We start from the raw sequence: 144,179 nt of genomic DNA on the forward strand, positions 1-144,179 counted from the left end.
ATGAGTAAAAGCAGAAACTTGTTTAATTTTAGTAATGATGAGTACTTGAACTTAATTACATAATAATACCTGAAAAATGGATCTCAAACACCGAGCAATGGAAAGTCCGCTAGAGAGAGAGGGAGTGAGAACTTCGAGGTAGCAAAATAAAATCTAAAAAGTAAAAAAAATAATTAAAAGAAGTCCGAAATCGTGAAAGGAAAGCATAGTGAATGGAGGTTTGTACTTTTCTGCCTCAGAGTCTACTCAGCAATACGCATCGGATTACGGATATCGACAACTGATTCTTTTGTACAAATCCCTACGTTTTTTCTTTCTTTCGTATAATTAAGAGTTAATTACTGAAATAGTATAATTACTGAAATGGTCCCTTGACTATAGAAAAATTATTAATTTAGTCCTTAATTATTTTTTTGACTAATTAAGTCCCTCAACTTTAAAAATTTTAACCAATTTAGTTCTCCGTTTGTTTGACCGTTAGTCAATCGTTAACTTGAGACCAAATTGGTCATTTGCTATAGTCAAGGGACCATTTTGGTAATTAATTTTAAGGGTGGGCAAATCGGATCAGTTTTCTCCAACCGAACTGTACCAAACTAGTTAGATTCGATAATATACCGAACAACCGAACAGTAATAGATTCTTGTATATCGAACGGTTCGGTAAAAACTCGAACTGAACTGAATTGTTCGGTAAAAATCGAACCGAACTGAATACCGTTTGAACTTTGGATTGCTATTTTGAACGGCAGAGCAAGCAGCAAGAGACTTGGATTTACTTTTTATTAATTTATTTATTTATTTATGTATTTTATTATTATTATTATTATTATTATTATTATTATTATTATTATTATTATTATTATTATTATTATTATTATTATTATTATTATTATTATTATTATTATTATTATATTTAAAAAAAATCAAACGGTATTCGGTTAAGTTCAATTTTTTACCGAACAATTGGATCGGTTTTTATCGTACCGTTCGGTATACAAAAATCTAATACCGTTCGGTTGTTCGGTATAATTACCAAACCAAATTAGTTCAGTTCGGTTTGGCACGGTTCGGTTCGAGAAAACTAAACCGAATTGCCCACCCTCAAAAATCTGATTTTCAATATCAAAAACTACAAAAGTGTCATCGGAGATGAAATTCTCATTGTCCCCTAAAGTTAATTACCAAAATGGTCCCTTGACTATAGCGAAATTACCAATTTGGTCCCAAGTTAACGGTTGACTAACGGTCAAACAAACGGAGGACCAAATTGGTTAAGATTTTTAAAGTAGAGGGACTTAATTGGTTAAAAAAATAGTCAAGGACCAAATTGGTAATTTTGCTATAGTCAAGGGACCATTTCGGTAATTAACTCTATAATTAATTAATCAATTTCTTAAAAAAAATTAATCAATTAAAATATCTTTACTTTTTAACCCAATTAATGCAATGATAATATTTTAAAAAAATTCTACTACATATACTTTCAAATCTTACTCCTTCAATTTTATGTTTTGATGTAACGGGCTCTGATAAGCTATTTTTTTTTTTTATTTTTATGTGGGTTCCAATATATGTGTCTATATCAAGGTTTTGTGTGTGGAGTAAAAAACTAAAAATTGAGAGTACACATAGCATTTTCCTATGTTAAAAGATGTAAATTCAATTATCTTTAAGGGCTTGAGGCTTGTTTAGTTTACAAAATGAGAGATTGATAAGATTATGGTGATAGTGAAACTATAAGAATGTAAGATTATTTTATGGGGTTGATGGGTAAATATGCATAAAGAATTGAACCGTATAGTCGGTTTTGTCAAGAAGTCACCCAATCGGTCCGTCATAGACATCAACTCGACGGGAATAAATCACTTGTAATCAAACATACCGCTCGTACCGATGGGTCTCGTGACAAAAGAATATGGTCTCGGATCACCCTTGGAATCGCCCCAACGTAAAGCCACCCGGCCGGTTTACCGTAGGTTGACCGGTCGACCTACACTGTGACGTAGCCTAAAGAGCCACTAATGTAATTTATACGACAAGTTATAGGGGCCAACATGCGCCTGCAGAGCGGCGGCTGACAACCTGCATAAATAACGGCTTTGCCTCCTCGATTAGTCAACCTACGCATAGCTGCAGAGCAACCGTCTGACCAAGCCAACGAGAAGACGACACGTCAAGCCACTTGCAGCAGGTGCATTAAATGCGTAGACCGACTTAGTATAAATAGGGAGGGTCTCCCCCTCATTTCTCATATTCATCTCATTACAATATCTACTCTCTACTACGTGTAATCTTCACTCTATAATATCAACTTGCTCATAAATTGCACTCTGCAATTACAGTCTGCACTATTTTAGCAACCTACACATTAGTTATGCAAAAACGCACCAATAGTGTTAGGAAATGCACAACAATGAAATGCACCAATTCACCACAAAACACACAATATATAACATAGAGATCAAATGCGGAGGAGGTGTCCAGGTGAAACATGCGAGTGAATGGTAGCCATTGATCTTGTCGCCATTTTTTTTTATCAATTCTAAAAAAAAAAATAGAAATCAAAGAATTTCATGAGTCCCAATCAACCGAGCCACCAGGTTTGAGAATAAGGTGGGATCCCTGGATCTAGTCAACCGTGCCGATTGAACACTGATTAAAAATAAACGCGGTGATATTTTGGTAATTTTGTGTATTGTTGAAACTTAAGGTGCATATTTTATGTGCTTAAGGTGCGTCATTTTGACACTTAAGGTGCATTATTGTTGAAACTTAAAGTGCGTCATTCTAAAGCTTAAGGTGCGTCTTTTCAAAACTTTAAGGTGCAATGTTTTAACACTTAGAGGGCGTTTGGTTCATAGAATGTTAGATTACCTTAAGGAATGTTAGATTGCTGGGAATGTTAGATTATCGGGAATGTTAGATTCCTGTGTTTGGTTTAAAACTAAGATATGTAAATAAGACAACGGTAATAAGATAAATTGATTAAAACGTCTAAAGCCCAACATTAGTAATAAGACAAGGGAATGTGAGATTACCTAAGAAATTGGAGGGTATTTCACATTCCTTTCCCATAGCTAAAAACTTAATGCAGAGGTTATCAGACATTCCCTGGGAAAGTTACAAACCTGAACCAAACATGAAAATCTTATATTACCAAGCAAATATAATCTTGGTTATCTTATATAACCTGAACCAAACGCCCCCTTAAGGTGCACCATTTTAACATTTAAGATGCATCAGTTATACACTTGAGCTGCATAAGTTCTCTACTTACGTTGCAGTATTTTAACACTTAAAGTGCTTGATTTTGTCATATAAGATGCGTCTTTGTAACACTTAAGATGCGTCATTTCTACACTTAGCTTCTGCCTTTTAAGACACACGTTTTCTTTTTCATTAATTTGAGTCGTTTTATCAATGACTCAAATCTCACTGCATATTTCACCTGCCACAGCACCATCATTAGCCCTCCCAACCAGGGGCGAACCCAGCAAGGGGGCAGTGCCCCCCCCCCCCCTCACCCCACCCCACCCCACCCCACCGCCATCACATATATAACCCTTGTATGTATATATGTATATATAGTACAAGTTTTAGTATATGTATACTAAAATAGATAAAAGCTTAAAAAAAAAAATGACTAGACCAAGTGGCAAGACATGCCTCTTGTCTTTGTATAAGTGGCCAGGGTTTGAATTCTCAATGTGTGTGCAGGAACAAAGTGTTTATGTTATATTTTTTATCACTTTTAAATACTTCGTATTAATTAATTGTGAGATTTACACATACATATATATAACTTTCTTGGTTTGATGTGTTTTATTTTTCGTTCACATCCAACAATATTTATTCTATACTTTATTTTTTTTATCAAACTTATCTCTTTTTTTATTATTATCAAACTATCTCTTTTGTTTTAATGCGTTTCGCCCCCACTGAACAAGTTTTCTGGGTCCGCCACGGCTCCCAACCAATGCCGCCATGGCTGCAGTTGAAGTTCTGTTCCAATACAGAGTTGTGAGGGCTTATCATGATGATGATGCAGAAACTGGGGGTTTCTCAGCTGCTTTGGAGGGGTTGTTCATTGCATATCTGTACGCTCTTCTCCTCGTACTCGACACCATTGTCGCCTACTTTTTCTTCACAACTTGTTAGGTGGACAAATATGGAAGGAAGATTGCCCAAGATCAATCCTTAGCTTGCTGTTGCACGAGTATAAAGATTGTTGAAGACCTTCCCTGATTTTTTTTAAATTTATTTATAAATTTATTGGTGAAAAGAATCCAAATATTTATACTTTTGAACTAAGAAAATTTCACTTTTTTTATCTCCTAACTATTATACATGAATCACATTTGGTTCTTGGCTATTAAAATTTTCTAATTAGGTACATGATATGTAATTTTTATTAAATTTAGTCATGCTGTCCAATTTCCAAATCAAATATTGTTAAGTACCACTTCCAAAAAAAAAGAGTATTGCATTTGCTTTTTCCCAGCACTTCCTGTAATAATTGGCCAAATAAAAATAATTAAACGACAAAGATCAAATGTAATACAAATTACGCAAACGCAATCATACACATCATTAAATTTTTTTAATCAAGAATCAATTTTGGATCATGTTATAATAGTTCAGGAATTAAAAGTGAAATTTATTCCTTTTGAACTTTTATGAGTTACAATTTCACTTTTGTAGAATTTTCTTTGGACGAGATATAAAATTTCAAATTTAATAGGAAACTATCAGTAAAAGCTTTAAATACAATTTTTTGGCTTGAGTTCTTTTTGCTAATACGCTTTTTAGGCTTTTATATCATAAACTTCCTACACTGTAATTGGATTATGGATAGGAGCTGCTAAATGGTAAGAGGCATTGCAGTTTCCCTTGACTTCAAGATCGATCAGTCATTTTGTCTTTTTGATTGATTTTGTACTTGCTATATACTGGTCATAATTGATACAAACTACAAAGTTAACATGTTTGAAAATCACTCCGAATAACCAGACATAAAAACGAACTGTCTAGATAACATATGAGTTGCCCAATTCATTGATTGTTTGGAAAACGATAAACTTACATGAATTCAACAAGTTTTTGATGTCATTAAGAACAAGATGACACGAAGAGGCTCCCGTGATATCGTTAAGACTTTGGACCACAAGTAGCAAGTCTGTTTCAACCTGTACTTTATCAAAGTTGTTTTGCTTCAATCAACTCAAAGCCTCGTGGATCGCTACTATCTCAACTTCTTTGCGCAAGAAGACCCCTACTGTTTCAACCTGTACTTTATCAAAGTTCACTACAAGAAAAATGCATATAGACAACACTAGAAAGACAACAGTTTTTAAGAAAAGTGTTGTCTTTTGTATAAAAGACAACAGTTTGGTCCAAAACCGTTGTCTTTGATGCAGCACTTTTGTCAAAGACAACGATTTTTACTTAACCGTTGTTATAAGTGTGTTGTCTTTGTGCATTTTGTGAAAAGACAACACCACAACAACAACGGTTTTTTAAAACCGTTGTCTATGTGCGTTTTTTTTTTTTTTAAAAAGACAACGATTTTTTTAACCGTTGTCGTTGGTGTGTTGTCTTTAAGCGCACTAGAATACACAACACTAGAAAGACAACGGTTATTTAAAACCGTTGTCTTTGTGCGTTCTTTTTTTTTTTTAAAGACAACGGTTTTATTTAACCGTTATCGTTGGTGTGTTGTCTTTAAGCGCACTAGAATACACAACACTACAAAGACAACGGTTTTTTAAAACCGTTGTCTTTGCGGATTATTATTTTATAAAAGACAACGGTTTTATTTAACCGTTATCATTTATGTGTTGTCTTTAATAGCACTTGAATACACGACACTACAATGACAACGGTTTTATATAACCGTTGTCGTTGCGCGTTCTTTATTTGTTTAAGACAACGGTTTTATTTAACCGTTGTTATTGGTATGTTGTCTTTAAGCGTATTTGAATACACAACACTACAAAGACAACGGAATAACCGTTGTCTTTGCGCATCATTATTTTATAAAAGACACAATTGTATAAAATGAAAACAAGGATGTTAACAACAAGAGTTGAACCTATGACCTCAAACATAACAAATAAGGTTTAACCAACTAAGCAACACAAACTTTTATGTACTAAAGTGCAACATCTGATATATAACTGGGTTGCTTCTGTGTAAACCAAGACAACAATTTTATAAAGTAAGTTAAAGATGCCTCTAGGAAGAATTAAACACAAGACTTTAAACATAATTTAACATAACAAACAAAGCTAAACCCACCAAGCTACACCAACCCTTATTTATTCAAGTGCAACATTTAAGATATAACGAGTTTGGTTCTGTGTTGTCTCTGAGAACCAAGACAATGATTGTATAAAATATAGGTTAAAATGCCACCAAGAAAGATAAAACCCAAGACCTCTAACATATCAAACAAAGCTAAACCCACGAAGGCACACTTACTTTTGATTATTAAAGTGTTACACCCTATCTTTTACCTATAATTTGGACCTTCATTGTTTTTGTTACGAGATGAAAATAGATGTTTAGAAGATCTAGAACAAAAATAAAAATGTAATTAAATTTGTTTGTCCAAATATAATGATATACTACTACATAAATGATATACTACGTCATTTAATAGAAGACGGTTTTTTAAATAACCGACTTATGTTATATGTTGTTATACTACGACACATAATAGATAACGGTTTTCTAAATAACCGTCTTCTATTATATACTATGTCACTTAATACACATCGGTTTTTATATAACCGCCTTCTGTTATTATTTACGACGTTATATTAAATAACGTCACTATATATTTTGGTACAGACAATAATTTTTTTTTTTTGTAATATTTGCTGACGAAATATAATTTTTTGGTCAGTAAAGATATAGAATCAATGACGTTTTATAATAAACGTCCCTAAATGTTTTATTTTAAAATTTAATTTTAACATAAAACGTCAGAAAAATAAAAATATTTTACAGGAAAGATTTTTATCATTTGGCACTATTAAAAAGTAATATCTTCATAAAATAAAAAATATATCCCTAAGATGGCGCCATACCCAAATTTTGGCCTCAAAATTTTCACTAAGTGGCGCCTTCTCCCTAAACCTCCTCCCTCCTTAGTCCTTACGACTTATTCCTTCATCGGAGATTCAAGCTTATAGCCGGCAAGCATCACCTCAAACAGACGACGTTCTTCCTTTCTTCAGCCAAATTTATAGATCTGCTGGCAGCCTCTCTTCAAATCTGAGACCTTAGCCATTTCCGCCCGCCACCAATAGATCTGAAACCACAGCCGACGCCGACGCCCTTCCTCCGCCGTAGCTGCCATCCGACGCCACCGCTGCCTTTCCTCCACCGACGATGCCTCACTCGCGACCGCTACGTACCGACGCCAAACGCCACAACCATCCCCGAAGCCGCCATCCTTCACAACTGGTAAGTTTATTTATTTATTTTATATTTAATTTATTTCAATTTTTTGTTGATTTATTTCAAATATTATTGTTATTGTGATATTTTAAGAAATTTATTTTGAATTTTTGGATATATGTTTTGTACTGCATCAGTGCGTGCGCCTATGTGTTTGTATTTGAGTTTTTGGAGAAGGGATTGTCATTAGATACAAGGCCATATATTCTGTGTGTATCCTTGAATGCATGTTTTATTTATGTATGTGTATATGGTGGTGGTTTTGTTTTGTAATCTTAACTGTAGAAGTAAATTGTATTTGTTGCATACTTGTAGTGGCTACTTGTGGTTTCCAATAGATTTTTTTTAGTAAAATTTGTTAAATGCTGCAGATATATGATTGTTTTTCATATTTAATACTTTTTAGGTGGAAAACAATCCATATGACCCAAAGTTCACTCTTTAGAAGCAGAATTTTCAACCTTTCTTTAAGCAATGCCCATGTCTGATACACTTGCTTAATTCTAACCAAGTGTTCACCTCTGCTTTCAGTCTTTCCACAGCAGGCATAGAAAGGCATATATCTCTTTGAGAATGTGTAAGTATTCAGTGGTAGAGTGCCAAACTTTTTCGACAGAGGTTATGGTAACAGTGTGCAATCTTTACTAGCTGTTATCAAACTCAGACCTTTGATAACTGTGCATTCCTCCGGACATCCACATTCCTGCTTTCATATTTTGTATTTCATATTAGTTCAAAAGAGTGCATATGAACTTTTAAATGAAAATTATGATCAAATGAATGACCTTGTGATCTTACTAATAAATTGCATGCCTTTTCTTTGCTCGTAACTTTGAATAGATAGAACAGAGTTACATCAACAGCACAGTTCACATTTTTTCAGAGAATTGACGGGAACAATTCTGTTGAGAAGAGCTTTATTTCTTCAAAACTAATCACATTCATTAATGTTGTGTGCTTAGCTTTCTTGTGGAACTGCAGAAAGAACTGCTTCTCTCATATTGATGCCATAACAATTCAATCTCTCCTTTTGTGTTACAGCGTTAATGTGTTTGAAGGGGAAAGGGAAGAGCGGATGATGATGACAGGAATGCACACTGTTGTTGACATCTGTTGTGTGGGCTGCTGCAGTTGGCTTGGCTGGAAATATGTGAGTTTCTCATTCGTCACGTGACACACTTGAATCACCTATTGTTACACATGCTTCTGACATGGTTTCTCCAATAGTTTGTGGTGATAAGTTTGTGTTAATAACTCTAGTAATCTGCTGAGGACAAAAGCCAGAAATACAAGGAAGGGAAATTCATCCTGGAAAGGTATGTATTGCACTGATCGATACCTTTGGAATTCTCCTTTCCTTGTGCTTATATACCATACCAGATCAAGCTCTTTCTCCCACAATATGCTAGTTTCAATGCTCAATGGAACTCAATGCCCATTCTTTTCCTTAATCACCTAAGAGATATTTCAGGCTCAACTGGATCAGAAAACTTCAAATAAGAACTTCAATGAAGTGTTATACATGTTCATCACTAGTCCAAACTATTTATACGTTAGCAACTTAAAGAATGTCAAATGATTGTAATGTTTTATTTCCACTCGATATTTCATATTTAGGTAATTGTGCCCATGAAATCATCATGGTGAGTTCTGAATGGTGTGGGATAAATGCTTTTTTTTTTTTTAAAGGCAGTGTGCCAGAGTGGTCCAACTGAATATTTCATTAGTATTGATAACTAACATGCATAACCAGGAGAATTCCCTTAGCACACTGCTTTAGAAATGTGAAATGTGATAGTTGGATAAATCATTTTCTTTTGTTTTCTACTCAGTGTGGTCCAGCTGAATCTTTTATTAGTAGTGGTAACTAACATGCATAACCAAGAGGCATCCCTTAATAAAAATGTGATAGTTTATGATGGTGAAAAATTATCTTGATTATTACCATATGGATGGACACCGTAATTCAAGCTAAGCAGATGAATTTTATACACACATTGTTGAGAGTGTGACCATTGTTCAGAGAAGATTTACTATTATGTTTTAATGTGGCATTGCATATAGTCTATCTTCTTCTTATAAAAAAAAACAATAGACTATCCTTTCTAAGACTTCTACAAATTAGAAAATATGAAGTACTATTAAACACAACAATTATTGGCCTGTTTACATCTCAATTAATATACTTTGTTTTAGCATAAACATTGTTTACAACATTTCTAAAAATTTTTGTTATAGTACTGTTAATTGGATTTACCTTTTTATGGTTCCATACACTCACTCATTTGATCACAATGTTGCTTTTTGTTAGCTGAGAGATGTTTAACAAATGGCAAGCACAAAGATGGTGGGCAGATTGTCACTACCATATATGGGTGTAACATCTTGGAAGTTCAATGCTCGTTCGTGCAAATTCGAAGGAGTTGGGATAGCGTAACCGCGGCCAAGTTGGTCTGAGAGCAATGTTAAGTGTGACTGCAATGTTGGGAATATCACTGTGTGTCGTCACATTGTTGGAATGTAAGCCTTCTTGATCTTAATTCTTTGTGTAAACTAAGTTTCATGTTTATGACCATTGAGCTTGCATGTGCGATATAGTTTTAATATGGGAAGAATTACATAACTACATTGCACTAGTAGTAATGATTTTCATGTTTCAAATCAAACAATCACCTAACTTAAAATGGTTTCTTGGGGTGATGGGTGATTATATGATCTTACTGTTGAATTGTGTGCCCTACCTCAACTAAAAGCTTTAAATTGTTAGAGAATTGAGATATTTTTTGCTTTATTTATTATATTTGTTACTGAAGTTCATAAATTTCCAGGAGAGAGAGGGACAACTCTGAAGCTGAAAGAGCTCAGCATATTAAGCAACTTCATGAACTTCAGGAACATATTCAAGAGAAAGAACATCAGTTTATGGAATTGCAGGAACAGGTCAATTCATATGTACCATAATTTCTGAAAATACTTTCACTGCTTTGTAGTATGGTAACATGGAGAAACTGCATTATGGAATGCATTTGATACTTTTATAATTTAAAATATTTAAGTACTTGTGCAACATTAGCTGCTGATTAGAATTTTGCAGTCTGACAAATTGAATATTCTTCAATCTTCAGAACAGAATTGCAAAGGAAACCATTCTTTACAAAGACGAATAGATGAGGGAGGCCCATGCTTGGATGACTCGTCCTCAGGAGATCGATGCCTTGCAACAAGTTGAACAACGTGAACAAGCTGAACAATATAATCAGCTTTGGCTTGGTTGTTAGAGACAGGTTGCTTAGCATTTTTTTTTAAGTTTTATTTTGAATGACTTAGATTTTTAATGCATCAATAGGGAGTAGGTATGATTTGATCATTAGAATGTTGTGATCATTTAGATTTGGTTTGTGGAATTGTTTTTTTGTAGTATTATGACTTGGATGATATATGATTCAATTTGAATTGGTCATGGAAGTATTTAGACTTGTTAATTAGTTCTTTTGTATTTTGAACCATAGCTTGTGCAAAATTATGTAACTACACTTGGCTATGGTGAATGGATAAATTGATTTTTTATACGATTAAAATTTAAGCAGGTTAAAAATGGTTAAAAACCGTTGAGACAACACCGGTTTCAACAACATTGAATAGACAACGAGTCAAAAACCGTTGTCTTTGAAACAAACGACAACAGTTTAAAACCGTTGTCTATGTTCGTGACTTTTAACAACACCGGTTTCAACAACACTTAATAGACAACGATTAAAAAACCGTTGTCGTTTATAGAAAAGACAACGGTTAAAAACCGTTGTCTATGTGCGTGACTTTTAACAACACCGGTTTCAACACCACTTAATAGACAACGGTTAAAAAACCGTTGTCGTTTCGAGAAAAGACAACGGTTTAAAACCGTTGTCTATGTGAGTGACTTTTAACAACACCGGTTTCAACAACACTTAATAGACAACAGTTAAAAAACCGTTGTCGTTTCTAGAAAAGACAACAGTTTAAAACCGTTGTCTATGTGCGTGACTTACAACAACACCAGCTTCAACAACACTTAATAGACAACGGTTAAAAAACCGTTGTTGTTTCTAGAAAAGACAACGGTTAAAAACCGTTGTCTATGTGCGGGACTTACAACAACACCGGCTTCAACAACAGAAATTTTACCCCTACGACAACGGTTATTAACCGTTGTCTATGTGCATTTTTCTTGTAGTGGTTGTTTTGCTTCAATCAACTCAAAGCCTCGTGGATCGCTACTATCTCAACTTCTTTGCGCAAGAAGACCCCTATCTGTTAATGCCGTAGTTTCCGGGATTCAAGTGACGTGATCTTCAACAGCAAGCAAACGTTAAACTTCAAGCCAGTCAACTCTGCAAAGCTTCAAAATACAAAATCTTCAAAGCGGCTTCAAATCTTCAAATGCCTTCAAGGAGCTCTCAATTCTTCAAGTCTTCAAGTTGTTCTCAATGTATTTAAGGTGTGATTTAAAGAATGAAATTGAGTCTCTATAATGCAGTTTGTAACTAAAATTCCTCAACAAACTCAACTAATTTTTATTTAATTAAATTAATTAATTATCTACTAAAATGAACCTTAGCCAAATCAAATCTAGGTTCATTATTCTATCATCTAATTCAAATTCAAATTAAATTATAATTATCTAATTCAAATATAATAAAAATATATTATATTTAAATTATAATTATAATTATAATTCAATTATGAAATGGGTTTGGACCAATTAATTAATTAATTCAATAGCCCAAATCAAATTTACTTAGACTAATTAAATTAATTTAATTATCATAACCCAATTAATTAAATTGAACTAATAATCAACTCCAAAATTGGGCTCAATAATAATTTAATCGATCCACTTGTCGACTTCAAATTTTCTATGCCTACAATCACCATTTGATAATAATTTGTATCTTTAAGTAAATTTGATTTCATCTTTTTGAATCTTTTTCCATAATACTTGATATTATTGAGTTTTCATTAGTACTAATTCAGATAATACAATTGTAATACTCTTGAATTTCTTGAGAGCATAGATTCATCTTGATAATACGTTCATTGGTCCAAACAACTCTTGGTAATACTCCACTGGAACCGAAGTTAATTAGTAGTAATTCCGTGATTGAAAACAAGAAGCACCAGTGGTCTAGTGGTAGAATAGTACCCTGCCACGGTACAGACCCGGGTTCGATTCCCGGCTGGTGCAACTCATTGGAGCAATGATGATAGGTTAAGCTGTTGTGGTGATTGGGTCGCCACGGTTTGTCTGATATTACACGGAAGATAATCAGCGCCTCTGAGTTCCTTCCCTTTTTTTGGTAATTTGGTGGACTATTTCCACATAATTAGAAGAATCTCCCCAATACGTTTGACATTTTTTTTATGTTCAAATTATTTTATAGTAAATATTTAATATTTAATATTTAATGTATTGTGGATGTATAAATATTATGTAATTAACCATATTTTGTCACGTTGTTAAAAAGATAAATTTGATCTTATTAAATCTTTGAATATTTAATTGAAATAAATTTGTCATTATTTTTAAGAATATGTATAACCATCAATCTTTAATTTTGTTGTAGAGATAAAGTACAAATAAGTTACTCAATTATTTGGGAAATAATAATTAAGCCATCGAATTCAAATAACCTTCAATTACAGAGCAAATAAGTCACTGAATCCGGAAAAAAAAATTAACATTTTAAACAGGTTAAATCTAAATTTTTGCTGACTAGATTGCTAAATGTTTATTATTATTATTATTATTATTATTATTATTATTATCCACTTGGATAATATTATATTTTAAAACAATTATAATCAAAATAGTTTTGTCTTATTGAGATTTAATTAATTTATTTATTACGGAGTATTATTTTTTCACTGGATTTTCTGTTAAAAAATATTAATAAATAAATAAATTAGATCTAGACAAGACAAAAGTAATTTGATTATAATTATTTTAAAATATATTACTATGTAGGTGGATTATAATTTTTTTAAATGTAAATAAAATAAACATTTGGCAATTCAATTAGCAAAAATCTGGAGTTAACATGTTAAAAATATTAATTGATCTTTTTTTTTCGAGTTTAATGACTTATTTGGGGGTTATTTGAGTTCGATGACTTAATTGTTGTTTCACAAATAGTTCAGTGGTTTATTTGTACTTTATCCCTTTGTTTTATGATACTTATTTCAAATCCTATCACAACCGAGAATGAGTGTGAAAGGGAGTTTATAACAATTACTGTCTTTGTATCTCACAATTACTCTCTTTGTATCTCATAATTATTGTTCAATAAACCGTGGACAGATTGTGTATCTCACAACCGAGAATGAGTGTGAACATTATTAGATTTGTCTCCACTTATTATAAGGTTAATGGAAAATTTTAAAAAGAAATGGCTTTTCAATCTTAAATATTCTAATAAATTAATAAGTATATTTGTGTTTGATAAATGAGGACTCATAAAATTAAGAGTTTTTTTTTTTTTCTCAAAATGGTCCCTTGACTATTGCTCATTCTCAATTCTGAATTTCGACTTTCAATTTCACCAAAGGTGGTCCCAATTCAGCCCTCCGTTAAGAATTCTGTCTACTCAGTGTTAAAATGGAGGACATTTTCATCCGTTTACCTATTATACGCCTAATATATATTGAGGAATAGTCGAGGGACCATTTTGGGAATAGTCGAGGAACCATTTTGGAAAAAACTCATTTATTTATTTTATTTTTGTTTATTTTTATTTTTTAAGACTCTATCAAATAAGAATTTCTATATATATTTTTCTTACAAATATAAATAGTTAAAATCCCACAATCCAACCTCAAAATTTTAAACTTTCTCAACAAAATTTTTCCCTTATTTAAACATACAAACTTTTCCTCTATTCCTATCAAATTTTACAATAAGTTTCGCAACTTTCACAAATACTCATATACTTTTTCATTTGAGTAAATACCCAAAATGGTCCCTCGACTATAGCTAAATTCACAAATTGGTCCTCGACTTTCAATTTCAACCAATTAAGTCCTTAACTTTGTAATTTTGACACGATTTGGTCCTCCATCTATTTGACTGTTTGTTGACCGTGATCGACGATCTCCAGAAGAACCTTCAGCTCTCGTCGGAGCACATGGAGGCCTCCAGGATGACGTTGCACTGGTTCAGAAACACGTCATCTTCTCCGCTCTGGTACGAACTCAACTACATTGAATCCAAAGGGAGAACGAAGAAAGGCGATCGGATTTGGTAGATTGCTTTCGGCAGTGGATTCAAATGTAACAGTGCGGTCTGGAAATGCAACCAGAACCTTAAAAAATCGACGATGGACCATGAAATTACATATATATGCTCAAAAATCACAGTCAATAAACAGTCAAATAGGCAGAGGACTAAATTGTGTTAAAATTACAAAGTTAAGGACTTAATTGGTTGAAATTGAAAGTCGAGGACCAATTTGTGAATTTAGCTATAGTCGAGAAACCATTTTGGGTATTTACTCTTTTCATTTTTATCTCTTTATGTTTATATATATATATATATATATATATATATATATATATATATATATATATATATATATATATATAAGAAAGTTCAAGTGCGGCGGGGTCTTCCCGTGCGGCGGTGCGGTGAAATTTCAGAATACACCAATAGTGTTAACAACATGCACCAATAGTGTAAGGGAAACACACCACAATGAAATGCAAAAAAAAAAAAAAAAAAAAAAAAAAAAAAAAAAAAAAAAAAAACACAACAGACCAAAAAAAAAAAATACATCATATAACTCACTACCCGCAATGATGTATTTCCGAACAATGTATGGTGTTTTTAATCACACCTAATGGTGTATTTTTTGTAATGCGTACCTAATTTGTGTGTGTTTTTGTAGTGTATTTTTCTAACGTTGATAGTGTATATTTGATGAACTATTGGTGACGTCGCACCGTAAGACACCGCTGCACTTAACCTTCATATATATATATATATATATATATATATATAGGGATGCACTCAGGTGCAAATAAGTGCTCAGGAGGGAAATGCGAACGAATCAGCGCGCGACACGTGTCCAGATCTAATAACTTAAAAAAAAATGCGGTGGCATTTTCGTAAATAATTGAACATCGAAGTGCAAGTAAAATCACTTACAAGTGCACCTACTTTCACCTATAAGTGCATGTAATTTTGCCTTGTTAGCATTCACTTTCCGCAAACATTCATGCACCTGGGTGTGCTTATAACTATATGTGCAACTATTTATAACTATAGGTGCAACTACTTATAACTATAGGTGCACCTACTTTCACCTATAAGTGCATGTAATTTTCCCTTGTTAACATTCATTGATCTGAGTTCAGCGGGTAGTAATACCCCTGAAAACCACTCGCAAACATTCATACACCTAGGTGCAACTACTTATAACTATTTGTGCAACTACTTATAACTATTTGTGCAACTAAGTATTGATGCTCAGTGTAAATTTTTACTTGCACCTATAATACATTTTACATGCACTTGTAATACATTTTAGGAATAAGGTCCAAATTGACCCCTAAACGAAACGTGAAAGTGTAATTTGGTCCCTGAACGTAAAAGAAGTGCAATTACCCCCCTCAACATCTCAAATGTGTGCAATTTGACCTGATAGCAAGTTAACATTCCGTCCAACCGGTTATATGATGATGTGTATGCTGACTTGGCATTTTTTTTTTTAATTTCCTTTTCTTCCATTCACCGTGTATTAAGGCAAAGCTTCAATAGAAATTCCCTAACCAGCATCAAAAATTCCATTCATCGTGTACCTGCATCAGAAATTCCATTCACTGTGTACATGCATCAGAAATTCCCAAACCACGCCTGTGAAAGCTATTAACTTGTTCGTTGTTAATATAACTATGTAAAATTGAATATTTTTTCATGAAATTTATCCTGCTTGTAAATTTGAGAGAAGATATCGATGGTGGAATATTACAAATGCTAGAGTTAGTTGTTTTGTAAAGAAGAAGACAAAAGAAGGAAATAAAAAAAAATGCCAAGTCATCTTTCCAAAAAAAATGCCAAGTCATCATCCACGTCACACATGCAACCTGCTAGATGGGATGTTAACCTGCTATCAGATCAAATTGCACATATTTAAGGTGTTGAGAGGGGTAATTGCACTTTTTTTTACGTTCAGGGACCTAATTGCACTTTCACGTTTCGTCCAGGGGCCAATTTGGACCTTATTCCTACATTTTACTTGCACTTCGATGTTCAATTATTTACGAAAATGCCACCGCATTTTTTAAAAAAATCAGTGTTTCTCATCCATTAGATCTGGACACGTAGACGAACAGAATTCATTCCTATTTCGCGCCTGGGCGAAGCATTCGCACCTGAGTGTGATTATATATATATATATATATATATATATATATATATATATATATATATATATATATATATATATATATATATATATATATATATATATATTGGTAGGATATATCCCGACCGACATGATATGGGTTCTTCTTGTAGTTTGCGCAGGATCTTTAGACCGGGCGTCGTTAAGACAAGGCGGTCGGATCCGACCTCTAGAATTCCCGACCGCTGTTATTACCCGGTCATCGTGCCTTTACTTTACGAAGAGACAGAGATGTTGGATAGAGGCACGTGACAATGTTATGCGTTGACAGAGAAGGTTCACCGGGTGAAGACGCGTGGACGTTACGTGGGTTAAATGCCGGTAGGCCAGAGGTTCGTCTCCGGCCAAAGGCTATAAATATCCACGGCGGCTACAGTGAGGGGGACTTTTTGGATGATTGATAGGCTATTTACAGAGCTGCCCGACCGCAGTCAGTCGGTCCTCGGAAGAGTCATTTAAATTGTATTAGGTCATCTTCTTACTAATAAAATACCCTTTATTACTATTACTTGTTCTCATTCAGTACTTGGACCGCTAACACGTGAGTATTAGTACTATCATTTTGGTGCCGTCTATGGGGACCAGTACGAAATGTCATTGTAGACGCGTATCTGACCTCTATCATCATGTATCCGTTCATCATGTATCCGCTCAGAATGAGCAATAATCGATAGACCATTTTGAAAAAAACTTTAAAATTAAATTCACAAATAGGTTATTAGCCATAATGCAACTATAGAGAATATGGAATATGCACCTATATGCCCTCCCAAGTCTCCATGATGGTTTGATTTATTTGTTTGCAAAGGATGCAACAAAGATAGAATTCACCAATCAAATCTGATAAAGAATACATAAATGAAGCTTTGCACATAGACAATTTAAAGTATATTGTAGTAATGCTGAAAATCCAATATAAGATAAAATATTTTGCAGGTACACAAAAAATAATGTTAAATCTTCCAAGTCTTTGCTTAATTTGAATATAAATATTTTATTGTTTCTTCAATAAATAATAAATCATGATGAGCGACTGAGATCAATCATTACTTTTTTGTATGAGTACTCTATTCTCATTTGATTCCACATACACAGAACATAAACATTTCATCATTTGAGGATACTATCTAGTGAGATTATTAAGGATATTATCCAGTGAGATTATTTCTCTTTAATCCAATATTTCTGCCACAGGTCATAGTTATGCATTCTTTAAATATTTATTTTATGAAAAATTTGATATTCTTGCATTGATATACGTCAGAATACCGAATGATATTTTGATAAATTCTAAAGCACTAATTTAAAAATACACATTGGGCATTCGACTATTCGCACAATGCGAACTAGTTTCTTCATAAGTATCAAGTCATATATCTCTGATTAGGTTTATATTTTTTCATTAAAAGTATTACATTTCTATCTAAACTCGACACGTCTCACAAAAAAATCAGTAAGGCAACCTCAAAGGAGATTCACTTATAAAAAATAAAAAATTTCTACCATGTCATAAAATTATTGGATAAGGGTCGAATAAACCCCTCAACTATATACCAAAGTTCAATTAGAAACTCGAACTAAAAAAAAAAAAAAAAAACTTAAACTTGTTAGGGTCGAATTATGAACTACTGCCGGCAAATTATACCGTGGACTGCGGTCCACAATGTATTGTGGTCCAGACATCAAATATGTACTGCAGTTTCATTTCAACACAACTACAATATCATTTTGATATAACTACAGTTTCACTGGCCAATATACACTCAAATATGTGAAATTGTTATTCAATTTCATTTTGTATACACTGCAGTTTCATTTCAACACAACTACAATTTCATTTCAATTCAATTGCAGTTTCATTTGATAATATAATAAAAATAATACGTGAGACAGTGTCAGTTTAAGTACACTATAGTGTCTGTCGTTTTGAACTATGGTCCACAAAACTTTGTGGACCGCAGTCCACAATATAATTGCTGCTTGGCTGCCATGGCGGGCTTCTCCATCCAGGATGGAGAAGCCCGCCAAGGTTCTTCGTCGATGTCAATCAAGCTGCCATGGATGATTGCCATGCCAGCTTGCCAAGCTGCCATGGGTATTTATATGTATTTATTTATTTAAATTTTGTATAAAATAAATATTATTATTTTAATAAATAAATAAATATGTTAATTATGTAAATTTAACAAGTTTAAAGATCTAATTAGAAGTTTTTTAGTTTGAGGGTCTAATTATGCTTTGGTATATAATTAAAGGGTCTATTTCAATCCTTATCCTAATATATAATTATCTATTTATCTTTGTATTTACAAAAAATATCATTGCCATATTGGTTGTATGTTTGTAAATTTGGTGGGGTCGCAGCCAAAACCAGGCAGGAGCTAAGCTTAGGCTTAGCCAAACTAATTAATGAGAGATGAAAGCAATGACTTCACCTCACCTGTAAATGAATGCCTTAATTAGTTAATCCCAGTACGCAGATAGCTAAGGATATAAATTTGTAACACAAGGTCATGAGTTCAAACCCCAATCTTCTTAATAATAATTTACCGACTAAAATCACAACACAAAGTTTATCTAATACGCACCCACAATTTGCTGACTAAGATCACAACATCAAAGTTTATCTAATACACACCAGGCCACAGAGATAGTGAGTGAAGATCTCCCTCGTCGTCCAAAAAAAAAAAAAAAAAAAAAAAAAAATGCCTCAATCAAACTCTCACAACTCTTTCCATATGCTTTAATTTGCTCTATTGACTAATCTGTTCCTTCCCCAACAACAACTCCTCTTGAAGTTGAAGGTGAGATCAATCTGTTCCATGGAAACACCATCCAACATTCTCAGGAGATCAATCTTTACTTTTCTGCAGAAGTACCACTACTTCACCACCATTGCCACATTCTTAGCTTTCCCATTTGCAGCCTCAACTCTGTTGCTGCAATCTTTGCTCCCCTCCCAAATCCCAATAATCCATTCTCTTCTTCCTTCTTCTTCAATACTTTTCTCCATCCTCCATACAAAGCTTTCTCACACCATAGCCATATCTGTTCTTGCATTCCCTTCCACCCTTTCCTCCTTTCTCTTCTGCAAAGCCTCTGTGATTCATGCGCTGATGATGAGCACCAATCAAGAATGCCCATGGCCATCTTTTTCTTGTCTTTTCAAACTTCACATCCCTTTGATTCATACCCAAATCTGCAACTCCTTATTCACCCTCTCTTCCCTATTCATTGCCTTCAATCTGGCAGATTATGGATTGGGCCTTTCTTCCCTGTTTTTTTCCGCCATTGGAGCTCTGGTTTTCTCCTTAATCTGCAACCTGGCATTGATTCTATCAGCAACCCAGAAAAGGGGAGGCTTTACTGCACTTCTTAAGGCTTGTGTTCTGATCAAGACAAGGATTGCCACAGCACTATCATTAGCCCTCCCAATCAACGCCACCATGGCTGCAGTTGAAGCTCTGTTCCAATACAGAGTTGTGAGGGCTTATCATGATGATGGGGTTTTCTCAGCTGCTTTGGAGGGGTTGTTCATTGCATATCTGTACGCTCTTCTCATCGTACTCGACACCATTGTTGCCTACTTTTTCTTCACAACTTGTGAGGAACACAAAGATGGAAGGAAGAAGATTGCCCAAGATCAATCCTTAGCTTGCAGCTGCAGGAGTATAAAGATTGTTGAAGGCCTTCCCTGGTGAAAAGAATCAATTATTTATACTTTCAAACTGAGAAAATTTCACTTTTGGAGGCATGATTATGTAATTTTTATTACATTTGGTCCTGCCGTTCAATTTTCTGACCAAAAAGAGCATTGCATTTGCTTCTTCCGGAAGGAGTACTTCCAGCAATAGTTGATCGGTAGATTAGACGATAGGACTAAGTGTAATACAAGTTACATAGTCATGTATAATGGTTCAGGGACCAAAAGTGAAATTTACTTCTTTCAAGCTTTTACAAGTTACAATTTCACTTTTGTATAGTTTTCTTTGGACCAGATATATAATTCCAAATTTGATATGAAACTATCAACTTACAAGCTTTAAATTCAATTGTTTGGCTTCAGTTTCTTTTGCTAATAAGCTTTTATGCCACAAACTTCCAACACTTAATTGGATTATGGATAGGAGTTGCTAAATGGTTAGAGGCACTGCAGTTTCCCTTGACTTCTAGATCAGTTATTTTGTCCTTTTGATTGATTTTGTATTTGCTAAATACTGGTCATAATTGGTACAAACTACAAAGTTAGGGCGGCCATTCATTTCTTGGTATTGTAATTAGCATAGAATCAACGTTTTTCTTTAAAAAAAAAAAAATTCAAATACACCCCTACACATTGTAAAATAAAAGAGCAACTAGGTCCATGACCTTTAAAAATGTACATGAACTTATTAAAATCAATTACATAAGTCCTATTTATCGTTGGTTACGGATAAAATTTCAATGACTTGACATACAGACCACCGTTGATCGACACACACCACCATTGATTATCTTGGTTTAAAAAAAAAAAAAAAAAAAAAAAGGCGACCTTCAGGCTACAAGCATCGCCTTCTTCTTCAATGACAATGACGATTACCGATTTAATAGTCAAACCCTAACTGAAACTTAATTACCGGATATTACCGGTAAATAATCAATTACTGAGTCAAATGCATCAAAAAAACAAATTTATTTAATTACACATTTTTTAAGTTCGACAATCTAATTACTCTTTCATATAATGTTTAGGGGCCTATTGACTCTTGTTTTTTTTTTTTTTTGAAGGGTTGGTTAGATTGGAATATAAGATAGCATTTACCAAACCTTAGCCTAAAACTGATGTCAATACAATGCAGTGCAGGCACGTAGGAACATATATTACTGCAAAAGAGAGTTTTAGCCGTTCAAGTAAAGTAAACCCCACCAAAACCCGGCCGGATTCATTCTTACATCACAGACAAGACTTTCAGTTCCATTGGATAAAGCAACTACCATACTACTCTAGAGCCAGAAAGTGAAACCAAAGTTGACAACTTAACCAACAAAATATTGTATTAATACTTGACATGATCACAAAAATATATGTTCAGAAAAAGAATTAGCATATAGTAAAAGAAAGAGACATCTAATCTGCCAGCCTATGCTTTGATACATCAGTGTTACACTAACACATCCTATCTCCCTACTACCCTACTCTACCCTCTGCTAATTTCTGTACAACAAATTTCGTGGTCAATTCCCACCAAATTCTTTCATGGACAGGAACCTCTCCTATGTTACAATGAATTAATCAAAATATTGAATCTAGATACAGTGCTATGTTTTATACAAGATTCATGGATACCTTCAGGTCTTCCACTTTACAGTTTTGATGGAAATACCTCAGGTGTCGAGTGCAGAAACCTGTCCGACCATGGCATATGGAAGGTGATTCATCAAATCAATAACAAAATTTACACTCTGAAAAGCACGCACTCTCTTTAGTTTTATTTTGAGAAGCTCTCTTGGTCGAAGCACTTGACATGACTTCCAGGAGTCGTTGCGTGATGGTTTGACTTGTCTGCAACCGGCTACTATCCAAAAATTGCACCGGCATGTGATTCTGCTTCCCCAGTTGAGCCATTAACAGCACTTCAGGTTTACAAGCCTTAGAAATGCACTTCATACCTTGACTTCCACAAAGCCAAAGTCCTTACCTAAGTACTGGAGGTTTTGTGCAATGAGTGCCACAAGGCAATGAAGACAGATTGTCTGATACCATAAATTCCTCGGGCAGGAAGACATTAAACAATTCTCATCCTTTAGGACCTTTCTTTGTAAGGTTAATTCCTTTAGCATTCTCCATTTCAGCCTCCTTCTGAGCTTTCTTCTTTTCTAATTCAGCCTGTTTCAAGTTCTCCTCATGGGCTTTTTTAAACAACCTCACAAAGTTTAAGAGAGTTGCAGTAACTGCATAAATCATCAAACACCAATCAAATTAGAATCAGCACTCTGTCTCTTTGATGTCATAATTGACACAAAAGTGGCAAAATCACGAAACTGTACTGACTGATACATACAATACATAGACCACAATCAATAGAATGAGAAAAGAGGAATCAAGAAAGCATCATTTAAAACTAGACATTTTGGGTACTAATGATATCATAGGTTCAGGGTGAATTGATTTCCACTCCTTGTTTTTTGGTTAGCAACTTCATTTCTCTTCCACTAGAGCTATGAACCACTTGATAAAGCTATACTGTTATGAAATAGTACTCTGTAAACAAGGAAGAAAATGTTTGAACTTTGAAGTCCTAGTTTTAATATACTATAAGAGTAGAGGACAGTACAAACATTTATGATGTGATTCTAATCTTCACTTGTACTTGGACAACTTCCATAAGATCAAAAGTATATATAAAAAAAATTCATGAATCCTGGTTACCAGAATATGAAGATAAAGAATTACTTCATGGAAAGAGCCTCCTCTATTGTCACATGCTAAATAATATTCTTATTAATAACCATCACCTATATGTTATGGCATCAGCACTATCTATGAGACTATGACCATTGACTACATAAACAAATATGCATAAAAATGTTAGCACATTTTCAACAATGTTTGAGAATAATTATGCAGGCTCTCCAACACTATTTTCAATTTAGTTCATGACTATTTTTGGGCTATTTTCTCCATCACTTATCATCAATTTCAGACAATATTGTAAAAAGAAGAGTGAAAAAGAAAGATGATCCGGGTTTGACCAGGCTACTATGAGTTGTTGATTGAACTAGTCCTGTCCGTTTGGAAACCTGGAAAATGATTTCCAAGAAATGGCTCGTTTTCCAGAAAATATTTTAATTTTTTGGTGTTTGGCTGAAGGTCAGAAAACTAGTTTTCTGTTTAGCTAAAAGTTAAACTTTTGTATTTTTCCTGTTTGGTTCATTTTCTAGAAAAATGAACATATTATTTGTTATAATAAGTGGGGTGGTGGTGGTGGTGATGGTGGTGGTGGTGGTATTGGTGGTGGTGGTGATGGTGATCATGATGGGGATGGTTGTGTGATGGTGGTGGTGGTGGTGGTGGTGTTGGTGTTAGTGGTGGTGATGGTTGGGTAGTGGTGTTGGTGTGGTGGTGATTGTGGTGGGTGTGGTAGTGGTGTGTTGGTAGTGGTGGGAATAATAATAATCTGAAAATTAGAAAAGAGATGAGAGAGAAGATAAACATGGAAAATAAAGAATCCGGAAAATGTCTTTAAACTAAAAATCTAGGAAGACATTTTCTGCCAAATTGAATCTTTTTTCCGTGGACCAGAATCAATATTTTCCTGCAACTCTATTTTCCTTGAATACCCAAACACAGGAAAATCCGGAAAATAACTTCCGGAAGTCATTTTCTGAGTTTCCAAACGGACCTAAGAGAATCAGGTCCGTTCAGTCCTCTTAAGAAGAGGTTTTCAATAAGTTTTGATACAGCCCTATTTCTATTTACAGAAAGATCCCAAGTGGAGAATGTGAAAATGTCAATCCTAGTTGTGTTTGATATATTAATTGTTGTAAATCACATAACTACATAAGATCCAAGTCATCCAACAAATGGAAATCTTCAAAACTCATGAAGGCACAGCTAGATTTCCTCAGTTTATAAATGATCTTCGAGATAGGAAATATGTTACAAATCTAACCTTGCTCAAATGGGCAGCGGGCAGGATCCTCACCAAAATACAGTGCCAGTGCATCTGCATTCCTGCCCTGTGCATCAAGTACAGAGATTCGATACCACAGAAGAAAATTAGATCTAATTATGCAAAAAATAAAATAAAAATAAAATATTGAGTAAAGGAAAATGTTTGAGTTTACCGCTGTGGAATATAAATTCGTCACAGACGACACCTCTGTTTCAGCAACTCCAACGAATTCTTTTAGTGTCTGTTTATTAAGGGTGTGAATGAGGAAACTAATTAGAATTAATCTGAATGCTGAAATCATTTTCCTGTAATATGGCTTAGAAGATTGTTTGCCATTGAAGACGGCGCTTAAAAACAAGTTGCAGCTGAATGTGGAATTAAAAACTATTTCTGTGATACCTTCCGAAAAATTTCAGATACAGGGCCATCAGTTTCAGATGTAGCTAGTTCCTGCTTTACTTTTTCCAATCCCTTGATAATTGCTTGCATTTCCTCTGCTAAAGATTTCAATTGTATCTGAAGGCCCAAATCAATTTTTAGTAAATTCTAGTGATTCCCTAAATTTTTCTGTTTCTGTTAATCATAAACAAGAGATTAAATACTAACCTTTGATGCAGCTTCTAGGCTTACAAAATCCACATGAAAGTCCAGAAGTGCGGGTGACCTTGAAGCAAAAGCCTAATAGAAGAGAAAGGGATTAAACAACAGCCTCCACAGCACTTAACACCAATTAGAGTGAGCAAAAAAAAAAAAAAAAAAAAAAGAGGGTGGAGGTGATAAATTCGAAAACTGAAACACATAAATGTACAAAAAACAACAATCTGCAGAATTAGAACGTGAAGTCTGGAAATCAGAAGGCAGATCCTATACATTTTGAGAATACGCATAACAAGGTTAGTAAACAGAACCAAGTGAACCCTTTAGTACAAGCTACAGAACTCGTAAATGATGGTTATATGATTGGTAAACATGCTTCAATCCATTTTACTCATATACACAATCATCTAAGTATTAGAAGACGGCCTTAAAATGATTATTAAAGATATTGCTCACATATAAGACAAAAACTATAATTTAGACACCCTATGTAGGTATACATATGCCAACATCACAGACTGATAAAAACCTTGCAATGTTTGAAACATGAATAGGGCCAGAAGTCATGAATCTCTTTTGCATACTAATTTTCTATATCATTATCCTAAAACCATATGCAAGTAAGTTGCCAGTGATCATTTTAGGGAAGGAACTTCTCCAAATGCTACCTTTAAGGACAACCAAATCATATTGAAAATCTTTTGCATACTAATTTAAGGGAAGTAACTTTTCCAAATGCTACCTTTCAGGGACAACCAAATGAACTCCACAAACAAATAAGTAATTACACATGGACTAATGCTATATCTTTATTTGGCCATAATTTGCTTGTGATCATCATTATAATTTTTTAGGCAAGTAAATCTACCAAATGCTACCTACCTCTTAGGACCAACCAAATAAACTCAGAGTCACAGCCAAATAGAACTACTAGTTACACACAGACCACTGCTTTCATTTAATTGGCAATGTGGATACTCCCTCTGTTATACTGTCTGGTAGGAATAATGAGAAGTGCTCAATCTGTTTTTAATTTGTACTAGTTAATTTAATTTTAACAAATAATATTCATATATTTGGAAGCTACATTCAAAGCTCTACTAAGTACTAAATACTGAAGATCAATTTTTAAAATTCTAAAAAAATATATATCAAAGAGAGGACAAAGAAGAATGTGCCTGGCTGTCAAAAAGTAAACAGGGGGGACAATGGGGCAAAGGGAGTAATTGAATCACAACTTCATGGATGCCCAAAGAGCCTTTCCATATAATAGCCCAAATACCAGAAGTTCTGTGCATATTTGATCCTAACCTACGCAAACTCTTTTCAATGTTAAAGTCTCACTTTCCCAACCCAAAGACTTCTGCAACGGTTCATACACATTAAACTCCATGGCATAATGCTATCAAAACAAGGACACCAACACTATGTTGAATCCAGATGAATCCCAATTCAGCTGTAGTGCCACATAGTATAACATCAAACAATCCTAAAGCCAAATTCACCTTGGCATAACTAAACAGGCTTCAACCATCATTCACCATTCCTTTCTCCAGTAGATAATTCGTAATACAATGCTTCAATTGAGAAAATGAAAATGCACCAACGAAAAAGTTGATGCAATATCATACTCATATTTCAATAACATATATCCAAGAGATTTTTTTTTTTTTTTGCAGAAATCTACAGAAATTTCCTGGTCTCAGTATTTGATATATTTGATATCAATGACATCATTCTTTTGCATGAATAGCATAAGCGAAAAATTAATTAATTAATAATAATAATAATAATAATAATAATAATAACAATAACAATTCATCACACAAATAAGAAGCTGGGAAACTAAGATTTGAGCATTACCTTACAAAGGTAATGCATGAGTGTCATCTTGTTGTTAGTGGCACGAGTATCAGTAAGTTTTAAAAGACTGTCCAATTTAAATCCAACAGCAGATCCTGGAGAAAGGTAGATATATTGAACTTAATTCTGATGGTATACTGTAAAAATTGACTGTATAGAGTATAAAATCAGAGATTCAGAGCAGCTGATTAAAGTCCAAGTATAAAATAAATAATTTTTATTAGATGATTGCAATGTTTTTAATTTCTTTTGATATTTTTACAATATCACTGGTTTTACTATGTTGTAGTTTCTCAATTATTCAAAACAGTGTTTGGTAAAAAGGGATCACTCTCACTTTTATTTTTCAGGATATATAGATCCAAACTGCTATAAATTGGAACTCAAATTACTAAATTTACAGAAAGGAAGCATATAGTAATTCACTTTACCAATTTATCTGACAATTAACTGTGCATTTATTTCCAAGTAAATTGGACCACCATGACACGATTGTTGATTTAAGCAATCACTTCTTTTTTTCTGTTAGGGTTTTTTTTTATAACGTGGATGCATTTAAACAGCCTCATAATCTATAATCATCAAATAACAGTATTGCTTTGTAGAGCTCATCTTGTGCATAACAGTTGTAAGTTTGAACAGCCTAATAGACACACCCCCCCCCCCCCCCCCCAAAAAAAAAAAAAACAAAACAAAAAACAAAAACAAAGCAAAACAAACAAAGATAGCAAAATAAAAAGAATAAAAAGAAAATGGTGTGTCAGATAAATAATATATAAAATGATAAGAAAGAAAATGCTTCACTACTTCTCAGAGCCTTAAATAAATGAGACCCTCTCAGTGTAGATATTAATACCTCTGGCAGTTCCCTGGTTCAATGTGTTTCCAAGTTGTAATATTCTCCTCATGACTTCCTTCAGTTTGTAAGAATTCCGGACCTGCCCTTGCAAAAGTTAATTATAGAAAAGTAGAACTTAAAGAAGTATGCATGTGGTGACTGGATGGGGTGGGGGGGGGGGGGGGGGGGCGGGCATAATACAAATGGAAGTACAATTTTTTAAAAAATAAAATAAAACCCAACATCAATGGAATACCTCTTCACAAGCAGAGTTCACAGTGTTCAGACTTTTTCTGAAATCTGAGACCTAACAAAAGAGCCATGATTAGCCAACAACAAAATCCAGGACTTCAGAAAACTATAGATGTGTAAAAACCTGTGAGTTGAATTGAATCTTGAAGAGAAAAACTCTCAATTTTGATTCCACGCGTGGCACCTTCATCAGTTCCAGAAAAAACTGAAAGATCCAAAATAAATAAATAAAATTAAGAACATATAATGCCCATAATCTAATAACAACACATTCAAACTCTATAATAAATATATAGATCAAGTAGTTTAAACTCCAGTGATATAGATCAATCATCATATGCACTTGTAGACAATTAATCAAACAGAAATAAATATATATATATATATATATATATATACACACACACACACACACACACATATATGTAACTGCTCTGCTCCCCCCCCCCCCCCCCACCCACCCATTAGATTATGGGCATTATATGTTCTTAATTTTATTTATTTATTTTGGATCTTTCAGTTTTTTCTGGAACTGATGAAGGTGCCACGCGTGGAATCAAACTCTATAATAAATATATAGATCAAGTAGTTTAAACTCTAAACAGTGATATAGATCAATCATCATATGCACTTGTAGACAATTAATCAAACAGAAATAAATATATACACACACACACACACACACACACACATACATACATATATGTAACTGCTCTGCTTCCCCCCCCCCCCCCCACCCCACCCCAACAAAAAATAAAACCAACCGTGTAGCACTAGCACTTCTTGTTCTTTCTATTCCGTCCCATATTCACATTCCATTCAGGGATAGACAACTAATACTAATCAAGACAAAAGGTGAAGTAGTCATCATTTGACCAATCGGCTGACTGCCCGTGCCCATCCATTTTTCTAGCCCTAAATGGAATGGCTCTCTTAGTTATGCTGCGCCCTGGCCTGAGTTCCCACGTCCGCTTTTATCCACTCGAAACACCACAATAAGCTGGCTTTGCCAACACAACATTAGGGCCACCTCCTTCATTCTATGCTGACCCCAGCCAGGGCTGTCTTTTTGGGAAGGCCATTCCCACTGTGCTCACAGCCCGGCTAGCCTGCTACTGGTAATGGGAATTCTCCCATTCCCTGGTCAAAGACTTAGTTGGATGCGGGATCTACTCCACAAGGAGCAATATGGACATAGATGATATCATCACGACCCCTCTTTTCATACTGCTAGGGATGTTTAACGCCACTTCACCAACTGGCATTACTTGCTTTAAATGAATTATATATATATATATATATATATATATATATATATATATATATATATATATATATATATATATATATATAGATTATTGTAGATAAAATAAGGTTTTCATTGGATAGGATGCTATTTCTGACGCAAGGATTTTTTTTTTCTTTGTACTTAACGATTCGAGTAGCAGCATATTAAGAATATACGTAGAGCAGTCTTCTCATGTCATTTCCATAAGTGCATGCAATCACATTCTTCATACCTTTCCCATGTATAAAAGAAATTGCAGTAAAAAGGAACAAGAAGCAGATAATCATACTTGCACAATATTCAGCTAGATTCTATAAACTACACATCCTAAATAAAGACAGCAAACAACATGGAATAAATGCATCAAAACTATGCATTAGCTTCCAAACATCATATTAACTCAAAAATTAATATATAGTATACTACAGAGTATCTAGTAAAAAGGAACAAGAAGCAGATAATCATACTTGCACAATATTCAGCTAGATTCTATAAACTACACATCCTAAATAAAGACAGCAAACAACATGGAATAAATGCATCAAAACTATGCATTAGCTTCCAAACATCATATTAACTCAAAAATTAATATATAGTATACTACAGAGTATCTAGTAACATACCTGTTCACATTTCCCCAGATTCTCCTTGTCACCAGTGTAATTCTATGCAGCAGTAATAGAAAAATTCAAAAATCAATAGGCATTCATACAGAAAGATGGTAAGGCAAATAAATGTATTTGTGTGTGCTGAAGACACTAGAACTTAAGACCAGTTAATTCACCTTAAGAAGTTCAATTTCTTCTTTTGTAGGACAAAACTTAATTAGATTTTCTACTGTATCAGCATCCAATATTGACTCATCCATAGCCAATGCAGCAGCCTGCATGAGTAAGTCCATGGAATTGGAAATAATAATAATAATAATAATAATAATAATAATAATAATAATAATAATAATAATAATAATAATAATAAACATGATTTCTAAAGAAGCAATTGAGAATAAAAATAAAAGGACCCAAAGAACCTCTTTCTGCCTTTCTCGTGCAAGAATAAAGATAACCTTAATAAGTCAATAGTAAAATATGCATCTTTAAGTTCTTTTTCTAATATTTAACATGGCAATAGTAAATTATTCTACCAGTAGAGTAGTAGTTGGCAAAAGTTGATCATTGGCATAACACAATGACAAACATTAAGAAGCTCAAAGATAGTGCTGTATGTGGAAGATGAGGACACACAGCTTTTGTATCCAAGTCCCTCCTAGAGAAGTTTGGACTGTGTCTTTAACCACCACTATACCAAAACTCAAAGCATTTGTTATAAAGATTCACAAAGATTTATAGTTCGTGACAAAGAGAATAAAAATATTTAAGGAAATTTTGCATTCATATATCCCCAGAGTACACTTAGAAGGCATGTTAATCAACAATACATGTTTGGGAAACATCTTATCATATAAGTTGCAAAATTTTAATGAACTATAGAGCTTCATTCTCCAAGAGTCCAAGGTACCAACTAAAGAAGGGAAAGAAATGAAATCCTCATGAAAAAATCATAAAGATTTCCTAATAAACATTAAACTCAAACATAAACTAGTGAACCTAATGGTGCATCCAACTCATAAGGCACTAAACAAAATCTTCCAGACGTCTATAATAAGAATTTTTTGCAGAAGCCAACAATTATAAGCTTATCTTTTCAATAAAAATAAATAAACACATCTCATAAAGCCTGCTCTGAATGAATAACAAATGTTTAAAATATAAATAGTCACAAACTAACCATCATGTCTGGAAGTGGCATCTTGACTTTTGTGAGCATAATTTCAGTGTTATTGGCCCTTCTTAAGTCAATCTACCAAAAAAAAAAAAAAAAGACAGAGCAGCATGAACAACACAAAAAAACTGCAAATTGACCCTAGAAAAGGTAAAAGAAACAATTGATGGAGTAATTATCCTCTAAGCTACCCAATTGAATCCATCCAAAAGAAAAAATTAAAAACTAATAAAATAAAAATAAAAATATGGAAAAAAGTAAAACTCAAACAGAAAAAGTAAAAAATGTTCGAAAGGCTTTTTACTTCTGATTATTATAATTTACAAAAATTACTTCAGAAGACACATCTGATTAACTTATATTTCCTTCTGTCTAACAAGAGATGCTAAATCAACCAGTTATAACCAATGTGTAGCCCTCCTTATATAGGTTTAGGTGATAAAGTCTAACCTGTATCTGGGAAGCTTATTTATTCCTTTAGACCTTAAGTAAATACTCAATCAAATATTATAGTGGTTAACAAACCCATCCATTCATAAGAAACTACAATTGCAAACAACATTTAATAATCTCATAATTACATGTCATATTCTACTTTGTGACAAGTTCAGTATTGCTTAGTGCTTATGTATAAGTATGATATATCATTTGGAAAAAGCACAACTACTCTTGAAACAACTGCTGCCTTTATGAACCTAAATGTTCATCATTCACAGAGAACAGCTTGCAACTTTGTCCAATTAATCATAATCATATACGCATGAAAACTCTGAATAGTTTAAACAGGTGAAAAGTGCTCTATGTGCATGCATGCTGTAGAGAGTGTCACTTAAGAGATCTCATAGAGAGATACAGTTAAAAATTAGTCCACCAAAAAGGTGCATAACTGCCCAAGAAAAAGGATTGTAAATCACAAGGAACCCATCATAATGACACACAAGTGGATACAAGGAAACAGAACCACCCATTCTTAAAAGTTGATCTCTTCAACAAATGAGTTAACTTTATGTACTCGTATCTTATTACCAAATGAACCCTGTCAGGCTTGGATCCAAGAGACTTCCGTCGCCCTCCAGATTTGTCACCTTTATCTGACTTCGGGACTATGGCAGAGAAAAGAGTCTCAAGTTCTGAAACATCAAATTCCGGTGCTCTGCATGAGAAAAAAATATCAATAAATTCGTGAGGTTAAAAGAACAATATATATTGTAAATGTCAACAATGCAGATGAATACATTTGAGGTTCTCCATTTCTCTGTAATTCCTCCCACAAGCTTCCTTGTACTGCCCTGGATACCTTACTCCAATGCAGTGGCTTCAAGTTAGATCTTCGAGCGGCTCCTGTAGGAGGTCCTCTCCCATAAAGTCCACGCCCTCTAGCTGAAGAAAGACCTCTCCCAGGTGGAGGAGGTGCACCACCTGGAGGTCTAGGAGCTCCTGGTGGTGGTGGAGGGCCCGGTGCTCCGAGTGGTGGACGACCCCCTGGAGGTGGTGGGGGTGGTGGACGACCCCCTGGAGGTGGTGGGGGTGGTGGTGCGCCTCCGTGGGGTGGTGGAGGTGGCGCTCCTCCTCGGACTGGTGGAGGCGGTGGAGGTGGTGCTCCTCCTCGGACGGGTGGAGGCGGCGGAGGTGGTGCTCCTCCTCGAACTGGTGGAGGCGGCGGAGGTGGTGCTCCTACACGGACTGGCGGAGGCGGTGGAGGTGGTGCTCCTCCACGGACTGGCGGAGGTGGTGGAGGTGGTGCTCCTCCACGAACTGGCGGAGGGGGTGGAGGTGGTGCTCCTCCACGAACTGGCGGAGGCGGTGGAGGTGGTGCTCCTCCACTGCTTGGTGGAAGCAGAGGAGGTAGTGCACCTCCCCGGCTTGGTGGAATGGGTGGGGGAAGAAAAGCCCCAGGCAATGGAGGAGGTGCGGGAGGAGGAGCCCCGCGCAATGGAGGAAGTGGGGGAGGAGGACCTCCCACTTGTGGAGGAGGTGGGGGAGGTGGAGGTGGAGCTCCCCGTGAAGAAGGTAGTGGAGGAGGTGGGGGAGGTGGAGGTGGAGCTCCCCGTGAAGGTGGTAGTGGAGGCGGTGGAGGAGGTGAAGTACCAAGTGAAGGTAATGGGGGAGGAAGAGGGGGTGACATTGGAGCACCATGTGAAAGTGGTGGGGGGGGAGGAGGTGGCGGTGGTGGTGGTGGACAACTTTGTGAAGGCAGCGGTGGGGGAGGTGGAACACCCTGTAAAGTTGATGGGAAATTTGCAGGACCTGACACAAACAAAGGAGTACTTCTAAACATAGGAGGAGGAGGAGGAGGTGGTGGAGGTGGAGGAGGGGCAGTAGGTGGTGGATATGAAGGTCCTCCAACACTAGCAGATTTAACTGTAGATGCTGCAGATGGTGGAGGAGGGGGCGGTGGTGGAATTGGCACAGACTTAGGCAGTGCCACAGAAGAAGCTACATTAGCCCAGCTTGTTGAGGTAGTGGGTGCAGGTGGTGGAGGAGGAGGAGGTGATGATGAAGTAGAGACAACAATGCGTGTAGAAAACAGGGGCAAGGGAGGTGGAGGGGGTGGTGGAGGAGGAGGATGACTATTGGTAGAAACTGTTACGCTGTGGCTTTCTTGTTGAGGCAAATATAGATGTGGAGAAGATGCTGAGACACCACTCCCTTCTACCTGCACACATGGGTCTTGAGATGATGAGGAGCCGGTATCTTGTAGGTCTTGGCACTCAACTGGAGGAGAAGTGGAAGAGGGAGTTAATGCTGCTTGAGACATTGATGTGTCAGATGATGGAGGACAAGAAGACTGTTTTCCCTGTGCACAACCAGCTGCTTCAGCAGTACCATTCACTGAAGCAGTAGAAGCCGTAGAAGTACGAGGAGATGCAGACCTTGATTTCCCACCTGACTGAGAATCCTTAGCAAGTGCAAATGCAGGTGGAGCACTGTTATACCTTGATGGTGGGTATGATACATGCATTGAATTGGTATAAGAGCCTTTATTAGGAGGGATCCATCGAGATACTACATTTGGCTTAGCCTGTCTTGAAACGTTTCCCTGAGATTCTTGTTGTTTAGATTTGTTTTTGGCAGTGGTATCTGATGAAGGTTTTGGGTTTGCTAACTGCTGTTTCTTTGAAGCAGTGACAGGTGCATTCTCAGACTTTTGTTTATTACTATCACCTCCAGTCTTCTCTTCTGAACCTTGCCTTTCTAGCTTCTTTTGTGTGAGTGCAGTTTCCCCATTTTGCTTATTCTCCACTTCTACTGATTTATCACAAACACCCGAAACTACTGAATTAGATTCTCCATTACCAGAATCATTGAGAATCACATCAGAGGAATCTAACACAACATACTCCTCACCCATAATGTTGACACCTGTTTCAGGATTATTAGAATCTATCCTAATATCATGCCTCTGATTTCCTTCTTCAGATGCGCAATCTTGAAAAGAGTGGTGCTCTGATTCCTCCTTCCATACTACTCCATCACTCTCATCATCCTCCCTGCTCTCTTGCGCATGGGTATCAGAATCACCCCTTACATCCAGCACATCAACTGCACTACTAAATATCTCTTCCACCTCAAAAAACTCCTCAGGTGAGGCACTCTCTGTCTCATTCCCATCTTCATTTGGTGCTTCTGTTGGTATAATAGGTCGAACAGCATCCGCATCCGAAAAGAGTACCTGATACAAAAGTGAGCATGCTTCAACTCCTACAGCTTTGGTTAAATGTGAAAGGAAGATAAAGAAAGAAACCAACCTCTGCCTTAAAGTCCCTAGAAAACTGCTCTTTTGCATCCCACAAGACATCAACATCATCACGGGTTAACATCAAAACATTTGACCTTATAAAAGCTGTGTGAAACATGACCCTGAACATCATTTCTTCCCTTGCTAGATCATCGTCCAAATGTATGCACTCAACAACGATGTCCCCCTGGACACGGCAGTGAATATCTATTTTAACTAGCTCACATTCTACCTGCAGTATGAGGTCAGCAGAAAACTTAAGAGTTGAGTTAATTAGTCTTTGACTCTGAAATTCTCGAACTTTAGCATTACCTGTCGGTAGAGTCGAGAATGCTTTTTTGTAGTTGGAGTTGCAAAAAGGAGCTTGGAACTCCTGTTAGATGTAGTTGAAGAAGGATCCTGACCATAAACACGAACTACTGGTCGGCAGCCCCTTCCACCTTCATATAGAGGGATGAGCCTAAGTATGATACAATCTAAAGCTAGAGGTGTGTCTGATGGTGGCCAATCTGAACCAAGATTTCTCCTAGAGATATACTGAAGATATCTAAGCTGGGATGGCTGCGGATTCAATGGAGACAAAAGATGAAGAAGTTCTCTAGGTGCTTGTTTGTATACCATTTCAAGTGTCTTCTGCTCACCACTGTACTGTTTTCTGTACAAAAGAAGACCTGCAAGCATGAAGGCCAGCACAGGCCATCCTCCCCTCTCACAGTGCATCAACAGCACATTTTGCTGACCTTCAAGTGACAACCAACTCTCACTAGACCGCAAAAAGTGGTGGATCATTTCCAATGGCAAAAGTGGACACCCTTCATATTGCCGAGGATAATCCATGACAGTCATATCATACTGAGACAAGATGTCAGATATTTGGCTTCTCCTATCCCCTTCTCTGAAGTTAAAAACCATGAAAGATGCATCTGGATAGTGGTCTTGTAGCTGAGCTACAATCCCACCCATGTAAGATTTATACTCATCTTCATCTAGTACATCAGTGGAAAAGCAGCAATCGAACACTGCAAATAAAATAGAAATAAATAAATAGCCTTCAAAACAATATCAGATCAATGAGTTCTAATTATGGCACTCTTAATTAACATCATCCACCAAGTTCACAAATACCAGCAAGGGAAGCAAATGCCAGATTACTACATTAGCTGTGCCTTCAAACACCATTTACTAGCGCCCCCTCCCACCCCAATACTTAGATGCCAAAATCATCCCAAGTTGAAGAACAACAAATTTTCAGCACTTTCCTCTCATATGACAAAAAATTGCCCAACCTTTTAGTTAACTTGTTTTACATTCAGCTAAGAAATAATAGATACATCCACGTTCAAGTTGTGATTTAAGTACTAGTAAATGCAGCTTGCCCTAAACAACACTATATAAATCCATAACCAAAGTTAACAAAATTGAGCAAAGCGGAGCTGAATTTCAACAGAAGTCAAATAGGCAACTCTAAAATGAGACCCTCAAAAAAATCCAACACCCATCAACCGCACTTAAACTCAGCAAACAAAATTCAGCACAAGAAATGGACAGAATTTTAAAAATAAAATCATACCGTAGACCCGTTCCGAGATTTCAAGAAGCCGATCCGGCGGCTTCCGGTAAAAGAAACGCCTGAACAGCGCCATCTAGTGGCGCTGTTTCTCCTACGATCGGATCCAAAACCCTGCAATTCACTCAACAGATCTCTGCCAATTCCCTAAATTTTGCAAGTGCAACAATCACAAAACCCACCTAAAACTCAGCTGCAGAACTACAATCAACTTAAACACAAACTACAGCAGTCCAGAAAACCCCAGACTACAGCCTTGCTTGAAACTTCCCAATACCACACTGCAACTCCAACTCTAGAGAGAGAAATGACAGCGTGGAGCGAGGAAGAGGGATCAAAATGAAAGAAGACTTTCAAATTAGGGGTTTGAGAGGGTAAGAAAAAGGAAAGTCAATAAACTGATGGGATTTGATTGTCGCCATTGTTTTAGAAAACGTCACATGCTGTGAAGAGAGAGAGAGAGAGAGATCAGAGAAAGAAAGAGAAACGTAGTGGACTGGAAAAGGTGAAAATGGTGTATTTTGGAAGAGTATGACCCGGATCCACATTATGGACCGTTTCCCCGGCCCGGATTTTGCTGGATGTTTACGGGATTTGGCTGGCTGGCTAGATTAATGGTCTGGTGTCTACGTACACGTGGAGTATGCCGACAGACAAGTGCTGACGTGTAAGAGAGAGAGATTTTGTGTGCACAAACCGCAAGAGGAGACGTTACGAGAAAATTAATGAAATCCAAAGAAATAAAAAAACAAATCTACTTATTTTTTTAAAATTAATGAAATCCAAAGAAATAAAAAATGAATCTACTTTTTTTTTTAATACTACTGACTCTATTAGAATGCAATATCCACAAAGAGTCAATATCGCATGTACTGAAGCTCAATCCCACAACCTCTAACTTAAAGGAGTAACTTGATGTTATTGGACCTTAAGATCCTTACTAGAAAATCGTTTCATTCTTATCTTACTACTTCGTAATATATAACTAGTTTTCCACGTGCATTGCGCAAATAAGATAATGCCAAAATAAATAAGTACTTCAAAGCATATCAATGCAAAACTATATAGGAGATGTTCATGCATATGTAATTGAATGTTGAATTTGTTAATTTAAATCGATAATTCAAAGTATATGAATGCAAGATAATATAGAAGAAATTGATTGTAATTGTTATTAAAATAAATGTTTGTAACTTTAATTTGCAAAAATGCAAGTCTAAAAATGATAGCGGGTCAACTCCCTTTGTGTAAAAAAGATCAAAATATCCTTGTATTTAATAATATTTTGATAATTTTGTTGACGGAAACCCCCCAACAACGGTCATGCTACACTAATACTAGGACCAAAAAGAATTATCTGCAAAAAAATAAAAAAATAAATAAATAAAAAAATTGACTATCACCTATAAATTTAGTATTAAAAATGGAATTCACTCAAATGATTCAGAGTGATTCTTTATATTTTGAATTTGAATTAGTTTTTTAATCAAAAATTAATTCTTTCAATTGTTATAAATAATTCTTGACTCGTTTTTTGATATAAAATTTGCCATGTGATCAATATGCTTGCTCTTTTCTTATTTAAAATACTTCTCTTTGTGGAATAAGATTTTAAATTACTATCATAGAATATAAATACTCGATCGATGTTAAAATTAGCGTGAGATTAGGATTGAAAGAATTAAAATTTAAAAAATTTATCATGTGGTTAGGATCGAATCGTATTGCTCACGCTATTGCTTGAAAAGTTATTTAGAATCAAGTTTCAGGGAGTGATTGGACACTCTGCCGTTTTCCTTAATGCATTAATTTATTTTCTTTAAAAAAAATTAGCATGTTAAGTTTGCAATTAAAATAAGTTGGGAGAAAAAAAAAATTAGTAAAACGTGCGTATCACGTGGTTGGTTGATTATGGAGTGCATAAAGAGGCAACATGTGTGCATATGCCATATGGGGATTTGCGTAGGAGATACTTGTCTCAAACTTTCAACCAATTATCGGCCTTTGTATTCACAATATTGGAAAATGCATCCTTATCAGCAGGATATTAGTGGGGAGAATGTAAGAGTGATTAGAAAAAAGAAGGTGGAAGGAAAAAAAAAAGAAATATTAAATTTTAAATAAAAATAATATATGGATGAGCGTAGGCGCTCGCTGGGCGCAATGGTGACAGCTACGCGTAGCTGTCACCAAGGGTGTAAATATTGGTGGGTCCCACTAATTCTGAATTATTTCAATTTTTGCAAGAGAATTCTTTTTAAATTATTCTCTTCCCACACTAACTTTGCTCCTTGTTTGGGGAGAATTCATTTTGAAAAAACTATATATATATATATATATATATATATATATATATATATATATATATATATATATATATATATATATATATATAGGGGGCGCACTCTCATGCGAACAGCCGCCCAGGAAAGAACTGAGAACCATCAATCGCGCGCCACGTGTCTTTTGGTGCATGTAAATGTGTTATATATGCAAGTAGTTGGTACCTTTGCAAGCAAAAAGTGCAGGTAAAATCACTTACAAGTGCACCTACTTTCACTACAACTGCATGTAATTTTGTCTTGTTAACATTCATTGATCTGAGTTCGTTCTGTTTGGCATCGTTTTTGTTCTTGCAGAGGAGTTCAGCGAGTAGTTAATACCCGTGAAAACGACCCGTAAACATGCATGCACCTAGGTGCACCTAGAATTGGACACGTAGCGCGCGCTGGATGGTTCTCAGTTCTCTCTTGGGCGGGCAGTTCGCACCTGAACGCGATCATAAATATATATATATATATATATATATATATATATATATATATATATATATATATATATATATATATATATATATATATATATATATATATATATATAGGGGATGGTTCACGTGCGAAGCTTTTCCCAAGTGAAAAATGAGGTGAGATCTGAGCCGTTGATCTAATCTAGATCAACGGCTCAAACTGGAGGAATTTTTTTTTTTAAACGCGTTTTCTGGCAACATGGATGTAAATGATCAAGTGTCTCGAACTAACACACCCTACGCTTCGAACTTATGCACCTTAAGCTGGAAAATAATGCACCTTAAGAATTAAATTGATGCACCTTAAGCTTTAAACATGCGCACCTTAAGCTATAAACTTACGCACCTTAAACTTCGAACTTATGCACCTTAAGCTGGAAAATAATGCACCATAAGCTTTAAACATACGCACCTTGATGGGGTGTTTGGTTCGCGGAATAGGCATGGAATGGCATAGCATTCTCAGTAATAGGTCTATTCCTCTGTTTGGTAACCACTTGTGTTCCCAGAAACATTGTTCCTGGAATGACATATTCCCCTTGCAAGGGGAATAGAGATTCCTAGGGGCCCCCCTGGTATTATGCTATTCCTGAGTTCTCGGGAATAGCCTAAAGTTTCTATTTCCTATTTTACCCTCAAATTAAATTTATTTCCTATTTTACCACCGCCACCACAACCACCATCGCCACCGCTGCTACCACCACCAGCACCACCACCCTAACACCGCCACCACCACCATCGCCATCGTCATCGCCGCCGCCGCCACCACCACCCCAGCAACACCACCGCCATGACAGCCGCTGCCACCACCCCACAACCGCCACCGGCACCACCACCACCGCCGCCACCACCATCACCACCACCACCGTCGTCGCTGCCACCACCATCGCCTCCACCACCGCTACCGCCGTCACCAACGCCATTGCCACCCCCACCACCATCGCCACAATCACATATTTTTATAAGGGTATTTATGTCTTTTAAAACATATTTCATTTCTATTCCTTAAATCAACCAAACACTATAATGTAATCCTAAAGTCTATTACTTCCGTGAACCAAACAATAGAATATAATTCCTATTCTATTCCTTGCCTATTCCATTCCTTATGGAATAGCATTCCTATTACCTCAAAATTCATTCCGTGAACCAAACGTGCTGTAATGGGCTATTTGGTTCACGGAATAGGCCTGGAATGACATAACATTCCCAGTAATAAACTTATTCCTCTGTTTGGTAACCACTTGTATTCCCAGGAACATTGTTCTCTGGAATGACCTATTCCCCTTGCAAGGGGAATAGATATTCCTGGGGGGGGGGGGGGTGGGGGGAGGGGGCCCTGGTATTAGGCTATTCCTGAGTTCTCCGGAATAGCTTAAAGTTTATATTTCCTATTTTACCCCCAATTAAATTTATTTCCTATTTCACCACCGCCACTACCACCACCATCGCCACTGCCGCCGTTGTCACCACCGCTGCTACCACCACCCGCACCACCACCATCACCGCCGCTGCCACCACCACTGCCACCGTTACCATCGTCGTCTTCGCCGCCGCCGCTAGGGATGGCAATTCTACCCGCACCCAACGGGTTTCCCGCATCCCCGCCCCTACGGGTTTTAAAATACCCGCACAATTTGGGTAATTGGTGCGGGTATGGGGAGAAATTTATATACCCGCGCGGGTATGGGGGCGGGTGTGGGGGGAGGTATCCCCGCCCCGCACCCGCACCCGCACTTATATATATTGTTATTAGTATTCATTTATTATATAAGTTTATGTATATTTTATAATTGAAAATGCATAATGAATTAAACTTCTTAGTTTTTTGTTTATGAAATTTGAATAGGAACAACACAAATAATATAATGAGTAAACACTTAATACAATTTATACTATCAACACAATTTTAGTTTCAATTAAGAACTAACTTCATTGGCTCTTATTAAATTTTAGAGTTATGTTCAAACTTATAAAAAAATCAATGTGATAATTACAATTGTAGTATAAGATTTTTATTAGATTTAAGTGTAATATACATAATTAGAGTTGCGGGTTGGGTATTATCCGCACCCGCAAAATCCCCGCGGGGGCGGGTATGGGGTAGGAATTTCATTACCCGCGCGGGTGCGGGGAGTGGGTTAGAAATGCGGGTGCGGGGGCGGGGGATATGTCCCCCGCACCCACCCCGCCCCATTGCCATTCCTAGCCGCCGCCGCCACCGTCGCCACCAACGCCACTACCACCACCACCATCGCCACCATCACATATTTTTATAAGGGTATTTATGTCTTTTAAACATATTTCATTTATATTTCTTAAATCAACCAAACACTGTAATGTAATCATAAAGTCTATTTCTTCCGCGAACCAAACAATAGAATACAATTCATATTCTATTCCTTGCATATTTCATTCCTTATGGAATAGCATTCCTATTACCCCAAAATTCATTCCATGAACAAAACGTGCCGTTAAAGTCTAGATCAAATAATTACCTATTTGGAATCACCAAACTTTTAAATTTTTGATTACCTATTAGAAACTTGTAAATTGGAAGAATTAAATGAAATTAGTTAGTTTAGGGATCAAATTGTAAATTTTTTAAGTTCAGTGGCCTAATTATATTATCGTGTCCAGTTCGATGGTCAATTTGACCATTATTCCTAATATATAATCATGTACATATTAAGATAAATGTATAGAGAAAATTTACATAATTAATTAATTTATTCATAACTGTATTTTACATATAGTATAATTCCAACAATATGAATAATAACTAAAAAAAATTATATTTAGAAATTAAAAATGTAAATTTTGAATTTTATATGAGTAAATTTAAACTCTAATTGAACGTATTTTCTTATATGAGTGCATAATACATTGTATACGCACATAATATTGTTTTAATATTGTTTTAATATGTATATTGGCAAATTCTATAATATAATTTTTGGTAATTGTAATTTATATTGCTAGATTTATAATTAAAATAATTATATTTAGAAATTAACAAAATTGGCATTTTAATTTTGTATGATTAATATATTTCATAAGTATATACATGTATTTAAGTAAATTTCTAAATATTTATGGATACAAATCTAGTTAATTTTATAATTTCATTTCTTTAATTATATTTTATATTTTATTAATTATAATTAAGGGAGTTGTATTTACAAATTAAAAGTATTTAATTTTTAAAGTTGTGTGGATTAATGTACCTAACTATATTATGTATTTAAACAAATTTCTAAATATTTATGAATTTTTAAATTAAGAGTATGAGTTTAGGAAGGTTTGAACATAAATTTTCTTAATGAGTAACACTATAGCAGTTAATGTTTATAATTATAGCAGTGATCACAACTCTATAAAAAAAGTATGCATATTTTCATATTGTATAAAATACTATAAATTTAACGTATGTCTATGTAAATGGATAGAGAGACTGAAAGAGACGTTAATAATATTTTTATTATTATATAGATATAGATATAGATAAACCAGGACTATGTGGTCTAATGGTATCCGGGTTGAATTTTCATTTGGAAGGTTGTAAGTTCGAGCTTTAGTGGAGACGTTATTTGCTCTTTGTGTTTCAGTAGGTTGAGAAAGTATATGAACAGATACTACAATGTAATAGAGCTAGTAGCATTCAAAAAAGATATAGATAAATATCATATCTTTTTTTTTTCTTTAATGAAAAAATATTTTTATTTTAAAAGTTTGCATTGATATGTGAGTTTTCTTTCAAAATCTACTTTGGTAATATTTTTAATTTTTGGTTGTTATCATAAATAGTAACTAGATGTTTGGAAAACCCTTGGTTTTGTTTCTAAATGTTTTCCAACCATTAAATGTAGTATATCTATGATATGTTTTTAACTAGTAATTTATTAAAATTTTATTTATTCTAGTTATATTATCTCTTATTCTTCTTCATTTTAAATTGATAGATGTCTAGATGATGCATCATTCTTAAATATGTGAATTTCAATTAATTTAATAACATTATATTACTAAGACTATGTGGTCTAATGGTACCCAGGTTGGACTTTCATTTGGAAGGTTGTGAGTTCGAGCCTCAGTTGAAGTGTTACTGGTTCTTTGTGTTTCAGTAGGTTGAGAAAGTATATGAGATACTACAATGTAATAGAGCCAGTAACATTAAAAAAAAAACATTATATTTAAAAATGTGAGACATTCACTCAATAACATTAGTTTTTTTTTTTTTTTTTTCCAAACTCCGCAAATGTAAGTTAGTTCAATTAGTTGTTTTTTTATGTTAATTTTTCTTCAATTATGTTATTAACGTAAATCAATTTGTTTTGACCTCGTAATATTTAAATAATTTCTATTATTTTAGATTTGCATATTTTTATAATTTATCATATTTTATAAAATTTGTTTACAACATTTGTATTACAAATTTTTTAAATGAATGCAATAATACTTAAATTTGTCATTAGTACAATGCTAAAATCATAATAATTATATATTTTACCTTTTGCATTTTTAAACTTTGAATATCAACATCATTTATGTAAGGATAAATTTATATATACTAGTAACAATGTCGCACTTATTTTTAGAAGTTAGATGAAGGAACAAAAATTAACACGCATCAACAATGGTTCATTAGGTATGAATTATAGTTAAAGATAAATAGTGAATTTTACAAAATATAATGTATGTTACTTTCATAACAATTTTGATAATATATCTAAAAGATAGTTGCAAGTTCTTCACTTTGTTAATCAAATACAACTCCATCTAACATTCATTAGAAAATTGATAACATAACAATTAAAAATATCTTAAGGTGTGTTTGGAAATCATAAAAATGACTTCTGAAAATGTTTTCTAAAAAATAAGTCATTTTCCAGAAATTTTTTTCCTTTCCGATGTTTGATTGAATTCCAGAAAACTGCTTTGGGGTGTTTGGTTCATTTTTCGAAAAAATGAGCAGAATTATATAATTATACATTTTAATTGTTTTATTTAGATATAACACCATTTATAATAACAATTCTCAATATAATCAACAAATTACTAATAAAATGTCAAAATAACTAATCAAAGTATTGCAATTAAAAGTAGCAAACCAAAATAACCAAGTGATCATCCCATCCCACGTCTTACAATCCAAAATAAGATATCAAACTAACAAACTAGCAATCCAACATAAAAGTCTTACAATCCAAGATAAAGTCATAAAATCCAACATAACCAACTACAAAGTCATACACAATCTAACTCAAAGAATAAATAAAGCTCTCAATCCATTTCCTCTTCAAGCTTGTACTCGTCACTTTGAAAATTCTAACTTGAACTTCATTTGTCATTAGAAATTCAAATGCTTTACACAAATCATCATCATGAAAGTCCGCACCTATTGTCATCACTTATTGATATAATTAACTTTCATCAATGTCACCGGTACTCAATGACTTAATGGTTGTTGCAATGTTACCAAGTTGCTATGCCATTTCATCCACTTTCAAGTCAAGTGACTTTCTCTTTCGCCTGGATTTTTGAGACGAAATAGCAGTTGATGCAGATGTTTTTCCCCTAGTTTCTTCATCATTTTGGTCATGTAAGTTTTCAGGAGTTACGTCATCCACTTCATTGGCACCTTCTAAATCAATATCTACAAAAGATTTTGCAAACCTTCCTACAACACAATCTCTCCGGACAACAATAGACAACTCATCATAATACTCAATTTTTCTTTTCAATAAAGTTTCATATTTGGGAGTTGCCTATGAATTAAAAACAAAAAAAAAACAAAAAAAAAATGATGCAATAGTAAAAAAATTAACATTAGAATTAGGTTAATAAAATATTATTGATGATGGATTTAATCAACGCGGGGTAGCCCGAATTAGTAAACCCGATAATAAAGAATAAATAATAAAATAGGAAAAGACAAGGAATATATGTCTAGGAGACAATTCTTGTATTAATATAGCATTTGTAGGAAGATTACAAGTAGATGTAATAATCAGACAAGAGTTTGGTTGTCCTAAACAAGACGAGTGAATATTTTTATAACAAAGCCTCCTCCAACCGCCCCCATGAGAATAGGGTGGGCGATTGGATCTCCTTTGACCGGGTCCGCGCGCATACGCCCGAGGTCGAGGACACCTCAACCGAGGCTGCCCTTCACCGTAGACCCCCCGGGTCGTGGCTGCCCCAGCTGAGGCCGACCCCAACCGAGGTCGACCCTAGGTGAGGTCGCCCTTGGCCTTCCGGATCGCATCTCCTCTTCTTCGGGCCGGTTTGCCCCAAGCCTGTTTCTAATGTATCCATCAACTGAGATAAGTTCCATATAAATCGTTGAATCGCACGTAATGATTTTCAAGTGATCATCCTAACCAACACTACTCAAATCTCTCAATTTGCGTATCATCATCCATGTGTTCTTCACTATTTTCAAATGATTCTCTACATAACTCATTTTCAAGTGATCATCCCAACAAAAACTCACTGCAAATTTATATTAAAAAATTACAGCAAAATAACATTGTTTGGGAAACCACAAACAAAAAATCACAGCAAAATAACTGGGAAACCAGTGGTATGGTTTGGTTTTCTAAGCCGAGAAACCAGACTGGTTTCCAGCTTAGAAAACCAGGCCACTGGTTTTCGGAGCCGGAAACCAGAGGCAATGGTTTCCGATATGGAAACCAGCGAAGAAGTTTCCGGTTTTGAATTTTTGTCCCCATAGCCGGAAACCATCTCCGATGGCCGGCCACTCGAGAAAAAAATTCAAAACTAAAAACAATGAGGAAACATACATTGGTGGAGGTGAACGGGGACAAAAAGGGATATGGTGGTAAGAAGATGAAGAAGAAATAGTTGGTGTAGCAAGAAGAAGCTGAGAGAGCAGATGAAGAGTGGAAAATGACTTCTCCAAAAAAAAAAGGAAGTCATTTTCCGAAAAAACACACATATATTCCATTAACCAAGACAACATTTTCCATTGACTTTCAATCCCCCTCTTACTAAACACTGAAAAATCAAAAACTGATTTTCAAAAATCATTTTCCGAATTTCCACACACACCCTTAATAGAATACTAATGTGCATAAAGATCTTTAACTTATGAAAAATGAATAACTACCATTATTTATAAAATGATATTCGTGTTGATGCTCGTGATTATACTCTACTAACTAAATAAAATAAATGAATAAATTTTTTGGTCTCATAGTCATCACTCTAACAAAATATTTTTAAAAATATTGATAAGAAAGTAAGAGTCTCTAAACTAATATTAAGCTATTAAGCTATTAGTTACAATAAAACGTGAAAGGACACCGTTGAGAAAGGGATTAGCACGATTCAAAACTCCATCGAATTGGGTATTCATAGAGTCTCTAAACTAATATTAAAAAATTATAACATTGTTAAATTTGATAAAATAAAATTATTATTTATAGCTAATTGTAAAGAGATACCACATTAACAATACTTTAAATTTGGTAAAATTAAACGATATATTTTAAGAATAAATTATTCTTCCAAAAGGTTGAACCCCAACCCTAAGGGCCCCCCACACCCCGACCCGACAGAGCACTTAGGAGGAAGCATAAATTATTATCAGTATGTATCGTTACCATTATTTTGAGCATAAATCAATACAAATATGAATCGGTAGAACAATTTAAACATAGAAATATATATATATATATATATATATATATATATATATATATATATATATATATATATATATATGGAAGGGTTCAGGTGCGGGTATAGCTTCCCGTGCGGTTGTGCGGTTAGATCTGAGCTGTTGATCAAATTTAGATCAACGGCTCAAATCAATGAAAATTATATAAAAAAAAATGCGCCCGTGTTTGGAAGAAAGAGGCATAAGCTAAAAATGACGCTCCTTGAGTGATAGAAACACGTACTTTAAGTGTTAGATCTTAAGCACAAACTCATGCACATTAAGTACAAAACCCACACACATTAAGCACAACCTCACGCACATTAAGCACAAAACCCACGCACTTTAAATATTAACTCACAGACTTTAAGTTTCAACAACTACTGACATTAAGCACAAACTCACGCACATTAAGTACAAAACCCACGCACATTAAGCACAAAACCCACGCACTTTAAGTATTAACTCACAGACCTTAAGTTTCAACAACTACTGACATTAATCACTGACCTCACACACATTAAGCACAAACCCTACTGGCAGGGTTGTCGAAGCCCTACAAATTTAATATCGGCTCACTCCACTAATTTGTAGTAGTGGCAAGACCAGGTCGAATCCCAAGAGAACTAATGAGTTTTGTTTCTTTAATTTAAATAAAATGACTCAAAGTAGGGAAAATTGGGGGATTTGAGAAGAATAAATAAAATAAATAAAATAAACAATAATTAATAACGAGTTCAGAGATGTTGAATTCTGATTTAAGGGGAAATGAATTTTAAAGATGTGACTCAGATCATCAGCTCTTAAAAATTAAAGTTAGATTCAAGTACTTAGCCAAAGACTAATTAGGATAGCCATAACTAGCCTTTGATCTCCCTGAATTAACTGATTCAAACTAAGCATTCGAACCAACTACTATTATTGAATGAACTGGGGACGATAGCGTTCCATATTCAGCCAATAACGTCATTACACTTTAATGGAAAATAACTAAGCCTAAATTACATATTGAGATAGCTACAATATGCAACTTAGTCTTTCTAGCCTTTATATGCTAATTAAAGCAAAATAATTAATACAAACTACTCAGTCTAATCATCTATGACAATTACGGATCATAAACTCATAAGATAGCAATAGGAAAACAATAATAAAGTAAGTTGTCAATTTAATTTACTATCAGTCTTCCTGTAAAATTAACTCTGAAAGAGCAGGAAGTACATGAATCCAATAAATTAATTGAAATAGAACCTCCCTAAATTCACAACTGAAACTTCAAATCCCTTGAATCAGATTGAGGAAATCTAGCCAGACATAGAATAACTATTCTAAAATATTAAGATTTTAAAAGGAACAATCTGCCTAAAATACATCAGAATAACTCTCCTTTTATAGGGTTTCAAATCAACAATCTTCCCTAAAATTCAGGCTCTTACCGCATCAATAGCTAATTCCTTCAACAAATTCATCTTCAAATTCAAAAAATTGCTAATTTTCTCCAAAAATCGCGCTGAAACCAGTCGAAGTTGCTGTCCCTGCGCCTTCTCCGTCTCGCTTCGCCGCTGCCTGCGTACATGAACCTGCAAAAAGAAAGCAAATAAAATAGAAAACAATTTGACTTAACTTAAGTTAATTACCTAATGGGACCCACTCAACTCATTTAATTATGTCACTAACTAATAAGCTTAATTATACTTAAATTTTATTAACTAACTTATCTAATCCTAATATAACAAAATACACTAAATTGATAAAATATAAAATATAAATAATAAAACTAGTCTATAAAATTTTATTTAAATTAAGGTATAAAATATGCTCATCAAAATTCCCCCACACTAAAACTATGATTGCCCTCAAGCATATTCTCATCTTTCTAACATAAACTTCTCCGACTCCTTTCAAAGCTATCTAGAAATATCTCAAAAATTATTATATATTTAAGGGTTAAAGGTGAAACACACTCAAGAGAACAAGCATGGTTTATTGATAACACTTGAAAAATAAATAGATAAATAAAATAACTCACTAGTTTTATCAAAAGTCAATGAACAAGACTTAACACCCTCACAAGGATTCAAAATTCACTCATTGCACTCGTAGTGTTTAGGGTTTAGTGTATCAAACTCTCCAATCAAAACATAGCAAGTAATCCCATAAGCTTGCAAGTAAATCAAATCTCCACCACTGACAAACATGAGTTAAACCATGAATCAAAGGGTCTTTATTGAAGGTTGTAACTTGGCTAGGGACAAGGGATATGGTAAAAGGAATTTGTAGGCTTTATCAAGTTGAAGGAATCACAGAAGCCTTTAACACAAAATTTCACCCTAAACAAATCACAAAGCTCTGAACAAACCTTCATTCCTCCATTGCCTTCCCATTTCATTTTCATATATTTTTTCCCATTCAAACCATTTTGCTGCCTTTATTATACAGCTTTGTTTAAACTTTTTTTTTCTCATTTTTTTGTTTTTTTTTTGTTTTGTTTTTTGTTTTGTTTTTTTTTTTTTTTGTGTTTTTCTTTTTCTCTCAACACTTTTTCCTCAATCCTCCTCATTCTTTCCCTTTTGCAAACTTCCCAACTTCACTTAAAAAGAATCATCACTTGGCTCCCAATAAGAGCTACACTTTTCACTTTTCAGTTTTCAATTGTATCTTGAACTCACAGTAAACAATTTATTGTCAATAACAACAAGCAAAATTTTGTGTAGATAGACCAATATGATTCCTTCAATTCAAGGGTTCAAAATTCATTGGGGGAAATTAACAAAGAAAGGGAAAATGGCTTGTAATGTGGTAATTAAAATAAAAGAAAGGCTAAAAGCTCAAAGTGGCTCACTAAGAGTTGAAATGTAAGGTAGGCTTTTTGGCTAAAAGTGACTCAACCTAAGTGCCCTCTTCATCCTCATGTTCTAACCCACTTGAATGTGGTCTTAAAATGCATTTAAGAACAAGTTCTAGCATACACAAGCCATGCTTGATATCACATAACAAATAAAATTGAGCAAAGTGTTGCTCTTTAGGCTCAAAAGCTCACCAAAAGGGTCAAATTGCATCAAGTCTTGGACATTTTCATTCAATAAAACTAACAAGGATCTTAAAAGTATAGATTTTTTTTTTTGTATAAAAGAAAAGAAAAATTAAGTAAAATCATGCTTGCTTCTCTCATGTGTTAAAACTCTATACCAAAAATATATCCTAACTTAAGACATATCCCTAAATAACAAGAAAGTAATCAAAACAAGTCATCAAGTCCAATACTACCATTGTTTACCCATCATCAGTGTGCAATACTCTCCCCCACACTTAATTAATGCATTGTCCTTAATGTATGCACACATAAAAACTTCACATATTCATAAAGAAATTGAGCATATTCTAAGAAGACTTATTTGAAAAGTAAACAAATAAAGAAAAAAATGGATTATTGAATTGGGTTGCCTCCCAAGAGCGCATTTGTTTAACGTCGTTATGCCCGACGTAACCTCAAATGTGTTTTTATCAATTAAAGTACTCTGGGAGGGCTAAATCAACATCTTCCAAAGTCAAAACTACCATTCCCTCATGAAATGGTTTCAACCTGTGACCATTAACCTTAAAAAGTTTTCCTGTATCAATGCTTTTAATCTCCATTGTACCATAAGGAAAAATGTTAGAAACAACGAAAGGTTCAATCCAACGAGTACGTAACTTACCAGGCATAAGCTTCAAACGAGAATTATATAACAAAACCTTTTGGCCTACCTCAAAATTCTTTCTCAAAATCATGTTGTCATTGAACATCTTGGTTTTCCCCTTGTATATTCTAGAATTTTCATAAGCATCTAACCTCAACTCTTCCAACTCCTGTAACTGCAATTTTCTTTCTTCACCAGAATCTCTACGGGCAAATGACAAGCTTTTCCAAAAACTAACCGATAAGGGGACATCCCAATCGGAGTTTTGTAAGCTGTCCGATAAGCCCATAGCGCATCATCTAAGTGTAAGCTCCAATCTTTTCTACCTGTGTTCACAGTCTTTTCCAAAATGGATTTTACCTCTCTATTGGACACTTCAGCTTGCCCATTGGTTTGGGGATGGTACGTTGTAGCTGTTCTGTGATGCACTCCATACTTCTTGAACAATGCTTCAATTACTTTATTGCAAAAATGACTCCCTTGATCACTTATAACAACATGCGGAACTCCAAATCTGTTAAAGATGTTAGATTTCATAAAACCTGCAACTACGGAAGAATCATCAGTTTTGGTGGCTTTTGCTTCCACCCATTTTGACACATAATCAACAGCTAACAGAATATATTGAAAGCCACAAGATGATGGAAAAGGTCCCATGAAATCAATGCCCCACACATCAAATATTTCCACAATCAAAATAGGAATTTGAGGCATTTCATTCCTACGAGATAATGAACCAGTTTTCTGACATTTTTCACAAGTTTTACAGCACAAGTATGCATCTTTAAACAAATTTTCCCAATACAAACCACTATCCAACACTTTTCTCGCAGTTCGTTTAGGACTAAAATGACCACCACATGCATAATTATGGCAAAAAGTTAAAACTGACTGCTGTTCATTTTCAGACACACATCGTCTTATTACTTGGTCAGCACAAAACTTCCACAGATATGGCTCATCCCAAACATAATATTTAGCTTCACTTCTTATTTTTTCTTTCCTAGACTTACTAATGTAACCAGGTAAAACTCCCGTCACTAAGTAATTAACAAGATCAGCATACCAAGGAACCATACCTGACAACTGGAATAATTGCTCATCAGGAAAATTTTCAGAAATAGGAAGTATATCCTATCTCTTACCAATCTACTTAGATGATCCGTCACTGGATTTTCAGCTCCCTTTCGATCCTTAATTGTCAAATCAAACTACTGAAGTAATAGAATCCATCTTATCAGCCTGGGCTTAGATTCTTTTTTCCCCAAAAGATACTCCAATGCCGCATGGTCAAAAAAAACTATGACTTTAGAACCAAGCAAATAAGATCTAAATTTATCTAAAGCAAAAATAACAGCTAAAAGTTCTTTTTCAGTTGTGGAGTAACTGCATTGTGCAGCATTCAATGTTCTCGAAGCATAGTATATGACATGACTTTACTTCCCAACTCTTTGGCCCAAAACAGGTCCAACTGCATAGTTGCTGGCATCGCACATAATCTCAAAGGGGAGTTCCCAGTTTGGAGGTTGAATAACAGGAGCACTTGTCAGCAGTGCCTTAAGCTTGTCAAAAGCTTCTTGACATTCCCTTCCGAACTCAAAAGTAACCTCCTTTTGCAATAGTTTAGACAATGGGACAGCAATCCTTGAGAAATCCTTAATAAACCTGCGATAAAATCCTGCATGTCCAAGAAAAGAACGAACTTCCCTAACATTTGTAGGGTAAGGTAAGTTCACAATCAAATCCACTTTAGCTTTATCAACTTCTATCCCCTTAGCTGAAATTACATGCCCTAACACAATTCCTTGACTAACCATAAAATGACATTTTTCATAATTCAGAACTAAATTCGCATCAATACATCTTTTTAAAACTTTAGACAAATTATTTAAACACACTTCAAAGGAATCACCATAAACAGTAAAGTCATCCATAAACACTTCTATGCAACTCTCAATAAATTCAGAAAAAAAAAACTCATCATGCATCTTTGGAATGTTCCTGGGGCATTACATAAGCCAAACGGCATCCTCCTGAACGCAAATGTTCCAAATGGGCAAGTAAAAGTAGTTTTTTCTTGGTCTTCCTGAGCAATGGCTATCTGATAGTAACCTGAAAATCCATCCAAAAAGCAAAAACAAGATTTTCTAGCTAACCTTTCTAACATTTGATCAATAAAAGGTAAAGGAAAATGATATTTTCTTGTAACTAAGTTTAGTTTTCTAAAATCTATACACATTCTCCAACCATTTTGTACTCTCATGGGTACCAATTCATTCTTTTGATTTCTTACCACAGTTATACCAGTTTTCTTTGGAACTACATGCACTGGACTTACCCATTCACTATCAGAAATCGGGTAAATTATACCTGCATCCAAAAGTTTAAGAATTTCTTTAAATACCACATCCTTCAATGTTGGGTTGAGTCTTCTCTATGGCTCCCTTACTAGTCTGACATCTTCTTCCAAATGGATTCTGTGCATACAAACAGCTGGACTTATACCTTTTATATCAGTTAAAGTCCAACCCATTGCAGTTTTGTGTTCTTTCAACAGTGAAACCAACTTATCTTCTTGTTCCTGTAACAACTTATTTGAGATAATGACGGGTAATGTCTCTCCCTCACCTAAGTATACATACTTGAGGTGATCAGGCAGAGTTTTTAACTCTAAAGTTGGAGCCCGCAACACAGATGGCAATATTTTTTCATGAGTTAAAGAAAAATCAGCATTTGCAGAATTTAAACCAGATATTACAGCTGATAAAACTTCACAAGAAGAATCAACAAACTCATCTAAATCAAATTCAGCTTCTAAATCAAACAAATTTTCAGCAAAACTATCTTCAAAAACATCTTGCACTATTGAATCAATTACATCCACATGATAAAGAGAATGATAATCATCAGGATACTTCATTGCATCAGAAATATTAAATTCAGCAATTTCTCCATTAAACTCAACAGAAAGAATACCCTTATCAACATCTATCTTTGTTTTAGCAGTTTTCATAAATGGTCTACCTAACAGAATTGGAGTTGATTGATCTATTGCATCATCATTAATTTTCAAAACATAAAAATCAACAGGAAAAACCAGTCCATTAACTTGCACTAAAACATCCTCTACGACTCCAACTGGATGCACACAAGAACGATCGGCTAATTGAACAACTATTCTAGTTCCTTGCAAAGAATTTATATTTAAAGCTTGATAAATGGAAAATGGCATGACATTTATTGATGCACCTAAATCTAACATGGCACGTTTAATCTCTTTATTACCAATTATACAGGGTAGGGTGAACATACTTGGATCCTTGCACTTTTTAGGTAGATCATTACTTATCATGGCTGAAACATTTTTACCCAATATGATGGTCTCCTTACTCTTCAACTTCCTCTTATTGGTACAAAGTTCCTTTAGAAACTTTGCATACTTAGGAATTTGCTTTATGGCTTCTAGTAAGGGGATGTTGATTTCTACCTTTCTAAAGGTTTCCAAAATCTGATTTTCATGTTCTTCTTCGTTTGATTTTGCTAACCTTGAAGGAAAAGGGGGTAGAGATGAATCATATTGACCAAAAGAAGATTCAGAACTTATCTTGGATTTTTCATTAGTCGTAGACTCACTTTCCTCCTTTGATTTTCCTTCTTTTTGCTCTTCTACTGGTAATGGGGATTCAGGCTGAAGTTGCTTACCACTTCTCAATGTGATTGCATTCACATTTTCTTTAGGGTTTACCTCCGTTTGTGATGGTAGTTTCCCCGAAGCTTGGGCTTCCAACTTGCTAACAGATGTGGCTAATTGGGAAATTTGATTGCCCAATTGTTGAATACCAGCTCTTGTTTCTTGTTGAAACTGTTGAGTGTTATTAGCAAGTGCTTTAACAATTTCATCTAAAGACATACCTGAATTTGAAGCTTGGGGTTGAGATTGCTGAGGTGTTTGGAATTGTCTAAAATTCTGATTTTGAAACCTTGGTTGCGCTCCTTGATTCCCATAGCTCAAGTTTGGATGATCTCTCCATCCGGGATTATGCTGGTTTGAAAAGGGATCATATTTTCGGTTGGGTTGACTAGGAAATCCACCTATTGCATTCAACTATTGATTTGGATTTTGCAATGTTGGGCACATGTCTGTGGGATGCCCGACAAATGAACATATTCCACATGCTCCCGTAGATTGCATTTGTCCTACAGCCATTTGACGCACAAGAGTAGTCAAATCTGAAATTTTATTTTCAAGTTGAGAAGTACTTACCTCGTTAAATCTACGAATAGATCCATCCGCACGTGTCCCATATTGTTGAGAATTTTCTGCCATGGTTGATATTAATTGTCTAGCATCCGTGGGTGTCTTGTCAGCCAAAGAACTACCACTAGCTGCATCTACCATACTTCTATCCGTAGGTAACAGCCCTTCATAAAAGTATTGTATCAGGTGTTGGTCTGAGATTTGATGGTGTGGACAGCTAGAACACAACTCCTTGAATCTTTCCCAATACTCGTACAATGTTTCACCTGTACATTGTCTTATCCCATATATTTCCTTCCTAATATTAGTTGCCCTAGATGCAGGGAAGAATTTTTCTAGAAATAATTTTTTCACATCATTCCACGTGTTAACTGAATTAGGGGAAAGATTATAGAGCCAATCTTTTGCTTTATCTTTTAATGAAAATGGAAATGCTCTAAGACTTATATGCTCATCAGTCACCCCACGTGGTTTCATACCTGCACAAACTACTTGAAACTCTTTCAAGTGTTTATGTGGGTCTTCACCAGCCAAACCTCGAAAAATAGGGAGTAAATGAATCAAACCAGATTTTAAAGCAAAATCAACCTCAAGATTTGGTATTGTTATGCATAGAGGTTGTTGGTTTAGATTCGGTGCAGCTAACTCCCTAAGTGTTCTATTAATTGGTTCAGCCATTTTACTTACAACCTCCTCGTTTACTGGATCACAAGTTGAATTTACCTCTTCAGAACTCGAGGAGCTATTCCTTTGCTTTGTTTCTTTCCTTAGTTGCCTTGCGACTTTCTCAATCTCAGGGATATATTGCAATTCTCCTGAATGAGAGGAACGAGTCATGCAACACTAAGGACAACAGAAACAATCACAAAGAAAACTCAAGAAACGATTTTAGTTCCCCGGCAACGGCGCCAAAATTTGGCAGGGTTGTCGAAGCCCTACAAATTTAAGCACAAACCCTACGCACATTAAGCACAAACTCCACTCACATTAAGAATAAATCTCACGCACCTTTAGCACAAAAGTTCACACTTTAAGTTTTAACAACTACTCACGTTAAGCCCAACTCCACGCACATTAAGCACAAAACTCACGCACCTTACGCACAAATCTCACGCATCTTATATACAAAACTCACGCACATTAATCACATATCCGCTCACCTTAATTTTGACCTAGATGCAAAAATTACAAAATTGCCACCGCATTTTCTAAAAAAAATTTGACAATCCTGAACGTTGATTTAAGCGAGATGAATGGCCAAGATTAAACCGCACAACCGCACCTGGACACCCTAACCGCACCAGAACCTAATTATATATATATATATATATATATATATATATATATATATATATATATATATATATATATATATATATATATATATATATATATATATATATATATATATATATATATATATATATATGGAAGGGTTCAAGTGCGGGTATAGCTTCTCGTGCGGTTGACTAACCTTAAGCATTAAAATGGTGAACCTTAAATACACAAATCACACACCTTAATCACACAAACAAAGTACCTTAAGTACACAAACCACGCACCTTAATCACACAACAAAGCACCTTAAGAATACATATCACGCACCTAAGGTTTTAAAATGGCTTACCTTAAGTTTCACACAACTGACGCACTTTAAGCATACAAATCATGCACTTTAAAAAGGAAAACAACGCACCTTAAGAAGGAAAACCACGCACCTTAAGTTTCAACAACTACTCACACTAAGCACAAAACTCACGCACCTTAAGCACAAAAACTCACGCACCTTAAGCAAAAAACCCACGCACCTTAAGAACAAAAACAACGCACCTTATGAAGGAAAATCACGCACTAAGTTTCAACAACTACTCACATTAAGCACACAACCCACGCACCTTAAGCACAAAAGTCATGCACCTTAAATTTCAACAACTACTCACATTAAGCACACAACTCACGCACCTTAAACACAAAACCCACGCACCTTAAGCACAAAACTCACGCACCTTAAGCACAAAACTCACGCACCTTAAGAAGGAAAACCACGCACTTTAAATTTGACCTAGATGCAAAAATTACTAAATTGCCACTGTGATTTTTTTTTTTTAATTTTTGTAGTCCTGGATGTTGATTTAAGCAAGATCAATGGCTCAAATTTAACCACACAACCACACTTGGACACACCAACCACATTTGAACCTAATTATATATATATATATATATATATATATATATATATATATATATATATATATATATATATATATATATATATATATATATATATATATATATATATATAGGGTCCGGATCAGGTGAGGACCTAATCTTAGGTGAGGACGTGAGGACTAATCTAGACCATTAAATCAGAATGATGTATGATTGAGATTAAAAGAAACAAATCACACGGATTAAGAAAACAAATCCCTTTAAAATATTAAAATATATAAATTTAGGGTAAATCAGTCTTATTAAAAGATGTGCATTCCTATACAAAATATTGTGCACTCCTATACTGAGTGTTGTGCATCAATAACTTCATTGTTGTGCATTCAAACCCCGCCAAAAAATCATACCAGTGAACATCCAATGTTCTACGATGCATTGAACTATGTGCTATAATGCACAACTCCCTAGCCTATAGTGCACAACTTACAACACTATGTTGCACAATCAGCACACACGAATGCACAATCGTACTACCCAGGCATTTATACATATACACGACAATGCAAATATAGACAATATTATACTCAAAAGAACAAGCGAAAAAAAAAATAAAAAATACTGATTAGTTTGCATGGGCGAACACTCAATCAATGATGAAGAAATCGCGGCTCCAAATTGCAACGGTGATGATCCAAGAAAATAGGAAACCAATTTGGCCAAGGATTATACATGCGTTCACACTTAAAAAAAAAATAAAAAAAGACACTATTATCCCACTTTAACAAAAAAGATCAATCCATGTCATCTCAAGAACTCAAATCTGGACCATCCAAATAAAAAAACAAACGCACAAGATTAGTCCTCACGTCCTCACCTAAGATTAGGTCCTCACCTGATCCGGATTATATATATATATATATATATATATATATATATATATATATATATATATATATATATATATATATATATATATATATATATATATATATATATATATATATATATATATATATATATTAGGGGTTTAAATCATAATAGAGAATTCCTATAAAAGTAAAGACTGATTACATTCGTCCATCATGATTTATCCATGATTAAGGATTTTAGTAAAGAAAACATAGTGTCAATTTTATAATCATTGCAAACTTTCAAGTTTGCAATATTTATAAAACCGGTATGCTGTTTTCCCCTTATTTTTCAACAATCTATAACTGTTTTTTTTTTTTTTTTTTTTTTTTTTTTTGGGGTGTACCCAGAGTTTTCAGTTTTTCACCGTCGAACACAGTGATTAATTCTCTTGCTGAATTGTAGACACCTCTTTTGAGTAGGATAACTGACTTTGAGATTTAAGGTTGCTCCATACCCAAAGCCAATGATCGAACCCTTGAACCTTTGGTTAAAGATGGATGAGTCCCTTCCACTCAACCACACCCCAAGGTTACAATCCTTAACTGTTGATCTATCCAAATAGATAAATCATATCAATCTTCACTTTTACTTGATAGTAGGTGAATACAAAGGTAACTTTATATATATATATATATATATATATATATATATATATATATATATATATATATATATATATATATATATATATATATATAGGGTCCGGATCAGGTGAGGACCTAATCTTAGGTGAGGACGTGAGGACTAATCTAGACCATTAAATCAGAATGATGTATGATTGAGATTAAAAAAACAAATCCCTTTAAAATATTAAAATATATAAATTTAGGGTAAATCAGTCTTATTAAAATATGTGCATTCCTATACAAAATGTTGTGCATTCCTATACTGAGTGTTGTGCATTCCTATACTGAGTGTTGTGCATCAATAACTTCATTGTTGTGCATTCGAACCCCGCCAAAAAATCATACAGTGAACATCCAATGTTCTACGATGCATTGAACTATGTGCTATAATGCACAACTCCCTAGCCTATAGTGCACAACTTACAACACTAGGTTGCACAATCAGCACACACGAATGCACAATCGTACTACCCAGGCATTTATACATATACACGATAATCCAAATATAGACAATATTATACTCAAAAGAACAAGCGAAAAAAAAATAAAAAATACTGATTAGTTTGCATGGGCGAACACTCAATCAATGATGAAGAAATTGTGGCTCCAAATTGCAACGGTGATGATCCAAGAAAATAGGAAACCAATTTGGCCAAGGATTATACATGCGTTCACACTTAAAAAAATAGAAAAAGACACTATTATCCCACTTTAACAAAAAAGATCAATCCATGTCATCTCAAGAACTCAAATCTGGACCATCCAAATAAAAAAACAAATGCACAAGATTAGTCCTCACGTCCTCACCTAAGATTAGGTCCTCACCTGATCCGGATTCTATATATATATATATATATATATATATATATATATATATATATATATATATATATATATATATATATATATATATATATATATATATATATATATATATATAAGGGATTAGGTGTAAGGATTCTCCTAGGTGAAACATGCAGATTAATCATAGTTTTTGATCTTGCCAAAATCAACAGCCTAAAATGAAGAACAGTTAAAAAAAACGTCGTGACATTATGATCATTTTGCATAAGGTCACAGCTTAAGGTGCGTATGTTTAAAGCTTAAGGCGCGTAAGTTCAAAGCTTATGGTGCGTAAGTTTATAAGTTAAGGTGTGTAAGTTTATAACATTATGTGTCTTAGTTTAAAGTTTAAGGTGCTTAAGTCTAAAACTTATGGCCCGTTTGGTTCACGGAATAGGTCGGGAATGGCATAGCATTCTCAGTAATAGGCCTATTCCTTTGTTTGGTAACCATTTCTATTACCAGGAATAATATTCCTGGTAATAGCCTATTACCTCAAATAAGGTAATAGCTATTACTAGGCCCCCCCTGGTATTAGCCTATTACTGAACGCTTAGGAATAAATTTTAGAATCTATTTTCTTTTTTACCCCTTTCTTTAACCTAATTTTTTTATCCTATATATAAATTTATCCTATTTCACCACCGTCATCGCCACCACCACCATCACCGCCGCCGCCGACACCACCACCATGGCCACAACCGTCGCCGCCCCCACCACCATCGCCGCCCCCAACACTGCCACCGCCACCACCACCACTACCACCCCAGTCCCACCACCGCCACCACCACCATCACCACCACTGCCACCACCATCGTTGATGCCGCCGCCACCACAACCGCCATCGCCCCTACCACCACTGCCACAACCGTCACTGTCGCCACCACCACCGTAGCCCCCACCACTGCCACCGCCACCACCACCACCACCACCCCAGCACCACCGCCACCACCGCCATCACCACCACCGCCGCCGCCACCATCGCCATCATCACATATTTTTATAAGGGTATTTATGTCTTTTAAAACATATTTCATTTCTATTCCTTAAATCAACCAAACACTGTAATATAATTTCTAAAGTCTATTCCTTCCGCTAACCAAATAATAGAATACAATTCCTATTCTATTCCTTGTCTATTCCATTCCTTATGGAATAGCATTCCTATTACCTCAAAATTCATTCCGTGAACCAAACGTGCTGTTAAGGTGCGTATATTTAAAGTTTAAGGTGCGTCACCTTCTAGTTTAAGGTACATCAGTTTAACTAAAAGTTTGGTCATTCCAAATTCGAATTTTGATTTTGGTTCGTATCTTTGAACCAAATTCCACCTTAGTCTTTAATATTGTAAATTTATCACATACATTCATTAGTAAATCAGTCAATGAATTGTGAAATCCACCTTAAAATTCTACTTAAAATTAGATTCTTGTTGTAAATATTTATATTTATGGCCATTAAACTATTTAGACCTTTCATTTGCTTATCATTTAATCATGTATTGATGTTGTGTACTTGAAAGGTTGTATATGACCACTATATAAAGTGAGTGAAGATGAATGAAAGGGACACACTTACATGATGGTTATACTATAACTTGGTGTTCTTCTCCTCCTCCTTTTTCTTCTCTTTACATATACAAACACACATACATATATATATACGCAATTCCGGGTGTATAATTGTGCAAGCATCACGCGGGGACTAACGAGTGAAAAGGCCAAAACTTAACACGTTATCAAGCACGCTCTTCGGTGAACGGTATGCTTTATACATTACTTTTCTTACAAAGTGCATATTTGTTGTTAATAAAATATGTACTCTGTATGATTGAATTATATGCATTGTCTGTAAATGCTATGTGTATCCTTTATAACATAAACTGAAAATATTGCATACAATATTTTATTCAAAAATGCATATAAATATTCTGCCATGTTTATTTGTTCAAATATACATGCTGGCATGAACAATGTTGCTAATTTTTTTTTTATCATCCCTAGTTGCCAAAAATGCCTATAATTGTATATTTTGTGCTCTATGGATATGTGGATATGATTATTGGTTATATGCCTTTTGATTCCTTTTGAAGATATTGTTTTATATGATACATATTCTTCTGAAATTTGAAATATGAATTGCACATATTGGCTCATATATGTATGTTTGTGTAAATTCATGAATATATTTTTCCAATTCTATATCCTGCGAATTGAATGAAATATATGAACACAATATGCCTGGTTATCTTCCTAATATATTATATTATATTGTCTAGATAAGTATGATATTGTATATGTACGCATAGTTTGTATATATGCCTGCAAATTCTTGAATAAGGAAATCTAAAATCTTTGTCTCTTCGGAAGAAATGTACGTATTGCATATTTGGCTCATAATGATTATATTTGATCCTTTGTATTCTTGAAATTTACTTTCATATGATAAATAATGTGTGTATATAATCCACTATTAGATTGTATATATTTTCCCAAAAAAAAATAGATATTTATATATTTTGTGAAAATTTTGCATCTAGAAAGTTTTAATTCCTTCTCTTTGTGAAAATAGAATATGGTTCATTAATTTTGTTTTTGAATAGCAATTACAATTAAAATGGATTGTTTCTTTAGATAAACTGTTTTTTTTCTAAATCTTTTTGGATGCATGTCATAAATGAATTATTTGGATGTATGTTATAATCAAAATTTTGGATGTATGTCATAATCGAAATTTTGTAATATATATATTTCTATTTTATTTTGCTTCTGTGAAAAACAAATGTGATTTTGCTTCTACAGTGTGTGCACAGTTCTTACATTTAAAAAAAAAAATTGTCTTGTCTTGTCCCTCTTGATTAAGTATTGTATGATGGAAGAATTGATTACATATACATAGCAGGAATAGATTTCTATACGTATTGTCTTTTATTATTATTATTATTATTATTTTTATCTCTAAGAATTTACTTTCTTTATTCATTCATATTCAAAATTCATTTTTTGCATTGTACACATGAATTTTGATAATGTAATGTGCGTACACAATATAATGTATTGATAATGTATGATGCGCATAAGAGCATCCAAATTAAATTGCATAGATGCTATTGTTAAATTATGTTAATCATGGCTATTTTGTGATTTATTACTGCAATATGAGCATGTTACTAATAAGGTTGCTATGCTTCAATATGAAAGTTTCCCTCTTGCATGAATCTGAAAGGTCAATTTGTTTTTCAGTTTTTACCTTTCAATTTCATCTCTTGAAGTTTGCTTTGCATCTAGAGATCCTATTAAATTCCTTATTTTGCTATGAGAACATATGATTTTATGAATGTATATGAAACCATACGATATATGTTTTGTAGATCATGTCTTCTATCGCCAAAAGAGAATTTAATGAGCTCGCACTTGACGGCAGCAACTATTTGACTTGGGCTTTAGACATCGAGATTCATCTCGCGTCTAAAGAACTAAGCCAAACCATTGTTGCTGAGTCACAGTGTACAAACGCCAGAAGGCGCAGACTCTCATTTTCTTACGTCACCACTTGAAACACGACCTGAAAAATGAATACTTGACTGAAAAGGACCCTTTGGCATTATGGGAGTCCTGAAGGACCGCTTTGACCAGCAGTCATCGATTGTCCTCCCTCAAGCCCAATTTGACTGGCTTCACCTGAGGTTTCAGGACTATAAGTCAGTTATTGACTACAACTCGGCCCTTCATAAGATAGTCTCGCAACTAAAGCTCTGCAAACAAGAAGTTTCAGAGACAGACTTAATTGAAAAGACTCTGTCTACCTTTCATGCGAGTAACCTTGTACTCCAGCAGCAGTACAGGGCAAAGAATTATGAAAAGCATTCTGATTTGATATCTGCACTTCTTGTGGCCGAGAAGCACAACCAGTTGTTGATGAAAAACCATAATGCACGACCTGCTGGGTCTGCCCCCGCGCCTAAAGCACATCATACTGCCCAGGGAAGCAATTCTAGAAGGGGTCGAGGAAAGGGTCGTGGTAGAGGTCACGGTCGAAACAATCGAAGTGGTAAAGGCAAAGGCAACAATGACTCCCGGGCCCAAGATAAGAAACAAAGTGATCAAGGTTCATCAAGGTCACAAACATGTTATCGGTGTGGATGTACGGGACACTGGTCTCGTACATGTCGTACACCAAAGCATCTGGTTGAAGCTTACAAAATGACGCAAAAGAAAAATGATAAGCAACCGTCAAGAAAGGAATCTCATCACACCAACACTGATTTGCCTGAAGCAAATGCAGTGATGAATGATGATGATGATCTTTTAAAATATGAGCTTGAAGACTTTGGTGATCAAGAATGATCTGTCTTATGCTCTTGGTTTATGAACCTATTTTTCGTATCTTTTTTTTTGGATTATGAACTTATGTTTTTTTTTCATATCGTTTTATGACTTGATTTCTATGTTTTCTATTTTATCATGATGAATGGTTCACCTCTTTTTTTAACCTTCACATGCTATTTTTTGTACCAAGGCATTAGTTAATTAGTAACGAACAACCACTGTTCGAGAAGTAACCCCGAAGATCTTACAACATTACAAAGTTGTTGTTCGCACAATGGAGCATGAACCAACATTGTGTTTGGTGGATAGTGCAACCACGCATACTATCCTAACGGATATGAGGTTTTTTCGTACCTTAAACAAATCAAGTAGTAATTTACTACCATTTCTAATGATCAGGTACAAATAGTGGGCTCCGGAAGAGCATCCATCATCCTCCCTAAGGGTACAAAGCTACTAATTGAAAATGCTTTGTTGTACCCTCAATCTAAACGAACCTTGCTGAGTTTCAAAGATATTCGTTCAAATGGTTTCCATATTGAAACCAAGACTAAGAACAAAGAGGAGTTCTTGACCATGACTCAGTTGATCACTGGTCAAAAGCGGGAGGTTGAGGAACTTGCCTCTTTATCCTCTGGGTTATATTATACCTATATACAACCCAATGATTCATTTGTGGCACTTACCATGAAACTAAAAAATCCACATTCTTTTCAAATGTGGCATGACCGTCTGGGTCATCCTGGGCAGAATATGATGGGCCGGATCATATCTAATTCTGCTGGACATAACCTGTCTAGATCTCAGGTACTTTCGCCAAATATGTTTACATGTGTGGCTTGTGCGAAAGGTAAATATATTGTACGCCCGTCGCGTACTAAGGTTGGACATGAATCGCCTATATTTCTGCAGAGATTGCAGGGCGACATTTGTGGACCTATTAGTCCACCTTCTGGACCATTTAGATATTTTATGGTCCTTATTGATGCTTCCACTCGTTGGACTCATGTTAGTCTACTGTCCACGAGGAACAAAGCTTTCGCTAAATTTGTTGCGAAAATTATTGAGTTGAATGCCCAATTCCCAGATTATCCCATTAAATCAATAAGAATGGATAATGCTGGAGAATTCACATCAACGGCTTTCAATGATTATTGTATGGCCTTGGGCATCAAAGTGGAGCATCCTGTACCTTATGTCTATACTCAGAATGGCTTGGCTGAGTCTCTGATTAAGCGTATTAAATTAATCGCTAGACCATTACTGCAGAAGTCTGGTTTACCAGTCTCATGTTGGGGACACGCAGTATTACATGCTGCAGCTTTAATTCAAATCCGACCTAGTGCATATCATGATTATTCCCCCTTGCAACTACTACGTGGCGTAGAACCTAACATTTCCCATCTGCGTGTATTTGGGTGTGCAGTTTATACCCCCATACCACCTACAAATCGTACCTCCATGGGCCTGCAACGAAAACTAGGTATATATGTTGGTTATGAATCTCCTTCCATCATTAAATACCTAGAGCCCATGACAGGAGATCAGTTTACCGCGAGGTACGCTGACTGCATTTTTGATGAAGATCATTTCCCGGCATTAGGGGGAGATAAAAGACCTTATTTAACGAAATGCCGAGAAATCTCATGGGATGAAAAGGATCTTCAGTATCTAGACCCACGTACTAGTCAAACTGAACTAGAAGTTCAGAAAATTATTAATTTGCAAAATTTAGCAAATAACCTGCCAGATGCTTTTACTGATAACAGAGGAGTGACTAGGTCCCATATCCCTGCTGTGAATGCTCCTTCGAGAGTTGAAGTCCCCGTGGGACCAAGTATGCACACTGACACTCCCCATCGCCAGAAGCGCGGGAGACCACTTGGTGCAAAAGATTTAAATCCACGGAAGACGAGAATTGGTAAATTATCTCAGTCACTCCAGAAAAATGTTAACCGTCCTAAAGACGACCGTCCCGAAGACGGAGAACCCAGTGAACCTGCACGTGCTCTAAATAATACGAACACTGGGAATGCGGAACATCCAGATCAAAATATTTTGGGAAATGACGATGATCTGGTTGATGTCAATATAGAAACGTCCATAAATTTTGTTGATACAGGAGAAACATATAACAGAGATTTAATAGTCGTCGACGACACTTTTGCCTATGCAGTTGCCTGTAATATTCCACAAAATAATCTGGATCCAGAACCAAAGTCAATAACCGAGTGCCGGAAGCGCTCTGACTGGTTGAAGTGGAAACAGGCAATTGAGGCAGAGCTCAACTCGCTTAATCAAAGAAAAGTTTTTGGTCCCACCGTACTTACCCCAAAAGATGTGATCCCAGTAGGATCCAGGTGGGTATTCGTACGGAAGAGGAATGAAAACAATGAGGTGGTTAGATATAAAGCGAGATTGGTAGCTCAGGGGTTCACGCAGAGACCCGGAATTGATTTTGATCAAACATACTCTCCTGTTATTGATGGCATCTCATTCCGCTATTTAATATCATTGGCAGTAAGTATGAAATTAGATATGCAGTTGATGGATGTAGTGACAGCTTACCTTTATGGGTCACTAGATGTTGATATATACATGAAAATACCCGAGGGTATTCAAAATTCCAATATGAGGGATAAAGATCGAAACATGTATAGCATCAAACTTCAAAGGTTATTATATGGCTTGAAGCAATCTGGTAGAATGTGGTATAACCATCTGAGTGAATTCCTCCTGAAGAAGGGATATGTTAAAAATGATATTTGCCCTTGTATATTCATTAAGAAGTCATCTAATGGCTTCTGCATTATATCTGTCTATGTCGATGACATGAACATTATTGGAACAAAGGAAGACCTTATAGAAGCATGTTCATGCTTAAAAGCAGAATTTGAAATGAAAGACTTGGGAAAAACCAAGTTCTGCCTCGGCCTGCAGATCGAGCATCTTCCAAATGGAATTTTCATTCACCAAGCCAACTACATTAATAAATTATTGGAGAAATTCTATATGGATAAATCTCATCCCCTTAGCACCCCAATGGTGGTCCGATCCCTTGAAGCGGAAAAGGACCCATTTAGACCTAAGGAGGATAATGAGGAGGTTCTAGGACCTGAAGTTCCTTACCTAAGTGCTATTGGAGCCTTGCTTTACCTGGCTAATTGCACAAGGCCTGATATTGCCTTTTCAGTGAATTTACTTGCTAGATTTAGTGCATCTCCGACCAGAAGACATTGGAGTGGAATAAAGCATATCTTTAGATATCTCCAAGGGACAAAAGACCTTGGTCTTTATTTTGAAAACAACCAGGACATTACTTTGAAAGGGTATTCAGACGCTGGTTATATGTCTGACCCTCATACTGCTAAATCGCAAACTGGTTATGTTTTTCTTTGTGGAGGTAAAACTATATCTTGGAGGTCCATTAAACAGACCTTAGTTGCTACCTCATCTAATCACTCGGAGATAATTGCTTTATATGAAACCGCACGCGAATGCGTATGGTTGAGATCACTGATACAGCATATTCATCGCTCATGCGGAACAATGAGCAATGTTGATTCCCCGACTGTCCTATATGAGGACAATGCGGCATGTGTTGCACAGATGAGTAACAGGTACGTTAAAGGAGGTCTTACTAAACATATTGCTCCTAAGTTCTTTTACCCACATGAACTCCAGAAGAGTGGTGAAATACTCATTGAAAAGGTTCGCTCTAGTGAAAATCTGGCAGATTTGTTCACTAAGTCCCTGCCTACATCCACTTTTGAGAAGTATGTTTATAAAATTGGGATGCGGAGTCTAGGAAGACTGTTGTCTTCAGGGGGAGCGATAAACTCGGTCTAGGAGACTTTTAAATCCTGAAGATGATGCCTAGAAGGCTTATGGTTGTACTCTTTTTCCCTTAGCTAAGTTTTTTTTCCCACTGGGTTTTTCTTAGGCTAAGGTTTTTAACGAGGCAACCGATGCAACACATGATTGATACTACATGTACTCTTTTCCTCGACTAGGTTTTTCCCACAGGGTTTTTCTAGCGAGGTTTTTAACGAGGCATGAGTATAATTATTTAATGGCCAAGGGGGAGTGTTGTAAATATTTATATTTATGGCCATTAAACTATTTAGACCTTTCATTTGCTTATCATTTAATCATGTATTGATGTTGTGTACTTGAAAGGTTGTATATGACCACTATATAAAGTGAGTGAAGATGAATGAAAGGGACACACTTACATGATGGTTATACTATAACTTGGTGTTCTTCTCCTCCTCCTTTTTCTTCTCTTTACATATACAAACACACATACATATATATATATATATATATATATATATATATATATATATATATATATATATATATATATATATATATATATATATATATATATATATATATATATATATATACACGCAATTCCGGGTGTATAATTGTGCAAGCATCACGCGGGGACTAACGAGTGAAAAGGCCAAAACTTAACAATTCTCTCCTCTTATCCGTATTATATCGTGGGATTTTAAATTTGGAGTTTTGATTTGAACAATCATTATGGTCCACACAAGTTGTATGAACCATATTTTGTATACAGTAAAATAATGTACATTCAGTACAAAATTAATGTATATTTAGTATATGAAAAATGTACTTTTTGTTATGGTCCACATAACATTGTGTGGATCATGGTCCATACAATAATTTGCCGGATTTGAAAATGTAGGCCAGGCCTCGGAAGTCTTTTTTTTTTCTTAAATTTTAAATAATTATTTTTTTAAAAATAATTTAAATTTAGGATTACCTATTAGAAACTTACAAATTGAACGAATTGAATGAAATTGGTCAGTTTATGAATCTAATTGTATGTTTTTTAGGTTCAGTGGCCTAATTGCATTATCGTGTATAATTCGACGGCCTATTTGAATCTTATTCCTTTAAATTATATTTTCTTTTATAATTGTAAATATAAAGTAAAATAATATTCACTTAAAATGTATATTATACATAATATTAGTGTGCACGGTAGACTCTGGTCCACGATATAATTTGCTCCTTTTAGGAATAGAAATCTCTTTAGGAATGTGAAACCTCCTTTTAGGAAACTCATAACCTTTTCCATTATACATCTTTTAACCCTTATAAGCTTAAATTTTAACATAATGAGAGGGAGAAAATTTCAATCAGTAATTTCGCCTTTACACATCACTAATGATCATGGTGAGTACTTATGGAATTACAACCTTTATTATATGAATCAATATTAGGAATAAATTATTTCTAACAATCTTCCACTTGGTTCATTTAAGCCTGACATGCACTTTTATTATATGAATCAACATTAGGAATAAATTATTTCTAACATTTCATATAAGATAGTTTGAGGAAGTATATTTAATGACGATAAAGTGATGAGCTGCTTGTAGGGTAGTTATCGGGGTTGTGGTTGGATAGACAATATTGAAGATGATGCGTGAAAAGGATGTGGTGTCACCCGCCGGTGGCGGGGGGTTAGGTGACGGCGGCGGGATTTTTTTTGGTAGGAGTTGTAGCCATGAATCGTTTGGTCTATAATACCAGGTGAGAATAATAGTTTTGAGAATAATATTATTATTGATTAATCTATGATGATCTAAAGTTTATATATAATAAATAGATATATGGGAAAATGACACTTTTTCCCCCTAAGTTATATATTTATAGCACATTAGCCCCCTCAATTATTTTAAAAGTGGTAGTTTTTCCCCCTAATATATTAAATTGACATTTCTACCCTTAAAGTAAACATTTTATTTATTTTACTTCTCCAACAAATTATTGCGTATATGTAGCGATTACCACGGTTCGGTTCGAACTTAACCAGACACTATAGCAATAGAATTAAAAGTTTTCGGTTATGATTCAGATCTAGAACCCAATATTTGGATTTCAATTTATTAAATTTAAGAATTAAAAAAAAAAAAAAAAAAAAAAAAAAACTAGATCATGAACCGTGAACCGGCGGTTCCGGATCCGGTTCCGGTTCGCGATTTTGAACCGTCTTTATTTTAAAATAGTCTAAATTCAACAATAAATGTATTTTATTTTTTCAGTTCAAAACATGAACCGACCATTCTGATTTGCGATTTTAATAAACTCTAAATATCGCGTTTTGATTATAAATTGTAATTGGAATATTTTGGTTTGATTGCTATAGTATCTGTTTGGTTTAAACCAAATTATAGTAATAATTTGTTGGAGAAGAAAAATAAATGAAATATTTATTTTAAATATTTATTTTAAGGGTAAATATGTCCATTTAACATTTTAGGGGGAAAAAAGCCACTTAAATAATTCAGGGGGAAAAATACTATAAGTATATAACTCAGGGGGAAAAAGTACTATTTTCTCTAAATATATTTATAAGAATACAAAGAATCTTAGTATATGGAGAGAGAATAAATTATAGTATACTTAGAATACAGACTCCTAATAAAAGTAAGTATATGGTATTTGTTATTGTATGTCCATGCTAAGAACAATGATAACATAAATTAGACCGATTGGACCGAAACAAATTTCATAATGGTTCATAAAAACACTCCCTTTTTAGATTTTCCTATTTCACATTTAATGAAATTAGCAGCGCTAGCCCAGAAGTCTACAAACCAAGGGGTCCACCACTTGCGTTCTCATACATGCAATGCATGATCTGATCTACAACCACAAGCATCATTATTGATCCTAATTGGACACTGTGATGATTGCATTGCACATAGTCAGCATGAACTTATCCCACTAATTCATTAAGTAATATTTCAAATAAGAGAAACTAAATATTTAAATTTCGGTAGTAATAATGTGAAAAATATGTTTAAAGTGGATAAATTCTTTGTGGATATTAATAATATTTAATTTCGAAATCACTAAATTATTGTACTGTGGTTTACATTTTTCTAAATATTTTGTTAGATCAAGATGTGAGGGGTGTTTAAAATTAGCGTTTTAACCTTTCAGGCAAGCGTGATGATTAATTACAGTAATATTGGTGTTGTGTCATCTTAATTGTTAGTGGCAATTAAGAAAGGCAAAGTTGTTAATTATCTCGGCCTGGGACATTACTGTACTTGATGTTTGGTGGTCACCATGTGTATTCTCAAGAGCAATTATGCGATGACAATATTCCCCTCTTTAAACTACTCATTTATAATTAATTATTTTTTTTTGAGTATTATTGATTCTAGAGTAAATACCCAAAATGGTCCCTCGACTATAGCTAAATTTACAAATTGGTCCTCGACTTTCAACACGATTTGGTCCTCCGTCTATTTGACCGTTTGTTACTGTGATTTTTGAGGATATATATATGTAATTTCATGGTCCATCGTCGGTTTTTTAAGGTTCCGGTTGCATTTCCAGACCGCACTGTTACATTTGAATCCATGGCGTTAGAGTTGGGGTGCACGTACAAGAGGTCACGTGCGAGATCGATCGAGATTAGGCCGGCGCTGCACCCCATGCCGAAGAGATTATAGATTTTGATAGACAGATCGGCGAAATCCCTGGAGCGGCTCTACGAGAAAGTCGTGACTCCAAGCGACGTCAGCAAGCTGAACCAGCTCGTGATCTCCAAGCAGCAAGTGGAGAATCACTTCCCCTTCCGAAACGACGCAGTCACCTCCAAGAGCGCAACGTTCTCTTGAGCTTTGCAGATGAAATTACATAAATATCCTCATAGATCATGGTCAACAAACGGTCAAATCGACGGAGGACCAAATCGTATTAAAATTACAAAGTTAAGAACTTAATTGATTGAAATTGAAAGTCAAGGACCAATTTGTGAATTTAGCTATAGTCGAGGGACCATTTTGGGTATTTACTTTTGATTCTATTAGAATGTAGTAATTAATATAATTTCACTGAAATTCAAACTTATGATCTATCTTTTAGAAGAGTCACAAAAATGTCATTAAATTACAAGTTATTTATAATCACGTTTTTTAAAACAATGTTTTGTAGGCATTAAATTATTTATAATCTCAATGAAAAAAATGTATTTTCTATCCCAACTTCTAATATTATTTACATTCCCAACTTCTAATAATATTTTATTTATAGAAAATGAAATTATTTAAGAAAAGCAAACTCTTTCTCCCTGTTTTACCCTCTTACAAATTTGTTGCACCAAAATGAGGTCAAATGGATGGCATAATTAAGAGTCAATTTCACAAGAGGTTCATTGTCTTTAATGATAATTTTAGATTTAGTCTTAGATGATTTTTTTTGTCATTTAACATCTCAGACTATTATTTTTTATACACTTTTAGTCATTCTCATGACTTATTCTATTTTTAGTAAGGGCATTTTTGTTTTTTTTTTTTCTTCATATTTTTCTTTTGTTATTTTTTTGATTTCAACTGCTTTAATTAGTTTAGAACTTTAGGTTATCTCTAATTTTTAGTAATCATATTTTTCAACCGATTTTTAGTAAAGTCGTATTAAACCGGTTGAAATCATAAAAATAACAAAAGAAAAATATGAAGAGACAAAAATATCCTTACTTAAAATAGGAAAAGACATGAGAAGAACTAAAAGTGATTTAAAAATAATAATTTGAGATGTGACAAAAATAATAATTTAGGACTAAATTTAAAATTGCACTAAATACAAGTACTTTGATGGAATTAACTCCATAATTAATTAAGGAAATATAACTAGTAGAATCTGGAATCCTTCCCATCTTGTTCTTAGAGCATCCACACTAGTAGTTATTTAGGAGTTATTTCTACATGAATTCTCTCCACTCAAAGTTAATAGCTGATGTGGGGAGGAGTTATTTCAAAAATATTTCTTATGCAAAGTATGGTATATTTGTGGTCCCAATAAGTAAGAGAAATAATTAAAATATAGTGAGTTAAATGGTGGGTGCATAAAAAACTGAGAAATAACTCAAAATTGATGTGGAGAAGGGTTTTTTGTAATTGAATGAGATGATAGAGGATGAGGTGGATGCTGGGACCCACAAATAACTGAGAAATAACCTCAACTGATAAAGATGCTCTTAGAAAAGTGAGTGGGCTTTCCCACTCCTTTTTACTCCTCCCATAAAGTTATTTGCTATTACTTTTTCTTCCTCAAAACAATTAAGTATTAAATATATATTATAAAAAGTTCCATAAATATTGATCATAACAATACTAAATGTTAAAATAGTAGTAAATGTAGTACATCACATAATTTGATAAAATTAAATAAATTCATACTTTATTTTCCTTGATGTGCCAATACATACTTATTTTATCTATTTTTTCTCGTTTTCTTTTGTACAAATTAATGTATAAGAAATATATTATTGAAAAACTTTATTTGAGATATGTTAAATAATACATATGTTGATATTTTTATTTTTTATTTTTAAATAAATTTATAGGAACCTAAAGTCATTACAATAGTGTGTTCAAATCAAGAAAATTAATAAACCGCTTCTATGGAGACTTAAATTTGGGACCCCATGATTACCAAATTAACAATTTAACCAACTTAGTTGGGGTTGTCATCATGTTATAGGATGTTATTGAACATGATGATACACATGTAATGTAATTTTATGTACATTAAGCTTTAATTATTTTTATGACCATATAGAAATAATATTATGAACATACTATAGAGTGAATGAATGTCGATATGTTGTACCAGTAGTTTAGTGTTCAAGTACATTAAGGTTTAGATTTATGATCATATAGAATAAGTATTATGAACATAGTACATGCACGATGAATGTTATTAAATATGACATGTAGTGTAATGTTTATCTACATTAAGCTTTGTTTGTATGAAAATATATATAAAAAAAATCATTATGAATCTACTATATAGAGAATGAAAATACATATAATATACATTTAGTTTAATGTTTATGTGCAATAAGAGCATCCATATCAGTTGGGAGAATGTAAGAGTGATTAGGAAAGACAATGTGGGAGGGGAGAAGAAAAAAAAAAAACAAAAATTGAATTTTTTAAATTAAAAAAAAAATAAAAATAAAAGTATGTGGGCGCGCCTGACGCGCAGCCGGGCGCATGACGACTGTGGACTTGTTGTGCGCCAAATGCGCACAGCAAGTCACTTTTTTTTTTTTTTTTTTTTTTTTTTTTTTTTTTTTACAGTCCAATTCTCCCTTCATTTGCAGGAGAATTCTTTTTTATTTAGTTCTTCCCCACATTGGCTTTGCTCCTTGTCTTGGAAGAAAGCATTCTGAAAAAACTTAAAATAATCCACTATAGTGGATGTTCTAAGGTTTAGGTTTATGAACATATATATAAAACAAATACTATTTATACAGAAAAAGATCATATTATTAAATATAATGCACTAATTAACATTGAATATGAAACAATATCATTTTGGACCATATTCCACCATGCAATGTGGAACATAGTCACAATACAATTTGTCATTATTAGTGCAATAACTATATCATGGGCAATGGTGCATATAACAATATGTACCCAAGACATCCCTATATTTTCTTCTTAAATATTTTTTTCAACTTAAAATTAGTTTTATCTTTTTTCCTTTATGCACAAATAAAATTAATTAAAAAAAACATCATTAAAAAGTTTTAATTGAAATCATTTAAATGTCACTAATATTGATATATTTTAATTTTTAAAAAATAAATTTATAGGTACATAAAGTCATTACTTTAGTGTAATGTTTATGTGTATTAAGATTTTTTTTTATTTATAAATATATAGAATGAACATTATGAACATACTACAGAGTAAATAAAAATAGATATGATGTACACGCAATTTATGTATATGTACACTAGTATTTAGATTTATGATCATATATAGAATAAATATTACAAACATAGTATATGATGCACATGTAGTGTAATAGTTATGTACATTAAGTTTTGTTTTTATAAATATACAGAAGCAATATTATAAAGTTATAAACCCACTATATGTAGAGTGAATGGAAATAAATAATATTTGGGAAGAATGGAAATAAATATATATGATGCACATGTAGTTTAGTATTTATGTACATTAAGGTTTATGTTCATAAACATCCTTTACATAATAAAGCTATATGGTTTGGGAAATAATTAATGTTACAATTAATGCCACAACATCTTTTATTATAAAAAAAAAACACAACATTTAAAAAATAAAATAGCTATATATATTATATAATCATATAAAAAATATACTTTTAAAAAATAAAATAGATATATATTATATAATCATATAAAAAATGTGTTCAAGTAGAGTTTAAATTTACACATACAAAATTTGAAATTTGCTTTCCAAATGTAATTATCTTAGTTATTATTCGTATTGTGAAAATTATAATATTAGATGAAATACAATTAAGAATAAATCAATGTAATTATGTAAATTCTCTCTATAAATTTATTTGAATATGCACATAATTAGAGATTATATTAATCATACAAAATTATAATTATAATTTTTATTTTTATTTTAATTGTAATTTTGTATTCTATAAAAAATAATAAATACTTGACCAATGGAAGCTCAAAAATATTATTATATTAAATAATTTAAAATATTTTAGTTTTTCTATTTTTATTTATATTTATAATAACATAATTTTTTTTCCCGTGCATCGCGCGGGTGAAATACTAGTATAGAATAAATATTATAAACGTATATAAAAGATGATAATGTTATTAAACATGATGCACTAATTGACATTTAATATAAAACAACGTCACTTTAGACCTGGATCCACTGTGCAAGGTTGACCCTGGCCCAATGTTGCAAAATACGTTAGGCGCCCCCTAGGCGCCGATTTATTATTATTATTTTAAAAAAGTTAAACTAAAAATTGAAAACTTCACTAATAAAACATAAGGTTCCTCTAGTTTTTTCTTACAAATTATTTACGTAAGTGGTTGTAAAATCGTTTAAAATATTGTTGAAACCATCTAAATACATAAAAAAATAAAATTAAGAGCAAAAGACTGGTCAAAACGGACAACCGAGTCAAAAGTTATGCCTTGCCAAATTTTTAACACTTTACAACTAAAAATAAATAAATAAATAAATAATTTAAAAGACCGGTTCAGCCGGCTAGGCGGCAGCCTAGCCGCCCGGCCGCGAAGGAGGCCGACTCCGGCCTTCCTCGCCGCGGTCGGGCGACGCCTAGGCACGATTTTTGTAATACTTCCTGGTCCACAATATAATTTGCGTCGTTAGGGTGCTTGAGATGTCTTAGGCATTTGGCAAATTTTACTGTGGACCTACCATGCATTAAAACAAAATTCACACAAATAGTGAACTTTATGCATATAAATAGTGAACACTTTGCATACAAATATTAAACGGCCTAAATTGAATATCAGATTTCTAACTAAATGAGAGGGTTGAGTGTGCTGAATAAGTAGTTTAATTAGTTGTGCTCTACAAAGAAATAATATATTAAACAAATAATGAATCTCATGTACAATATAAATGAGCCTAAAACTGCAACCAATTTGTACATGCTCAAATAATGAACTATATGCACACAAATAGTAAACACTAAGTATATAAATAATGAACCCTTAAATGATTTCATACTATTTTGTACACGTTCAAATAATGAATATTATGTGTAAAAATATTGTACCATATACCCTATGTGTGGAGCAAATTATATTGTGCAATATGGATCATGAATAAATGTATACTTTTAATATATTAAATGTATATTATTTGTATACTGAAGGTATAAATAATTAGGTAGAAATAATTAGAATATTGTTTATACACTGTTGGAACTCTTTCTCTTGTCTCATTCCTGATTGCGCCTAGCCTTTGACTTAAAATCCGGCCTATACATGACAAATAAAATAAAATAAAATAATTTTAAAAAGAGTGACTAATAAATAGGTTGTCTTAAAGACCCTCATCTTGCAGAGACTTTGGCTGTTAAGGAAGCTCTTTCCTGGACTCTTGAACAAGGCTGGCATAACATTCTTCTAAAATCAGACTGTCAGTTGGTATGCAAGTTTCTGAATAATGACTTACCAGATCATTCTTATGCATGTTGCGTTCTCAAGTATTGCCGATCTCTTAAACGACACTTTGAATCAGTGTCCATTCAATATATCAATCGATCAGTGAATAAGCTTGCTCACGTGTTGGCTAGAGCTGCTAGTTCTCATACTGGTCATCTTAATTGGTTTTCTAATATCCCTTCTTGTATTGAACATTTAATTGCTTGATTTTATTGAAATATTTTCCTTTCAAAAAAAAAAATAGGTAAAGCATGATACTCTCATTTAAAAGTCACGTGTTTGATTCATATTTGGTAATATTAGAGTGGTTATGAACTTATTTGGTAACATAGTTAGCTTATCAGTCAATTTTGACTTATTTGATTACTATTCGTTGTTTGACTTGGTTAAACAATCAATATGAGTGTTTGATTAATTAACTTTTGTAACAACTTATTACTTCAAAATGCTAAAATTCAAAAAGCTGCTTTGAGCAGCTTTTTTGATCATCTTTTTGATAAAGTCATTTTGCATGTAATCAGTTATCAACTAAGAGCTAATTTACCTAACTCTTTTCTACAATCAGCTAATGCTATCAACGTAACTACTCAAACCCACTAACCCAATCAGCTAACAGTTATTTGTCAAAACACCTCCTATATCATCTTGGTCGTCCAATTACTCCGAATGACCAGCTTGGAAAATGTTTAGTATCCTTTTAGAGAATATTACTTCCTTCACATGTTCTGATTTGGTATTCTTGTTAGAGGAAGAAAAAAAAAAAAAAAAAAAAACAGTGCAACTTCAAATAATTTGAGTGGGTGTCACTTGTAGGTAGAATGGACAATTGGTCCAAACACATAACAACATGGGTGTCACTTGTAGGTAGAATGGACAATTGGTCCAAACACATAACAACATTACATAATTGCTACTATGTAATAGATCCAGAAGTAGCATAGATAGTGATTTTACAATCTGTACACATTGGGACCCTTCTCCAATATGATCACATCGGTGGAGCCATGCAGTCCATTCCAAAACCCACTTTACCATATACTTCCATGCCTATTTGTTTCATTACATGGTAGTATGGTACCATACTATGCCTACAAAACAAATGCAAGTGGTCCTTTGGAAATTCATCAATTTCCTTCAAACTTCTATTCTTCCCTATATACATTATCCTACAATATAATGTGCTATCTTGCCTGTCTTCAATCTCTGATGTTTGCAGGGCAACCAACTCAAATGTTGACACTTTTTGAACCCTAGCTTAATTATCTACCTACTACTTCGATCTCCACATGCATATGCAATCATACTATGTTTTGTATGATATCTTTATTTGAAGCTCTCTACTTGTTGGATACTGCATTTTTCTCCTTACCTTAAATTAGATGTTCATGGATATGTTGTTTGTTGCTACATGTTTTGTAGTGAATTTGTCTACCTTTTATAATTTCTGAACTTTTTAGAGAATTTAGTAGTTTTCGTTTGTCTTTAGAATGCACCTAACAACAATATAAAGCACACTGAACAACAATATTAAGTACTTCGTTCTAACGTTATCATTAATTGCACCGAATGTGAAAGTTAATTACACTTAGGTTCACCTTTAACTTTATGGTTTAATTTTTTTTAGTTGACTTAAAGGTTCAGTTTTTACTATATAGGAGTTTAAATATTTTGGTTTAGCTTTACATTTAGTTTTCTAGATTTTTCAATAGATGTATTATGTAGTTTTACTTATTTGCACTTTATAGTGATTTGCACTTTAAAATTAGAGTTGTTTACAAAAAATGTCACCGTCATTTACATGGTAGTATTTGTTATATACTTTCTCAAACTTTTCCAACCCAAAGAATCAATGCCCCCACCACGAGGGTTCGATTCTGTGACCACCCATTTGGAATGGAAATAGATGTTCTATCACACTACATAGATTATGATGATATGTTAGATATTTTTAAATTGATGAGAGTCGCGTTTAGGTGCGAACCGGTCTTAATGTGCGAACCTGCGAACTAGTCTTAATGTGCGAACTTGCGAACTACTGAAAAATTACACCGCAACTACTACATGACTGCACTGCATCGGATACAATTAAATCGCAAGGTTCTCCAAACATGCATGTCTGGAAGGCCGTTGCGATGTAATCTTTCAGTAGTTTGTTGGTTCAAATGTTAAGGTTGGTTCGCATTTTAACGCATATATATAGACATTTGATCTGATTATTAAATATATAAAAAAAAATGGAAACAGGAAAATCTTATCCTTGACGTGGTTAATCTAGTTATTACTCCGTACAATACTCGATATTTAGTTAATGTTTTGTGTACCTTAATCAATTCCGTAACAAGTTAATTAGGCTCTGTTTGGCAAACCTAGCTGAAAAGCTATAAGCTAGGAGCTGATAGCTGAAAAAGAGCTGAAAGCTGAAAAGCTATAAGTTCGGAGCTGATCGAAAATTGAAGAGCTGTTATGATTGAAAGTGTTTGGTAAAATTAGCTTTTTGATAAGCTGATAAATATAAAAAGACTAAAAAGGACATCTTCATAAAATTTATGTAGTGCAAATCTGGCCATAATAACATCAATTTGGGTCTCCTCACTAAACTGCGGCATTTTAGCAAGTATTTCCATCTCTTATTCAATACTCCAAACGACCTCTCAATACAATTTCGAAGAGAAGAATGTGCACGATTGAATGCTTCTTGAGCATTAGTTGGTGGCTCTTGTTCAATTTGAGATTGAAGCCATAATAATAATAATAATAATAATAATAATAATAATAATAATAATAATAATGATGATGATGATGATTAGCTAAAGTTTCAACGTAATTGTTTAGCCGGAAGCAAGACTAAGGAAGGGATAGATTGACGTGAAAGTTGGGATAGGGGAAGAGAAAGAGTTTTAATTCATTAGGTTAAAATATGTCATTACTTTAAAATAATAAGGGTAAAGATGGAAAAAAAGTTAGGAAGCTAGTAGATTATTTTGAAACGCTACCTAAAGTAGCGTTTCAAAATAAGCTTTTATTTTAAGCTAGGAGCTTATTTTGGGAACATTACCAAATAGAGCTTATAGTTTATTAGTAGCTTAAAATAAGCTATAAGCTCCTAGCTTAGCGTTGCCAAACAGAGCCTTAGAATTAAGTAATCAAAGCTTCCTAATGTTTGATAACATTATGAATTTTATAACACTCTTCCCAACTGGTAGACGGTTCCTTTTTCCCCAGATCGATGAAGAAGGGAGACGTCAGTTTATTCTTCCGAAGAACCGGAAGTAACAATTAACAATAAATAAGAATGTTAACTACCATATAGCGTGATGGCATCTCGATTACCATTTCAAATGGGTGAAGATAGTATAGAAAAGATACTCCGTAGTATTTTGTAAAGAATTTTGAACAAAAACAATAAATAACAATGTGTTAAAAAAAAAAAACAATAAATAACAATTAATAAGCATAGATAATGCCAAAAGGGCCAATAATAACAATAACATTTCATATGGGCTGTCAAGTAATACGAGTGGATGGGAGTTTCTTTGTTGAGTGCCATTGGGCTCTCTCATGCTCAGAGTGCTAGAAGTTAGCCCTCAAGTTTTCTTCCACCTTGAGTTTGATATCCCATAATGGATCTGTTCGGTAAATGGTTGTTAGCTGATTGAGTTAATTAGAGAGCATAACTATTTGATAACATTAGTTGACAGTATAAAGGTGTTTGGTAAATTAATTGTTTGCTGATAGTTCTTTGGTATAATTTCTTTTCTCAAAAAATTAATTGAAAAAAGTTGCTATTTTGAGTAGCTTTTTGAATTTTAGCATTTTGAAGTTATAAAATGCTAATTAATCAAACACTTATATTAATTTTTTAACTAAGTCAAACAATTAATAATGATCAAATAAGCTAAAATTAGCTTGATAAGTTAAATATTCTACCAAACAGGGCGAATGTCTTTCCAGTTTGGTGGCATGCAAGAAACTTGTGATTGTCAACTAATTGCCTAAGATGCCTCAAAGTAGTGGTATCTGATACAGTAAATACGGAGGTATTCGTACCGTACAGTATCGAGTGTGGCATATTTGAGCCCGAGATCCTCTAACAATGGGTCGGGAGTCTCCGGTCAAATAACCTGAGTGTAAAGTAGTTGAAAAGTCCCCATCTTAGTAATAAATCCGCTATTTATAGTGAGAGAAAGGGAACAAAGGTTCGGGCCTCCGGCATGCTCGACAGTGGTAGGCATGCAAGGGCTAAGCTCGGGGGCCGGAGGATATCGTGACGCGTGGGGCTATATTCCTGACGACGCCTCGCTACACGTGGATTCGGATGCTTAGGCGCCCGACCCTAATCGATCGGGCTACCTAGCGGTTGGGGTAACGAACGGGCAATCCGCAATGAGGTGGATCGGAGTCCGTATGGTCGGGAAGTCCCGCACGTCTAATGCCGGTCGATTTGGGAACAACGCGGGCCAAGAGTTAGCTACCTATCGCGATACCGACAGTAGAGCAGGAGGGGTCGGGGTAATATCCCTATCAATATCATTCTCGTCATTGACATCCATATGTAGGCTTATAGCATAGGTAAGCATTTCTATGATCCCCTCTCGTGCTGTATATTCAATTTTGTTAATTCATTCTAGATTTGACAGCGCATTCCTAGTTATTGGATCATTACCTCGTACAAGTACAACTCTTTTATTTTTTTTTGGAGTTATAAAAACATAAATTAATGTTTTGGTTCTTGCCTCTTGGGCGACGATTTTCCCTAAGCAAACCATTCGGTTCCTACGATGATTTTCCCTCTTGAAATTTGCGCCCACCAAGTCTCTACTTTGTGTGTTAAATTTCTCAAGTTGTCCACTGTTAATTCACCAAAAAAAAAGTTGGATTCTTGGAGCCTTAGAGGTTCCTGGAACCAATCCTTGCACAAATTTTCTTGCCGAAGAAAAGCGAGAGGAACAAGAAACTTGTAAGTTGGACGTTAGATTCATAATTAGATACACGTTTATTTTGCTTTGATTCCATCACTTTCATATTTTGTTTTGACAGTGATAATGAATTCCGAGCTTGAGAAAAACGGCGAATCATTTGGTTGTTCGGAAAACCTCAGGATGCAGATTAAGGATGCCGGCGCCGGCGCCGGCGCCGGGTGCGAGTCCGCAAGAATAGGAGACCGGCTGTCGCGCCTGATGACTGAAATGATGGCTGCCCAAGGCGAAATCCTCGGCCTGGAAGCGCAGCTGGCCGCCGCCGCCGCGGTGGAAACTGCTCTCACCAAAGAGAAGCTCAAGTCGGAAAAACTCGAGAGGATCGTGGACGAGCTGAAGGAGACTAATCTTCACTTGAGAGCGGCGGCCACGAACCGGGAGGAGGAGATGCAGAATCTGGAGAAATCGCTGGCGGAGAAGGACGCCCTGGTGGAGAGATTAAACCTGGAACTTGGGCACACAAAGGAGCTCAAAATCGAGGAGATGAAGAAATTGAAAGAAGAGATGGAACTGCAAGAAACCCAGAACCGGGACCAGAGCCGCTACATCAGTTTACTGGAGACGGAGGTGAAGCAATTAATGGGGGAATCCGGCAAAGCCCGCGACCAAGTCGCAACTCTGAACCACAACATCGGGAAGTTAAAAGCAGAAGTAGACGAAATCAAAAGCCAGGCCGATAGGGTTCTTGAAGCTCAAGTCGAGAACGCGTTGCTGAAAGTGGAGCTCCATAAATGGCGATCAAAAGCCGCCGCCGCAGAAGAACGATCCAAGAGCTCCATAAATCGTGGTCTTCAGCTAGCCGCCTCATCACACCACCAAACCAGCAGCAGGAACAGGTTTCTGCTAGAATCTGAACACAAGAAACAAGGGAAAATCGACGACATTGGGACCCTTCTCCAATATGATCACATTGGTGGGAGCCATGCAGTCCATTCCAAAACCCACTTTACCATATACTTCCATGCCTATTTGTTTCATTAGATGGTAGTATGGTACCATACTATGCCTACAAAACAAAAGCAAGTGGTCCTTTGGAAATTCATCAATTTCCTTCAAACTTCTATTCTTCCCTATATACATTATCCTACAATATATTGTGCTATCTTGCCTGTCTTCAATCTCTGATGTTTGCTGGGCAACCAACTCAAATGTTGACACTTTTTGAACCCTAGCTTAATTATCTACCTACTACTTCTCCACATGCATATGCAATCATACTATGTTTTGTATGATATCTTATTTTGAAGCTCTGATCTCTACTTGTTGGATACTGCTATTTAATTTTCTCCTTACCTTCAATTCGATGGTTCATGGATATATTGTTTAATTTGCTACATATTTTGTAGTGAATTTGTCTACCTTTTACAATTTCTGTACCTTTTTAATTTGGTTTAGATTAGAAGTTTACTTTAGAGAATTTAGTAGTTATCGACTTACCGTTTGTCTTTAGAATGCACCTAGTAATAGTATAAAGTACACTGAACAACAATATTAAGTGCATCTAACGTTATCATTAATTGCACCGAATGTGAAACTTAATTATACTAAGAGTAAATACCCAAAATGGTCTATCGACTATAGCTAAATTCACAAATTGGTCCTCAACTTTCAATTTCAACCAATTAAGTCCTTAACTTTGTAATTTTAACACAATTTGGTCCTCTGTCTATTTGACCGTTTGTTGACCGTGATCGACGATCTCCAGAAGAACATTCAGCTTCGTCGGAGCACGTGTAGGCCTCCAGGATGACGTTGCACCGGTTCGGAAACACGTCGTCTTCTTCGCTCTGGTACGAACTCAACTACATTGAATCCAAAGGGAGGATGAAGAAAGGCGACCGAATTTGGTAGATTGCTTTCGGCAGTGGATTCGAATGTAACAGTGCGGTCTGGAAATGCAACTAGAACCTTAAAAAACCGATGATGGACCATGAAAGTACATATATATCCTCAAAAATCACAGTCAACAAACGGTCAAATAGACAGAGGACCAAATTGTGTTAAAATTACAAAGTTAAGGACTTAATTGGTTGAAATTGAAAGTTAAAGACCAATTTGTGAATTTAGCTATAGTCGAGGGACCATTTTGGGTATTTACTCTTATACTAACGTCGTTCACCTTTAACTTTATGGTTTAATTTCTTTTAGTTGGCTTAAGGGTTCACTTTTCACTATATAGGAGTTTAAATATTTTTGGTTTAGCTTTACATTTAGTATTTTAGATTTTTCAACAAATGTATTGTGCAGGTTTAATTTACTTGACTTATTTACAAAAATGTCACAGTTCTTTACAAGTAGTATCTGTTCTATACTTTCTCAAACTCTTTCAGTCCAAAGAATCAATGCTCCCACCATGGGGGTTCAATCCTATGACCACACATTCGGAATAGAAACAGAGGTGCTATCACATAGATTATGATCAGTTAGATATTTTTCAATTTATGACTCTAATTGGTTCATATTCTTTCTTAGGGTCGCGTTCGGGTGCAAACTGGCCTTAAAGTGTGAACCTGCGAACTACTGAAGGATTGCACGGAAACTACTACATGATTACACTGCACCGGACACGATTGAACTGCATAGTCCTCTCCTCTAGATATGTATGTTTGGAAGACCGTTGCGGTGCAATCCTTTAATAGTTTGTTGGTTTACAGGTTAAGGTTGGTACGCATTTTAACGCTTATATATATACTAGTTTTTTTACGCGCATTGCGCGATTGAGATAATGCCCAATGTTTTTTTTTTAAAAAATAAGTACTATAAAATATATCAATGCAAGATTATATTGGAATTGTTCATGCATAGATAATTGAATGTTGAATTTGCATAAATGGGTATGGTTGAAACCAAATACGAAAAATAAGGGAGAGCAAATAAAAATTAGGGCATAAAATATTAAATATATACTAATATTGAAGAGCTAACTGCTGATTGCCAAACAAGGACATTGCGAGATAGTTTCTCACTTTAATTTGTTGTGTGATTTGAATACTCTTTTTGTCAATAAATCTCCCAAGTAGTTAATATGATTGGCTTAATTATACTTTTTATTTTTATTTTTTTATAACAATTATTATTATTATTATTATTATTATTATTATTATTATTATTATTATTATTATTATTATTATGAAATATATTATACCTTTAGGTCATTTTACATGTTAATCTAAACGGGGGCTAATTTCTTCAAATATCTTTTTACCAATTGTTGATATAATTCGCTGGTCAAATCCGCTAACGCTAACCGCTAACTGCTGATTATCAAACAAGGATATTGCGATGTAGTTCTCACTTCAATTTGTTGTGTGATTTGAATACTCTCTTTGTCAACAAATCCCTCAAGTAGTTAATATGGCTGGCTTTATTATTTATTTTTTTTTTTAATTTTTTCATGGTATTTAGTAAAATCCTTGGTAAATAAATATATAGCATTATTTTGTATTATAACTTTGATATTTAATTAAAAAATAGTGCACAAAAAAGATAATAGAAAATGTAGTGAATATAATTAATTGATTAATTTGAATGTAAAGAAGTTTTACTTTGGAGAAAAATAAATTAAAGACAATATAACTAATGAAATTATTTCTCTTATTTAATTTATTGAAACATTGTACACAAATAATTTTAAATTAAAGAAATGCATATGTATTATTTTTTGTTGTAGCTACTAAATTATTGATTATTATTATATAGTTTAATAAGAATAAAATAGAGTACTAATTATGCCAACTTTAATTTAATTGGGATGGAGTTCGAACCTGAGACCTTTCTTATTAAAATAAATGAGTAAGTTAACGGTGAACTAACAGAAACTAACGGAAAAGATAATATTTAACAGAAAAGTTAACGAATAATCATATTCATTAAGGATAAATTAGGAAATCTCAAGAAAAAATTAAAATCTGATCAATCTGAGCCCTTCATTTGATTAAAAAATTTGACCGCCATTTTTTCTACCCATTAGAGGCTTAACTCTCTTGGGCTCTTATTAGTATACTAGTTTTTTACGCGCATTGCGCGATTGGGATAATGCCCAATGCTTTTTTTTTTAATAAGTACTTTAAAGTATATTAATGCAGGATTATATTGAAATTGTTCATGCATAGATAATTGAAGGTTGAATTTGCGTATTTAAATAGGTAATTCTTCTCCCAGAGTTCCCAACCCCAAGGGACCCCCCCCCCCCCCCCCCACACTCTGACCCGACAAAGCATTGTGGGAAGTTGTAAATCACGGTGACTCAATGGTTCAGCAGACAGGGCCAAATGCTGATACACACAAGGAATCTGCACACTTTGGACATAATTCCTGCACTGCCGCCGCCGAAGTTCAAACCTTGGTCTCTTCTCCCAAATACTACCCACTAAACCATTGAGCTAAGCCCGTGCGGGTTAAATAGGTAATTCTAAATTTACAAATGCAAGATAATATAGTCAAGATTGATTATAATTGTCAATAAAATAATTGTATAGGTATGGTTGAAACCAAATACGGGACATAAGGGAGAACAAATAAAAACTAGGGCATAAAATATTAAATATATACTAATATTGTTTGAGGAGATTCCGACATTAGGATTTGTGGTTAAGTTCTATTAAGACTTTAATATTAGAATTAGATTAATGATGTAGTTATAATTCTATATTAGACTTTAATATTAGAATTAGACTAACGGTGAATTAACGGAAAAGTTAAATGGATAATCATATAATTAAGGATAAATTAGAAAATCTTAAAAGAAAAAAAAAATTAAAACCTGAACAATATGAACCATTCATTTGATTTAATAATTTGGCGGTCATTTTTTCTACCCAATGTTAATAATTAAATAAATTCGCTGGTCAAATCCGCTAACGCTAACCGCTAACTGCTGATTGTCAAACAAGGACATTGCAAGGTAGTTCTCACTTCAATTTGTTGTGTGATTTGAATACTCTCTTTGTCACAAAATCTCTCAAGTAGTTAATATGGTTGGCTTTATTAATTATATTTTTTAAATTTTTTCATGGTATTAATAAAATACTTGGTAAATAAATATATAGCATTATTTTGTATTATAACTTTAATATTTAATTAAAAAAATAGTGCACAAAAAAGATAATAGATAATGTAGTGAATATAATCAATTGATGAATTTGAATGTAAAAATTTTTACATTTGAGAAAAATAAAGACAATATAACTAATGAAAATATTTCTTTTAATTAATTTATTAATAATTAATAATTTTTTTTTCACTGAATAAAGACATTGTAAGGATAATGTAACGAATATAATTAATTAATAAATTTGAATATAAAGAATTTTTATATTGAAGAAAAATAAAGACAATATAACTAATAAAAATTATTTCTCTTATTTAATTTATTGATAATGAATATTTTTTTTTTTGAATAAAGGCATTGTGGACACATAATTCTAAATTAAAGAAATGCATATGTATTATTTTTAGTTGTAACTACTAAATTATTATTTATATAATTTAATAAGAGTAAAATAGAGTACTAATTATGCCAACTTTGATTTGGATGAGGTTCGAACCTAAAACCTTTTTTTTTATTATTGAAATCAATGAGTAAGTTAACGGTGAACTAACGGCAATTCTTAAAATTTTAACGGAATTAGTAACGGTGTGTGGGTATTTTAAGAAATTTTAGTGTAAAATTTAAATCTGATCAATCTTTTAATCAATCTGAGTCATTCATTTGATTAAAATCTGTGACCGCCATTTTTTCTACCCGTTATAGGCCTAACTCTCTTGGGCTCTTATTAGTATATATATATATATATATATATATATATATATATATATATATATATATATATATATATTTGATCTGATTATTTTATTAAATATATAAAATAATGGAAAGAGGAAAATCTTATCCTTGATGTGGTTAATCTATTTATTACTCCGTACAATACTCGACATTTAATTAATGCATGTACCTTAAATCTTAATCAAGTCGGTAACAAATTAATTGGATCGATCAAGCGAAATAAGTAATCAAAGCTCCCTAATGTTTGACAGCATTATGAATTTTATAACACTTTAACTCGTTAAACTTAATAAATAGATTAATTTTGTTTCAAAAACATAAATAGGTAGATAAATTTAAAATTTTATTATGAATTATTAACAATTAACAATAAATAACAATGCCAACTACCATGTAGTGTGAAATTATGTTTATCATTCTAAATGGATAGTCATAAATTCGAACTTTAACGGTGAGGCTTAGATTATTTGATCTAAAAATATTTGAGATAGTATATAACATATACTACTTTGTAAATAATTATAAGTATTTTAAAAATAATAAATAACGATGTGTTTAAAAAAAACAATTAATAAGCATAGATAATGGCAAAAGGGCCAATAACAATAACATTTCATATATATGGGCGGTCAAGTAATACGAGTGGATGGGAATTTCTTTGTTGAGTGCCATTGGGCTCTCTCATGCTCAGAGTGCTTGAAGTTGGCAAATTATACCGTGCACCAGGGTGCACAGTGCATTGTACGTCCTGGTCCAAAACGTCGTCGTTTTGACTTTTTTCACTTTACGCGTGTCTGCTGTTAAAAAAAAAATTCATGTTTCGAATGTACATAATTGTATAATAGAAATTAGAAAACACAGAATTTTATACCTGAAAACACATAATTTTTATAGCCGGGTTGGACTTCCATTTGGAAGGTTGTGAGTTCGAGCCTCAGTGGAGACGTTATTAGCTCTTTGTGTTTCAGTAGGTTGAGAAAGTATATGAATAGATACTACATTGTAATAGAGCCAGTAGCATTCAAAAAACAAAACGATGTGCCCTCAAGTTTTCTTCCACTTTGAGTGTCAATAGTTATTGCGTGGACTGGGGTCCACATAGCTGTGTAGATTATGGTAAAAAACGATATCATTTTGTATAAATTTTATTTTTCACGCGACTCATAGTGACATACATTTTTATAACTCATAATGTACATTACTCTAAAGCCTCCAGAAGTTTCATTATTTTAACACATAATGTACATTATTCTAACATATAATGTACATTTATAATGTACGATATTCTGACACATAAGAGCATCTACATCAATGCATATTTCACAGTTTTTAAGGTTAAAAGTGCCAACATGGAGGAGAGAGGGGTGAAGAGAGAAACATTTTGCTCTTCTTGCAAGTGAAGAGTTATTTCTCTTCCCAAGACATGGATGAGAGAGGGGTGGAGAGAGAAGCATTCTGTTTCTGTCAGTTTGCAGCATTCCTTTTGCCTTTTATTATTTTTTTTTTCTTTTTATTCCCAACCTTCCCTCACATTCTCTTTCCTAATCACTCTTACATTCTCCCCCTAATATTCCCAAGTGATAATGTTGCGCTAAAGTACCTTATTCTAACTCATAAAATTTAACGACGTCATTTTAAACTGTGGTCCACAAAATAATTTTCCCTTGGGTTTGATACCCCATAATGTCTTTCCAGTTTGGCGGCAATTAAGAAACTTGTGATTGTCAACTAATTGCCTAAGAGCATCGATATCGGATAAATTTTTACAAGGTTTTTTAGAGTAAATTACACTTTTAGTCCTATGACTATAGGGGGCGTGTTAATTTTGGTACTTGACTTTCAAAATTAACAATTTAGTCCTCTAACTATACGATTTCTAACACATTTGGTCCTTCCGGTCAAATTTGGCCGGAAACGTAAACCTTTTAAAATTATTTATTCATGGGGGCAAAATGGTCCTTTCGAGTCACTTTCTCCTTCTTCCTTGCACCGCTGGCTGGAAACGGAAGAACTGATACAGATTTTTTTATTTTTGTCGTCCAAATGTCGTGTTGGCTTGGGCGGCACATTTTATCCACAACCACAAAGCAGCAGTATGAAGTTTCTGTTAACTAATTGACAAAACAACTTTGCAGTCATCCACTAACTCCATCGTCTTCCTCTGCGGTAGCAAGAACCAGAGAAATTTGGGGCATTTTTGCTCTGGAGATATATTGACAGCATCACAATAAAATTAGCATTTTTGCTCTTCACTGCATGTGGTTATTCAAATCTCTTCTTAGTATTACATATTGCAATGTTTTCATTTAAAAAAAAAAAAAAAAAAAAAAAAAACCCCTAAAATTGAGATTTCAATCTCTGTTGCCAATAAGATAGAAATTTGGGGATTGAAATAGAAATCATAAATATGATTTCATGTTGCCAAATGTTTGGAAATGCTGAGGAATGATTCTGCTAAGATGAGTTGAAGGTGACCATGTATCCATCGTCGTTCACCACTCATGGCTTCTCCGAGGGCCAGAGGATGCTGATTTTTGGTCTTAACTATGCTTCTAACAAAGCCATCTCTGTCGTGGCCCCGCCCTCTGGCAAGCTCGCACCACCAGCGGCCCTATACAGCATCGTTGCAAATTGTTGGACCCATTTTTGTTAACTAGCACCTGTCATTGCTGCAAAGGAAGAAGAACGAAGAAGGAGGAGAAGGGAGAAGAAGAACATGAAAGGATCATTTTGCCCCCACGTATATTTAATTAAAAATTGGTTACGTTTTTCCGGCCAAATTTGACCGGTGATTTGGCCGAGAGGACTAAATGTGTTAAAAATTACATAGTTACTGGACTAAATTGTTAGTTTTGAAAGTCAAGTACTGAAATTTACACGCCCCCTATAGTCATATGACCAAAAGTGTAATTTGCTCAGGTTTTTTATGTTACAATTAGGAGAGAGAGAGAGAGTGAGTGGAGTAAAAAAAGGAAAGAAAACGAAAAAAGAAAACAAAAAGTGATGAATCTGAAACAAAAGCAGATAAAAAAATTTAAAAGTTGATAGCTGTAGACACAGAACATTTGAAGCCGACAAATAAGCTGGTTCATATGTTTTGGGTCTCGTTTGATGAAATTGGGCTAATTATTGATTTATTTGGATTAGTTAAATTGGTCAAATTGTCCGAATTAAATATAAATTAAATAGTAGTAGACTCAGATTATAAGGATGGACTGATCCATATTTGGCCCAACAAGAAAATATTTAAATTAATTATTTAATTTAAATATGTAATAAGATATTCATATATTTAAATTAATTAATTAAATAAATTATTTAATTTGAATATGTGATAAGGTTATGAACCTGGATACAATGGTGGCTAGATACATTGTGGACATGCTCAGAACCGGCCCTGGCCTATAGCATAGGTAATCATTTCTATGATCCCCTCTTGTGCATATTTAATTGAAAAATACTATATGTAATCTCATTTTCTATTCTTAATTTTTATTTTTATACACAAAATTTGGATGTAGACATTTGTATTGTGGCTCACATGCAAAAAAGTAACAGAGTAAAATTTAAGAAGTAAGATTTGAGAGTTCATAGAGTAGAACTCTATTCAATTTGCAACTTAGGCACCTGCTAGGCACCTCTATCCGCAACTTATGCACCATCGTGCCGCATCCGTCCGCAACTTAGGCACCATCGTGCCGCAACTTAAGTACCATCGTGCCGCATTCGTCCGCAACTTAGACACCATCGTACTACATCCGTTCAATTTTTCCAGTGATCATAAGAACCACTTTGTCTTCCATGGTATAGTTATGCCATCCACCTTGCAAGGTGGAACATGATAGAAAAAATACACAATTTATATAATGAATGTTCATAATTTACCTACTGAATGTTCACAATTCAAATTGTGAACATTTAGTCGGTAAATTGTAACATTTATTATATAAAATTGTAAATATTTAATATGTAAATTGTGGATATTTAGTATAGAAAAATTGTAAACATTCAAATATGTAAATTGTAAAGATCCAGTATATAAATTGTGTATTTTTAGATCTGGGTCCACTAAATAATTTGCCGTCCTCCCTGAGTTGCAGAAGAACTTCCTAACTTCTTCAATTATGACGTTCTTTAAAAAAAAAAAAGGTTCAATTATGACGTTATTTTGAGTTTGAGGTTAGGATAGTTATGCTGTGCATCCCTATGCACCATGCATGGTGCATACGGATGCCAAAACGACGTCGTTTTATTAAAAAATGCGCGTCTCTCCTTTAAAAAAAATTCAGGTTCGATTCCCAGCAACAACATTATATTGTTCATTCATTCTGGAATTTTAGTTCATAGATTATAGAATTATAGTTCATTGATTATGGAATTATAGTTCATCGATTATGGAATTGTAGTTCATCGATTCTGAAATTTTAGTTTATAGATTATGGGATTTTAGTTCATTCATTCTGGAATTTTTAGTTCATAGATTAGATTATGGAATTATAGTTCATAGAGTATGGAATTATAGTTCATATTTGTTGCCAGGAATCGAACCTAATTTTTTTTTTTAAAGGGGAGACGCACATTTTATTAAAACGACGTCGTTTTTGCATTCGTATGCACCATGCATGGTGCATACGGATGCACAACATAATTTGCCTTGAGGTTATGAGCGGGTCTGCTCAAGCTTCTGCGTCAATTGGTTTACCTTCTTCATTAATTTGCCCAAAATATGTTATTCTATGGCTGAGCTAATAATTGATCACTCGGTCGGTTTCTGAGCTTCTGGAGATGAGACCGGATTTTTTATCCTAACAAGTTGATTGAATTAAACCAAACACAGGGCGTGTTTAATTCTAGCAGATTTGGCAGCGCATTCATAGTTGGATTTATCATATCATTACCTCGTACAAGTAGAACTCTTTTGTTTTTTTTGGAGTTGTAAGAAAAGGACCTCATAAATTATAAACGGTTCACCAGAAGAAGAAGTTAATGTTTTGGTTCTTGCCTCTTGGCCACGATTTTCCCTAGGCAAACCATTCGTTTCTTACAATGATTTCCCTCTTGAAATTTACGCCCACCAAGTCTCTACTTCCCTACTTTGTGTGTTAAATTTCTCAAGTCCTTCCCATTCTGTAAAATCACCCCCCAAAAAAAAAACTTGGATTCTTGGAGCCTTAGAGGTTCCTAGAACCAATCCGTGCACATTTTCTTGTAGAAATTTGTAAGTGACAATGAATTTCGAGGTTGAGAAAAGCGGCGAATCTTTTGGTCGCTGTTCGGATAACCTCAGGATGCAGATTAAGGATTCCGCCGCCGCCGGCTGCGAGTCCGCAAGAATCGGAGACCGGCTGTCGCGCCTGATGACTGAGATGACGGCCGCACAAGGCGAAATCCTCGGCCTGGAAGCGCAGCTGGCCGCCGCCGCTGCGGTGGAAACTGCTCTCACCAAAGAGAAGATCAAGTCGGAAAAACTCGAGAGGATCGTGGACGAGCTGAAGGAGACTAATCTACAGTTGAGAGCGGCGGCCACGAACCGGGAGGAGGAGATCCAGAATCTGGAGAAATCGCTGGTGGAGAAAGACGCCCTGGTGGAGAGATTAAACCTGGAACTTGGACACACAAAGGAGCTCAACATCGCGGAAATGAAGAAATTGAAAGAACAAATGGAACTGCAAGAAACCCAGAACCGGGACCAGAGCCGCTACATCAGTTTACTGGAGACGGAGGTGAAGCAATTAATGGGGGAATCCGGCAAAGCCCGCGACGAAGTCGCAACTCTGAACCACAACATCGCGAAGTTAAAAGCAGAACTAGATGAAATCAAAAGTCAGGCCGATAGGATTCTGGAAGCTGAGGTCGAGAACGCGTTGCTGAAAGTGGAGCTCCATAAATGGCGATCAAAAGCCGCCGCCGCAGAAGCCGCAGAAGAACGATACAAGAGCGAGATATTCGCCCTCAATCGTGCTCTTCAGCTAGCCGCCTCATCACACCAACAACCCAGCAGCAGGAACAGGTTTCTGGTAGAATCTGAACACAAGAAACAAGGGAAAATCGACGACATTAACAATGTCACGATTTCAAGAAAGGAATACGAGGAGAAAGTAGGGAAATTGGAGAGAGAGTTGATGACAGCTACGAATAAAATCAGGGAGATGAGGACAAGGGCGGAGCAGGCTATAAGCAGGGCGGAGGCGGCGGAGAAGGCTAAAGCAGAGCTTGAGGATAAGATAAAGCGAAGAAAGGAAAAGGAGAAACAAAAAAAGGAAATCTTTAAGAATTTGAGGGAGCAAATCGATTCCTCCTCCATAGAAGCAGCAGAAAGTCCAGATTTCGCAGTGATAAACACTCCAGCAATTCAAACTCTGAGTAATGTTCTCGAAATCCCATTATAGATACTCAAAGCTCCCATCCAATCTTTATTGTTTCCTATTATACATACTATGAGATCAGAGTTTCATTTCTCCCTAATGTTCTATCGAGTGGGGTGTGAACGCTAGATTGAAGATTCAATCTCTTGGGAGAAGAGTTTCATTCCTCCCTAACTTCCAATTAATAAAGTATACCAATTGTTTGCAGGGGAAATAAAGGGAGAAAATAAATATTCAAATTTTATTTTTAATGTTAATATGTGGTGCTAGGCAGTGCCTCACCTCATTGTCATTGTTCTTACTATTGTTATTATTATTGTGTTCTAGAAGTTTTAATATTTAAGTGAGTTTATCGTGTAATAAAATTTTAGTTACGTTCATCTATATTATCATGTATTTTCTTATATTTATTTTGTTAAATGAAGTGGTAATACTCTTGTAATGTATTTTATTTTTTGAATAAAATGAAAGGTTCCATTGTGTTATTTATCTTGTATGCGTGTGATTGTCTCATCCTCATTCATGCGAAGCTCTTTGAATTCTGACTGGACCAGTTGCAGTTTTGACTGTTTTACCGATGTAGTTCCTTCGTAAGTAGAGTCAAGAGTCTCCCAAGCACCTTTAGCTGAAGGAATACCTGCAACAATTGAGAACTGGCTTTCATGCATAAGAGAATAAATTGTGTCTAAAGCCATATCATTGTTTCCAGCGTTGGTTATCTCTGTTTGAGTCCACTCAGTCTCAGGCTTAGATATTTCTGTTCCGTCAGTGCTGGAACTGGGTTTGGTGGGATGTGTCCAACCTGCCACCACAGATCGCCACATGGCTTCACCTTGAGCTTTTAGATGCGTACGGGTGCGAGCCTTCCAATATGCGTAGTTGTCGCTAGTCAACTGGGGAATGACTTTAGTTCGATCCATTCTATAACATTTAACACCCCGGGAGATCAAACAAATAGGCAATAAACAGATAAATAAAAAGAGCCGCTGAAGAGATGAGTTCAAGAGGCACGAATTCCCCATATCGTTAGACTAATAAATTAAGTCTACAGGCTCTGATACCAATTGAAATTGCACCGTGACACTTGAAAACCAAAAGCAATGTATTTTTACTTGTTATTTAAGTTATGCACCAGTTACGTTCATTAATTAAACTCGTTTAAGCAAGTGTAAATAATAACTGCAGAAAGCATAAAGTAATGTAAAAACACAAAGTAATTGTTACGCAGTTCGGAGCTCCTTCTCCTACGTCTGCGGGGCAACCCACGTCAGCCCAATCCACTATAGATGTTCACCAAAAGGAGTATTACAAGAGGTAAATATAGATGGCCTCCAGCCTTTACCACTACCACTCTTTCTAACACCTATCCAGGATTGACACACGAATACCCGAACAATCTTCACAAGATACTTCAGCAATACCACGTACTAATCATGTAGTACAGATTAAATATTCTTAAGAATTAAACATAGAACATATTAAAAATAGGAAGCTTTGTAAATCAGATGTGTGCTCAGTATATTAATCTCAAAAATCAGCAATGTCATTCTTTCGAACAGCATCCTTTTATAGCAGATATTGAGCTTCATTTTGTGATCCTTAAATGTAGCCTTTTTCCTTGTTCGAATAAACCTCAGCCACGTTCTTTTTATTTCTTTGAAATTTTCATACGTAGACTTCATTCTCCAAGACATACCATCCACACATTTAAATATCACATGGTCCAAAATAGAATTAACTCTAACAACTCTAATGAAATTCTTTAATTAAAAACTAATAAAGCTACTACTAAATAAAATAGCCAATAAGTTTAATGTGTAAATAATTTTACACTGATGGTGAGTCTCCCGAACGTCACAGTACAGTGTCTCACGAGTCATTGTCCATAAAATGGATTGAATCAAGATGTAAATGTAATATTTATATTAGAAAATATAATATTACTTATGAACAAGTTTATTATTACTTATAAGTGAAATTAAAGTGTAATACTTACTACTTTTAAAAAAAAGTGTAATAATTACTTATTTTCGTCTTTGCTCTTCGACTATTCAACTTTCTATTCGGCCGCCGCCTCCGTGAAGCAAGTGGAACGGAGGTGGTGTCCAATCGTCTTTCCCCTGCCGCTATCTCCACTGTAGACAATGTCCGCCTTTATTGTCTTCTCTGCTTTCACCATTTTTTCTTTCATTCTCCGCCTTCGCACGGTTATTTCTCTTTACTTTGTTTTACTGGTTTAATTTTGTTGGCCATTTCTGTATTTTTCTCTCGTTGTTTTGACGAGCTACTTCCTCTCGTTTACTTGGCGAGTTCTTTTTTCGTAAAGCGTGAAACAATATAACTGGGCATGGCGTATGTAAATCTATCCTGGGTGACAAATATGACAATGAAAAAGATACTCTTCTGAACTATGATATGCAGTTCTGTCCGATGGAGATATTGTCAACGAAAAGAAGAATGAAAATAGATACTCAGGTGGTGCGCAAGACTATTCCCCCCAGTGTCAATCTTGTGTACGTTTGACCAAATCATTAAAGAAGCTTTAAGTTCTTCCAAAGAATCCAACTTCAAAATTTTGAAACAGTCTGCGACTCAAGTTTTCTTTAGCATTGCTCTGGAAGTTGTTTTTATGTCTGACTGTAAAGAATGTTTAATCATTCCATCGATCTTTATTGTAAACGTTTCAGCCTATGATTAATTAATTAGATTCTTTATTGTCAAAAAACAAAAAAAAAAAAAGTGTAATACTTATAACAAAAAATGTGATACTTTTAAAGAAATAAAAATAAAACAAAAAATAATAATTAAAAACTAATTAATAATAAAACAACAATAACAATAAATTTTAAAAATATTTTAGAGTTAAAGTAAATAGCACAAAATACTTACCCTTATAAGTCAGGCATTCACAAGTAATCAGTTAAGACGACACAAATAAGTTATCTTAACACCTTTCTGTAACCATTTAATCAAATTAGTTAACACAATCAACTATAAGTTAATTCTCAAACACCCATATAAAATCTTAGATTCTTCATTACACTTCAAGCAATGATTTAATTTCACGAGTCTTGTGATGAGTTAATTATATTCTTCAATAAAAGAAACCATTGTGCTCATCCTTAGGGGTGTCATGAGGGCCCGCTCGTCCCACTGTGGACTTTTTATTTACAAGCTGGCCCACGAAGTCCGCATGCTAGGATTATGCAACTCTAACCTACCTCATGCAGCGGCAGGCCAACTTCTAATTTTTTTAAAAATTATTATATATATTATTATTCTATATTCTAATAATTTAACTTAAATACTACCCCCGTATTAGATTTTTTTTGTGTGTTTATAAATTAAAATTTTTTAATTTTAATGTTTAGAAATGATACTGCTAATTATACGCAAGCAATATAAAATAAACTCGAGACCAATCGAAGCAAGTAGAGATTTTATTGATCACGGTGAAGGCCCTAAGTACAATCTACTTGGTTGCTCTGAGTACCGACTGACTGCGGTCGGGATTCTCTAGTAACAACCTATCGATCGTCCAAAAGTCCCCCACACTGTAGCTACTGTGGGTATTTATAGCCGTTATGCCGGGGACAGGGTTCCAGCCGTTCGGCATGTCCTCCACGTAGCCACCACGTGTCATCCTCCCGGGTGCCCTGCCTGTCGATGTAGAGAGCCGCCACGTGTCCTTCGTCAGCTCTCTCGCCAAAGGGCTACCGCTCGGTGGTTGACATCGTCGTTCGGGCAACTCCCGGTCGGACCCCGACCAGGTTCTTCACAAGGAGCCCGACCTGTTACCTGCAAAGACAAAGAGAAAAGGACAAAGGCTTCTCGGTCGTGGTGAAGCTATGTCGGTCGGGATATTCCCTACCAAGAGCCCCCCAGCCCGGGCCTTTTTGATCGTCCGGGAAAAAATGGGTCGGGATGAAGAAGCCCAACCGTCGGCCACTAAACCGACCGGCCAGCTGTCATTCCCCTCCTCGCCACGTGTCGGCCACTGCCGGCCTCTGCGACTGCAACCGTCACCTCGGAGTCAGCGCTGGTCGTGTCACGCAAGTGGATGATTTTCCCGCCCAAACGCCCTCCTATAAATAGGCCCCTAAGGCCTTCATTTGAACTTTCCTCAATCTTCTGAAGCAATCGGTACCCTCAGAGAGTCCCGAGCATCAGTTCATCGAACCAGTCGAGCAAAGCCAAGCTTCAAGTTCTCTCCTTCGAGCAAAGTACCAGCAATCGGTAAGCTCTTGATCCCTCAGCTTTTACTTTGTTTTTAGCTTTGCGTAGGAATAGGATAGGACTAACTTTGAGCTAACCTCCCGACCCTGTATTAACCCCGACCGACCTTTAGGTAGAAAACATGTCGGATTCGGATAGCCAGAACGCCTCGATCGCAGACTACGACGACGCAATCGAGCACAGCAGCGAGGAGGTGGACATCATGTCCTACTCCCCAGAGGTCGAACAACGACCACAGCCCATTCCCGACCGAGCCCCCGAGCCAGCAGGGTCATCAGGTTCGTCAGGGACCTCGGGGTCGAGCTCCAGTGGGTCGGGGAGCGAGGCAACGTCCACGAGCGGACGAAGCCTCCCGGACGAAGGCGTTAGGGAAACGCCTACGAGGGTAATAGGGGATTACCCTCGAGCCGAGCCTGAGGGCGGAGACCGGGCCGACGAAGCCGAAGCGGATGAAGAGGACCCGACCGGGCCGGCGCCACCGAGCGGGGACGGGTTTGAGTTCCTCAACAGCGAGAGCGTTGAAGGCCAGAAGAGCTTGCTGACAAAAGGAGAAGCAAGCAAAATTGCGGCAACTCTTACTGGTCGGGTCGAGTTCGATACCAGCAGACAGCTCGGAAGTATCATCGAGCGGCACCAAGGGAAATGGATCGGGCTGCATTACGATTCGCTAATGGCCCCGATCACATTCCCCTTTTCCAGCCTCCTTACAACATTCTTGGGCTACTACCAAGTTATGCCCGGGCAGATTTGCCCGAACGCGCATCGGATTATCGCATGCTTTCCCCAGATCTGCAATCGGCACAACGTATCCTGTACGATGGAGCTCTTCAACTTTGTCTACCAAGTGAAGGTGCTAGCGGCCGCGTATGGGGGTGGATTTCTGATGATACAATCCCGAGCGGATAGATGCTCGATCGAAGGGCTGCCCGGGAACAACCGAGGGTGGAAGAACCGGATCTTCTCAGTGAAGTATGATCCGTGGATCCTCCCGGTCGAGAGGGTCTGGAGCCAGCGTTTCCGGAAACAAGTCATCCCAAGCGAGACCCAAGTCCTTATAGACGCCGTCTCTAAAATCTCGGGCGAAATCTACGAGTATCGAATCTTCAAGACGCCCGAGTCCCTCGAAGCGGCTGACTTGCCCGAGCCTGTATATAATATACCCGATAAATACAAGTCCGAGCCCCGGGGCGTCACGATCGCAAAGATGCCCGCCCGGGGCGAACGAAAGGGCAAAGGTGCGACGTTAGCCCCTTTCACCGATCTCAGAAGCCCGGCTGGGCCTTTAGCTCGACCTAACCTATTTTGTTTTGTTTTGCAGGAATGGCCGGTTTCGGAGATGAGGATGTCCCGGTGCGCCCGGTGGCCAAGATTTCCCTTGGCAAAAGGAAGGGCCAAGCCAAACTGGCCGGGGAAAAGGAGATCCCGGTTGCCCGACCCATTGGGGCGTCGACCATCACCACGACCGAAGGCTTCGTGGTGGACGCCTCAGAGGTCCTGGTCTCCCGAGTGGCGGTCGGGAAGGGGAAAGAGAAAGTGGCAGAGAAGACCACCTCAGAGACCGGGGCCTTGAAGCGGCGCCGGGAACAACACAGCCCGACCCCGTCGGGCGGGGGCAGCAGAGGCGGATCTTCGATCCTTGCTCGGATCGGGAACGCCGGGTCGGCCAAGGAGGACTTCTCCAAGCTGACCCCGAGCCAGGTAGCCGAGAAGATCGGCTACGACTTGGCTGAGGTAAGCGTATTTTCCTTCTTCTGAACTTTCTCGTAGTACTGCTGTCCGGCTAACGCGGTCGTTCATATATGCAGATCTCCCGAGCGGCCCAGTTTCTTCAACAACGGGCCCTTCAGGCCAACGAAGCTGAGGCCTTGAAGAAGGTTGCCAACCGGCGGCTACAGGAGATCCGGGATCTGGAGGCTCAGCTAAAGAAGGTCAAAGCTGAGCGGGACCTCTCCGAGCAGGTCGCCCAACAGGCGATCGGGGAGGCAGCCGAGCTCAAGGCTCGCCAGAACGACCCGGATAAGCTCGCCCAGCATCTTTTCCTAGACACCAAATCGGGCGCTCGCTTTCTCCAGTCCGTTCGAGGCACAGAGGTCGGGGAGAAGCTGATATGGACGTTTGGCCGGTGGGCGTACAAAGCCGGTCAACGAAAAATGCGTGATCAGACCAAGAAGATCATGGAGCAGGCCCTTGAAGGGGATGATCTTCAGTTGGTCTTGACCACCCTCCCTGACGACGTAGCCGACCCGGGGCCAGCACCTTTTGATCCAAAGGATCGGGCTATGGCGAGCGGAGCTGAAGCCGCTCCGAGCGGGGAGGAAGCGCCGAGGAAGGGCGATGCCGAGGCGAAGAAGTAGAATAGGCTTGAAGGAACGCTGATCGGGAGCCCGGTCCCGAATTTGTACCGGGCACGTCTTTTAAATTAATGAAATACTTGCGTCATTCGTCCTTCTTTCTGCTTTTTTACTTTTAGTAATGCACATGCCGACCCTTAATGCTCGACCTCATGGCCTTTTGGCCCGGTCCTGCACTACTCGATCCGTTCGACGCCCGACCTTATGGCTTTATGGCCCGGTCGTGCATCCGAGATTTTGACATCAAACTGGCCAACCTGATCGGGTTTACCCGGTCTCCAGGCCTTGTCAAAATTTTTGAAAATAAGTAAGCCTCTACGGTCGGGATACTTCCGAACGACGGGCCTGTAAATACTTCCTTCATCCCAGCCCCCACACTATTGTGCTCTCATGGCACGAGTGAGTGCAATAGTGGACAAGAAGTGATCAGATCGGGGAATTATGCTGTGTGCTCCTGGCTTCCCCGACCGGTGGCGTGACTCGAATGTCCGCCGATGTGGAGCGCGTCTGACCGGTCGATAAATTCGCCCGGTCGGTGTAGCTTGAAGATAAATTGATCTGCGTGCACCGAATGTAAAGAAAATGACCGACCGGGCCGCCGCATGCAAGCGGTCAAGCAATCACCGATCGTATATACATTAAAACCTTCCCGCTCGCAGGCGGTTAATATCTACAAACATAGGAATTTAACTACAAACGACGACCGGGACCTACACACAGGTCAAGCCCCCTCTTCGTCCAAAGATTACAAAAAATAGGCTTAATGCCTAAACATGACGAGGTGCTCGGAATTCCAAGTCCCCTCGATTACCCGACCGGTTGTCGTCTCCAGTCGGTATGTACCCGGTCGTATGATCGCGCTGATGATGTACGGCCCTTCCCAGTTTTGAGCTAGCTTTCCGCCCTCTAAAGGTTGACTGGTCTCCCTTCGTCGTAGAACATAATCTCCAACCTGAAAATAACGCGGGTTGACCCGAACGTCTTTAGAACTCTTAACACGCTTCTGGTATTCGGCCATACGCCGAGCGGCTAGCTCTCTTTTTTCTTCGACCGCATCGAGGTCTACGGACATCGCATGCTCATTCTCCTCCGCATTGTAAGTTCTCTCTCGATCGGTCGGGATCCAAGCTTCGATCGGGAGTCGAGCTTCGGCTCCGTAAATCAGGGCGAAAGGGGTCTCTAAAGTAGCTTCTCTCGGGGTCGTCCGATAAGTCCACAGCACATATGGCAACTCATCGGCCCAACTACGACCAGCCGAATGTAGCTTCTTTTTCAAACCTTCCAAGATCGTCCGGTTAGCATTCTCCACTTGTCCGTTTCCCTGCGGGTAAGCCACCGACGATCGGATGTGAGTCGTCCCGATCGTGGCCAAAAAGTTCTGGAAGTACTGGCTTACGAACTGGCGGCCATTGTCACTGATGAGATGTACGGGCACGCCAAAGCGGGAAACCACATTTCGCCAGAGAAAATGAGCACATTGCTGAGAGGTGATCGTGGCTAAGGGCTCGGCTTCTATCCACTTGGAGAAATAATCAACGGCGACAATCACGAACCTTCTTCGACCAGAGAGCTAAGGGAAGGGGCCCAAGATATCCACCCCCCACCTAGCGAAAGGAATTGCGGTCGTGACTGGTTGATAGAAGGTTGCCGGTCGTCCAGGCATCCGGGCGTACAGTTGGCACGTCTCACATTCCCGAGCTAACTTTTCACAGTCTAGCTGGAGGGACGGCCAATAGTACCCGATCAGCATGATACGACGGGCAAGCGATCGGCCTCCTTGATGCGAAGAGCAAATTCCCGAGTGAAGTTCCTTCATGACTAAATCGGCCTCAAATGCGGTCAAGCAACGCATGAGAGGGCCTCCATACGATCGCCTGTAGAGACGGCCATTCAAGACTTGGAACCTCGGGGCTCTCAACTTGGCCTTTCGAGCACGCTGAGGGTCGTCTGGAAGTCGACCGTGCTCGAGGAACTCCTTCAGATCGGTGATCCAATTGTCTTCTGCCGGTTGGATTGGATTGACCGGTAGACGATGGATGCTATGTCTCGGGATCACCAAAATCCGAGCTATCTTCGACATGTGTTCCGGGGCGTCTTGAGCCAATTTAGATAAGATATCTGCGTCGGCGTTATCCAATCGAGGTATATGTCGGACGGTATACCCCCGGAACTGAGCAAGCTTCTCCATGGCAAGGTCTCGGTATAGCTGCAAACGCTCTCCATTGACTTCATAATCCCCGAGAACTTGCCCGACCACGAGCGCGGAATCCGTTTGAGCCCGAATGTATTCAGCCCCCAAATCCCGAGCACACTGTAAGCCATTAACAAAGGCTTCGTATTCGGCTTCATTATTGGTCGGGTGGAACTGATACATGAGAGCAAAATAAACCTTGAATCCTTTCGGGCTCGTGACCACCACCCCTCCTCCTGCTCCTTTCTTGCTACTCGACCCGTCAGTAGCCAACGACCACCACTCAGCCTCGGGATCCGCTACCTCGGGGGGTCGGGTATCCCGGGCGGTGCACTCGACCAAGAAATCAGCAAGGGCCTGACCTTTGATAGCTGGTCTTGGTCGGTATTCGATCGCATACTGGGTCAGCATTAACGCCCACTTGACTAGGCGACCTGATGATGAGGCAGTTCGGAGGACTGGCCCGATCGATTGATCGGTCAACACGCGAATTGCTCGACCTTGGAAATAGGGAGCCAGCTTCTTCGCGGCAATGTATAAGGCGTAGACGACCTTCTCTAGCCGGGAGTACCGAAGCTCGGGACCATGTAGCGCGTGGCTTACATAGTACACCGATCGCTGGACCCCTTCCGGATCGGTTCGGCACAACACTGCGCTTACTGCACGATCGGAAACGGCGAGGTACACGTCTAGCTCTTCTCCAAGCTCGGGCTTTGAGAGCACGATCGGTGACATGAGATATTCCTTCAGCTCATCAAAAGCCGCTCGGCATTCTTCGTCCCAGACGAATCCATTAGCCTTCCGCAATACCTTGAAAAAAGGTAAAGCGCGCTCGGCTAGTTTGGAGAGGAACCGGCTGAGGGCTGCCAACCGACCGGTCAATTGCTGGACTTCCCGAACGGTGGAAGGTGGTTGCATGTCCAGAATCGCTTTTACTTTGGCCGGGTTGGGCTCAATTCCTCTCTTGGTCATCATATAGCCGAGGAACTTGCCGGTCTGAACCGCGAATGTGCACTTGGTCGGGTTCAACCGTAACTGGTACTTCCTCATGATCTAGAAGCACTCCCGGAGGTCTCGAGTGTGGTCGGACCGGTCCCGACTCTTGACCAGCATATCGTCGATGTAAGCTTCCATCGTTCGGCCCAATAGATCGGCAAAGAGCATGTTGACCATCCTCTGATAGGTCGCTCCTGCGTTCCGTAGGCCGAACGGCATCACTCGGTAACAATACAGCCCGTCCGGGGTCACGAAGGCTGTCTTGCTCTCGTCTTCATGGTGCATCATGATCTGATGGTACCCCTTGAAGGCATCCATGAAGCTCATTAATTCGGCCCCGGCCGTCTCGTCGACCATCTGGTGAATGCTCGGTAAAGGATATGGGTCGAGCGGACAGGCCTTGTTGAGGTCCGTAAAATCAATGCACATCCTCCATGCTGGGGGCTTAGGAACAAGAACGATATTTGCCACCCACTCGGGATAAACCACCGGACGGATGTGCTCAATCGCCGCCATCTTTTTGACCTCTTCTCTAACAAATTCGCGGCGATCGGAGGAAAGGTGTCGCGTTTTCTGCACAACCGGCTTGGCTGCGGGGTCAACGGCCAGTTTGTGACAGATGACCGATCGATCAATCCCGGGCATGTCTTCAGGCCCCCACGCAAAGATATCAGCATACTCCCGGAGTATGGCCAAAACTTCCGCTCGAAGCTCGGGGGTGAGGGCTCGGCCAATCTTGATTCTCCTATCCGGACGGTCCTCGGATAGGGGAACCTCTTCTATTTCCTCGGAGGGCTCAGGTTGCTCCTTCCGATCCTTGGCCTCCTCCTTGGCTATGGTGTTCACCCGGGAAGATGGACCGGAGTCACGTCTATTAACCGCTCGGGTGTAACACTTCCGGGCGGATTGGACATCGCCACGGACCACACCGACCCCATTAGGGGTAGGGAATTTCATGCACAGATGGGGCATAGAAATTATCCCACCGATCTTCATAATGGCAGGTCGGCCCAAGATTATGTTGTGGACGCAATGAAGGTTGACCACAACAAATTCCAGCTCCGTTTTGATCGACTTTGGAGGTGTGCCGATCTCGACCGGGAGCGTTATTTTTCCCTCGGGGTAAATAAGAGCCCCGGTAAATCCTGACAGTGGTACACCGACCGGAGTCAGCTCCTTCCTGTCAAGGCCAAGCTTCTCAAAGACGTCCAAGTATAGGACGTTCACACTGCTGCCCGTATCGACCATAACCCTCTGGACGTCCGTCCCCTTAACGTCGATCGTGACCACAAGCGCCTCCATGCCGTGGTCACTGCTGGTAAGTTGGTCTTCGAGGGTGAAGGTTATGGGTTCCATTTTCTGCCTCTTCCCGGTCTCCCGGGAGTTCACTATAGCGACCGGGCAATTTGTCCTTGGTCGGGAAGCATCTCCCAGCCCACCAAAAATGACATGTATGGTAGGCTTTCCGGACGGGCGACCGGTAAACGGAGGGTCAGGGTCCCGTCGGTCATCATGACGATCGTCTCTTCGACCATCTCTTCGGTCCTGACCTGACCGATCGGAGCGGTGATGAGAGCGCCGCTGTTCCCTCCGATCGGTATTCCTCTTGGGGTCCTCTCTCCTTCCCACACACTTGTCCAACTTTCCTTGATTGAGCAAATCTTCCAATAGTTGGAGCAAGTGGGTGCACTCTTCGGTGTCATGCCCAGCACATCGATGGTAAGCGCAATGCTTACTCTTGTCCGAGCCATCTCGATCGGGATGGGGCAGCTTGATGAGGTTGCATGACTGGGCATACTGCATGGCCTCCGCTGCGGACCGGTTCAAGGCCGTAAACTCACCAGTCCTGGTGCGGGATCGGGGGTGGTTGTCACCCGATCGGTGTTCCGCCCGGCCGGCTGGTTTACGAGATGAAGATCCGACTTCCTGCGAGCGCTTTACGGCGTTCGCCTCGCCAGCATTGGCGTAATCTGTGACCCTTCGAAGGGCCTCCTCATACGTGGTCGGGGGGTGTAGGATGAAGTCTTGATACAAATGTCCCGCCCGAAGAGATATGTGAAGCATATGGGTGGCGGTCGCATCGTCCATAGGCTCGACCTCCCCGACCGCTGCTTTCCACTTGACGAGGAAATCGGTCAAGCTTTCCCCTTCTAGCTGCTTGGCCTTCTCAAGATACATGTAGGACTTTCTCACCACTTTGGAAGTGATGAACTTTCTTACAAATTTGATCGCCAGGGTCTCAAATTTATCGATCGACCCCGGTTGCAGGGTTCGGAACCACTCTGCTACCCGACCGGTGAGGGTCGAGTAGAAGGCCCTGCACATCACGGCGTCCGAAACGCCCTTCAGCATCATGTTGCTGAAAAAATCATTCACGTGGGCCTCAGGATCTGCCCGTCCGTCATAACTCTTCTCTCCAGAGACCTTCAAGTCGAGCGGGTAAGGCTGGGCCATTACCGCTGCTGTGAAAGGCGTCTGGTGCAGGGTCGATTGGTTGACCGGGGGTGTTGCAGGGTACGCATTCCTGAGCTGCGCAACTTCCGCCTGGAGGTTATAGAGCAATCCTCGGGTTTCGTTGAGCTCAGCGGCTTGAGCGGCTTGGGTTGTATCCCGAGCGCGTCGCCGTCGGTGAGATCTCGACCCGCTATACCCAGATGAAGCCTCCTGACTAGCCTCCTGCATCTGTACGTCTTCTTGCCCGCGATTCGGGTCTTGGGGTCCCAAATGCTGGCGCATCTCCGGTCGAAGACGATCAAAAGCCGCCGCTCGGGCAGTTTCTTCAGGGTCCTCCGCTTGGACGGCCTGAGCTGGTGCCTCCATCGCATCAGCACCCCCCGACCCCAACCGCGAATGAGCCGAGCGTCGAGCCCGGGATGCGGACTGACGCTGCGGCTCTACCTGTGCGGTCGGTTGTACTGGAGGGGCGGCGGCTGGAGCTGTATAAGCAGGCGTATATGGTGGATAACCAACCGGGGGAGTGTAGCACATCGGTTGGCCTGGCCAGTACCCATACGGTGGAGGTGGGACCGGGTACGGATACTGGCCGGGACACATCATCGGCTGCTGCTGGTATGGCTGACCGGGTGTTGGGTATCCCGGTTGTATGTAATTCACCGGCTGTTGGGCGGCCGGGTATGCATTTGATGGATGCGGTGGTGAGAGGTTGAGGTTTAGATCGACCGTCTGACCTTGCTGTTGGGTAGCGTGATGGTCGGATGAGCTCGCCACATCTGCTTGGTCGTCGGCGAAGTTGTTATATGCCCACGGATACATCGTTGCAAAGAGGCCGAGTGCTCGTCAAGACGTAGCTTTGTTGCACTGGTCCCCCACAGACGGCGCCAAAATGATACTGCTAATTATACGCAAGCAATATAAAATAAACTCGAGACCAATCGAAGCAAGTAGAGATTTTATTGATCACGGTGAAGGCCCTAAGTACAATCTACTTGGTTGCTCTGAGTACCGACTGACTGCGGTCGGGATTCTCTAGTAACAACCTATCGATCGTCCAAAAGTCCCCCACACTGTAGCTACTGTGGGTATTTATAGCCGTTATGCCGGGGACAGGGTTCCAGCCGTTCGGCATGTCCTCCACGTAGCCACCACGTGTCATCCTCCCGGGTGCCCTGCCTGTCGATGTAGAGAGCCGCCACGTGTCCTTCGTCAGCTCTCTCGCCAAAGGGCTACCGCTCGGTGGTTGACATCGTCGTTCGGGCAACTCCCGGTCGGACCCCGACCGGGTTCTTCACAAGGAGCCCGACCTGTTACCTGCAAAGACAAAGAGAAAAGGACAAAGGCTTCTCGGTCGTGGTGAAGCTATGTCGGTCGGGATATTCCCTACCAAGAATATATATATATATATATATATATATATATATATAGAGAGAGAGAGAGAGAGAGAGAGAGAGAGAGAGAGATAGAGAGAGAGATAGAGAGAGGGGGGGGGGGGGGAGTGGATCAGGTGCAAATATAACTTCTCGTGCGATTGTGCGATTAACACAAAAAGACGCATCTTAAGCATTAAAATGGCACACCATAAGTACACAAATCGCACACCTTAAGCACACAAACAAAATACCTTAATAACACAAACCATGCTTGCAGGTTGACCCGTGACCCGTGCAGGCTAATCCCGTAGCCCGCCAATCCGTGCAGGTCAAAGTCCGCGAGACCTGCATTTTTGCAAAATTTTTAGGACCTAACTCGTCCCACTGAGGGGCGATTTTGGGTTGACCCACACCCGTCCCACACGTTCACCTGGTGCTAGGCTTGGTATATTTGCACCATCAGCCTTTAACATATAAATCAGTAGATTTTAGTGGATACATTGCTGATTCGAGCATTGAATTGAAAACATACAGTAGTTGCTAAAGGCAAAGAAATGCTTCCCTAGACGCATAATATAGTTTCTGTGATAATCCATTTTTAGTCTAAAACTAGTATTTAAATTCCAATTAAAGTTTCTATATACTCTATATAATATAATTCAAAGATAAAAAATTAATTAATAAAGCGCCAATCATATACCATTTTTTAAATTATATAAAATAATGAACTGGTTTAGAGCAGTGCAGCTATGGGCCTATGGTAGCGAATGGCAAATATGATTTGCACCATAATTTTTTTTTTATTTTTTATTTAATCTTATACGATGCATTTTATTAGAGATTAAATTCACTTCGTTAAATTATTCGATTTATTAGGGTATTCTTAGAAACACAAAAATGTTTTCTGAAAATAATTTTTTGAAAATAAATCACTTTTTCAAAAACATTTTTATTTTCTAATGTTTGACTGAAAGTCAAAAAAATGATATTTTTTATTTGGCGGAAAGTAAGAAAATTATATATTTTTTTGTTTAGTTCATTTAAAAAACTTGAACGTAAATCTACTACAATGTTATTTTATAAAATATTAATTATTTTAATGATGATAATAATTATTATTTATAATAAAATATAATTATAAATTAAAATTTATAATAGTTATCAAGATTAATAATAATTATAATAAAAAGATGTAAATAAATAATTTTTAATTTATAACTTATTATAATAAAAATAAACATAAAAATTCTAAACTAAAGAAATTGAATTTTTCAATATGGGTCAAGCTAGGGTAAATTTTTATTGTTTGGTAAATTTTGTTGTTTGGTTCGATCCAAAATGCGCTATTTTTTTTTTGGTCAAAATGAGTATTATTTTTCATTGACTTCATTTTTCTTGATAGCCAAACGCCAAACACTGATGTCAATTTTTGGGTTTCAAAGCAAATCATTTTTTTTTTTTGAGTATTACAGACTCTTTGTGCTTCAATAGGTTGACAAAGCAAACCTTATTTATTATATGTTTTATGTTGAATTTTAATTTATAATATGAAATTTAATTTGGTGACAACAAAATTTTTATTATTTAGAAAAAGAAAAAGGAGAAAATTTTGCTTTTAGTCTCATAACTATTGTGATATAGCAACATTTACTTTTAGTTTCACCACATTTTTTTTTTGGGGTATAGCCCATGATTTCTACCGTCGAACACCGTGATTAATCCTCATTAAATTGTAGACATCTCTATTAATGAAAGAGTTGGCCTGAAGATTTAAAGTTGCTTCATACTCAAAGCCAATGATGGAATCCTTCCAATGACCTTGTTGACATTGTTACATTTGGGTATGTATGTTTTAATTTGTATCCAATTGGTTTTAATTTCTAGGACAAAATTTGATAATTTTACAATTTTAATGTTATATTCTTACCCAAAATAATCATAAATGACATAATAAATATTATAAAAACTATTTTTCATTAAAAAATCTATCAAATTATAGTATATTATAGCTGATTCAAACCAATGTGAGTCCTAAAGTAAAGAGCTTAGCATGAAGAGTTTGCTTCAAATTTCTATTTACCATGTGCTAATTGTAATCATGATAACAAAAGAATACTACTAGCTATAATGAGCGGGTTTATCAGTATGTTATCTCAATAATCCATGGTTTGTCCTTCTCTCAAAAAGTTGACTCCCCAACCCCAAGGACCCGACAAAATATTTGAGAAAATGTAAATCACGGTTACTCAATGGCTTAGTAGATATGGTCATTAAATGCTGGTGTGCACAAAGATCTGTCCATTTTGAGCATAATCCGTACACTACAGCCGTTGAGATTCAAACCTTGAATTGGTCTTTTCTTCCAAATACTGCCTATTGAAGACTTGATTGCGCCGGCACCTGCGGGCACGAATGTCGTTCTTCTACTCCTTTCTTAAGCCTACTGTGTTCATAATTCGTAGCAAATTTTATCCTGGGAAGCCTAGACCACAAGGCTCCTAGCACTTTTGGGAGGTGGCAAATACAGTTTTAAAGAAAGAGTGATCGCTTGACTTTTGCTAAAAACTCAACACCAAACACAAAGTCAATCTCTTCATCTTTCCTTCCCTTTTTACCAGAAAAATAATAATCTTATTTTATTGGGATTATTATTTGTTTTCTACCAATGGAATACCAACAATATTTTCTTATCAAAAAATTTGAACATTAAATTATGTCAAATAATTTACTATTAACTTGAGTGTATATGCTAAATGCCTTGTGGTTGAGTGGTATAGCTTTGACCCCTTCAATGAGAGATTTCAGGTTTCAACCTTAGTGTGGGGACAATGACTCTTTTTGTGCTTCAGGACTTTAAGAAAGTTCATAGTGTAGACGGTAGACAAACCTTCCCTTCCTTTGTATATATATATATTTTTGGAATAAAGGTTAAATAGGCCACTCAACTGCACACCTAACTACAATTAGCCCATCGAACTTAAAAACAATGCAATTGAGTCCCTAAACAACACAAAATCATGCAATTAGGTCCAAAATGACCTGTTTACCTGAAAAAGCGATTACCGATTAAAAATGATTTTTAAAATAATTAATTAAAATTAAAATTAAAAAAAAAAAAACTAAACTACCTATTCCTATTTGACCCTTATTCCTATTTTTCTTTTAAAAAATACGGAATATTTCTCAAAAAAAAAAAAAAATACGGAGTGTTTATCTATATATTCTAATATTTTATTTAATTATCCCCACCATAAGTGACATAAAGACATTGACAACCATGAACTTGACCTCAGTAGAGATCACACGTGCGTACATGTCATTGTCATTTTTTTTTTTTAATTTAATTCCATAATGAGGCAATCAAAATGATAATAATTAATATAATGTCTTGCATGTAAAACCTCTAACCATACAATAATCACATTAATTATATAAATTTCATATAAGATATCAATAAACACTAATATCAAATTCCATATGATACAATTATGTATGCCGTTGACACCAATGTTAACAAATTATGTATATATGCATAAATGCATGCATGCATATTGATGGGTCCCAACTCCCAACCAATTGTTATATCGTGCACGGGGCGCACAATGCATTGTGCCCATAAAAATCTCATGTTTCGTATATACATATATAATTGTATGGGAAAATGGTCAAATAGGGTCTTAAACTATTGCTCAAAAGTGAATTAGCCCCTCCAACTTTGTAAAGAAGCAATTAAATCCATGAACAATGCATTTTGATGCAATGAAGTCCAAATACAAGTAAATGACCTACTATCATAGGTCATTGCATATCCGACCACTTTTCGACATATTTTCGTGCAAAACAGTGATCGGTGACCAGTGACCGACGAACGTCGAACGGTCGCCGATCACGAAGAAGGCTATACCTCCCTGATAAGGCAACCAAGATCTGGGGTGCCTTCTCCGTTGAGAAGGCCACCACAGTGGTAGCCTTCTCGACCAGAGAAGGCCTGACGAGAAGGCAACCCAATTTGGGTTGCCTTCTCGTCGGAGAAGGAAACCCAGCTCCAGTTGAGAAGGCCACCACTAGTGGTATTGCGGTGGTGGCAGTGGCGGTAGCGGTGGCGGTTGTGGTGGTAGTGTGGTCTTGTACTGGTGGTGGTGATGATGGTGGTGGTATGGTGTTGATGGTGGCGATGGTGGTGGTGAGGTGGTGGTGGTATGGTGTTGATGGTGGTAGTGGTGGTGATTGCGGTGGTATGGTGGTGGCGGTGGCGGGGTAGCGGTGGTACGTGGTGTGATGTTGGTGTAAAAGTTGGAAAATGACTTCTCAAAAAAAAAAAGGAAAGTTATTTTCCTCCAAAACAAGCATATTTTCAAAGTCAACGAAAAATGATTTCCGTTGACTTAATTTTCCAGACACATCCAAACACTGGAATCTCAGAAAATGATCCAGGTTTTCAAATACACCCTTAGCTGAATTTTGCACTACAACCGTTGGAGAGTTATAGGCAAAGATGATCCTCCCCTATCACAACTTCATTGATGAGGCTTCCCCTCAATCTCAGCTATTGCTTTACTTTCCAAGTAAAGAATGTTTGGAATTCACATGCCTTATTTGCATCGTCATTAGAAAAAAAAAAAAAAAAAAATCTGTAAAATGGATCTCAACCACCCGTTGGAAGAATATTTCATTTTCCTTTGACCACTTTCTGCGCATGGATGCATTTTGATACATTGTACGTATCAATGTTTTCATTTTCATTAAAAGAGTGGAGATATCATATATCAAATCCTTATCTTCATAACATATATATGGTTGAACTTATGTTAGCATCTTCTAATCATGTGTGTTTGAGCATACAATATTTAGAGATAAATGTGTATGTAGTCTAATTATTAAATGAGCATGTAATATTTATACATAAATTTGCAATCTAATTATTGGCTTAACTTTTTAATTCAGACAGGTTGGAAGGAGGAAATTAGTTGGAGTATAAATTTGATTCCTACAATTGAGGCAAATTAAATAATATAAAATCAAAGGTAGGTGTTTTGCCCAATGGTGTTCGATTTGGAGTTTCCCATTGACTATATTTTTTAAATGCAACTAGTTTCAATTAATTGTGCAAGTATTGTTGAATTTTTGTTTTGAGAAATTTTTAAATCATATTTTTGACTTCTCAGTTATTTTTGAGTAGTTAATTAGATCAGTATCTCTCTTTCAATTTTTACAAATTTAATCCTTTAATTGTTAAACGAGTTTCAAATCCAATTGTTCGACTAACTGAGATATCAAACTTCATTTGCACATAAGATTTTATGAAGACAAATATATTTATAACTTCTAATTTATTCTCAATTTTCTTATAAAATCTTAGACACAGTACAATTTACAACTTACTTAACAATCATAGACTTAATTTGTAAAAATTGAAAAAGAGAAATTAGATTTATTACTCAAAATAATTGTGTGACTAAAATTACTTAATTTAAATATCAAACTAAGAAAATCTAACTCCTTCTTAAGCTATAAGCAGATGCTTTTCCCTCCGTTAGTATAGTACTATTCTTTTGAAGGTAAACCATCAACTTTATATTAATGGAAAAAATGTGTAAAGAAATTTTTGATTTAGTAACCTTTTCTCTAATCCCCTCCTTGTCCGTATTTTTTGTCAATGTCCCCACTAAAATTTGAACCTTTGACCCACAGTTATGTCGCTTGATCACAAAGTCTGACATATCTCTCCTCGCATGAACATCTCAGTTGGTCGGGTGAAATTTGTGAAGAATGACTAGTGATTAAGTCTCACTAGCGACAGTGTGGGAACAACCTCTTAAAGTGAGGAGGGCTCCTTATGCACAGTAAGCAAAAGTTTAACCTCTATAATTCAGCTCAATTACTATGATTTACATCCTTCTAGATGTTCTATTCGACTGAAAGTGTAGGGGGCCCTTGGAGTTGAGAATCCAACTTTTTGAGAATAATATTAAGAAAAAATATGAGACGCGCATAGGAAGGTTCAGGAGAAAAATGAAGACCAACAACAACGTTTGACCAACAAATATTCAAAAATCAAAATCAAATCCTGCCCGTCTCCGTAAAGCTAAACAGTACAGAAAATGGTCAACTTTGGACTACCTCTAAATAAATTAAGTTCAAGATTAAGATATAATTAGATGATGACAAATTTTTTTTTTTTTCAGATGATAAATTAACTTGAATTCAAATTTTATTACATCTATGCACTCATGAGAAGCACTAAAAGAACCAAGTAAATTAAACTTATTAAAAATTAATATATTTTTTTTTTTTGAAAAGATGAATACTAATCATTCATCTCTTATCGAATAAATTATAAGTTCTATTTGATAAAATTAATTGTTGAATTAGCTGATAACTGTAAAAAAAAAATATATATATATATATATATATATATATATATATATATATATATAATATTAGTAGGCACGTGCATTTTTCTTCCGTGTGGTTTGGTCCATATTGCAGGCCATCTGAAATTCACCCACATTTTCCTAGTTTCCCACTTCTCATTTCTCATAATATTCTTCTCCATTTTTTTGGTTTTTCTCTTTTAACATTCTCAAATCATCATGCTACCTTAACCAGACGAAACTCAAGAACAACCCCAAATTAAAGAGCAGATTGGCGGGTGGATGGTTTATACAGATCATGTCACAACAGAAAACTGTTGAAAATCTTTGTCTCGTCCCAGTTTTCAGTTTCTTTTTCTTGATTGTTACAGCCCTTACAGGTACTTTTACTGATTTTTCTGTTATTTTTATGATTTTTGTGTTTTTTGAGGAAGATTGTGTTGAGTTGACTTGAAGAGTTTAAGGAATCTATTGGACTGACACATTTTTAAAAAAAAAATATTTTTGGAAAATCATAGGGGGGCTTGTGAGTGGAGATTCCTTGGAGACAGACAAGGATGTTTTGATGAACCTGAAATCATATATTGAGAATCAGAGCGCTGTTAACAGAGGATCAAGATGCACAAAATGGAATTCAACAGATTTGTCACCCTGCAATTGGCCCGGAGTTTTCTGCTCCGGGGGGAGAGTCACCGGACTAAACCTCTCCGGCGACTACCTGACCGGAAACATGTTCCACAACTTCTCTGCCCTAACCAGCTTAACCTATCTGGACCTGTCCAGCAACACGATTGGCGGGGTCATCCCAGAGGACCTGGGCAAGTGCCACAGCTTAAGATTCTTGAACCTGTCACATAACATCATTGATGGGGAGCTCCATCTGAGTGGGCTGGAGAGCTTGGAGGTTCTAGACGTGTCGTTGAACCGGTTTCACGGGGATGCCGGGCTGGCTTTCCCCGGAAGGTGTGACGGTTTGGTGGTGGCGAATATTTCCGGCAATAACTTCACCGGAGAGATGGGAAATGCCCTGGAAAAATGTGGGAATCTTAGGTATCTTGATCTGAGCTCAAATAGTTTGAGTGGGGATTTGTTGTTGTTCGGGTTTGATAATCTGAAAGAGCTTTCAGTGGCTCAAAATCATATGTCTGGCGGGTTGCCCTGGTGGGTTTTCAACCAAAGTTGCAGCCTGGAATCTCTGGATTTGTCTGAGAATAAATTCTTTGGCGAAGTGCCTAAGGAGGTGTCCAATTGTAAGGATCTAAGTATGATAAACCTGTCTGGTAACAACTTTTCAGGGCCAATTCCTAGTGAAATTGGGTCACTTGAGAGCCTTGAGGGATTGTACTTAGGAGGCAACAACTTTTTGAGACACATTCCAAACACTTTAACCAGCCTGCCCAAATTAGTGTTCCTGGACCTAAGCAACAACAGCTTTGGGGGTGAAATTCAAGAAATTTTCGGGGAATTTAAGCAGGTCCGGTTCCTTCTGTTACATGGAAATGGCTACACCGGAGGGATCGTCACATCTAGAATCACCGAGCTCGTGAACCTCTCGCGGTTGGACTTGAGCTACAACGATTTCTCCGGTCCATTGCCTGTTGAGATCTCCAAAATGACAAATTTGAAGTTCCTGGTTCTTGCTTTCAACCAATTCACAGGTCCCATACCTTCTGAATATGGTAATTTCCCGGGCCTTCAAGCCCTCGATCTCTCGTCCAACGCCCTAAACGGATCCATCCCTCCAAGCCTAGGAAGGCTAACTTCACTCCTGTGGCTAATGCTGGCAAACAACTCGCTCACGAGCGAAATCCCACCCGAGCTGGGCAACTGCAGCAGCTTATTATGGCTAAACCTCGCGAGTAACAACCTTTCTGGTTCAATCCCTCCCGAGCTAGCAAACATCGGAGCCAACCCAATGCCAACGTTCGAGTTAAACCGGGCTAAAGACAAGATCACACCCGGATCCGGGGAGTGCCTGGCCATGAAGAGATGGATATTTGCTGATTATCCCCCTTTCAGCTTTGTATATCCCCTGCTAACCAGAAAAAATTGCAGAAACCTTTGGGATATGCTGCTTAAAGGGGCTGGAATTTTTCCAGTTTGTGAACTTGGCTCTACTATCCGTACCTATCAAATAACAGGCTATGTACAACTTTCCGGCAACAAATTCTCCGGTTTGGTACCACCGGAGATCGGAAAAATGAGGAATTTCAGTATGCTCCATCTTGGGGACAATAATTTCCATGGAAATTTGCCAGCACAGATTGGAGGAATGCCATTAATAGTACTCAATCTCACCCAGAACAATTTTTCTGGGAAAATTCCTCCTCAAATTGGGAACATCAAGTGCCTCCAGAATCTTGATTTATCTTACAACGCTTTCAATGGCGCATTTCCCACTACCCTCAACAACTTAACCGATCTCAACAAGTTCAACATCTCTTACAACCCGGACATCTTCGGGGAAATCCCGGCGACCGGCCAGATAGCAACCTTCGACAATTGGTCGTTCCTCGGAGACCCTTTGCTGCGCCTTCCTTCCTTCATCAACACCTCTACAAACGGTAAACCCAAACCAGAAAATCCCAAGAAGCAAACGAAAACCAGCGCGGTTTTGGTGTTTGCCGCACTGGTGTCTGCTTCTCTGGTTTGTGGACTTCTTATCCTTGTTGTCTGCCTCGCCGTGAAACCGCCAAAGGATTCTCCGGGGTACTTCTTGGAGGCCTCGGCCTCTTCCTCGTCGCAATGGGTATCCTCAGACGATGATGTTAAGGTTATCCGGTTGGGAAAAACATCGTTCACCCACTCGGATATCTTAAAAGCGACGAGGGGTTTCTCGGACGACAGGATCATTGGTCGGGGAGGGTGCGGGACGGTGTACCGAGGAGTGTTGCCGGACGGGAGAGAAGTGGCGGTGAAGAAGCTCCAGAGAGAAGGCGTTGAAGGGGAAAGAGAATTCATGGCGGAAATGGAAGTTTTGAGTGGAAATGGTTTCGGATGGCCTCACCCTAATCTCGTGATGCTCTATGGGTGGTGCCTCGATGGGGCTGAGAAATTGCTGGTTTATCAATACATGGAAGGTGGGAGTTTAGACAATATCATAACAGATAGGGTTTCATTGCCATGGCGAAACCGTCTAAACATTGCAATAGATGTAGCAAAGGCCTTGGTGTTTTTGCACCATGAGTGTTACCCTTGCATTATTCATAGAGACGTCAAGGCTAGCAACGTGCTCCTTGATAAGGCGGGACGGGCACGGGTCACGGATTTTGGCTTGGCTAGAATCATGGACGTGGCCAAGACCCACATCAGTACCGTCGTGGCAGGGACCATCGGATACGTGGCACCGGAGTATGGACAAACGTGGAAAGCCACGACAAAAGGGGATGTGTATAGCTTCGGCGTGCTGGCCATGGAACTGGCCACGGCTAGACGGGCCGTGGACGGAGGGGAAGAGTGCTTACTAGAATGGGCGCGAAGAGTGATGGGCGATGGCCGGCAAGGATTTAGCCGAGCATCGCCGCCCGTGGCTCTCTTAGTGTCGGGGTTGGCAGAGGGGGCGGAGCAAATGTGCGAGTTGTTGAGGATTGGGATTTGGTGCACGGCCGAGACGCCGCATTTTCGCCCAAATATGAAGGAAGTTCTTGATGTTTTGCTTAGGATTTCACCCACTAGTACTAGGAATTCTAGTCGAGGATCACCTTCTGGTCCTTCATTTTGATGCATTCATTAAATGTGAAAAGGTGTCATAATTTTTTGGTATAATTGAGGGGTAGGATTTAGATTGACAATGGTAATGTGTGTTATAAATTTAGGAGTTTCTTTGTGTGAATTCTTGTATTCTTCTCATTCAAGAATGTAATATACATTGTAATATAGAATAAAGTGAAAAAAAAAAAAAAAAAAAAAAAGACAATAGTAAATAGAGAACCTTCAATTTTTTATTATTTATTCTTTAATCCAATATATACAAACATATAATTCATGTATAATCATAATATAAGTCTGATAGTAATGTTCACATTTATTTATTTACACCATTTCCTTTAGATATTACGATATCATACTCCTGCCTTGGTTGAAAACATTGCTAGAAAAACTTAATGGAAAAAATCAAGTTGAGGAAAAAGAAAGTACATGATGTATATGTGTATTAATGTGTTGCACTAAATGGCTCATTAAAAAATGTTTAATTAAGAAAATTATATAAAATTTTTACATACACAACAATAATCATGAAAAAATTTATATGTGTTTTTATAAATATAAAATAATCAATAACTACATCATCAATGTCTTCATAAATAAATAAATATAGTTTATAAAAACGAATAAACAATTTAAAATCATATAAGTTTACAAACAATAACATTGTTATCATAATAAGTAATAAATTAATTATTAATAAAAATTTAAACAAAACTTACAAACATATATGAGCGGAGCTAGAAATTAAAATATTTCAAAACGCTATAAAAATTATTCATAACAAAATATGAAACATAATTAATTGGATAAAAATGGTTGGAATAGAAAACACATTATAAACCACACATCTTCTATATTGATATGATATTTATAAATAATTTTTCTTTTAGCTAGATCAGTTTTAAGTTTTTTTTTTTCTAGAATAATTTGAATATGATAACACATAATCAAAACTTCTAAGTTACATTGACTAGATGGTCCATAAAAAAAATTATTTTTTAATTTATTTTTTCCATAACTGAATCACACAATATATTTTATGTAAATTAATTAATCAAGTTAAATAATGTTTACAATTCAGAACTTATTATAAAGCTCACAAAAAATACATAAAAGTGTAGTTATAAATACTTTGAAAGCATCATTAAAAGGTTTTTATCCATTAACCTTTGAAATAAAAACTACATCTTTGCCTTACCAATTAAGCCGGTTTATCAATCTATACTATATATAAAAACAAAATCCTGAAATTTTAACCTCCCGCCCAATTCCTAATAAATCTCTCTTCCTAATAAAATCTAATGATTTCTACTTTCCCATTCGTACAATAATTCTGCGTTAAAATTCGATTCTAAATAAAATATATTGATTTCTACTTTCCCATTCGTACAATAATTCTGCGTTAAAATTTTATTCTAATATTATAAAATAGTGTAATACAATCTATACTATATATAAAAACAAAATCCTAATATTTTAACCTCCCGCCCAATTCCTAATAAAATCTAATGATTTCTACTTTCCCATTCGTACAATAATTCTGCGTTAAAATTCGATTCTAATATTATAAAATAGTCTAATACAATCTATACTATATATAAAAACAAAATCATGAAATTTTAACTTCCCGCCCAATTCCTAATAAATCTCTCTTCCTAATAAAATATGTTGATTTCTACTTTCCCATTCGTACAATAATTCTACGTTAAAATTATATTCTAATATTATAAAATAGTGTAATACAATCTATACTATATATAAAAACAAAATCCTGAAATTTTAACTTCCCGCCCAATTACTTATAAATCTCTCTTCCGAATAAAATATATTAATTTCTACTTTTCCATTCGTACAATAATTCTGTGTTAAAATTCTATTCTAATATTATAAAATAGTGTAATACAATCTATACTATATATAAAAACAAAATCCTGAAATTTTAACTTCCCGCCCAATTCCTAATAAATCTCTCTTCCTAATAAAATATATTGATTTCTACTTTCCCATTCGTACAATAATTCTGCGTTAAAATTCTATTCTAATATTATAGAATAGTGTAATACAATATATACTATATATAAAAACAAAATCCTGAAATTTTAACTTTCCGCCCAATTCCTAATAAATCTCTCTTCCTAATAAAATATATTGATTTCTACTTTCCCATTCGTACAATAATTCTGCGTTAAAATTCTATTCAAATATTATAAAATATTGTAATACAATCTATACTATATATAAAAACAAAATCCTGAAATTTTAACTTCCCGCCCAATTCCTAATAAATCTCTCTTCCTAATAAAATATATTGATTTCTACTTTCCCATTCGTACAATAATTCTTCGTTAAAATTCTATTCTAATATTATAAAATAATGTAATACAATCTATCTATACTATATATAAAAACAAAATTCTGAAATTTTAACTTCCCGCCCAATTCCTTATAAATCTCTCTTCCTAATAAAATATATTGATTTCTACTTTCCCATTCGTACAATAATTCTGCGTAAAAATTCTATTCAAATATTATAAAATAGTTTAATACAATCTATACTATATATAAAAACAAAATCCTGAAATTTTAACTTACCGCCCAATTCCTAATAAATATCTCTTCCTAATAAAATATATTGATTTCTAATTTCCGATTCGTAAAATAATTCTGCGTTAAAATTCTATTCTAATATTATAAAATAGTTTAATACAATCTATACTATATATAAAAACAAAATCCTGAAATTTTAACTTCCCGCCCAATTCCTAATAAATCTCTCTTCATAATAAAATATATTGATTTCTACTTTCCCATTCGTACAATAATTCTGCGTTAAAATTTTATTCTAATATTATAAAATAGTGTAATACAATCTATACTATATATAAAAACAAAATCCTGAAATTTTAACATCCCGCCCAATTCCTAATAAATCTCTCTTCATAATAAAATATTTTGATTTCTACTTTCCCATTCGTACAATAATTCTGCGTTAAAATTTTATTCTAATATTATAAAATAGTGTAATACAATCTATACTATATATAAAAACAAAATCCTGAAATTTTAACCTTCCGCCCAATTCCTAATAAATCTCTCTTCCTAATAAAATCTAATGATTTCTACTTTCCCATTCGTACAATAATTCTGCGTTAAAATTCGATTCTAAATAAAATATATTGATTTCTACTTTCACATTCGTACAATAATTCTGCGTTAAAATTTTATTCTAATATTATAAAATAGTGTAATACAATCTATACTATATATAAAAACAAAATCCTGATATTTTAACCTCCCGCCCAATTCCTAATAAATCTATCTTCCTAATAAAATCTAATGATTTCTACTTTCCCATTCGTACAGTAATTCTGCGTTAAAATTCGATTCTAATATTATAAAATAGTCTAATACAATCTATACTATATATAAAAACAAAATCGTGAAATTTTAACTTTCCGCCCAATTCCTAATAAATCTCTCTTCCTAATAAAATATATTGATTTCTACTTTCCCATTCGTACAATAATTCTGCGTTAAAATTCTATTATAATATTATAAAATACTGTAATACAATCTATACTATATATAAAAACAAAATCCTGAAATTTTAACTTCCCGCCCAATTCCTAATAAATCTCTCTTTTCCTAATAAAATATATTGATTTCTACTTTCCCATTCGTATAATAATTCTGCGTTAAAATTCTATTCTAATATTATAAAATAGTGCAATACAATCTATATCTATACTATGTATAAATACAAAATCCTGAAATTTTAACCTCCCGCCCAATTCATAATAAATCTCTCTTCCTAATAAAATCTACTGATTTCTACTTTCCCATTCGTACAATAATTCTTCGCTAAAATTCTATTCTAATATTATAAAATAGTGTAATACAATCTATCTATACTATATATAAAAACAAAATCCTGAAATTTTAACTTCCCGCCCAATTCCTAATAAATCTCTCTTCATAATAAAATATATTGATTTCTACTTTCCCATTCGTACAATAATTCTGCGTTAATATTCTATTCTAATATTATAAAATACTGTAATACAATCTATACTATATATAAAAACAAAATCCTGAAATTTTAACTTTCCGCCCAATTCTTAATAAATCTCTCTTCCTAATAAAATATATTGATTTCTACTTTCCCATTCCTACAATAATTCTGCGTTAAAATGCTATTCTAATATTATAAAATAGTGTAATACAATCTATACTATATATAAAAACAAAATCCTGAAATTTTAACTTTCCGCCCAATTCCTAATAAATCTCTCTTCCTAATAAAATATATTGATTTCTACTTTCCTATTCGTACAATAATTCTGCGTTAAAATTCTATTCTAATATTATAAAATAGTGTAATACAATCAATATCTATACTATGTATAAAAACAAAATCCTAAAATTTTAACCTCCCGCCCAATTCCTAATAAATCTCTCTTCCTAATAAAATCTACTGATTTCTACTTTCCCATTCGTACAATAATTCTGCGTTAAAATTCTATTCTAATATTATAAAATAGTGTAATACAATCTATACTATCTATACTGTATATAAAAACAAAATCCTGAAATTTTAACTTCCCGCCCAATTCCTAATAAATCTCTCTTCCTAATAAAATATATTGATTTCTACTTTCCCATTCGTATAATAATTCTACGTTAAAATTCTATTATAATATTATAAAATAGTGTAATATAATCTATACTATATATAAAAACGAAATCCTGAAATTTTAACTTCCCGCCCAATTCCTTATAAATCTCTCTTCCTAATAAAATATATTGATTTCTACTTTCCCATTCGTACAATAATTCTGCGTTAAAATTCTATTCTAATCTATATATCTATATCTATATATATATAAAAGTAAAATCCTCCTATTTCATTTTCCCGCCCAAACTTTTGTAGTAAAACTTATTTGGTAACTAAATGTAAAATAGAAATTAATTAAAATTTATTAATTTGTAATATTGTTTCCATATTCACGTATTAACCTAATTGGTAAATATATTAATTGGTAATATTTTTTCCTTATATTCATTTATTCATTTATTTATATTGAGTAATTATATATAGAGATATAGATATGCATACTTAACATACAACTGTTACGGCTCCAAATCTTCCAATGTTTATCCTTGCCCAGGATATTTCTCCATTGAAGACTTGCAAAGCTATTAGATTGCAATTGGTGTGCAGACACCTATATGAAGTCCCATAGAGAAAGGGGAGTTATTCCATAAAATCTAGAGAGTGCATGTTTCACGATCAAGAGGTATTTTTTTTTCAATTTTGTTTTTTTTCTACGACTCCTATGTTTATCTTTGCCCAGGATATTTCTCCATTGAAGACTTTCAGAGCTATTAGATGGTGATTGGTGTGCACACCTCTATGAAGTCTCATAGAGAAAGGGGAGTGATTTCATAAAATCTAGAGAGTGCATATTTCACTATCAAATGGTATTTTTATTTTTATTTTTTTTTTGCTTTTTTTCTAGAACTCGTGTTGTATATGAAATTGGGAAAAAGATGCATTACATAGCTACTTCCTATATTGTAAAAATAAATTGTAAAATAACACTTTTCTTTTTACTCAATTGTAGGAAACTTCATGCTCATATACCAAGGGAGCAGTAACTACTGTTAACTTTTCAAAGAATGAAAAGTTTATACCATTAAAAATTTTATGGTGATAAGTAATTTCTATATTTACAAAAGATCCACTCATTATTTTATGTGGTAATTCAACTATGCTACTTTGGTTAAAGAATAAAAAAAATGACAACTTTTCTAGACAAATTTATTTATTGAAATCATTTTCATCTTTGAAGTTTGTAGATGATAAATAGTTCATTGGTAAGTTCCATTTACAATTTTAATCTACATCTGATTTTTTTAAAACATGTTTGACGTTATTGGTAGGGTCGTTGAGATATACTCCTCATTGGATAAGATCATTGCATGGAAGCCTTCTTAACTTATTGATTTTCTAATTGTACGTGTATACAAAGTAAATTATATAATTTTGTTATTTTTTATTGTATTTTGCATATGTATTTTTTATTAAATAGTTTATTTGTTTATAGGGACAATCAATTGAAGGATACAGTGTGAGATCAACATATACCAAGAGTTGAAACCTTTTTTTTTTTAATTATGGCCTTGCAAATCCTTTGGTTGTTCTTATGCAATTGTGTAGAGTTAAGAATGATATGAAGAGTGAATCTGAACACAAGTGTTTTAATTTTTCTTTATATATGAAAGTGTTTGAATAAGGACAAGTAGTGAATGTTCTTTTTTTATTAGCCGGTTATGTCAAGATATGTAACTCTTGATACACAACTCCTTTTCAATCAGGATTTTCATAGTTTTGTGATTTTCTAGAAAGGTAAATTTATTATGTTTTAATCATTATCATAATGTTTTTATCATTTAATTTTGTACATATTTCGTTTATGATTGTCATTTTTTTTATTTTCAGTTTATGTGTTGATTAGACCCCTCTAAGAAACATTATTGATATTTATGAGATGATTGAGGTAAAACGTAGCAATAAAATTAAATATTTTTTTAAAAAAATTGATGCAGTGACATCAAATTTTCTAATCATCTTTTGCTACTTTTTAAAATGAGTTATTAATATAAATTGTCACAATTTAAAATGTATTTTTAATGTTAAATAAATAAATTAGCTTAAAATAATACATTAAAATCCAAAGGATAAGCAAAGTATAATCTAACGTATAAAATAAAGTCAAAGTTGTACATGTTTGCAAAGTGATGGAGCATTGTAATAGTCTCAGAGCATCCAAATAAAGGCATCTGATTATTTCTTTCTTATATCACATTAAAGGTTCAATACTGCAGATATATATAAAGTATTCAAATTTTACTTCCAGATATATTATAAATAATCAACCTACATCAGTACGTACTATATTATTTTCATATGAACAAAATTCATCATCCTTGAAGCGGTGAAAACAATTAAGAGCCCCTCACTACAATTTTCCTCTCGGTAATCACAGTTTCTTTCGTTTAACTTAAAAAATAAATGATTCACATATAATAGTAAATAGAATTATAATATAGTAGAAAATAATTATAATATAGTAGAAAATAGAAATTAATATTATTAAATTAGTTGAAATTGTACTTATCTTTAGTAAATCTTTTTTTACATTTCTAGAAGATTCTTTTGAGCCTTCAAACATGTGTGCATGTGCACATACAGAACTATAAACTGTCACTTGAATTCATCTTTCATGCGTAGCTGTATTTTCACCAACTAATTTAATAAATCTTATTTTGTAAGCAAATGTAAAATGGATATTAACTAAAATCTTAGTAATATTGTTTCCATATTCACGTATTAACGTAATAACATATTACCATATAGAAAAGACATATTAATTATATTATATAATATAATAATATTTTTGGTAACATTATTGTTTGCACATTCTCTGTATTTTTTTTTACGTATTTATAATACCGTGTAGAAAAGACATTAATTAATTAGGTAATAACATAATAGCATAATTGGTAACATTATGTATGGTATTACCGTGTAGAATTTTTGGATGTTTATCACCAACTAATTTAATACAACTTATTTTGTAAACAAATGTAAAATAGAAATTAACTAAAATCTTGATAATATTGTTTCCATATTCAATGCTCTCACGTACTAACATAATACCCTATATAACCAATTTAAAAAGTTTATAATATAAATAATTCATATATATAATTATATATATGCTACAGTCTTACGGTCAAATCTATACTATAATTAAAAACAAAATCTTATTTACTTGATTTCCTGCACAAACAATAGTAAATAGTAAAGATAAATTAAAAAAAGAATGAAAAAAATGAACATAAATATTTTAGAATAATATTTTACATCACCAATTAAAAATAGAATGAAAATTAGATAAATTGAAAAAAAAAAGAAATGAATATTAATAATTCACTGAAAATTAAAAATGAAATAAAAAGGAATTGAAGTTAGGTTAATTGGAAAAGGAAATGAATATTAATAATTGACTGAAAATAAAAAAAATGATCCATAATTGACTAAAACAGAAAAGAAAATGGTTCAATTATTACATTTTAATTTTTCACAATAATATTATACAGTATAATACATCAAATCACAATTATGTCATAAATCTTTCACAATTTTAAACAATAAAATGGAAATTTAAAATGGAACGAAAATATTTTAATAATAATATTCTATATCATCAAGTAAAAGTAAATTAAAAATGAAAAAGAAATATTTAAATAATAATATTCTACATCATCAATAGTAAAGACATATTTTAAACAATAGTAAATGTAAATTAAAAATGCAACGAAAATTAAAAATGAAGCAAAAATATTTCAATAATAATATTCTACATCATTAATTAAAATGGAACAAAAATTGGGTAAAAATATAATTGCATCTGATATTCTTATTGGCTAATTGACTAATTGAGTGAAAAAAAAAAAAGAATAATTGGTTGAAAATGAATATGACATTACAAATTGACGAAAAATATAAAAAGAAATGAATACTAATAGTTGACTGCAAAAAAAAATGACCCATAATTGATTAATATGAAAAAAATAAAAGGTTAGATCATTGCATTTTAATTAAAAATGGAATGGAAACTAAAATTTGACGCAAATATTTCAATAATAATTCTACATCATAAATAGTAAATGCATATTTTAAATAATATTAAAGATAAATTAAAAATAAAACAGAAATATTTCAATAATAATATTATACATCATCAATTAAAAATTGAACGAAAATTAGGTAAAAATATCAATGCATATGATATTCTAATTGATTAATTGACTAAAAATATAAAAGAATAATTTGCTGAAAATGAATTTGATATTACTAATTGACTTAAAATATAAAATGGTCGATGATTAACTAATACTCTACCAATATATATTTTCACCCGAGCATGATGGACGGAAGGTGTTAGCTCTATACGATGAAGGACAGGATTACGTTGCTACTACCAATGTCGTCTACAAAGAGATTTCAATAATGTATAAATACAATCGTTGATATTATGATTTTTTTTTAAATGACAAAATTGCTATATTATATCTAGACAAAAAAAATATATATTCCATACAAAAGAACTAAGATAGCAATTCATTCTTATAACTGAGTTGCTAGAGAACGAACACATTTGCCTAATTTATATAAATAAAAATACTAAATAATGATAAATAAAATCTTCAAAGTTACATCACTGCATGCTTACATCTACACATTAGCTATTAATTTGAGCAATTATTTGCTCAAATTCAAACAATGATAACATCAAAACACATAAATAATCCAAACCATATTTTCAATTGCACTATATAATATTTGATGTTCTAATTTAAATAATTATATATCAATCCAAATATTTTTAATATATTATAACAAATTCATCCCGTGCATCGCACGGGCGAAAATACTAGTTTGTATAAAACCTGTATTTATAATTTATGTGTGTGTGTATATATATATATACCATATGCATATACATAAGGGAGTTGGTAGGGTGGGGTGGACCCCCTCCCAGCATGGGCCTTGGGCAATGGTCCAATTTGTCCTTGTCCAGAGCCGAGCATAGATGTCATTAACTCATACATTTATAGTTAATACATTATATATAGTCACAAAAGTAAGTTTATGTTCCTATAATTAACAAATTATAGATCTATAACATAAGTAAATGTTGATAAATCAGAAGGAAAAAAAAAAATGATTACGCTAATTTAAACAAAATGATGTCTTTTTTACTAGGGTCCACAATGTCCACTGTGGATCTTGGCCTATGATATGATTTGCGATAACAACTGAAGGAAGGGTTACTAAGTTCTTTTATGCCCAACCTACAATATTATTAGGCCATGTGGGAGTCTATTTTAGAGGATAGAAGCCAGGTGATCCACTGTATATATTATTGTGTGCGATTTATATCAGGCGCTCACCTTACAAGGTGGACCCTGATCCCAACTAGCGCTGTTTTATATTAAGTTATTGAAGGCATCAACTAGTGCATTATGTTTAATAGCATTCATCTTATACTATATTCATAATATTTATTCTATATGTTTATAAGTCTAAACCTAAATGTATATAAACACTAAACTACATATACATCATATTTATTTTCATTCACTCTATAATAGGTTCATAATGTTCATTCTATATGCACATCAAAACAAAGTTTAATATACATAAAATCATCACTACTACACAGAAGGCTTTTAACGTCGGCTAAAAAGCGACGTTGTTCTGGGCGACATTGTATATAAATCATACGACGTCGGCTAAATAAATAACCGATCGACTTCGTATATATATTTTTTTAATTATTAAAACATACAACGTCGGCTATTACCAAATAGCCGACGTTGTATGTGTATTAAAAAGATTAAATACATTACAACGTCGATTATATCGTAATAACCGACGTTGTAATGTATTTATTTATTTTTTTTAATATATGATGGTTTTTGGGTTTTCGGGCCTAAGGAGGTCCAACACAACCTTTAGCTAGAGGATACACATTTCAATAAAAAGCTTGCTAAAATAATATGAGCTCGACGATTTTGACGTGGAAACCGAAAGGAAAACCACGGGCCTTTTTGGGCGGTGCCGAGCCTAACTCCACTATGTACTTTGTAGGTGTCTTTGTACATACTTGTAGGGCTATTCTCTATACAAAGTGTTGTGTTTCTAATAATATAACAATAATAATAGAAAGAAGAGTGATGGAATGGTGTGGAAGAGTCCTCCCATGTGTATGGATGAATGATGTCTTCTTGAAGGAGAAAGAGTAGTGAGTGGGAGAATAGTACTTGGGAGAGTCCTCCCACATGTAGATGAATGAGTGAATGGCCCTTTCTTTTTGTCTTCCCCTCCTTTTTATAGCTAGCCCATCCCAAAAGTGTCCGTTGGACCATTTAGTAGGGTAGTTAATAGGTATTAACTTGGTTATTAGTGGGGTAATAAGTGGGAGACTTAATAGGTAGCCTTTATTTGGGAGGGTTATGGATGAGGTAGATAAATGGGCTTTAATAGGATGTTTAATAGGATTTAATATGGACTAACGGCTAGTTCTTAGGTGGGCCAATTGGGCTAGGTGGGTCAATTGGACTAGATGGGCTAATCGGGGCTAGGCGATCCAACTGGGCCCAAATTTTGGGTATCCATCAATATACATACAACGTCGGTTATTTGGTAATAGCCGACGTTATATGTGTTTTTTTTAATATGACATTTATTTTATCAATTTATACCCAAAACCTAGTCAAATTACTCACAACCACATCCAAACCTGCTCAAATATCGCATCACAACCACAGCAAAATACGTGAAATCTAATATTTATAATCTCACAATTAATAAAAGTAATAAATCTCACAATTTGATACTAATTAATAATACAATTTAAAGTTATCAAGATAAGATCAATTATATTACTTCATATATTTAACCATACATCAATTAAGAACTCGGTCCATACGTCTCTAACTTGATCAATCTCTTGTTGATTGTAGCTCGATCCACCAACTCTCTTAACGATGAGCTTAGCTCAATGGTGTAGTGGGCATTATTTGGGAGAAGATAATTAATAAATAATTAGTAAGCTAGCATTTTTAAAATTAGAATGAGAAAGGTATTTTATTAAATTACTTGCCTTGTTCATTCCTCCGCATGCTTCTTTGGAAAGAATTTCAAGCATGTATTTCATCACATAATATCAACATTTCGTACTTCCAACTTGTTGGGCATACTACATTTGAATTAAATTACATTTAAAATTTTATTTAATAAAAATAATAAAATATATGTAGTTTTACAAATGTATAAAATACTTATCAAAACTTTAACCAATTTGGTGGACGAGTTGATTTCTTTTCATTCAACCAACTTGTTGGTTTCACACACCTAAAATTATAAGAGATAAGTATACATAAATACTTTATGACATCGTACATTATTAATAATAACTATTAATACTTATAGTTCACATACGTTTCAACTATGTCTTTAATGTCATCATGTGGTTCGCCACCAATGGAATCAAACCAATAGATTTCATTTGCTTGAGGACAAATTGTCATCAACATCCAATGCTCACTACAAATAAATAATTGATTAGTTGTAAGTAAATATAATATATAATAGGAGTATATTATATATAAGTTATTTTATTTGAAACAATTAAAACTTACTTTAAAACATATGGGGCTAAATAGCATTGTTTCTGTCCATATTGCATGGTGACTGATGGATATATTGGACCCGGAACGAACCGATCCAGAGAGACGGACCCGAGAAGCCTCGGCCCAATCCCTTGGGCCGTGGCCGAGTCGGCCCAATCCCTTGGGCCATGGCCGAGTCGGCCCAAAGCATCTCGGCCTTGGGCCGAGCCCGGCCATGGACGAGCTCGGTACATCCGAGCTCGTCACCATGGACTCGGCCACTACCGAGTCGGTCCATGGTGGACTCGGCTAGGCCGAGCTCGGCACGTGCCCAGCTCGGCCATGCCGAGTCGGCCCACCTTGGACCCGGTCCCGGAGGGGACGCGGTCAAAGCGGGCCGATCTAACTACCCCCGGTCCTAGGGGTGCAGTTGGGGGGTTTGAGCTGATATAAAAAGCATCCCTCTTGTCCTAAACGACACACAAAACAACAGATTCCTAAATTGCTATCTTCTAGCCTTATTGTCCTAATCAAGCTTTGTAATAGCTTATTAGCGATAATTAATACAATATACGGTCCCTGCGACCTACGGTCCCCGCGACCTTATTATATCTCTGCGTCATATTATTTATTTCGTGCGTATACTTATCCGGGTTTAATAATTCGGGCTACCCCGGGTGAATTAAATCCATCATTGGTGCTCTTGTTGAGAGCTGATGTACCAGTTCAAGCGTGTTCTATATTCAGTGGTCCACCGCGACCAGCTACCATGATAAGGTCGAGATCCAACTCTCGACCACACCAACGGTTCCCGTGGCACCCAGCTCGCCGCAACCGAGAACGGCCCCAACGGGGCCCCCAGCCTCCAACTGGCCGCCTCCACTAGGTCGGGGACTTGAGAGATCACCTCACCAACCATCGCAGCGGTGGGGTGCCAGCTTCCATCGCCCCTCCTCAAAATCTCACCCCGCTACAGGAGGGGGCGGTTACCCTTTAGCAATCCTCTACGACTTTGGTTCACCTCACAGAGGGTCCCCAAGGAGGTGCGCACGACGGTCTGGAGGCCACACAAAGGATGCCGACCCCGCCTCCACCTCCCTCAAGGGGCGCACCGGTCCAAGCACCCGGCTACCTCGGGCACTCAACACTCAAATCGAAGAGGATGTCAACTCACCCCGACCATCGGACACGCGGGGAGGGGGTGACATCCGCCAAGATCACCATCGAGAGGGTGATAGAGGGAGGTCGACCCATGTTAGGCTCGCCTTTAAGAGGCTGGGCATGCGTGTGTCGGCCCGAGATAGGTTGTGCCCAAGGCCAACCCCTAACGCACTACAAGCGGAGGAATCATGTCCCCGAAGGTCGCCAAGCCGCGGGTTCCCTAGCTCCGCCGCGACGCGAGTAGGCCTCCCGAGATGAGAGGTCGGGAAACAAATGGTCGAGCTCCAAGCACCAATCGTGACGAGGTCGAGCAGCTCCGTAAGCGAATGAACGAGCTCCCAGAGGGGATGGTCGCGCCCCAACAAGCTACCACCTTGTCCACCCACCCCGTTGAGGGGCTCCAAAGAGGTGTCCGAGCCCTCTTGCTTGGCCCCGACGTCTCTCGAGGGGTGCCTACATTTACCCCGCCCCTCCCGAGGGGGCGTGATAGGTCGAGCACCCGGCTCCCCCGAACCCCAGGAGCTCAAATATTGACATATGTTCTTATTAACCCATGGTTGCGGTCGTGCGTGCCGCCCCCGACCTTAGCATTTACCTAACGGTAGTACATGGGGGACGCCCCACTCACTACCTAACGGAAGAACATGTTATGGGTTGCTTGCCCCTTGACAAGGTCGAAGCCAAGCCGGTGGGGATAACCTACATAGTCCCCCGTGATATACACTGCAAGAAGTCCTCCAATGACACCTTGCTACATTAGGTGTCAGTCATAGAGGAGGTCCACAAAGGGTCCTTCCCGGTCCACCGGGGGGTCCGTTCCCTCCAAAGATGTGGCAGGAGGTGATCCATCCTCTCCAATGATCTTCCAAGAGGTGGGACGTCTCATCCTACAACGTTTTTAGAGGTGGAGCATCCCCTCCAACGACGTTTCAAGTCCCTCCAACGATGTTGTAAAAATCGAGTACACACCCGACCTCCCCAAGCGTACCCTAAGGGGGCACGAGGTCCGCCCTCGCGTACCAACCCCAACGGGAGAGCCCGATGGCTTAGTTCGGCAGGACAAGGCTCATGCGGGTAGCGTACCCTAAGGGGGCATGAGGTCCGACCTCGCGTACCAACCCCGACGGAAGAGCTCGGTGGTTTAGTCCGGCAAGACTCGGCCCAAGCGGCTTGTGCACCCTAAGGGGGCACAAGGTCCGACCTCGCGTACCAACCCCGACGGGAGAGTCCGATGGCTTAGTCCGGCAGGACTTGGCTCATGCGGGTAGCGTACCCTAAGGGGGCACGAGGTCCGACCTCGCGTACCAACCCCGACGGAAGAGCTCGGTGGCTTAGTCTGGCAGGACTCGGCCCAAGCGGCTTGCGCACCCTAAGGGGGCACGAGGTCCGACCTCGCGTACCAACCCCGACGGAAGAGCTCAGTGGCTTAGTCCGGCAGGACTCGGCCAAGCGGCTTGCGCACCCTAAGGGGGCACGAGGTCCGACCTCGCGTACCAACCCCAACGGGAGAGTCCGATGGCTTAGTCCGGCAGGACTTAGCTCATGCGGGTATCGCACCCTAAGGGGGCACGAGGTCTGACCTCGCGTACCAACCCCGGCGGAAGAGCCCGGTGGCTTAGTCCGGTAGGACTAGGCTCGAGCGGCTAACTTACCCTAAGGGGGCACGAGGTCCAACCTCGCGTACCAACCCCGACGGAAGAGCCCGGTGGCTTAGTCCGGTAGGACTAGGCTCAAGCGGCTAACGTACCCTAAGGGGGCACGAGGTCCGACCTCGCGTACCAACCCCGGCGGAGGTGCCCGGTGGCTTAGTCCAGGGGGACTAGGCTCAAACGGTTAACATAAGGCATTGTGCTAAAAAAAAATGAATCAATTAGGGAGAGCTGATTGTCCATTCAAAACGCCAAGTCAATACAATGTGCCCACCTCCCAGAGGGGAAACATAAAATGTGCCCACCTCCGGGAGGGGAAGCATGTTTAACAAAGCAAAGACAAAAGGAAGTATCTCTCGGAGGGGAGACATAAAAGGTGCCCACCTCCGGGAGGGGGAACATGTTTAACAAAGCAAAGACAAAAGGAAGTACCTCCCGGATGGGAGACATAAAATGTGCCCACCTCCGGGAGGGGAAGCATGCTTATCGAAGCAAAGTACAAAAGGACACACCTCCCGGAGGGGGCCATAAGATATGCCCACCTCCCGGATGGGAGACATAAAATATGCCCACCTCCCGAAGGGGAGACATAAAATGTGCCCACCCCCGGAGGAGAGACACAAATGTGCCTACCTCCGGGGGGAGAGGCATGGTAGGAAAAGTACAAAGTGGTGGAGCGGAAGACGGAACCCATATGATAAAGAAGGGATGACGCTAGTCAAGCCGCTATCAAGTCTAATCCTTGTGGTTGGGGTCGGCCACGTTGGGGTCGGTCACGTTGGGGTCGGCCACGTTGGGGTCGGTCACGTTGGGGTAGGCCACGTTGGCGTCCGTCACGTTGGGGTCGGCCACGTTGGGGTCGGTCACGTTGGGGTCGGCCACGTTGGGGTCGGCCGTGTGGGGCTCGGACCCATGGAGTGCGACTCGTGTTTACTCTCCTTCATTAACGAACCTCGGCCTAAGACGCCTCGACACAAGGCACCTCACCCAAGAGGAGGACGACTACCTCATGAACTCGCCCAAAAGTGAACTCAGAAATCAAAGTCCCATACACTATGACAGGGAGTCCAAGACTTTTTAGTGTTCTTGCGGAAGAGAAGAAGTCCCGATTGCGATGGAATCACACCAAAGTCGGCCAAAGAGGAATGCGGAAGAGAAGAAGTCTCGCTCATGATGGATATATTACGATTGGAGCAAACCGACCCGGAAAAGCGGAACAAGGAAGTATGGAATAGACCCGGGGCATAGTGGTGGGGCCCCGTGCTCGGCCCAAGGTGCCTCGGTCATGGTGAGCTCGGTCACAGAAGGTCGGCTAATTATCAACTCGGGGCAATCGCGTGGAAGTCGGCTCGCAATGTGTCTACTCTCTATCATTGTCGACTTATCACAACGAAGAGAGTGGGGGACTCGTGATGGATATATTGGACCCGGAACGAACCGACCCGGAGAGACGGACCCGAGAAGCCTCGGCCCAATCCCTTGGGCCGTGGCCGAGTCGGCCCAAAGCATCTCGGCCTTGGGCCGAGCCCGGCCACGGACGAGCTCAGTACATCCGAGCTCGTCACCAAGGACTCAGCCACTACCGAGTCGGTCCATGGTGGACTCGGTCCCGGAGGGGACGCGGTCAAAGCGGGCCGATCTAACTACCCCCGGTCCTAGGGGTGCAGTTGGGGGGTTTGAGCTGATATAAAAAGCCTCCCTCTTGTCCTAAACGACACACAACACAACAGATTCCTGAATTGCTATCTTCTAGCCTTATTGTCCTAATCAAACCTTGTAATAGCTTATTAGCGATAATTAATACAATATACGGTCCCTGCGACCTACGGTCCTGACCTTATTATATCTCTGCGTCATATTATTTATTTCGTGCGTATACTTATCCGGGTTTAATAATTCGGGCTACCCCGGGTGAATTAAATCCATCAGTGACGTTTATATACCCTGTCTGTTCATGTATAGTATTCAATTTTGGTTGAATACAATATGGATCTAAGAAGCCATATATGGTATTTGATGCCAATTCAAATTTGTCATAATGACCCCTATTCAAAAATACAACCAATCATATATATTAATAATATAATAGATGAAATGAAAAATATTATAAGCAAATAATAATAAAGAACTTAATTATTACCTTATAAAGAAGTGCAAACAAGAAATATCTAACGTCGTCATTCTTAAGAAACGCATAATCTCCAACGGCTCAAGATATAACTTATATTCAACATTGCCCAAAATACCACAACACATATTTATCACAAGATTTTGATAAGTTTGCGAACAATTTTATATGCCTTTTGACATAGAAGACTAAAAGAAGTTGGATCAACTATAGTCAAATCAACATAAGGTTGTTGCAAAGCGGATTCATAAGTCATTTTGGACTTTCTTTTTAACTGTTCAATATAAGTAACAATTACTATTTTTAAAATGTAAATTAAATACTATTTTAAAATCTAAAAATTTAGAAAATACATACCTCATCAGCTTGGGTATATAACTCAACCAACTTCTTTGGCCAAATAATAAAATTATGCATTGCATCCCCTAAAAGCTGAACCTCGTCGGTAGGGAAGGGTACCTTTGCACTTGGATCAATAATTTCACCCACGCTGACCTTCACTTGATCTACATTTAATTGTACCCTGTGAACCCTTTCAGCCTTGTAAACTGTCCCACCTGTCACTTTACGTCTAACGGGATTTTCAAATACAACTCGCATTGTGCTCCTAACTGCATGAATTCATATTCAAAAAAATAGCTAAAATATTTTTAATAAATAATAATAAGAGTAGCTATAAATGATTACTTACGGTCGGTAATCAGCAAAAGGGTCTGGAGAATTAGCTTTTTCACAATGACAGTGTGACTCGACATCTACACATATGTCAACTTCCCGCCTTGCTTGTACAGCTTGAGAAGTAGGATTCTTCATACTACTAAATTCATTCATCATCTCTTGCATGGTTGCTTGAAATTCCTCTCTTTGATTGGCTAACGCCTCTTGCACTTTCATCTCTTGATTGGCTAACACCTCAGCAACTGTAGCTTTAATCATTTCTTTAACTTCTGGTATAAGCATCTGGCTTTGACGACATTTTGCATGACCAAAGTAGCTTTCTAAGCCATGTGCTCTACCCACGGCTCTAACACGTCCGCAATGCTCATCAATACCTATGGCAGTATATCTCAACTTTTTTGGCAATATACCTCTAACAGTCATTGGCAATAGTTGATGCATTAAGACATGCCAATCTTGAGATTTCAACCCCACCAATTTTAAATCTTGCATATTCACAAGTGTTCTGATATTTGATGAGTACCATTGTAGTACCTTGACTCCACGTAAACACTCACAAAAACTTATTTTCTCTTTTTTTGATAAAGTATGAGTAGTTGGAGGCAAATATGTCTTCTTATCCCCTTGGCGTGGAGCTAATGTAGCTCGTATGTTCATTCAATCAAGTCTAATCTAGCATTGAGTCCATCTTTAGTCTTACCTTTTATATCTAAAAGAGTTCCAACAAGACTATCACACACATTTTTCTCCACATGCATCACATCAATACTATGTCTCACATCTAATGTCTTCCAATATGGAAGATCAAAAAATATAGATTTCTTTTTCCATGGACTCTTTTCATTTGGAGGTATCTCAACATTAGCTCTTGACCTCTTATCTCTTTGAGATTTAAGCTTTTGAGTTTTACTAAAAGTAACATTTATACCTTTTACACGTTCATAAACTTCAATCTCAGTCAGTGGTTGTGGAGCATCTGTATAGTCTTGTTGCCTATTGAAAGCCATTTTTAATCTCCTATAAGGGTGAACTCTATCAAGAAACCTCCGGTGACCCAAGTAGACTGTCTTTCTACCATGGACAAGTTGATAATAACATGTATTATCTTCACATATATATAGGGCATGCCTTAAGCCCTTTGACACTATACTCAGCCAGATTTCCATAAGCTGGAAAGTCATTGATTGTGCAAAAAAACATAGCATGCAACTTAAAATTCTCTTTCCAGTATGCATCAAACACTAACACAACTTCATCCCACAAATTTTTTCAAGTCATCAATCAAAGGTGACAAAAAGACATATATATCATTACCAGGTTGTTTTGGGCCAGAAATCATCAAGGACAATAATATATATTTGTGTTTCATACACAACCAAGGAGGAAGATTATAAATCACTAACATAACTAGACACGAGCTATGCTTGCTACTTAGGTTCCCGTGTGTGAGTATTATTATTATTATTATTATTATTATTATTATTATTATTATTATTATTTTATTATTATTATTATTTTATTATTATTATTATTATTATTATTATTATTATTATTATTATTATTATTATTATTATTATTATTATTATTTATTATTATTATTATTATTATTATTATTATTATTATTATTATTATTATTATTATTATTATTATTATTATTATTATTATTATTATTTTATTATTATTATTATTATTTTATTATTATTATTATTATTATTATTTTATTATTATTATTATTATTATTATTATTATTATTATTTTATTATTATTATTATTTATTATTATTATTATTATTATTATTATTATTATTATTATTATTATTATTATTATTATTATTATTATTATTATTATTATTATTATTATTATTATTATTATTATTATTATTATTATTATTATTATTATTATTATTATTATTATTATTATTATTATTATTATTATTATTATTATTATTATTATTATTATTATTATTATTATTATTATTATTATTATTATTATTATTATTATTATTATTATATTATTATTATTATTATTATTATTATTATTATTATTATTATTATTATTATTATTATTATTATTATTATTATTATTATTATTATTATTATTATTATTATTATTATTATTATTATTATTATTATTATTATTATTATTATTATTATTATTATTATTATTATTATTATTATTATTATTATTATTATTATTATTATTATTATTATTATTATTATTATTATTATTATTATTATTATTATATTATTATTATTATTATTATTATTATTATTATTATTATTATTATTATTATTATTATTATTTATTATTATTATTATTATTATTATTATTATTATTTATTATTATTATTATTATTATTATTATTATTATTATTATTATTATTATTATTATTATTTTATTATTTTATTATTATTATTATTATTATTATTATTATTATTATTATTATTATTATTATTATTATTATTATTATTATTATTATTATTATTATTATTATTATTATTATTATTATGATGATGATGATGATGATGATGATGATGATGATGATGATGATGATGATGATGATGATGATGATGATGATGATGATGATGATGATGATGATGATGATGTAACCTATAGTTTGTAATATGTTGTGTTAGAATAAGTCTACAGTTAGTATCCTATTAGATAGGAGTGTCTAGAGGTATACTCAGATATACACTCTTGTAACCTGGGAAGTTGTAACTGAATTGAAAGTTTGAATTCTCATCCCGTGAGGGTTTATACCATCAGTACAATGTCCTAGTCTTAGATTTCTCGACTCATGGCCAAATACCCTACGACGTCGGCTATATAGTATTATATTTATTTCTTATATTTTTTATTTGTTATTTATAATGTTGGCTATTAGTTAATAGCCGACGTTATAAGTTTTATAAAAAAAAATTAAAAAGTCTCTAACGTCGGCTATGTATATAGCTGACGTTAAAGGCCCGACGTTGTATGTGAATTCTGTAGTAGTGCATATGACAGGTACATCATGTTTAATAACATTCATTTAATTTGTATACTATATTCATAATATTTTTTCTATATGATCATAATAACATAAACTTAATATACATAAACAGTAAATTGCAAGTACATCATATACATTTACATTCATTACGTAGTATGTTCATAATGTTCTTTCTATATATTCATTAAAACAAAGCTTTTTTTTTTTGAAAGGAGCCTGTACGGCATTTATTGAAAATATTCAGAAATAGATGCTGGCGGATCGTAGTCCGAGTACATAGTAGCTGACTGAGATAAAGCAGTAGATGCTAAAGTATGAGCTAAATAATTATCTAGTCTAGGAACATAATGAAGTAAACAATAATCGAAAGATAATATACTAGTTCTGCAGCTATCAATGGCATATCCCAAGTACGATCTTGACGAGTGTGTCATAGATGATAGGTATTGCTGAAGTACCAAACAATCCGTGAAGAGATCGATAGACTTTATTTCGCGACTTCTTAGCCACGACAAAACTTCCTTGCATGCATAGGCCTCCGCCATTAGTGGTGAAAAACAGTCTCTCATAGGGGCAGTCATAGCCGAAATATAATGTCCTTGCGAATCTAGAATAATAGCTCCTACCGCCGTTTTGTTCGTCTGTGGGTCGTATGCCGCATCGAAGTAACACTGCTTCCTTATATCTCGTGTAGTTCGGAGTTCCATGCTTTGCGTCGGCGGTTGTAATGTATTCTGCATGGCAGCAATGTTGTTGGGCGTTGCCGAGAAATCTGCTGCAGCCATGTGAGTATCCACCACGGTAGCAACTCGGCCGGGTGACGTCGTGGAGGTGTGTCGCGAATGCAGACCAGGATGGGCTAATTTCCAAGCGTTCACAGCTGATGATGCCATTGCAATTACTTTCTGCGGCCTGGGCAAGGCTGCCTCCCATACAGCCCCATTCCTTGCCCGCCAAATATAGTATAGAAGTGCCACTGCATAAATAATTCCATCATTATCTAAAATATTCAACAAATCATTGAACCAATCACTGAAAATATTTGTGATACAATTGGGGATTGGAAGGTGGGATTGTGCCCAAATGTTTGTCGAATAAGCACATGTGATCAACGAATGCACAATATCTTCATGCCCAATTCCACACATGGCGCATGTTGGATCAATATCAACTCTCTTTATAAGTAAGTTCTTCGTAGTGGGTAAAATATCATTCAGAGCTCTCCACAGAAATGTTTTCCATTTTGGGGGGCTTTAAGCTTCCATAATATTTTCCATTTATCAAAGGCCCCAACCGTTTGGGTGTAGTCACCTACTATCCTTCTATAACCACTTTTAACCGAATATTCTCCTTTTGGGTCCCCATACCAGTACCACAAATCCTCATAATCGGGTGACACAGGTATTTTTAAAACCCTCTCTACATCCTCAGGATTCAAAATATCAGTTAGTATTTCCTGATCCCAGGTTCCTGTCTGCTGGTCCATCAGTCCCATTACCTTTGCCTATGCCAATTGGGGTGGCCTTTCTGTTATAATTCTTGGGTGACTCACATCTTGTAGCCATGGATGGTCCCAAATCAAGGTCGATTTGCCATTCCCAATCCTGCGCCTAACCCCTCCACAAACCAAATCTTGTGCTGCCAAAATACTTCTCCAGCAAAAACTTGGATTATTTCCCAAGCATGCTTCAAAGAAAGAATTAGTGGGATAGTACCTGGCTTTATAAACTCTTGAAACCAATGAATTAGGCTGTGTCAGAAATCGCCACGCTTGCTTGCCCAACATTGCAAGGTTAAAGGCACGCAACTCCTTGAATCTCAATCCTCCATATTCCTTTGGGATACATAGTTTATCCCAAGCTTTCCAATGAATACCCTGACCATCTCTCGATCTCCACCAATATCGATTCATTGTTCGTTCAATGGCAGTGCACAGAGTCATAGGGAGTAAAAAAACGCTCATTGAAAAGGTAGGCATTGACTGTGCCACACTTTTCAATAAAACTTCTTTTCCTGCCTGTGACAAAAGTTTCTTATTCCACGAGTCTATCCTCTGCCTTATCTTATCTTCAATATATGAGAATGCCACTTTTCTATTCCTGCCCACAAATGATGGAAGCCCCAAATACTTTCCAAAATTCTGAGCCTGCATTACTCCCAACATATCAGCAATCTCCTCCCTTATTTCACTTCGGGTATTCTTACTATAACAAATGTTCGATTTGTGATAATTAACTGCCTGGCCAGACATCTTCTCATATTCCGACAAACAACGTTTCACCACACCCGCCTCTTGAGTATTTGCTTTGAAAAAAAGCAGACTATCATCAGCAAAAAATAGGTGGGTAATGGAGGGAGCTCCTCTCGCCACTCTACATCCATGTATCTCCCCTCTTGCTTGTGCCTGTTGTAATAACATTGAAAGCCCCTCAGCACAAATAATAAACAAATAAGGTGACAGGGGATCACCTTGTCTTAAACCGCGAGTCGGGGTTATTTGATCAGTCGTCGAACCATTTACCAGTACACTGTAAGACACAGTGGTTACACACATCATTAGTAACTCTATCCATCTTTCATCAAACCCCAGTGCCCTTAGCATCCCTTCCAAAAACGGTCATTCCATACGATCGTAAGCCTTAGCCATATCCAGCTTTAAAGCCCCCCAACCTGCTAGTCCACATTGTTTCCTGTTCAAAAAATGGCCAACTTCCGCCGCTATCAAGATATTATCTGTAATTAGTCTTCCAGATATAAATGCACTCTGGGATTCAGAAATAATACTCTCCATTAGTGGCTTCATCCTGGCTGTAATTATCTTTGCCATAACTCTGTAAATAACATTACTCAAGGCAATTGGCCTATAATCAGAAACCATTTCCGGGGTTTTCTTCTTGGGGATCAAAATAATGTTTGTTTCATTTAATTTGCCAGGTATTGAGCGAGTATTCAAACAATTCAGAATATAAGTAGAGACATCAGAACCCACTACATCCCAAAAGTGTTGATAAAATCCAGGGTTCATACCATCCGGCCCTGGTGCTTTATCAGGATACATTGAAAACAGTGCTGCTTTAACCTCCTTCTCCTCAAAAGGGCGCAATAAACTCTCATTCTGTATATCTGTTACACGTGACTGTATACTCCCAAAGAACTCATCATCAATAGTAGGAGTACTCGAGTTAAAAATACCACGATAATAATCCAAGATTTCATTCGTCATGGCATCCCCCTCAATCCAATCCCCATCACTATTCATAATTTTAGTAATAGAATTCTTTTTCTTTCGATGAGAAGCATACCTGTGGTAAAATTTGGTGTTTAAATCCGCATCCTTAAGCCAATGCTGCTTGGCCCTTTGCCTCCAGTACGTATCTTCCTGTAACTCAATACGAGCCAAACATTCATCTAGTCTCCGGAACTCGGCTAGGGATACTGGATCCGTACATCCCCGCAGGCGCAACTGTTCCTTCCGTAAATTCAATATTTTCTCACCAAACTTATGGAATCGGTCTCCACCCCAGCGTGTTAACCGATCACCACATAGAGTGACACACTCCTGCAACCCTCTGCTCCTTCCCTCGCCCCATGATTTCTCCACCACCTCTCTACATCCCTCATCATGTAGCCATGCCATCTCAAATCGAAAACCCCTTCTCCGACCACCCCTCCTTCCCCGCAGATCGAGAATCCCAAGGAAGAGGAAGGAATGATCTGACTTCCGGGTTAATATATTTTGCACATTAGCATCAGCCACCAACTCCCTCCAGGTTTGAGAAGCCAAAACCTTATCCAATCGTTCCTCTATCCAGTTGGGCGTGCCCTTTCCTTTCTCCCAAGTATATGGATATCCAGACATTGGCAATTGTGTCAAACCACACTCCTCAATAGTTTCTCCAAAACCCCGTAGCAAGCTGTCTGGATGGGGATTCCCTCCTCGTTTCTCATACTGATATAAGAGATCATTAAAATCTCCAATAATTACCCATGGCAGATCCGATCTACTAGCCAATGACCGAATAAGATCCCATGACTCTCTTCTCTGGGGGCGCTTCGAGAATCCATAAAACCCAGTCATCCTCCACTTATCAAAACCTGGCACACTCACCTCAACATCTATGTGGTTATTAGAGTAACCCATTATTCTTGCAGTCTCATTCGTTCTCCATAACAAAGCCAATCCTCCACTCAATCCAGTGTTATCCACATTCAAAAGGCCTTCGAAACCCAGTTTAATCCGAAGTCGCTCTGCATGATCTCGGTTAACCTTGGTTTCCATCAGAAATACAAAATCGGGTTTCTTGCGGGACACTACGTCCTCAATTTCCCGAACTGTCCGTGGATTACCCAAGCCACGGCAGTTCCAGCTCAATGTACTCATTGGGTCGGGCGGGTCTGCACTGCAGCACCCGCCATCTGCAAGTTTTTTTGAACATCGGTCATTGCTATATCCTCTTCCAACACCACTCCCTCCCTCACCCGATAGCCCCTACCACCCTCAACCTCAGAATTCGCCAAACATAAGTTGTCTGGCTCGATACCCACTCCCACTTCCACTCCCCCATCAACCTCCCCATCCACTCTACGTCTCTTCGGGTCCACCCTAACTCCCTCTTCCTCCCCAATTACCCCCTTCTCCCTCGACATCCCAACCTGTCCGTCACCACCCTCCCTCACAGCATTACCAACCGCCACCCTTCCCCTCATTCCAACCGTATCCCCCCCCCCCCCCCCCCGTGCCTGTCGCACCGTGACCGTATCCTCCAATACCAAACCCAATTTCCTTCCTCCGCTCTTGCCCCATCTTAAACCATTTATCACCCAATGTCTTTGCCGGATTATTTCCACCCGCTCTCATAGCCGCCCCAAATAGATATTGATCCGGTGACAATAGCGAACGACGAGCAGCTAAACAGAATTTATCAGTATGCCCCATCACACCGCAGAAAAAACAGAACATATGCAAACGTTCGTATTTGAAATTTATCCAGACCCACGTTCCATCCCGCATAATCATCTTCATACGTCGTTTCAATGGAACTGAAATATCATGTGTTATACGTACCCGGTAGAATGAAGTCCACGGCCGTTCAAAATTACGTTCATCATACCGCAAGTATACTCCCGCAAAATCCCCGATCCGCTCAAGCACTTTTATAGTCCGGTATCCCAATGGAATATCATAAACCTGTAGCCAGAAATCCACCGTGTTCAACACTACTTGCGTCGGGTCCTCCCCATCATTCAATACCTGGCAAAGAAACGTCGCATTCTCAAACGCCCACGGACCTTCCTCCAATACCCGACGCATGTCTGCCTCGTCAAAGAATGTAAAGAGATATAAGTTCGGGATAACGTCCGTGATCTCAATTCCCATCAGTGGCCGCCATGCCGAGGCCATGACTCGCTTCATCACTTCCACCTTCATGATTCAGTCCGTGAGGAACCGGCCAACCAACGTCCATGTGCGACGTTCCGGCAGCGGCATCGCAACAGCGTAATCTTCGTCTTCAAAACGCACGCCCTGTTCCTCGTCCTCCAAACTCATTCCCGCAGTCGTCGCTGTGAGCTCATGCACATCCATCGCTGATTCGTTGTTGTCCGATCGTTCGGACGCAAGAAAACCTCGTCGGAACCCTAGATCTCAGGGGGGTACGGTAGGAAACCCTAATATCCAGGGAGGGAGTTTTTTTTTTTAAATTCTATTCTAA

The 144,179-nt window shown here is 36.3% G+C and overlaps 7 protein-coding genes, 1 long non-coding RNA gene and 1 other non-coding gene across 21 annotated transcripts in view; 6 read left to right on the top strand and 3 right to left on the bottom strand.

Moving 5' to 3' along the window:
- LOC109193562 (SNF1-related protein kinase catalytic subunit alpha KIN10-like) overlaps positions 1-214 on the bottom strand; it is a 5,193-nt gene extending 4,979 nt beyond the window's left edge. Inside the window, exon 1 of one of the 2 annotated variants that reach the window (XM_019344424.1) lies at positions 70-214. The gene's annotated coding sequence lies outside the window, so the exon portion shown is untranslated. The remainder of the gene's footprint in view (positions 1-69) is intronic. The other variant, XM_019344422.1, reaches the window with a different exon arrangement.
- Positions 215-10,250: 10,036 nt separating this feature from the next.
- On the top strand, positions 10,251-10,626 carry LOC109193540. The gene is made up of 2 exons (XR_002056301.1): positions 10,251-10,406; positions 10,592-10,626. It is a non-coding gene; the product is annotated as an uncharacterized LOC109193540 (long non-coding RNA).
- A 1,993-nt stretch (positions 10,627-12,619) lies between these two features.
- Positions 12,620-12,690, top strand: TRNAG-GCC. Its single transcript has one exon. It is a non-coding gene; the product is annotated as a tRNA-Gly (tRNA).
- Positions 12,691-19,725: 7,035 nt separating this feature from the next.
- Positions 19,726-20,604, top strand: LOC109193516. Its single transcript, XM_019344358.1, has one exon. It carries the CDS (start codon positions 19,726-19,728, stop codon positions 20,602-20,604), a length of 879 nt encoding a protein of 292 aa, XP_019199903.1.
- A 1,307-nt stretch (positions 20,605-21,911) lies between these two features.
- Positions 21,912-36,984, bottom strand: LOC109193548 (formin-like protein 20). 10 transcript variants are annotated; one of them, XM_019344392.1, is made up of 18 exons: positions 36,488-36,983; positions 35,230-35,936; positions 34,928-35,149; positions 33,204-34,851; positions 32,414-33,089; positions 32,205-32,331; positions 31,185-31,256; positions 30,181-30,279; positions 30,020-30,061; positions 28,233-28,313; positions 28,113-28,163; positions 27,875-27,956; positions 27,019-27,113; positions 25,165-25,236; positions 24,958-25,074; positions 24,731-24,799; positions 24,556-24,622; positions 21,912-22,834 (listed from the first exon to the last, which is right to left on the bottom strand). In XM_019344392.1, exons 1-18 carry the CDS (start codon positions 36,558-36,560, stop codon positions 22,680-22,682), a joined length of 4,455 nt encoding a protein of 1,484 aa, XP_019199937.1. In that variant the 5' UTR covers positions 36,561-36,983; the 3' UTR covers positions 21,912-22,679. The 10 variants fall into 10 exon arrangements, 8 of the variants coding, with proteins under 8 accessions (XP_019199937.1, XP_019199935.1, XP_019199934.1 ...); XM_019344390.1 differs by having other exon boundaries at positions 33,156-34,851; XM_019344389.1 differs by having other exon boundaries at positions 32,414-32,682; positions 32,713-34,851.
- Positions 36,985-63,067: 26,083 nt separating this feature from the next.
- On the top strand, positions 63,068-63,808 carry LOC109193517. Its single transcript, XM_019344359.1, has one exon. The coding sequence runs from the start codon at positions 63,068-63,070 to the stop codon at positions 63,806-63,808; it is 741 nt and encodes a 246-aa protein (XP_019199904.1).
- A 782-nt stretch (positions 63,809-64,590) lies between these two features.
- On the top strand, positions 64,591-94,264 carry LOC109193486 (keratin, type II cytoskeletal 7-like). Of its 3 annotated transcripts, none has more exons than XM_019344326.1 (2): positions 64,591-64,597; positions 81,694-82,997. In XM_019344326.1, the coding sequence occupies exon 2, from the start codon at positions 81,845-81,847 to the stop codon at positions 82,757-82,759; it is 915 nt and encodes a 304-aa protein (XP_019199871.1). In that variant the 5' UTR covers positions 64,591-64,597; positions 81,694-81,844; the 3' UTR covers positions 82,760-82,997. The 3 variants fall into 3 exon arrangements, with proteins under 3 accessions (XP_019199871.1, XP_019199869.1, XP_019199870.1); XM_019344324.1 differs by lacking the exon at positions 64,591-64,597 and adding an exon at positions 92,851-94,264 and having other exon boundaries at positions 81,429-81,759; XM_019344325.1 differs by lacking the exon at positions 64,591-64,597 and having other exon boundaries at positions 81,436-81,759; positions 81,901-83,000.
- A 19,713-nt stretch (positions 94,265-113,977) lies between these two features.
- LOC109193584 (probable LRR receptor-like serine/threonine-protein kinase At1g74360) lies at positions 113,978-117,760 on the top strand. The gene is made up of 2 exons (XM_019344459.1): positions 113,978-114,283; positions 114,422-117,760. Exons 1-2 carry the CDS (start codon positions 114,202-114,204, stop codon positions 117,622-117,624), a joined length of 3,285 nt encoding a protein of 1,094 aa, XP_019200004.1. The 5' UTR covers positions 113,978-114,201; the 3' UTR covers positions 117,625-117,760.
- Positions 117,761-139,972: 22,212 nt separating this feature from the next.
- Positions 139,973-140,380, bottom strand: LOC109193518 (uncharacterized mitochondrial protein AtMg00310-like). The gene has a single exon (XM_019344360.1). It carries the CDS (start codon positions 140,378-140,380, stop codon positions 139,973-139,975), a length of 408 nt encoding a protein of 135 aa, XP_019199905.1.
- Between the last annotated feature and the right edge of the window lie 3,799 nt (positions 140,381-144,179).

The sequence above is a fragment of the Ipomoea nil genome, unplaced genomic scaffold (genome assembly GCF_001879475.1).
Source record: "Ipomoea nil cultivar Tokyo-kokei standard unplaced genomic scaffold, Asagao_1.1 scaffold1895, whole genome shotgun sequence".
Taxonomy (NCBI): Eukaryota; Viridiplantae; Streptophyta; class Magnoliopsida; order Solanales; family Convolvulaceae; genus Ipomoea; species Ipomoea nil.

Coding starts and splice junctions, on each gene's coding strand:
- LOC109193516 (XM_019344358.1), top strand. CDS start 19,726: ATGGAAACACCATCCAACATTCTCAGGAGATCAATCTTTACTTTTCTG.
- LOC109193548 (XM_019344387.1), bottom strand. CDS start 36,560: ATGGCGCTGTTCAGGCGTTTCTTTTACCGGAAGCCGCCGGATCGGCTT. Junction 30,062..30,180: donor AAGAAATTGAACTTCTTAAG/GTGAATTAACTG, acceptor ACTGCTGCATAG/AATTACACTGGTGACAAGGA. Junction 28,314..30,019: donor ATCTGGGGAAATGTGAACAG/GTATGTTACTAG, acceptor TGGATCTTTCAG/TTTTTTCTGGAACTGATGAA.
- LOC109193517 (XM_019344359.1), top strand. CDS start 63,068: ATGGGAGTCCTGAAGGACCGCTTTGACCAGCAGTCATCGATTGTCCTC.
- LOC109193486 (XM_019344324.1), top strand. CDS start 81,581: ATGATTTTCCCTCTTGAAATTTGCGCCCACCAAGTCTCTACTTTGTGT. Junction 81,760..92,850: donor GCGAGAGGAACAAGAAACTT/GTAAGTTGGACG, acceptor GGATAACCTCAG/GATGCAGATTAAGGATTCCG.
- LOC109193584 (XM_019344459.1), top strand. CDS start 114,202: ATGTCACAACAGAAAACTGTTGAAAATCTTTGTCTCGTCCCAGTTTTC. Junction 114,284..114,421: donor GATTGTTACAGCCCTTACAG/GTACTTTTACTG, acceptor GGAAAATCATAG/GGGGGCTTGTGAGTGGAGAT.
- LOC109193518 (XM_019344360.1), bottom strand. CDS start 140,380: ATGAATCGATATTGGTGGAGATCGAGAGATGGTCAGGGTATTCATTGG.